This window comes from Macaca nemestrina, chromosome 11 (genome assembly GCF_043159975.1).
Source record: "Macaca nemestrina isolate mMacNem1 chromosome 11, mMacNem.hap1, whole genome shotgun sequence".
Lineage (NCBI taxonomy): Eukaryota > Metazoa > Chordata > Mammalia > Primates > Cercopithecidae > Macaca > Macaca nemestrina.
The window spans coordinates 118315378-118459556 of NC_092135.1; positions in this window are offsets into that span (position 1 = coordinate 118315378).

Sequence of the window (144179 nt, forward strand, 5' to 3'; positions counted from 1 at the left end):
GTGGCCAGCCTGATCCTTCTGTTTTAACTTGGGGACTGTGTACACAGCTTACCTTATCTTCTGACTCCTACAAAATTCTGCTTTTCCCCTGGCCTCTGCTGGGCTCTGGGACCCCCAACAAGGGCTTAGACAAAATGTAGCCATGATCTGGGTTTGGTCATTAGAAAGTCCTTGATCAATCAAATTGTTTTTAAAATTTATTACTTCCAAATATCTATTTGGTACCAAATTCCATCTTGGATACTTAATTATACTCTTTAGATGATCTCCCTTCATCTCTGCTGATTTATTTGGCCTGTAAGAGGATTCTAGGATCATTCTTCTTGTCCTCATCATGAGAAAACTGCTAGCTATCTGCTGCTCATAGTATTAGCAATATTTTGTTGATTCTGACTCTGTCACTCTCTGGCACATAATTTTATAAAGATCGCTTTACTGGGTGTCTTAGTCCATTTTGTGTTGCTGTAATAGAATACCACAGACCTGTTAATTTATAAAGAAAAAGTTGTATTTCTCATAGTTCCAAGGGCTAAGAAGTCCAATATCAAGGTGCTGGCCTCTCGTAAGGGCCTTTTTGTTGTGTCATCCCGTGGAGGAAGACAGAAGGGCAAAAGAGCATGTCAGAGAGCAAGAGAGAGCTGAATTCACTTTTATCAGGAGCCCACTCCTGAGAGAATTAACCCACCTCTGTTATAATAATGTTACTCCATTCATGAGCGCTCTGCCCCTTAAAGGTTCTGCCTCTCAACACTATTGATTGGGGATTAAGTTTCCAACACATGTACTTTGGGGGACACATTCAAAGCACTAGAGGACCTGGTCTAATGATTAGGAGGATCGTTGATCAATAGGTAGAACAGACTGAAACACTTTTGGCAAAACTGCCCTGGGTCTATGCCAAAATGTCTAAAGAGAGAGACCAAAGATCTTGCCAAAGCCCTTAGTCCCACTGCTGGCCCATGAATTCTGCTAGTTAAAGGGTTCAGCCAGCTTTAATTGAAAGCTTGATTCTGCAGTTAGTTGCTTGATATCTATATTATTTCTTACCCATTTAAATTCTGCAGACTTCCAGAAACTATTACCAAGGGCTATTTAATACAGGTTGAGTATCCCTTATCTGAAATGCTTGGGAGCAGAAATGTTTCCATTTTTATTATTATTATTTTTTTGGCTTTTGAAATATTTGCATTATACTTATGGTTAAGCATCCCTAATCTAAAGATCCTAAATGCTCCAATGAGCATTTTTTTAAGCATCATGTTGGTGATCAGAATGTTTTGAATTTTGGAGCATTTGGGATTTCTAATTTTCAGATTAGGAATACTCAACCTGAATGTACATTTCAGCAAATCCTTGTCAAAATAAGCCCAATAAATACATAAATATGCCAGCTTAGCTCTGCAAACTGTGATCTTCCTGTCATGCAGAGGCTTCCTGAAAACAATTAGTAAACTGTGGTCTTGCTGCATGTGCCTCTGGGATCTGAATAGATCCTCTTCTGTGCAGACAAGTGGACAAGTCGAATGCTTAAAAGAAAATACATACCCATGCTCCAATAAAAACAGCACAACATTTATTTTGGTCATTTCATCAGGCAAAAAGACTGCCTTTTAGCTGCTTTGATGCTTTCTGAAACCTTTCAAGCTGGGAGGAGAGTGATTCTGGTTTGTGTGGCTAAGACACTAGAGAGGATGATTGGTTTCATTAGTCAGAGAGGAGTGATAATATGCTGCAATACTTCTCCAGTTATTGGGTACTTTATGTTAATAACTCATGATGGCTTGAGTGTTTAGGTGTATATTTCAAGCTCTGTGTAAAATACCATGCCATTAAGAATTTAAACACATTCTAATTTAATTATGGCCAAGAGCTGGTTCAACCAATCTCGTGTTTTTGTTGGCTAGTTTTAATATTGCGAATTTCAAACATAGAAAGATTTATTTTCTTTTACTCTTTGCTCTTTTTAGTCTGGATTGTTAAAAACCTTAATCATTTAAAAGAACACAGATTTGGAAAATTAAATGCAATTGGAGTTATGGAAAATTGTATTTTTCTTCAATACTGTTTTGTTTTCCATTTTGAAATGTGCCAATTTTTTTCTTACCCATAATAGATTGATTACTTACATGTTCTTTTTACCTTCTTTTTGTCCTTAAATGACTTTTCCATTCTTTGAGCATCTACACTGTTGTCACATAATTTTTCTGCCATGGCCTAAAGTGAAAAAAAAAAAAACCTACCAGTTAAAAAATATATCAAAGAGATTATCATTTAATTACCATCCAAGTCACCTTGGGATATGACAAATTGAGATGATTTCCTGGGTCCTGACTTCTGGGGCCTCCTGTGTGGTGCCTTAGCCTGGCTACTGTAAGAGGGCTGCGGGGGGAAGACTTAGCACAGGACAACTGGTAATAAATAATATCTGGGCTCGTGTATAAACTAAATCACAAAAGACTATCTTGTCCTATGGTTCTACCTTGTACTATGGTCCCAGAATCCTTCTACACAGTCTTCATGCTAACTCCTTTTGGTGTCCTTTGATAATCAATTTAACTAGACCTATCTTATATAAAAATATTTTAAAAAATAAAATGAGGGTCAGGAGTTTGAGACCAGCCTGACCAACACGGTGAAATCCCATCTCTACTAAAAATACAAAAATTAGCGGGGTGTGGTTGCGCATGCCTGTAATCCCAGCTACTTAGGAGGCTAGGGCAGGAGAATAGCTTGAACCTGGGAGACGGAGGATGCAGTGAGCAGAGATCGCACCACTGCACTCCAGCCTGGGCAACAGAGTGACACTCCGTCTCAAAAAAATAAATAAAAATAAAATGAAGGTGAGAAGGGGGTTCCTGCTAAGAAATTTCCCTTGAATCTGACACCCTGAATCTGTTGACCCTGACTCTTCAGCTTCTAGGGATGAACTTAGTTATCAAAGGCATTTGGGGAACTGATAAATGGTATACATTTAATGCCTATGCATACCTTATATTCCTGATGGCAACTTTTTAGGGCCAATCCTCAGTTCTCTGCTGTCTCCAGCCATGGGGACCTTGTGATCTCCAAATGCAGTAGGCAATAGGCTCCCTAAATGTAAATCTTGGGTCTTTAGTTCTCTGTAACTTTCCATTGGTAGCAAGTGGTGAAATGATGGATCCCCAGGTGGGGCAGTATGTCCCAATAATTTTGTATTATAATATTTAATTTTGAAAATGTATAATATTTAACTTGGAAAGAGTATAAGCATGTCAGTCTGGTTTTCTTATATAAACTATAAAATGAGAAAAATAATTGGTTGGGATATGAAGACAAAAAATTATAAAGATTTAGATACAGGTTTAGGGAGAGAGTGGAATTACCTTCGTAATTAGCTTATGAGTTAGCTTCATAATTATATAATATATGTCCATTGTGTGTGTGTGTGTATATATGTGTGTGTGTGTGTGTGTGTGTATATATATAATGTATAGAGGTCATTTTACCTTCCAGTTTTTTTAGTTAGCCGTTTATAAATATTTTTCCGTGTGGCTTAAAAAGCCTTCATGCTTTATATGTCTAATAGATGAGAGCTATCCCATTGAGTTGCTATAGGACAATTCTATTAAACTTTGTGCCCTGTTGAATTTTTGGTGTGAGATTTTTGAGTGAGGGTTAATAGACTATGTGACCACTCTTGCTTTAATTGCCTTATAGTAACCAAAAAGCTGGCCCAAATTTACATGACAATCAGTATAGGGAAGTGAACCAATTTTCAGTTCAACTTTACCAGTACATTCCCTCCCAGAAGCCACTTTCAAAATATTACCTCCCACATTGCACACTCCCCTTACCACAAACACCCACAGCCATTTCCTGAGGCTTGTCTCTACAGGACACCAAGACATTTAAGGTTAAAGTAAAATGCTTTAAATGCTTCCCAGATGTCTGAATGTGTGGCATAATTTGGCATCAAAATGATTGGAGTTTTCATTTTCCAACTAGATGGTTTGGTAACATGCAAACACAACCTTAATATAGTCAGTACATTTCTTTTGTTTTTCTCAAATAGACAAATTTAATAAAGTATTTAATGAACACATGCTATGCGCCAGGTACAATAGTGGGGATTAGAAAGTATTAGTAAGTATAGAGGCCTTGATGAAGTGTATGCTTTTATGAAAAATATGCATATTACATGGATGGGGCAAATATAGCAAATATTCATACTGTTAAGCAAGGAAATTGTATTTATTACATACCTCTTTAAATTTATAAATTCAGTATGTTACTGGACAATGTGTCAATTACCCATCAAAATATTTTTCACACGTTAGAGGACAGAAAATGGAGAAAAGGAAGGAGCAAGACCAAGTTCATGAGCAGAAGGCAAGTCAGAAATAGGCTGCCCTCTTCCCAGTGTTCATCCTCCACCCTCCAAGCTGTAAGAATGTTGAGTTGTCCTGCTGGTGTGGACTCATCTCAAGGATATAAAAATAAATAAATAAATTGTTCCCATCAAATCCCCTAGTCAGGATTGTCTTTCTGAGGTCTGATTGTTCTAATCACAATCTTGGTGGAAGGGGCAGACTTAGAATCAGTCTATCAATAAATATGCATCCAGCATTACTCTGATCAAAGCATTTCTTTGCTAGAGAATACCCATGTCTGCACCTCTAACACACACTTTGGGTAGGTGGCTAATTGGAAAAGTCTAGAGCACTGGTCCCTGACGTTTTTGGCACCAGGGACTGGTTTTGTGGAAGACACTTTTCCCATGGACTGGGGTCGGGGGACATGGTTTTGGGATGAAACTGTTCCACCTCAGATCATCAGGCATTAGATTCTCATAAGGAATGCACAACCTAGATCCCTCGCATGCACAGTTCACAATAGGGTTTGCACTCCTATGAGAATCTGATGCCACTGCTGATCTGACAGGAGGCAGAGCTCAGGTGGTAATGCTTGCTCAGATTCTGCTCACCTCCTGTTGTGTGGTCAGTTCCTAACAGGCCAGGGACCCATATTGGTCTGCGGCTTGGGGCTTGGTGACCCCTGGTCTAGAAGGAATAGTCTGACTTGACTGTAGGACCTCCAAATGATGTCAGGCTTTAAACTTAAGTAGTCTATCACACTCCTTTTCAGGATGAAAAAATCAGAGACTCAAAGGAAGAAAGTGATTGGTTCATGGTGACATAGCTCATTGATGTCAGGTTGACAAACAAACAACACAGTCCTTCCATCTCTTGGTCTCCTAGATGCTTATTTTCTTTTCCACCACCCGATGCTCCATGTTCATTCCCTAGTGAGGAAGAGGCATGAAGAGGAAGAAGTGAATGATTATGTAGAGCTATTTTATTTGTTAAGCAACCACTGTTTCCCAGATTCCACTTCTGTGGGAGATTGCAAAGATGGCCCCAGTTCTTTACCCCATCCTGTATCCATATGATTTACTATGCAACTTTGTGGCTTCCCCTAACAAGAGGCAGTATGCATTGTCAACTCTTTCAATTTAGGCTGGCCTTCAGACCGGCTTTGACTCTTAGAGGTTACCAAAGTCTCACTCTACCGGTTCTAAGCCTCAGCCTCAAGAGGCTTGCATGTTTCTGCTCTCTCTTGGAAATGTGCCAACATATTGAGATTTAGCCTGGGCAACCACATAGCCCAGCCTCCCTTGTCATCCCAGATTGTAGCTATCCTAGACCAGCCACTTCCCAGCCCACCTGCCACCTGATTGCAGACTTATGAGTGAGTCTAGAAGTCAGCCGTGTCTGCCCTAGGTCAGCTAACCACCCAGCTGGGCAATAATAAATGCTTACTGTTTTTATCCAATGAGTTTTGGAGTGATTTTTTTACTCAAAACTGACAACAAATATGACTATAATGGTGTCTAGTCATGTGATCTTGATTTTGCTACATATTCCCCAAGTCCCTGCATTCTGAATGGCAGAAAAATTGTCTGGCACACCTTTATCCTGGCTGAGCTAGATTTATGCTGATCCCAGGAAAACCTTTCAAAAACTGTGGTACCAACATGGGTATTGTCCTGGTGTGGCATCCATCAGAGAGAGGCTCCTAGGAGGATGCGGTTAGCAGTAATGAGGGCTATAATGAAGCCAGGGGTCATGCAGCTTCTGGTGCTGTGGTTCACTGAATCTTTGCTTACAGGATCTGCCATGAACATCAAAGTCTGCCCTACTTAATACTCAGATGCAGCCTGCTATGGACTGAATTGCATTCCTCGACACCCTCAATTATATATTGAAGCCGTAATCCCAAATGTGATGGTATTTGGACATGGGCCTTTGGGAGGTAATTAACTTTAGGTGAGATCGTGAATGTTGGGCCCACATGGTGGGATTAGTACCCTTAAGAGAAGAGACACCAGAAAGTTTGCTGTCTCTCTCTTGCGTATGAGGACAGAGTGAGAAGGCGGCCCTCGGCAACCCAAGAAGACAGCCCTTACCAGGATTTGACCATGCTGGCACCCTGATTCCATACTTTCAGTCTCCAGAACTGTGAGAAAATAAACATCTTTTGCTTAAGCCAGCAGTCTATGGCATTTTGTTACGGCAGCCCAAGCAAACTAATACACAGCTGTTTCTAGTTAGACAGATGTTTGGCATTGCTTCAGGGGAAAATAATCTGAATGGGTAAATGCATTTTTCACCCCAGATGTTTTGACAATGTGAAAAGTTAGCCGATATGTGCTTGTGGCTGTCCCAGGGAGTATAGTTTCTGGGCAAAGGGAGAAATTTCAGGAGGGGCCAGAAGAAGCTTCCTTCTCTTCCATGCCAGGGAAGCTCATGTTTCTTTTTGGAAAGAGGGTAATAGAATTCTACATGCAAGACATTGGCCCATGGAGATTTATGAAAAGCATATAACCCCCTTCTTGTAGCTGTAAACAAACTATAGGAAGCAACTCCCCCTGCTAGTGTGCAATTGTCATCCTCCTTTCGGATCCTGGTACCCACTGTTGAATTTGTGATTGAAAATTGCAATAACTAAAGTCTGCACAAAGTCAAATGAGTGAGGAGCAGAATACAAAAAGATGAAAAGTGATGACTAGGACTTGTGCCAAGCAGAATTCCCAGACTCAACTGATGGGTCTTAAGGCATAAATATTAGGCATGGACAATTGTGCCCCCACTGAGACTTCCTCCATTTCCTGTAAACCAATAATTCTGTTAATTCTTAATTTCTCACATGTGACTTGGAGAGTCAGGTTTTCTGACCACACAACCACAGATTGAGCAGACTTTTTCTATACATGCCAGATAACAAATATTTTCAGCTTTCCTAGCTACATCTGCAATAACAGCTCAATTCTGCAGGCATCCCATGAAAGTAGCCATATACAATGCTTGGATGAATGAGTATGGCCATGTTCCTAAAACACATCTTAAAGAGGTGATAGGCTAGATTTGGCCTATGGGCTGTATTTTGCCAAGGCCTGCTCTACTGGGTTAAATGAATCAATGGCCACAAGGTGCTTTAAGCAGTGCCTGTAATATGGTGATCTCTTCTGAACTGTTGGCTATTGGTTTTCCTTGCCTGCCATGGAGCAAGACAGCAGGGGCTGTGCACTAAGAAAAGTGGGTTAGGAGGTAGTAAATTTAAGACTCAGTCAAATAAAAATAAGAACAGGGGTGAATTGGGTAGAGGTACACATAGCCCCAGTACTTGGTAGAGAATTAATTTAAAGAATGTAATTCTCTTGTGGTGCCAGGAAATTAACATGTCATGTCCCATCATGAAATAGGCTATCCTCCCTTTCTCTTCCATATTAGCTTTATGAACGAACAGTCTATAGATATTCTGCATGCATAAGCTCCCTTGATACCCTGTACCCCACTATATCCATAAGAATTATGAGGCCATCATTATGACAAGACAAAGCAAACAGAGCTTTAAATCTCAAGACATGTCATCTTGCGTGATTCAGATTGTGTCCACACTAATGTTGTGTCCAAAATTCTTACATGATTTACAAATCTTTTCACTCAATTCTGATTGCATTGGCTCAATTCTGGATGCATTGCTATATTAGCTTTGTGCAGGTGTGTGAAAACATTTGAGCATGATTAATTGTTTCTCCAAGAGCCAAAAGGTAAATGGTGAAAGAATTGGATAGAAAACATGTTAACAAGATATTTTATATTAGCTCCAAGGAGCTAGATCAATTACTATGACGTGTTACATGTTCAGAAGTCAGGAAATTCTAAATTATGGCTCCCAGTATGAACATAACTCAGCCCCTTTGCACATGCAATATTTTATATGACTGTATATGGTGTTAACTTTAATGCTTTAACATCTATGCTTAATGTGGCAACTATAAATTTGAATTTCTTGACTTTAGAGGTTATAACATTTAACCATACAGCTGCATTGACATACTTACTACATTCAAATATTTCTTGTGATAATAGTTTGAAAAATAAATCCCTTTATATGTATGGACCTGGTCTTTTTAATTAACATGAAGAAATAAAAAGAGTGTGGTCTTGTCAGTGTTTAGCTCTGCGGCCCTCTCTAGATCATTTAAACTAAGTGGATTATGACTGAACAACTTTCACTTCCTGGTGGTTTCTACACCAAATCATATTTTGAGGAAGATGGATTTTCTGAACTTTGTTGTGTTATTTATTTTAGGAGGTTTTATCATCCCTAGAGATGATGTGAAAAATATAAGACATGGGCAGAGCTTAATTCGGGTTGCATTATTTACATTGTAATAACCGTGAATAGACTCCTCTTCATTTTAAAATCTAACAAGAGAGTCAGATAGGAGATTTATAATTAAAAAAATTCTGCATGACTGAGGTATAACAATATTTTTTCCCATGAAGAAGACTGATATTGTGGCTAAGTGTGGTGGCTCACACCTATAATTCCACCACTTCGGGAGGCTGAGATGAAGGATCCCTTGAGTCCAGGAGTTTGAGAACAGCCTGGGCAACATGGTGAGACCTTGTCTTTCTTTCTCTCTCTCTTTAAAGAAACTGGTATCAGTTGTTTCTTCTAGATATATTTCTTTGCTACCATGTGCACAGTGTCTCATGCAAAGAACTTTCTCCAGTTTTAGGAAAATCTGTCTCCCTTTTCCTCATTCCCATACTATTCAGGGATACAACTTTCTCTGGTTTAAGCAAATAGGTTGTCAGACCCCTGTCCTGACCACTGTTGGCAAGAAGCTGGAAGAGCCAGGAGGGAGTCTGTACTCTTAAACCACTTTGCTATTGTAACTAGTCCCAAGTTCCTTGTTCTTGAGTCAGGTACTCACCCCCCTCCACACAAACCTACATGTAGGTAAAGTCAGTATGAATCTTATTTCATAAGCTCAGGTGTGCAGGAAATGTTGCTTTCCTTATTTTCTTTAAATTGATTTAATTTTAACTCCTGGCACCCATCCTACTGGGCTGTATTATGTGCTGCTCACAAGAGCCATATTTTAAATATAAGGATATAGAACAGCTGAAAGTAAAATAATGAAAGATGATATTGACATAGTTTGAATATATGTCCCCACCAAATCTTATGTTGAGTTGTGATTCCCAGTGTTGGAGGTGGGGTCTGATGGAAGGTGTTGGGGTCATGGGGGCAGATCCTTCATGGCTTGCCTTGGTGCTGCTCTCATGAGATCTGGTTGTTTAAGTGTGTGGCACCTTTCCCCCACTCTCTTGCTCCTGCTCTCACCATATGAAGAGCCTGCTCCTGCTTTACCTTCTGCTATGAGTAAAAGCACCCTAAGGCCCCCTAGAAGGTAAGCAGAGCAGATGCCAACACCATGCTTCCTGTACAGCCTATAGAATCATGAGCCAATTAAACCTCTTTTCTTTTCATTTTTTCTTTTTCTTTTCTTTTCTTTCTCTCTCTCTCTCCCCTCCCTCCCTCCCTCCCTCCCTCCTTTCTTTCTTTCTTTCTTTCTTTCTTTCTTTCTTTCTTTCTTTCTTTCTTTCTTTCTTTCTTTCTTTCTTTCCTTCCTTCCTTCCTTCCTTCCTTCCTTCCTTCCTTCCTTCCTTCCTTCCTTCCTTCTTTCTTTCTTTCTTTCTTTCTTTCTTTCTTTCTTTCTTTCTTTCTTTCTTTCTTTCTTTCTTTCTTTTTCCTTCCTTCCTTCCTTCCTTCCTTCCTTCCTTCCTTCCTTCCTTCCTTCCTTCCTTCCTTCCTTCCTTCCTTCCTTCCTTCTTTCTTTCTTTCTTTCTTTCTTTCTTTCTTTCTTTCTTTCTTTCTTTCTTTCTTTCTTTCTTTCTTTCTTTCTAAGAGTCTTGCTCTGTTGCCCAGACTGGAGTGCAATGGTGCTATCTTGACTCACTGCAACCTCTGCCTCCCGGGTTCAAGTGACTCTCCTGCCTCAGCCTCCTCAGTAGCTGGGATTATAGGCACATGCCACCACGCTCAGCTAATTTTTGTATTTTTAGTAGTGACGGAGTTTCACCATGTTGGCCAGGCTACTTTCGAACTGTGACCTCAGGTGATCCACCTTCCTTGGTCTCCCAAAGTGCTGGGATTACAGGCGTGAGCCACTGTGCCCGGCCAACCTCTTTTCTTTATAACTTACCCAGTCTCAGGTATTTCTTTATAGCAACACAAGAATACCCCAATACATATATACTATACACACACTAACCAAAAGTAAATCTATACTAATATCAGACAAAGTAGATGTTAAGAAAAAAAGTATTACTGGAGGTAAGTGAGGACATTTATTGTTTAAGGGACTAATTTTAAAAAATATGATAATACTAGAGAGATCATGGCAGATGGGAGGCAGGACTAGATTGTAGCTACAACTTGGATGGATAGAGAAGCGTGTGGAGACTTGCACTGCAAATTTTAGCTCCAGATTGACTGCAAGACAAACAAGCAATTCAGGAGGACCCACAGACCCTCTGAAGGAAGCAGACTGCTTCTGCAGGACCCAGGAGATGCTTCAAATACTGTGCGGGTATCTACCGCTGAGAGACCCATGGACGATTTACATCACAGGACTCTGTGCAGACAACCCCCAGTATCAGCCCGGAGCTGGGTAGACTTGCTGGGTGGCTAGACCCAGAGGAGAGACATCGATAAATGCAGTTTGGGTCACAGGAAGCCACATCCTTAAGAAAAGGGGGAGAGTACTAAATCAAGGGAATACCCCGTGGGACAAAATAATCTGAACAACAGCCTTAGCCCTAGACCTTCCCTCTGATAGAGCCTACCCAAATGAGAAGGAACCAGAAAACCAACTCTGGTGATATGACAAAACAAGGCTCTTTAATGCCCTCCAAAAATCACACTAGTTTACCAGCAATGGATCTAAACCAAGAAGAAATCCCTGATTTACCTAAAAAAGATTTCAGGAGATTAGTTATTAAGCTAATCACGGAGGTACCAGAGAAAGGTGAAGCCCAATGCAAGGAAATCCAAAAAATGATACAAGAAGTGAAGAGAGAAATATTCAAGGAAATAGATAGCATACAGAAAAAACAATAAAAATTCAGGAAACATTGGACACACTTATAGAAATGTAAAATGCTCTGGAAAGTCTCAGCAATAGAATTGAACAAGTAGAAGAAAGAAATTCAGAGCTCAAAGACAAGGTCTTCGAATTAACCCAATCCAACAAAGACAAAGAAAAAAGATTAAGAAAATATGAACAAAGCCTCCAAGAAGTCTGGGATTATGTTAAATGACCAAACCTAAGAATAATCGGTGTTCCTAAGGAAGAAGAGAAATCTAAAAGTTTGGAAAACATATTTGGGGGAATAATCTAAGAGAATTCTCCCAGCCTCACTACAAACATAGACATCCAAATGTAAGAAGCATAAAGAATAAGTGGGAAATTCATTGCAAAAATATCATTGCCTAGGCACAGTGTCATCAGGTTATCTAAAGTTAAGATGAAGGAAAGAATCTTAAGAGCTGTGAGACAGAAGCACCAGGTAACTTATAAAGGAAAACCTATCAAATTAACAGCAGATTTCTCAGCAGAAACCCTACAAGCTAGGAGGGATTGGGGCTCTATTTTCAGTCTCCTCAAACAAAACAATTATCAGCCAAGAACTTTGTATCCGGTGACACTAAGCATCATATATGAAGGAAAGAGACAATCTTTTTCAGATGAACAAATGCTGGGAGAATTTGCCACTACCAAGCCACCACTATAAGAACTGTTAATAGGAGCTCTAAATCTGGGAGCAAATCCTGGAAACACCTCAAAACAGAACCTCTTTAATGCATGAATCACACAGCACCTCTAAAACAAAAATACAAGTTAAAAAGCAAAACAAAAAACAAAAAACAAGGCACATACGCAACACATAGCATGATGAATGCGATGATACCTCACATCTCAATACTAACGTTGAATGTAAATGGCCTAAATGCTCCACTTAAAAAACACAGAACTGCAAAATGGATAAGAACTTACCAGCCAACTACCTGCTGCCTTCAGGAGACTCAACACATAAGGACTCACATAAACTGAAAGTAAAGGGGTGGAAAAAGACATTTCATGCAAATAGACACCAAAGCAGCAGGATAGTTACTCTTATATCAGACAGACAAAACAAACTTCAAAGCAACAATAGTTAAAAGAGACAAAGAGGGACATTATATAATGGTAAAAGGCCTTGTCCGACAGGAAAATTATCACAATCCTAAACATACATGTACCTAACACCGGAGCTCCCAAATTTATAAAGCAATTACTAATAGACCTAAGAAATGAGATAGACAGCAACACAATAATAGTGGGGGACTTCAATACTCCACTGACAGTACTAGACAGGTCATCAAGACAGAAAGTCAACAAAGAAACAATGGATTTAAACTATATTTTGGAACAAATTGACTTAACAGATATATACAGAACATTGCATCCAACAACTACAAAATGCACATTCTATTCAACAGCACATGGAACTTTCTCCAAGATAGACCATATGATAGGCCATAAAATGAGCCTCAATAAATTTAAGAAAACTGAAATTATGTCAAGCACACTGTTAAACTACAGTGGAATAAAACTGGAAATTAACTCCAAAAGGAACATTCAAAGCCATGCAAATACATTGAAATTAAATTACCTGCTCCTGAATGAGCATTGGGTCAGAAACAAAATCAAGATGGAAATTAAAAAATTCTTTGAGCTGAACGACACTAATGACACAACCCATCAAAATCTTTGGGATACAGCAAAGGCAGTGCTAAGAAGAAAGTTCATAGCCCCAAATGCCTACATCAAAAAGACTGAAAGAACACAAACTGACATTCTGAGGTTACACCTCAAGGAATTAGAGAAACAAGAACAAATTAAACCCAAACCCAGCAGAAGAAAGGAAATAACCAAGATCAGAGCAGAACCTAATGAAACTGAAAAAAATAATACAAAAGATAAATGAAACAAAAAACTAGGTCTTTGAAAAGATAAATAAAATTGATAGACCATTAGCAAGATTAACCAAGAAAAGGAGTAAAAAAATCCAAATAATCTCCTTAAGAAATGAAACAGGAGATATTACAACTGACACCACCAGAATACAAAAGATCATTCTATTACTAAAGGCTACTAAGAACACCTTTATGCACATAAACTAGAAAACCTAGAAGAGATGGATAAATTCCTGGAAAAATACAACCCTCCTAGCTTAAATCAGGAAGAATTAGGTACCCTAAATGAACCAACAACAAGCAGAGAGATTGAAGTGGTAATTAAAAAATTACAAACAAAAATGTTCAGGACCAGATGGATTCACAGCAGAATTCTACCAGATGTTCAAGGAAGAATTGGTACCAATCCTTTTGACACTATTCCACAAGATAGCTAACGAAGGAACCTTCCCTAATTCATTCTATGAAGCCAGCATTACCCTAATACCAAAACCAGGAGAAGACATAACAAAAAAAGAAAACTACAGACCGATATCCTTGATGAACATAGATGCTAAAATCCTTAACAAAATACTAGCTAAGTGAATCCAACAACATATCAAAAAGATAATCCACCATGATCAAGTGGGTTTCATATCAGGGATGCAGAGATGGTTAACATACACAAGTCAATTAATGTGATACACCACACAAACAGAATTAAAAACAGAAATCACATGATCATCTCAATAGATGCAGAAAAAGCATTTGACAAAATCCAGCATCGCTTTATGATTAAAACTCTCAGCAAAATCAGCATAGAAGGGACATACCTTGTGGATAAAGAAACTCTGGTATATTTATACGATGGAATACTACTCAGTCATGAAAAGGAATGAATTAATGGCACTTGCAGCATTCTGGATGAGATTGGAGACATTATTTATTCTAAGTGAAGTAACTCAGGAATGGAAAACCGAACATCGTATGTTCTCATTGGTATGTGAGAGCTAAGCTATGAGGATGCAAGGACATAAGAATGATACAATGAACTTTGGGGACTTGGGGGGAAAGGTGGAGGGGGATGAGGGATAAAAAACTACAACTATGGTTCAGCATATGCTTCTCAATTGATGGGTGCACCAAAATCTCACAAATCACCACTAAACAACTAACTCATGTAACCAAATACCACCTGTACCCCAATAACTGATGAAAAAATAAATATAAAAAATATGATAATACTAAAATTTATGACCCTAATAATAGAACTCCAAATATATAAAGCAAAATCTAGCTGAAGTAAAAGGAGATGTTGACAAATCCACAATTATAATTGGATTTGTTAGACTAAATAGTCAAAACTATTAGAATAAGTAATTATTCTAATACAATTGTGGTTAGAATTCTGACACAACTGTTATAATGTGCAGACAAACAATACATAAGGATATAGAAGAGTTTATCAACATTGTCTCCCAACTTGACTTAATTGGCATGTATAAAATTCTTTACTCAGCAACTGTGTAAGATAAATTACTTTCAAGTACCCACAGAACATTTATTTACCAAATACTGACCACATGCTGGATAATAAAGTAAGTCTCAACAAATGTGTAAAGATTAAAATTGTGCATAGTATATTCTCTAACCATAGTGAAATCAAGCTAGAAATAAATGCAAAATGATAACTAGAAAACCCTCAAATGTTTGGAAATTAAGCAATACGCTTTCAAGTAAATCCATGGGTTAGAGAAGGAATCACAATAAAAATTAAATACATTTTTTTTCACTGAATGATAATGAAAACACAACATAGTAAAACTTCTGGGATAAAGTTAACAAGTGATTTGAGGGAAATATATGGCTTTAAATGAACGTGTCTAAAAGAGGAAAGACTGAAAATCAAAGGTGTTATCTTACATTTCAGGAAATTAAAAACAGAAGAGAAAATTAAAAGCTAGGAAAATAGAGAAAGAAATGGTAAAGATTAAAAATCAATGAGATACAAAACAAATATATAATAAAGAGAATCAACAAACCAAAAGTTGGTTTTTTAAGTATACTAATGAAATTGAGAAAACCATAGAAAACTAATAAAGCAAACAAACGCAAATGGCCAATATCAAGAATGAAGAAAGGAATTATCATAGAGATCCTATAGATATTAAATATGTAATAAGAGGGAATTATGAACAAATAACCCCATAAATTAAAAAAATTTGACAAGATGAGCAAATTCCTAAAAAAAATTAACAAAGCTGAAAGAAAAAAATAGACAATCTGAATTTTTCTAGTTTAATTTAAAAAATTAAACGTGTGATGAAAATTCCCCAAAGACAATGATGGGCTCAGATGACCTCAGGAGTAACTTTTTCTAAATATCTAAGAAAGAATTCACACCAACCTCTCACATACTCTTCTAGAGGATAGTAAAAGGGACATCACTTCCCAACTTGTTTTATGAAGATGAAGATGGCATAATTTATATGCCAAAACTTGATAAATGTATTATTAAAAAACTCAAAGTCACAGATCAACATTTTTAATGAACATAGATGCAAAAATCCTAAATAAAATACTAAGTAATGCAGTACAATTTTTATATATATATGTGTGTGTGTGTATATATATATATCTACACTGTGCATACAAACACACACATGCACAGCACTATTACCACCAAGTTGAATTTGTTCCGAGAATATAAGGCTAGCTTAACATTAGAAGATTAATCAATGTGATTCATAATAATAGAATAAAAGAAAAAAGTTTCTATCAACTTCATACAATTCAATACTCATTCATGATTAAAAAATACTTTTAGCCAACTAGAAACTGAGGGAAATTTCTCGTTGTAAAAGGTAGCTGTAGAAAATCTAGAGCAACTGGGGTAGGGAATGAAATAGGTTGACTACTATTACTTCTCCTATTTAACACTGTATTCAAGAGCCTAGTCAGTGGAATAAGGAAAGGAATGAAATAACAGATATATGGATTGGAATGGAAGAGATTAATATATTTTCTTTGATGAAAATATTATTCAGTTTGTAGAATATTTGAAAGAAATATTATCAATCAGAGAATTTTGCAAAGTAATTGAATGTAAGGTCAGTATACAAAGTGTTTCCTATAAACTAGCAAGAAAGATTAAGAAATCACTTTAAAATGATACCATTTTCACATGGAAACTATTAAATATCTAAAAATAAGCTTAATGCAAGATATGTATAACCCCAACAAAGAAAACTAATGGTGATTATTGAAAGAAATTATGGAAGACCTAAATAATGGAGGAATATACCATGTTCATGTATTGAAAGGCTTAAACTTATAACAATTTCAATTGATTTATAGATCAATTCAAAGCAATCCCAATGAAAAACCTCAGCAGGTTTTTCTTTTCATGGAAATTGACAAGCTGTGTCTAAAATTTATATAGAAATTCAGACACAAGAATAAGATCAATAATCTTGAAGAATAACAAAGCTAATAGATTTAAAATACCAGATATCAGGTTTTAATATAAACCAAAACGAGTTAAAACGTGATAATAGTGCCACAAGCATAAAGCAGTAGAACAGAGTAAGGAGTACAAATGTAGATGTTCACATTTGTGGTCACCTGATTTATAATACAGGTGTCACTGCATTGCAGTGATGAAAGAAATGCCATTTTAATAAATGTGTTCACTTCTAACCAATAAGGGAAAAAAAAAATCTTTACCCGTATTTCACACCCCATACAAAATGTCAAATTCAGAGGAAACAGTAACCTAAACATAAAAGCTAAGACAATGAAGCTGCTAGAAGATAACATTTGAGAATGTCTTTGCAATCTTAGGGTAGGCAAAATTTCCTAAACAGAACTCAAAAAGCACTAACCATAAAATGTAAGATTTATAAATTGCACTAAGTTAAAATTAAGAGCTTCTGTTCATCAAAAACTCTAGTAAGGAAGTAAAAAGGCAAGCCACAGCATAGATATATTTGCAATACAAATAACCAAGAAAGGATTCATGTCCAGATTTTAAAACAACAGAAAAACAACTCTTGTCTTAGCCTGCTTGGGTTGCCATCACAATATACCATAGACCGCATGGCCTAAATAACAGAAGTTGATTTTCTCATGGTTTTGGGGGCTGGGAAGTCCAAAATCAAGGTTCTGGTGGGGTTTGGTTCATGGTAAGGTCTTTCTTCCTGGCTTGCAGATGGTGGCCTTCTTGTATTCTCACATGGTGGGGGGAGGGGAGGGGAGAGAGAGAGAGAGAGAGAGACAGAGAAGGAGAAAAGGAGAAAGGGAGGGAAGGAGAAAGGGAGGGAGGGAAAGAGAGAAGAAGAAGGAGGGGGAGGAGGAAAGGAAAAAAAGAAAAGAAAAAGAAAGAAGAAAGAAAAGAAGGAAGGAAGGAGAGAAGAAAAAGAAGAAAGAAGAAGAAAAGAAGAAGAGAAGAGAAGAAGAATGAGAAGAAGGAGAAGAACGAGAAGAAGGAGAAGAAGAAGGAGAAGGAGAGATATAATCTGAATTGCTCTCTGCCCCAGGAATCAATTTTTGCTAACTTGAGGACATTCACACCCCTGTTGAGCATGTATGTTTAGAGAGAAAATTCCTATGGTTGGTCCCCCAGAGCATTCCTATTTCCCAATTTTTCTTAGCCTGGTTTGTTTAACTCTTTGTTGAATTTTGTGAGATACTGCTTTATCTTTTAGTAATATTCCCTTTCTGTTTCTCATAACCAAAATAACCTAAAGAGAAAAGCAAAAATTTCTACTAGTAAAGACTTTTTAAAAATCCATTATATTTAAAACACCCAGGGGGCTATCACAGGAATTTATGCAATGATATTCTTTATCAGATATGTTTCCATGTTAGCACCTGCTTTCTGTACAAAAAAGGCAGATACTAGTTTTTAATTCAAATTGAAGATACTCTGAATACCACATTTATATCTACATGTTATAGAAAAGGCAACAGAAAATTGCTTTGAATAATGGAAAATGCCTCTGTATCTGAATAATTTAGATACTGAACCTATTTTCACTTGCATTTTGCACATTTATACCAGCCATCCCACAAAATACTGAATAAGTGGAAGAATCAATATCTGAACTTAATTTTGCAAAGAAATTTAAAAGCCAGTAGAAATAGAAGATTAGAAGAAGGATCTTATTTCATCTCGTCTCATGCATTATTATACCATCAAATCAAATCTGAGATTAGAGTGTGATCTGTTGTTTTCTTTTAAGAAACTTATTTTAAAAGTATATATTTACATGTATTTTAAGATATTTTTGATAAGACTGGAGTTATGATTATTATATTAGACTTTTATTCCTGATACTTGGTGTACATACATGTTTTTGTTTTCACTTTTGCTAGTAATGCAAATTAAATATTCTATTTTCTATTGTCCTTTTAATTTATTAATCTGGTTGTTGATGGTCTATCTTTTGTTCTCTTTCTATTGTCATTCACCTTGATTGGAGAATCTTTATTATAACTTTTAATTCTTGTCTCTTTTGCATATTCTTTTCTTCACTACTTCCATGTTTTCGATAACACCCATCTTGAAATCTTTAGATCATTTTTCCATGACTCTTGATTTTAAGAGATTTCTCAGTTTCAAAAGCTTCTTTATAATTGTATTATTTTCTTTAATATGCAATTGTTAACCATCATAAAATAGAAGTAGGATCAAGCATCTCTCTTCTGCATTCCTGACTTTACATAGCTTCCACTGGGGCTTTAAGGGTCTCTGCCTTCAATGACACAGGTGAATATTAATCCTTTATCAACATATACATTTGAAGTAAATGTGGCTGTTTCTGCTTTTTCCTTTGGGTGGGAAGACAATTTTTAAATAATATTTAATAATATAATCGATTAAAATCAAAACCTCCATTCACTGAGTGCTTTGCTGGGCATGAAGCATTGTTTAGCTTTTTACATATGTGACCTAAGTTAATCTCAGGACAATGCTAGGATGTAAAGTTCTAATTCCACACCTCAGAGGGTTGCTTAAAGAAACTGAACCTTGCAGAGGTTGCCAGTGGATAAATGTCACAGGGCTGGAGAGTGGTAGAAAAAAAGTAACATTTGAATTGAAATAAAATATAGGTCTATATAATCCCAAAGTCTAAGCTCTTTCCACTCGGGTAAATATTTCTGAAAAGTTTGAAAATATTAACTTAAAGGAGAACAGATCCATGAAGATTTATTAAAGAACTTGAAGTGTTTAGGGGATATATGTGTGCCAGGAGCATACTAGGTACTCCTTGTTTGCTTTAGAATGGATGATTGATGAATTTATTAATAAATCAATGATTTAGAAGATAAATTGTTTTGTGGTATCTTTTTTTTTTTCTGAACCAGGAAACTAACCAGGTTGGCCTCTTTCTCTGATGCACTTTGCATGTTTGTGTATTTGGTGCTGCAGAGATGTTTCAGTCAAATGAGGAAATTCATAGGTTGTGTAGGTGACTGTGAGTTGATTAAAGAAACATTGTACGCCTTTTCCCCATGTGTCTTGCTTTGGCTCTCACACCACCCGAGTTAATGGCCAGGGCACCTGCAGTCTGTGGGCTCAGCAATTGCTTTTCGGGCTGACAGCAGCTGTCAGCTGAGGGCCCAGGGGATTTCTCATCACAAAGTGATCAGATGATCTCATCACAAAGAGGAGGTTGGAACTTTGTCCACTTCCTGGGCAAAGAAGAGCTCTCTTCTGGTTAGGATGTAATCAGGCACCCTCTTCTAATCAAATTGCACATGGGCGCTTCTAGTTACTTTGAGCTGGTATCTTTGCATCCATCAGCAGATTGACTGGGGAGAGGCCCAAGGGGGTGGGGGGTGGAACCTGTGTTTCCGTTGAAGACAGCAGAATTGTCTTCTATGAAGCATTGAAACAGTTTTCATTTTTATTTTTTAGACCAAATCACAAGATTATGCGGCATGGGGAAGGCTGTAAAAGTCAGGAAGGAGGCCTCTGAATACGTAGGTGTCAGAGCAGGTATTGTGGGTCAGATGGGCATGTTCTTGTTTTCAGGTGAGCAGACAGAAATAATACGTGCACATCCATTCTGTCCTCCCAGCCAAATCCCTGCGAGCATGAAAGCCTGGCTCGCTTCCTGTATTATCTTTTCTGTTCTGTGTTCATTGGTATTCAGATAAATGATATTTATACAACACCTACAAGAAGCCAATCCCTGTGCTAGATGACATTGTAGAAAACATGCGAGAAGAAAAATTCTGGAATTTAATGGAATGTATAGGCAGAAGGTTTGTATATGGATAAGACTTACATGACCACATGAGAGGGCATGAAATTAAAAGATTAATGATGATACATGCAGTCAGAGACACCAGTGGACTGCAAGCTTCATGAGGACGGCTGATTTGGGTCTTCACTAGCATATCCCCAGCACCTAGAAAAGTGCAGGACTCACAGATTTGCTGAATGAGTGAGTGAATGATCAGAACATAGAGGAAGGTGAAGCAGTATGTATTATAGCTAAAAGATTAAGCTATGAGATTTCAATTATGGGCCTGTCCCTCACTGCCTAACACTGGGATGGTTTTTTAATCTCTCCAAATCTCAGTGTCCTTATGTGCAAAATGGAATTTACATGAGCACCTAATTCAAAGCATTGTTATGAAAATGAAATGAGATCACATTAAAAAGGAGATAAGCACATTGTGAGGTTTATAGTAAGGGGTCAATACATGTTGGTTATTTTTGGTATTAATGGCTAGGGTGTCCGTGGGATTGATTTTACATGGAGATGAAATCAATAGATTAAGGCAAGATTTGTAATCTACTGGCAGCTCTGACATTCGCAAGATGGAAAATTTGGGGCAAGTCATTTCCTTTCTCCGAATCTCCGATTCCTCATTTAGAGAAGGAGGTGGCTGGAGAAGGTGGTCTCTAAGATTGCATTAGACTTTTTTAGTTTGGAGTGGTGTCGCAAAATCAAACGCCTGCAGAAATCTGGCAGGTAGTAGTAATACGACGAGTGAGCTAAGTGTAAGAAAAACTTGATCTCAGCATCAGGGACAATTGAAAGGAGTGGAGACTTGGTAAACTGAGCACTGCTGCTGAATGCTGCCATGGGGAAGTGTGTGCTCGGCAGTACCATATATTCTGAATTTTTTCAGAGAGGCTGGGAACTCACATTTTCTATGAATTCTTGGAGTTTTTGAGAGCTAGGAATGAATTCAGTTTTTTGTCAATTTGTTTTAAATATTGTTTGGGCCACTACTTGTGAACCAAACAAAAGACAGCCATGGCCCACTGTGGTTTGATGCTTCCTTTTGGGTCCAGGAAGTTAAGAAGAAGACAGGGTCTCGAAAATGAGAGTCTTCAGGGCAAGTCTTAACATAAGCAAAATCACTTGCTGACTGTGGGCTATGGTGGCTTAGCCTCTGCTTTGCTTATAAAGGTTTCTGTGGATGGGTGATCCCATGCCTACCAATACAGAAACTTATCGGCAGGTAGTGAGAGGACTGAAACTCAATCCTGTTCGTGATTGGGTTAGAAATACTGAGGTTTTTACTTAATCAAATATTTCTAGCCGCCTTTGGGCTGTGTGAGTTGCTTAAGGGTGTTGAGAATGGCATAGGACTCCTAAGAGGGAACTAAAGTGGATACACACCCATGTGCCAATTTTCATGCACATGTTTAAACTAGCTTTAAATAGGGGATTATCAATCTGGGAAAGGGGATGACCTCTCAGAGTTTCGAGATTAGGAGAAGATGTATTAGGAAGAAGCCTCCACACCCAGGTGTTTTGGCTATGCTTTTTGTAGGATGAAAGCAGGAGACATGGGATTTAACCACATTGTCTAGAATCACAATTCTGAGTTTGAGGTCTTGGGAAAGACAGAAAATCTCACTGAATCTATCAGTGTAGCCTGGGCCAGTGAACGATTATGTGAGACCCAGGCTGCTGGTCCAGTAGGAAGGCCCTTCTGGATGGGTGGCAGTCAATTTCTACGTATGGAAAATTCATCTTAATTCAACCAACTGATTTTGTGTAGGCATCAGCAGGAATCAAACTGAGCATGATATGGTCTTTAGATCATCTAACAGCTGACCAGAACAATTGATTTTTTTTGTAACTGCAGCTTTTCATTTGGCATCGTAAAGACGCAACCTAAATAAAGCATTAGCCTCTAGAATGTGTTTAAATTGAGTTTCTGGATACTTTGGCATGTATCCAGTTTTAAATAAGTTCTGATCTAACTCTAATCTCTAATCAAAAGATCCTAGTATATGGAACATTCCCGTTAATAATGATATCTTAGACATCCATTAAGTCTGGACATTAATTTTATGGAAATTCTCCAATACATCTCCATTAGAATTTTTTTCTGGGGAAAATTACTAATAAAAGCTTTTAATAAATGTCATAAATATCTATGTTCAATCACACTATTACCCAAATTAAAACCAGACCAAAATAGAAAATAGTTACCTCTGCTAAAAGTCATGACCTTCAGAAGACATTCTGAAGAAAGAAATTATGTGCTCTGTTCTTACTCAAAATGCATTTGTTACAAAGAATAATTAGCTAGTGGGAGCAAACTGCTACTTATTTGACTACTGCATGAATTCCCTAGTTTTGCATCGCATGCCTAGCAGCTCATTCAATAAACCCTGTGGTCCGTGCAAGTTGTAAAAACAGGCATAGCAGCCAGGAAAGTCAAGGTTTGTGTCCTGCACATTTCTTTGACTAGATCTGAGATCCTGAGCAAGTTATTTATATTTCTTGAATCATGCTTTCACCATCTTTAAAAGGGGTCCTACTAAGTAGGAGTATGATAGATTATGAATGGGGAACATCTAACACTGCTCTTGACCTACGAGTGGTGCTAGCTAAGTGCAAGCCATTATTGTTAATATCCAGCATTGAGAGGGAGTTAGGTGTACAGGTTTTCAGAGGGTGGGAAAGAAGGATAATGAGGAGTGAGTGCTGACTTTTATTCTCATGGCTATGGCTGAGTAAATACAGACACTTTTCTGCCCTTTGTGGGCCCTTTCTTCTATTCTTGGTTACCACTGAGTTAGAAGCGACAGACGGAAAGATACGTGCATGTTCTCTAGTCCTTTTCTTTCACACCTAAACATATGGGGTATGGTATGATCACGGCCAATATTTGCCCCATTTGACTTTGCCTCTATAACCACAATAAAGCAAATCCAGTTCCTAAGAAATGTGGGTGGTAGAAGCTTACTGGAAATGTGGAAAGACAGGACACAGAACCAGATACACTGGCTTCCCAGCTGCCAGATGGGTGTTGCCTTGCTTTCGGCCTTTGTTTTTTGGCCAACACCTTGTACTTTTCAAGTTTCAGGCATCTGGCCTGAGACTCCTTTGTATCCTGACATTTTGGCAACCACCTGAGGTCCTTATAAGGAGATGGCTATAATTTGGAAACACATTAGAAGTCATCTAGTTAGGGGTTTTCAAACTGTTGTTTAAAGACAGCAGGACTCTTTAAACAAAATCTTACAAGAAAATGTAAATGAATAAAAGAGATAAAAACTATAATTGCTCTGGTTTTAAGCAAGAGTGGATAGAGTAGAATTTTTCCCATTCATCCTCCTCGTTCCAGCCCCCTGCTATTTCCAGGAATAGTAGTTAGAAAACCATAGATTCTAGTTTGATCTTCCCTGTAAATAAGTTCCGAGAGGATAATTGATCTGCTGAAGGTCACATAGTTAATTAATGGAATGATGAATATAGGGCACAGGTGTTGTTCCTCGAGGGCGATCATATTATTTGCAGCTCTGTTGTTGGACTATAACATCAGAAGTCTCTCCCCTTTATTCCCTGTGCCCTTGCCTACTACATCCCTGATATAATCTCAAGTCAATGCTTCTGAATGCAACAGAATGTCTGGTTCACACTCATAAATACATGTGTGGAATGGATGCTAATATTAACAATGGCATTACATAGAATGAGTAACGCAGGTTTTTATTCAAAGAATCCATTATTTCTGAGGACTCTGACCACTCAAGTTCTGTCTGCATCCAACCCAGGATTAAAAAAAAAATTTAGTTTCTTTAACTATCTAAGACCCCTCTATCCTTCCTCTGATTCCTGCTTGCTTTTATGTCTGACTTAAATGTACCTTAAATTTCCTAAGAAATGGGAAAGTACTACATCTTGTCTGACTCTCAGAATGTAGATCAACTGGTTCATGGGTGGGCGGGCCCAGCTCAGGCAGATTTTAACCGAACTCCATCTCTCCATGTTGCAATGTAAAATCAACAGACTCCACCGACAAAAAAGATCAGACTGAAAGTATTACAAAGGAGAAAACTGTAGAAAATTTGGAACATAAAGCTAAGCAAGTGAAAAAAAATAAAAATTACCCACAATTTACCATAATGCAATAGTTTAAACATTTTGGCTGCTCCTTCTCTTTTCTGTTTCTTCCTTTTTTTCTTTTAAATATAGACTTAATTTATCTTAAATTTTCCATGATTAACAATGTGTTTTTCATTCTTTTTTCCTTTTATAAACAATGTTGTCACAAACACCCTTGTCCCTAAGTTTTTCTGTGTCCTTTTGATATACTCTAATACGTTGGCTAAACGGGTTATTGGAAATGTGCAGTTTTAAGGTTTTTGATATATGCTCCCTGTTCCCCAATTTTGATCTTTCTTTTGAGCTTAGGTATGGTTTACTTAACTTTTTTCTACTAAGCTCTTTTTTTAGTCTATTACTAAAGCTCTAAGCAATCCTTCTGTCTTATAATACATTCCAATTCTGATCACTGCTAACAAAAAAAATCAAGAGACATTGTTTCCATATGATCATAAAGATGTCTTTCACAGGTGGACAGTGAAAAAATTAAAATAATTTTAGTTATAAAGCGCTCAGGCCGCTTGCATCGTTCTTGTTGTTCTATTTTTGTTTTAGTGTTGTTGTGGGTTGCACTTACTGAGCACTTGCTCTGTGAGTCAGGCCCTGTGCTGAGTACTTGACCTTCATTATTTCATTTAATCCTCAATGTAATGAACATTCCTCATTTGACATAGAAAGAAACTGAGGTCCAGCAAGACTGCACCTTGTCAAACAGTACACGGCTGATTTGGTCGGCAGAATAGTGCTCTTAAAGATGTCCGTGCCCTGACTGCTGGAATCTGTGAACGTGATAAAATAGATTTAGCAGATATGACTACATTAAGTATCTTGAGATGCGGTGATTACTCTGGATTATCTGGGTGGGGCCCTGATGTAAATCACTAAGGTTTACATAAGGTAAACCACTACACTTATAAAAAAAGAGGGAGGTGGGAGGGTCAGAGGAAGAGAAGGAGACATGAGGATGGATGCAGAGTGATGTGATTGCTGAAAGGGGGACATGAGCCAGGGGACACAGGGGACCTCCAGGAGCTGGAAAAGGCAAGGACACTGATTTCTCCTCTGGAACTTCCGGAAGGAGAAGTTAAACAATGTTCCTAGGATCATATAATTAGTACAACTGTCACCCAGATGACCCTAAGCCTGTACCCTTTTTATTTTCTACACAATGCCTTCGTGGACAGTTTCAACTATTTATGGAGAACTATGAATGATTTTAGCCAAAGTTGCTGCTTCAAACAAACTTCCAAACTCTTTGAGGGAATCTGGTTTGGATAGAAAGACTTTGCTACCAACCCCTGTAAAAGCTCATCTATTCCTTAGAAACGTATTTGACTGTCAACCAGAGTGGGTGTACGACTGTCAAGCTAGCTTTCTGAAATGACAAGTGTGTAAGATTGGCATTCCGTGTCGTCTTGACTGATTTTAATTATTCTTTGGGTTGGAGTGAACACAACTTTTGTTCTAAAGTTGATAATGATAGCCTTCTATTGGCCCTTTTATTTCCATGAGGGATATATCTACATTTTAAAATTCCATTACATACACATCTGTGGTTACTCTCTTAGTTTTTTAAATGTAATTATCCAGCTAGGCTAAATTATGGAAAAGAAATTATAAAAATCTTTTCCTGCCAACTATCCGAATCTGGCCAGCACATTCTTGGTGGTTCAAATGTTGGGTATAGTTTCTTTTTATTCTTTCTTCTTCTCTGCTGCTGCCCTCAGACACTTTTAAATTCCAGCATACTTTATAGTGGGACTGTCATTTCTTAAGGTGTTTCCTCAAGCAGTGCACTATTGCCAACTACACATTCGTACATATTTTGTAGGAATAGGTATATTGTAACTTTCATACTAATTTTGAGTTATTGTTACACAGAAAACAAAAATACACATGGCAGCTTTTATACATTATGAGATATTCATAGAATGAAGTCATATTTAAAATCACAAGTGGAATTTGGAATGTGGTATTAACACTATGTAATATATAATCTATTTTTAGTGAGAATAAAAATAATTGCAACAATTCTTAACAAAATTGGCATAAGCTAAAAGGGGTTTAGGTAGAACCGTGGCAATTAAAAAGTAATAGATTCTAAATTGTTTTTAGTTATTTAGTTGTGCTTGGTCACAGACCCTATAAAGTGCTAACTATTCTTACTCACACATCACTGATGGGAGGGTGAACTGTTGTAGCATTCCTGGAGGGTGAGAGGACAATGGTATAATGTGTACAAACTTAAATATGTGATTGCTATACACCCTAGAAATTTCACTCCTGGGTGGGCACCTCAGAAACTCTTGTAGAAGTCCTCAAGAGACGGATACAAATTAGGATATGCCCTGCTTACTGTTTATGGTAGCAAGAGTTGGGAGTAACCTGGGACTCCATCCCTGGAGGAATGGCTTTTTCAAATCTGTTCTGTGTTTTTGATGGAACACAATAGTCAGAAACAATGTGCCGTGTTTCCCTATAGCAACATGGAAGTCTTACAAATAAGTTGGGCTGCAAAAGTAAGCATTGCTTTAGGAAGCATGTGGTCTAAAGCAGTGGTCCCCAACCTTTTTGTCACCAGGGACTGGTTTCATGGAAGACAATTTTTCCATGGATGGTGGGTGGGTTGGGAGGGTGGGGTTGGAGATGGTTTCAGGATGAAACTGTTCTACCTCAGATCATCAAGCATTAGATTCTCAGAAGGAGTGTGCAACCTAGATCCCTCACATGCACAGTTCACAACAGGGCTCATACTCCTTTGACAATCTAATGCTACCACTGATCTGACAGGAGGTAGAGCTCAGGCTCTAATGCTTGCCTGCCTGCCCCTCACCTCCTGCTGTGCTACCCAGTTCCTAACGGGCTACAGATTGGTCTGTAGTCTTGGGGTTGGGACACCTGGTCTAAAGGAAGAAACCTGCAGTAATAAGAAAAAGTCTTCATCATTCACTCACCCTTTACAAAGAGGCAATTGCTGGAGCTGGCTGGCCTGGCTTGGAATCCCAAATCTGATTTAACCTCTTTATGTTTCTGTGGCTTCAACTGTAGAATGGGCCTAATACTAGTACAGAGCTCCTAGGGCTTATTGAGGATTAAATGAGTTAATATATATGAAGTACTTACAACAGTGCCTGGCCCATAGTAAATACCATATTAATACACTATTATTCACCTAGTCAATGAATGTTTATTAATTATTAAATATCAAATGCCCAAGATATAAAGTGCTTACATCATCCAATCAGAAAAGGAGGAGCCAGAAAAACTGAGAATTCAATATGTAGCTGTAACTCAGGTCATATGGTATGATTCTGGATCTTGGGAATGTCAATAAATAGCAGGGTATTCAAGCAAACTTGTTAGTAATTTTCCTTTGATTGTGTAAATTAAATATTGAGTGGAATACACAACTCTGAATTGAATCTTACTAGCTGGCTATAGTGTATGACAAAATATTTCCTTGGATTTCAGAGATAATCACAGCTGCCCATTTCTGCATTCTGGCTGCTGTCATGCATGTCCATGTGAAGAGACCACCAAACAGGCTTCATGTGAGCAATAAAGCTTTTTAATCACTGGGTGCAAGCGGGCTGAGTCCGAAAGGAAAGAGAGTCAGTAAAGGGAGATAAGGGTGGGGCTGTTTTATAGGATTTGGGTAGGTAAAGGAAAATTACAGTCAAAGGGGGTTGTTCTCTGGTGGGCAGGAGTGGGGGTCACAAGGCACTCAGTGGGGGAGCTTTTTGAGCCAGGATGAGCCAGGAAAAGGAATTTCACAAGATAATATCATCACTTAAGGCAAGGACCAGCCATTTTCACTTCTTTTGTGGTGGAATGTCATCAGTTAAGTCGGGGCAGGGCATTTGCACTTCTTTTGTGATTCTTCAGTTACTTCAGGCCATCTGGGCTTATATGTGCAAGTCGCAGGGGATGTGACGGCTTGGCTTGGGTTCAGAGGCCTGACATTCCTGCTTTCTTATATTAATAAGAAAAATAAAACAAAATAGTGTTGAAGTGTTGGGGCGGTGAAAATTTTCAGGGCGTGGTATGGAAAGAGAATGGATGATGTTTCTCAGGGCTGCTTCAAGTGGGATTAGGGGTGGCGTGGGAACCTAGAATGGGAGAGATTAAGCTGAAGGAAGATTTTGTGGTAAGGGGTGATATTGTAGGGTTGTTAGAAGAAACATTTGCCATATAGAATGATTGGTGATGGCCTGGATACAGTTTTGGATGAAGTGAGAAACTAAATGGAAGATACAAGGTCCAAATGAAACAAGGAGAAAAATGGGTGTTAAAGGACTGAGAATTGGGAGGGCCCAGGACATCCAATTAGAGAGTGCCCAAGGGGGTTCAGCGTAATTACTTGCTTGGTTGGCAAGTTTTGGGGCTCTATCCTTGAGTTTTTTTATGTTGTCATATACCAGGCCAGACTGATTTAGGTAAAAACAACACTCTTCATTTAAGAATATGCAGAGTCCTCCTTTTTCAGCAGTGAGTAAGTCAAGGCCTCAGCGGTTTTGGAGGACAACTGCAGCTAAAGAGTCAGCTTAGGCCTGGAGGACTGATAAAGTTTGTGATATGTCTGTGATGCCAGCAGAGAAGTCATTAGACAGGCTACGGAAGGTCATGACAGAGGTTGAAATGCCGGCTATTCCAGTACCGACAGCAATAGTGGAGGCAGAAAGTCCTAAACTGACCAGCAAGGGAATTAGTGGAATAACTCTTTTTTGTCGTGTCGGTGTCATGAGGGGAACGGAGAGCTCTTCAGTCCCATTTGCAAATTGAATTTTGGGAGTGAGGAAAACTAGTGTGCATGTGCCTGTCCAATTATCAGGTAGACACATGTAGGTAGAGGATCCACAGAGGAAGAAGAGACCTTGTGCGAGGCAAAGCTGGAGATGCAAAGTAAAAAGGTGAGAAAGAGTGCTGAAAGGAGTGGCTTGTACCCAGACTCCTAGGGACCCAGCCAGGGCGGCAGCCGTCAGAGGTTGTCATGGGGACGGATGGGGCAACTGCGTAGAGGGGGAAGTTTGATTTTCATGGAGTATGAGAAAATGTTGAGTATCTACGAGCCACCTTTCACTATTATTTTCGGGGCTGGGTATAAGTAACCAAGAAGAGGGCCTGGGAGGAGAGTCTGACGAGCAAGGGGAAGGTAGCTAAGGATGGAGCGAAATACAGGGTAAGTGTCTTCCTAAGCAATAATTACTGCTAACGTTTTTAAGCTTGTGAGTATTGATAGAGGGCTTATCTGTAATATGGAGCTGGAAGGCTCCAATTGTTTCAGTGATGTGTGTAGTTGGGCTTTGGAGATGGAGAGTAAAGGAACATCTCCAAAGAGAGAAGGTGAAAGGTTACCTAGGGGAATTCCAGTGGGTCTCTGCCGGGAGATACATGAAGGAGCGGCCACAGGAATAGTAGTTTGTGTTGTGAGAGGTACAAATATGGGAGGAGTAGAGTTAATATAAGGAGAAAGGTTTTTTAAATAAGTGCGGAGGAGGGCGGCAGCTTGCTGATGTGAAATGTCTGGGGAAGTCTCGCTGGACCTGCCTAGAAAGTAAATGAGTTCTTCAGGAGGGTAAAGGTGAGGGCTGTTGAAGGAAGTTCGGAGGTGTAAGGAGACAGGAGATTTTGTCCAGTCTGTTTGTAAGGCGGGGACAGCTGTGTAGGCGCTGGAAGAAAGGGAAATGCAAAGCCAGCAGTTGTTGGCTAAGGAAGGATTAGAAGCAGCTAGGAGAGAATGGGTAAGGTTGATAGTGTGGTGGAGATAGCTGGGGAGAGGTAGAGGGTGGCATAAGAATGGGAATGAGAATAAGAGTGAGTATAAAAGTAAAGAATAGAACTTCATCAGGGTGAAGATCATCTCTCCACTCTAAGAAGGAGTTAAGAGTGGCAGTTTGGGGATAGCACCAAGAGATATCAGCTGTGATAGCTTGAAGAAACAGTGTAAACCGGCAGTGTAAACAAGAGTAGGGCATTTATAAGGAGTTGAGAACCGAGAATAGGAGTATGAATAGACAGAAGATAGTAGGGATGACTAGTTTTTTGAGGCTCGATCCAATGGTGGGAATGACTTTGTAAAGCCCTGTTGTAAAAAGTAGGGTAAGGACGAACAGACCTAATAGAATGAAGGGATGTATTAGGCACGTGAGGGTTATTACTATTCTTCAGAAATATGAGTAAGTTTAAGGGAAGTAGGAGAGAGTACTTGCGACTTCCAGAGGGAAGAGGAGAGATTAGACTGGCTGTCCGATAGGCACAGCTTTATTCTGGAACGGTGAACCCAGTGGGGAGGATCCTGCAGGCAGACGGCAGTCGGGGTACTATAGATGACTAAGTAGGGTCTGGTCCATCGAGGTTGTAGAGTTTGAGGGGTCAGATTCTTGACAAGAACTGATCGTCCAGCTAGGGTGTCTTCATATGGCTGGGAATCTGGAGTAGGCAAGAGAAGATTAGCAGCCTGGCGAATTTCCTGTCTAGCCTGCTGGAGGACTGGAAGATAGTTTCCTAGAGGGCTGGTGTCTGGGATGAGGTTGGGGCCGAGTAAGAAAGTGCGTCCATACAAAAGTTCAAATGGACTGTACCCTGTAGCATCTCGAGAACAGGCTCTAATTTTGAGAAGGGCAAGAGGTAAAAGTACTGTCCAATCCTTTTTAAGTTGGAGGCTGAGCTTGGTGAGGTGTGTCTTTAAAAGACCATTAGTCCATTCTACCTTTCCTGAAGATTAAGGATGGTAAGGGATATGAAGGTTCCACTGAATACTAAGAGCCTGAGAAACTGCTTAGGTGATTTGACTAGTAAAGGCTGGTCTGTTATCAGACTGTATAGAGGTAGGAAGGCCAAACCGAGGAATTATGTCTGACAGAGGGAAGAAATGACTGCGGTGGACTTCTCAGACCCTGTGGGAAAGGCCTCTACCCATCCAGTGAAAGTATCTACCCAGACTAAGAGATATTTTAGTTTTCTGACTCGGGGTATGTGAGTAAAGTCAATTTACCAGTCCTGGGCAGGGGCAAATCCCCAAGCCTGTTGTGTAGGAAAGGGAGGGGGCCTGAACAATCCCTGAGGGGTAGTAGAATAGCGGATGGAACACTGAGAAGTGATCTCCTTGAGGATAGATTTCCATGATGGAAAGGAAGTGAGAGGTTCTAAGAGACGGGCTAGCAGCTTGTAACCTACATGGAGGAGGTTATGAAATGATGACAGAATAGAACGGGCCTGTGAGGCTGGAAGGAGATATTTTCCTTGGTCTAAGAACCATTCGCCTTGTGTGGGAAGAGATTGATAGGTGGAAGTTTCAGTGGGGGAGTAGGTGGGAGTGGCCGATGTGAAAAAGGAAAACTGCCCTGAGGGATAGAAGTTGGAACGCTAGCTGCTTTTTTAGCTAACTCATCAGCATAAGCATTGTCCTGAGAGATGGCTGGGGGAAGAAAATAGAGTTTGGAAGTTATGAGAACTGTAGAGAGTTGAGCACAGTTTGTGATTTTTTAGGGCCTCTAACAGTGTTAAAGCAGTGGCAGCCGCTGCACGCAGATATGAGGGCTAGGCTAAAACAGTAAGGTCAAGTTGTTCAGACAGAAAGGCTACAGGACACGGTCCCAGCTCTTGTGTAAGAATTCTGTCTGTACTAATCATGCCTAGGAAGGAAAGGAGTTGTTGTTTTGTAGAAGGGATTGGGGTTTGGGAGATTAGCTGGACACAATCAGCAGGGAGAGTAAGTGTGTAATTATGAGAATTATGCCGAGATAGGTAACAGATGAGTAAGAAATTTGGGCTTGACTGAAGTAATGAGGGCTGTCCGTGAGGCCTTGCAGCCACATAGCCTAGGTAATTTGCTGAGCCTGATGGGTGTCAGGGTCAGTCCAAGTGAAAGCCAAGAGATGCTGGGATGAAGGGTGTAAAGGAATAGTAAAGAAAGTATGTTTGAGATCCAGAACAGAATAATGGGTTGTGGAGGGAGGAATTGAGGATAGGAGAGTATATGGGTTTGGCACCACGGGGTGGATAGGCAAAACGATTTGGTTGATAAGGTGCAGATCTTGAACTAACCTGTAAGCCTTGTCTCGTTTTAGGACAGGTAAAATGGAGGAATTTTAAGGGGAGTTTACAGGCTTTAAAAGGTCATGCTGTCGCAGGTGAGTGATAACAGGCTTTAATCCTTTTAAAGCGTGTTGCGGGATGGGATATTGGCGTTGAGCGGAGTAAGGGTGATTAGGTTTTAATGAGATGGTAAGGGGTGCATGATCAGTCACTAAGGAGAGGTGTCCTATACTTGTGGGTTAAGGTGGGGAGGGGAGGATGTGAAGGAGGCTTTGAACTGAGGGAAAAGGCAGCAATGAGGTGTGGCTGTAGCCTAGGAATAGGCAGGGAAGCAGATAATTTAGTTAAAATGTCTTGACCTAATAAGGGAGCTGGGCAGGTGGGGATAACTAAAAAAGAATGCATAAAAGAATGTTGTCCAAGTTGGCACGAGTTGGGGAGTTTTAAGAGGTTTAGAAGCCTGGCCATCCAACAGTTATGGAGGCAAGGGAAATAGGCCCTTGAAAAGAAGGTAATGTGGAGTGAGTAGCCTCTGTATTGATTAAGAAGGGGATAGACTTACCATTGTAAGAGTTACCCAAAGCATCTGTGATGGTCCAGGAGGTTTCTGAGGCAATGGGGCAGCATCAGTCTTCAGCTGCTAAGCCGAGAAGATCTGGGAAGGAGTCAGTCAGAGAGCCTTGGGCCAGAGCTCTAGGGGGTCTGGGAGTGGCTGCCAGGCAAGATTTCTAGTGGGGTCCCACACCGATGGGACACGGCTTAGGAGGAATCCCGGGCTGCGGGCATTCCTTGGCCCAGTGGCCAGATTTCCAGCACTTGTAGCAAGCTCCTGGGGGAGGAGGTTCTGGAGGAACCTCTGGCAGCTGTGGTTTAGGCGTTTGGAATTCTGTGCTGGAGATGTGGCTGGGGTTTGTCTCACAGTGGAGGCAAGGAATTCCAACTCAGAAATAAATTGCTAGTTGGCTGCCTTTACTCTATTATTGTACACCTTGAAGGCAACGTTCATTAAGTCCTGTTGTGGGGTTTGAGGGCCAGAATTTAATCTTTGGAGCTTTATTTAATGTTGGGAGCAGATTGGGTAATAAAATAAAATGCATATTAAGAATAAGACGGCCTTCTGACCTTTCAGGGTCTAGGGCTGAAAAGTGTCTCAGGGTTGCTGCTAAACATGCCATGAACTGGGCTAAGTTTTTCATATTTGATGAAAAAGAGCCCAAATGCTAACTGATTTGGGAGAGGTCGAATAAAGAAAAAGGAACATTAACCTTGACTATGCCTTTAGCTCTAGCCACTTTTTTAAAGAGGAAATTGCTGGGCAGGTTGGGGAGGGCTAGTCACGGAACGAAACTGTAAGCCAGACTGGGTGTGAGGAGAGGGGGTGATAAAAGGATTATAGGGTGGGGGAGCGGAGGCTGAGGAAAAATTGGGACCTAGCTCAGCCTGGCGAGGAGGGGAGAGGTCAGATGGGTCCGTAGAAAGGAAGATTAGAAAGACTCAGCGACGCTTGGGGTTGGGACTGAGGGGACAGGCAGGAGGGAAAGAAGGAAGATTTGGGACGAGTTGCATTGGGAACAGAGACTAGGAAGGGAATGAAGTGTGAAAAATGCCTGGATGCCAGGCACCTCGACCATTTGCCCATTTTTCGACAAAAATTATTTAGGTCTTGTAAGATGGAGAATTCGAAAGTGCCGTTTTCTGGCCATTTAGAGCCATTGTCAAGTTTGTATTGGGGCCAAGCGGTGTTGCAGAAGAAGATAAGGTGTTTAGGTTTTAGGTCAGGTGTGAGTTGAAGAGGTTTTAAGTTCTTGAGAACACAGGCTAAGGGAGAAGAAGGAGGAATGGAGGGTGGAAGGTGCCCATAGTGAAGGAGGCAAGCCCAGAGAAAAGAGAGAGTAGAGACACAGAGAGAAGGAGTTTGGGGGTTCTTGCCCTCCAGAAAAGCGGGGAAGGGGTCGGGGTGCAAAAACAACAGGTTGGGGCACAAAAATAAAGAGGTTGGGGCACAAAAATAAGAGGTCAGCATTCTTGCCACCCCCCAGAAAAGCGGGACTTGCCGCTAAAGGTGAAGGACCAAGGCAGGCGTCCCCACAGCATGGTCAGACACCCCTGAAACGTGGGTGAGTAATCAGAGAGGCATCCCTGCAACGATTAAACACCAAGGGAAGGCTGCCTTCCCCAGTCCATGACTGGCGCTGGCGTTTTAGGGTCCATGGATAAAACGTGTCTCCTTTGTCTCTACCAGAAAATGAAAGGAATTGAAATTAAGAGAAGGGAGAGATTGAAGGGTGGTGCCAAGATTGAAAGGAGAAAGAGGTTGAGAGATAGTGAGAGAGGTTGGAGAAGAGAGTAAAAAGGGGCCGCCTACCCCATTTAATATTGGTGAGATGTTCGCGAGATGTTCCTTGGGCTGGTGGGTCTGAGGACCTGAGGTCGTAGGTGGATCTTTCTCACGAAGCAAAGAGCAGGAGGACAGGGGATTGATCTTCCAAGGGAGGTCCTCCGATCTGAGTCACAGCACCAAAATGTCATGCGTGTCCGTGTGAAGAGACCACCAAACAGGCTTTGTGTGAGCAACATGGCTGTTTATTTCACCGGGGTGCAGGCGGACTGAGTCCGAAAACAGAGTCAGCGAAGGGAGATAAGGGTGGGGCTGTTTTATAGGATTTGGGTAGGTAAAGGAAAATTACAGTCAAAGGGGGTTGTTCTCTGGTGGGCAGGAGTGGGGGTCACAAGGCGCTCAGTGGGGGAGCTTTTTGAGCCAGGATGAGCCAGGAAAAGGAATTTCACAAGATAATATCATCACTTAAGGCAAGGACCAGCCATTTTCACTTCATTTGTGGTGGAATGTCATCAGTTAAGTCGGGGCAGGGCATTTGCACTTCTTTTGTGATTCTTCAGTTTCTTCAGGCCATCTGGGCTTATATGTGCAAGTCGCAGGGGATGTGACGGCTTGGCTTGGGCTCAGAGGCCTGACAGCTGCATTCACACACCTGGCTCTCTGAAGTCAAAGCTTGTTTGTCACCATGACTTTGCTCCCAGGTGCCTTGTACCCCAAAAAGGCATGCAAACAGAAGTAGGAAAGTGGAGCGAATAAGGGAAGGGTCTGGAAAAACTGGAAATGAGAACCGTAACCTTGGACTCTTTTCATACCCCAAAAAAGGTTTTATGGATGTTGATCGGTTGTAGCCTAAGAAGGCGGAAATCATTTCTGCCTGAGTGCTGACAGCCACAGAGCATCTTCACCCTGCATTTTCTCTCAACTTGTTCTCTTTTCTAAGCTTGGCAAGAAAGGTTCACTCACTCCTACCCAAGTCATGGTGGAGTATGGTATCCTGCACAAACAAACTGTAGCAGTCAATGGGCCTCTATTCAAACTGCACCGGGTCCTTTTATTTCCTCACTGGCTCTTAGGGGTGGCTGACCCTAAAACATCATTGGATGGTAGCTTGGCCCCATTCCAACCAAGTCACAACAATGAGGTGTTTACTGACCTTAGGGTGTTTTTTTCCTTAACCCTAAATCATTTCTTCTCAAACTTGGTGGCACATTAGAATGATCTGAGGGGCCTTAAAAAGTACTGATGCCTTTCTAAGGTCTCATATCAGGAGTTTCAAAGGTCTTCTGGTGATTCTAACATGTAGCAAAGTGTGAGAACTTCTGCCTTAACCCATGAACTTCTGCCTTAACCCAGGGGCCACGTGCATCCTTGGATCTAGGTTGTTGAGTGTGAGCATGCAGTGTAGAGAATTATCCTCCAAGAGCCTCACATTACCCATCTGAGAGCTGCTAGAAACTTTTGGAGTTTTTCCAAGGTCAATGTTCCCATCACTGAGGACTGAGGTGACAAAGGCTGAATTGAGATACAAATAAAAGCAGCTCAACTTGAATCCTAAGAATGGCTAGTTGGTTCATAATGACATGATTTCTTCTTTTCACTAAACTTTGTTCAGAAAAACTCTTAAGGAGGTTTTCCCTGAAAGGGAGACATATTCTTTTGCTTTCTGTTATCAGATAAAAATTACAATGGGTATAAAATTATAAATAAGTAAAACATATATGTGCATGTATATATATGTGTATATAACATGGAGACCAGGAGACAACGTCTGAAATGGGTGAGGGCGAAGTGTATTTCTATTTACTAGTTGTACATATTTTCCAGGAAGAAATGAAAACCAAAAGGGGTATTTCAGGATCATTTGTTGTGGAGGCGGTTAAAAACCTTCTGGGTGATCCTCGCAGGTTCTGATGAACTGTTACAGGCAGTTCAGTTTATGTACATTTCATTTAGCAAATTGCCTTCCTTTTATCGTTTTTATTTTCCTGATTTTGTGTATTCAAATACTACTCCATCTGCCAAAGGTCACAGATCCACCCAGGCACCAGCAAGACTTCCCCTTGAGGAATGGAGTTATTGATGCCCTCAGCAGGCGGTTTCCTGCCCCTGATGCTGCAAAGTTAATTACTGGAACTAACACCATCTCTAATCTGTCATTCTGCAGGCCATGCATACTGCTACAACTTCCAAAAATTGTTTTTGGGCTTCTTAGGATACTGATAACCCTGTGTGGCATATAGTATCATCGTATTCTAAGCATACACCCCAGGAGATCCAGAGATGTGTGGTGGAGAGGCTTGTGCCTCAGCATGTGCTGTTTAAACAATTTTCAGTGTTATCCAGAATCCTATCTTACAGATGCTTACCAGAATGTGAAACCAATTAACCATTACGGACTGTGAATTTTAGCATGACTAAATAGATCTGCATTGGCAAGACAAGCTTTCCAATATGTGAGAAAAATATCTGAGTACACGCTCTGATATGAACTGATGCATTATTTGGAAAGTGAGACTTACTCTGTGAAACCGGAAAGGCTCCATATAATATGAAATGCATATTCTTCCCACTTTTGTAAGCTTATTTCCTCTTGAATATTATTTCTATGCTTCTGGTGACTTTCAAATGGTAAATGGGAGTCCCCCTGATCCATGCATAGACAATTGAGAGATCGAATAGAGCACACCATCTAATGGCTGCATCGTTAAAATCGTTAAAATAGACCAACCAACATCTGTTATTTTCAACACACATCAATTTTGTGTTTAAACTAGAATAGCATTTGGAGCAAGGTTTCATAAAATTATAGAGCTGGAAAATACTTGAGATGTTACTGTGTCTGACCATGCTTAATCCCTTTAAAAATCTGCCCCAGCAATGAACTCTGTGCACCTCCGCATGAATGGAACAATCTAGTGGAAGCCCTCTATTCCAGGAGTCAGCTCCACTGCCATCCTGTGTCACCTGCTCATACATATGTCTTTTTTTTTTTTCTTCCAAGTCAATACCTTTTACTTGTTTTCTGGGTCATTTTCCTAGAGCTTCAACTTTATGGATTGAGTACTTTTCAATAGTTTCCAGCCTGGGGCCTCCTTTTCTGGCTTGTCAGCTAATTACATACCCCTGGAGTTAATTATTTCCTTCATGGTAAGAAAGAAAACTACAGCCTCTGACTGTTGTCTGCTTGGAGCTGTCTGGTTGTAACGGCTAGACCATAGAGTTCTATAGGACGTGAACAATTTCACAGAATGTCAGTATTCGACAATACCTGTCTCCAATCGTGGATGGAGCAAGACAAAAACAAAACAACTCTAAACATGTCTGAGCAGAGTCAAGGACAAGAGCATGTCTAGACCAAAATGGCCAAACATTTCCCTTTCTGGGCTAATATGAGTGATGACTGCTTCTTTACCAATTATAGCTTTAGCCTCACTGTTCCTCCTATTAGAAAAAAAATTATTAAGATACCCAATGATAGAATTGCTCTACTTTCTTTTTTCTTTTTTTTTTTTTTTGAGACAGAGCCTCGCTCTGTTGCCAGGCTGTAGTACAGTGGCGCATTCTCGGCTCACTGCAACCTCCGACTCCCTGGTTCGAGTTATTCTCCTGCCTCAGCATCCTGAGTAGCTGGGATTACAGGCACCTGCCACCACACCCAGCTAATTTTTGTATTTTTAGTAGAGAGCATTTCACCATGTTGGCCAGGCTGTTTTCAATCTTCTGACCTCATGATCCGCCTGCCTTGGCCTCCCAAAGTGCTGGGATTACAGGCGTGAACCACTGTGCCCGGCCAGAATTGCCCTGCTTTCTGATGTGAAACAAAACTGTCCTTTCTTGAGCCTTCCTTTAAGTTACCTAACAAGCCAAATCCTAACACAAGCCCGTTCTAAACCCTCTGACTGAGACGCCCATTTCATGGTTCTCCATAATGTGGTATGTCCTTCAATGTAATGAGCCATTAAGCCCGATTTTGTGGAATATAGGTGTATGTCTGGTGCTCTTGGGCTGGAGGACATTAGCAATGGGGACCTATTCTCTGTGAAATAGTCGTTCAGTGATGACAACACTTATTGACATAATCTGCAGTCTCTCAAATATCTAGTACCAGCCTCTTAAGCGGTACCACCAGGAACAGACCTGTCCTGTGAGTACACTTGGGCCATCTAATCCAATTTCTTCAATTTTCAAATGAAACAAAACCAAACACAGGCATTTTTCCTCTCCCAGGCCATCAGGTAGTTAGTGGCAAAGCGGTGATTAGCACCCGATCTTCTGATGCCTGATGTAGTGCTTTTTCTGCTCTACCGTGCTGACTATTTAAAGAAGTACAACTCCCAAAGTATAATGCACCTTTGAGCACTAAATTCAATTTACTATCCATCTCTCCTTAATTGAGTTTGGTTTCCATTCTCTCTTTAGAAAACACTTTAACCTTCAAATATTGGGCTCTGTCCAAGGCAGGGCTACCCACATGTTACTTTGAGCTTTGATTTTAAAAGCTCCTATGAATACTTTTGGTAGGGGCATTAATTTCTTAGGTGTAAGAATCTTATTTAGTGTTAACTCTGGTCCAAGCTGGTGTTTTCTTTTCTGTTGAGAATTGGCAGTGAGTTCTGTAGTGTAGCTAACCAATGAGAGTTTTTATTTTATTATTATTATTTTTAATCTCTTACCTTCCATAGCTAAGAGAGAGAAAGCTTCAGACATGGAAAAAAAAAATGAAACAAAATACAAAAATTCTACCGCCTGGCTTTCCTGTGTTAAGAAATGGTTACTAGTGAGACTGGATTCTCCCGGACAATATTATTCACTCCAACCATTTTACTTCTCTTCTTTGTTAATCTCTAAGTTTTCTACCTTTAAAAGAGAATTCTTTACACTGTAGTTTTACCCTCTGGATTTATGTCAGAGATACACTGCTTTTTGAAAGGACTTTCTTAAAAAATGAGAAAATGTCTCTTTTGAAGAGACAGAATAGTTTGTTTATTGAAATCACAAAAACAATATTAAGGAGTTTTTAAGTAAGAAAATGGAACTTTGCTATGGAGTAAACTTGTATTTATTATTTTCATATTGCATGCATTTTCATGTCTTTTGAAAGAGGGTAGGTACATATTGATATTCTATTTTTCCATTTAACAATATATAATAAATATAGCTTCATAGTTTTATATGGATTGCATTGAAAATAATTTCAAGGAAGCAGAATATCATGTTAATGTGTTATAAACCTGTTTTGGACATTTAGTTGTTTCTAGTTTTTGAGTTTTTTGTTTGTTTGCTTTGGCAGTATAGGAAAGACTATAGTAAATATCTTTGTGTAGATAGCCATTTGCTTGTTCTGAATTCTTTTATGTTAGTTCTCAGAATTTGGATAAAGTGTTGCTGTTTAGAGACCAGGGACATCTCTATGGCTTTCATTATAGATTACCCTATTGCTCACCAAAAAGTTGTAGGCTGCCAGCAGTCCTTGCATTACTGAAACCTCATCAAAATTGCATATTATCACTAAAAATATTTTACTCCTTGATTTTGAAACTGTAAGATCACACCTCTGCTTTATTTTATTTTGCATTTCTTTCCCATTAAAAGGGAAAATTATCTTTTATCATCTGTTTACTATTTTTTTTTTTTTTTTTTTTTTTTTTGCAATGGCAATTTCAAGTTCTCATGCTGACCTAAGGTAAATAGAAGGCTGTTTATCTTTTGCTGCATCTCGAGTTGTGCACTCTTTAAAGTATTCAAATTCCCACCCTGGAAAAGAGCCAGGCTTCTCTGGGATTTGGGAAACATTTGAGGACAGAAAAGCATGGCTCTTGTAGTCTTTATCTAGTAAAGAAATAAGACCCTTTAATATGCTTCTTTGCACCCCGAATTCCATTTTAAGATCGGCTCTGCTTTCCCGGCTTTTGTGGTCATTTTAACTTTAATTCTGTAATAATTTTCATTCTTTCTGGTTTTCTTTAGCTGTAATATTTATATTGGGCACTTACCTTCTCTTCATAAGTTGGGAGGAGTATATATGTAGTATAGCAGATTTTCTTTTTTTTTCTTTTTATTTAAAAGTAGGCCAAGAGAAAAATTTTCTTTCTCCAAAGGCAGTGGGAGTAGAAGTTTCACTTGCTTGTGAGAAGCCTACATTATATGTTTTCTACATGTTGAGCAACATTCCCTTTTAGTTGAGAAATGCATGATGGTTCTTTCCTTAAAAAAATTAACAGTTTCCAAAATGATGATACTCTTTGGATAATCTTCATATTTTCTAAGTTAAAGTTAAGATTATCAGGACAATGGGATAAACTATAGATAATACTGGATGTCCCAGAAAATTTGGAAACCCCGTCACTATAACTCTGGGCTCTTTATGCATAGTCTTTTACCCAGATATGTAAAAGCATGCAACTTTGTTTTTATGATGAGCCTCACCTTGCTCTAAACTCCTCAGTTTTATTTATGGTAGAATGGCGGGGGACTTGATCTCATCAATTAAAGATGATTCAATCAGTGGCATTGCTATTAGTTTCTTTCAGATTGTCATTTGAAAGCTCAGCCCCCCAATCCAAGCAAGTTTTCTTCCTTTGAAGATATCTCCTCTATTCTTCCTTCTTCCCAATCACACATAGTGAAGAGGAAGTCTGTATAAGCTATGGAGGGTGGGGATTGGATAGTAGTAGGTGTTGGTGGGTCCTTGCTGGATTCCTTTGAGAGATTCTTTGTCCCCTCTGGTCACTGGCATCTTGTGCTATGACCCACTGAGTGTAAGTGGGCTCACTTGGTTTGAGGGAATCACGTTGGCTGCTTTTGCTAAAGACCATGGTCCATGCCTTCTCTGACCTACAACCTCAATACTATGAAAGCCCATTGGTCCCCATAGCACTCCTTGCTGACAGGCCTTGCTGAAATTTCTGGGCTCCCAGATGCGACGCTTGGCCACAAAGATCTGCCTGGATACCTACCTCATCCATTGGTCCAAATTTTATCTTCTCAAGGAAGCTAACGCTTTCTCTAATGTGCACCTTGAAAAGCAAGAGTCAGGTACCCTCCCCTTTGGGGATCACCCAAATCAATCTGGGAGCTCCCACCACTTCCTTCTCAAGCCTGGGGATTTATGTTCTATCCTCCTTTAGGCTGTAATAATGGGATAGTTTTTTTATTTTTATTTATTTATTTTTTTTTTTGGTGGGGGCAGGAATCTGATTACTGAAAAGGAAAATATATCAGAAGACATACCCAAAATGTCATTCCCATTCTAGAGTTTTGGAATAAGAGGTGAAAAGAAGACCCAGATGAGGTTGGAATGGATGGGAGAAATGAAGAGGTGAATTCCTTGACATACATTTTGGAGAAAACAAAAAACTGCTTATCATATTTAAAAAGATGCTTGAAGTCTGCTTTTATAGCTGTCTCTACAGCTGCTTTAAATAGTTGACTCACACACGTACATGGCACACATAAATACACATGAATTAACACATACATACATGGTGTTTGCCATTACTAATAACTAGGAGGGCATGGCTACTCTGATTTTATAACCAGGGAGATAATCATGGTTCTGAGTTTTCAAACAATCAGAATTTTGCAGCCAATTATACACTTTTCCTACGTTTCAAGTCCAGTTTAATAAACTGATTTTCCCATTCTCTCCTTGTTTGCTTATAATTTAAAAAGCAATTGCTTGACATATTTGGACTGATTACTGAATAATAGCGGTAAAATATTTGTTACTTACAGGATACTTCCTATGCAGCAAGTAGTTCTAAACCCTGCAATTTATTAATTCAGTGAATCCTGCTAACAAATCTATGGGGTAGGTAGTAATCAGTGGCCAGAGATGATTCTGAGCGGTAGTCATCCAGTCCTTCAGAAACTCTTTGAGTCTGGCAGAGGCTAAGAACCTGGAGAGGTTTCTGGGGTGGTGGGCTATAGACCCTCTAGCTGGCTTCCCCTTGGCCTGCACCAGAATGCGCATGAGTGGCGCAAGGCAGAGTTGATGCCACCCTGAATTGTGGCCCATCTCTGCCCATGGACAGACTTTTCTGCTGTAGTGAATACTCCTTTTGGTGAGTAATACGGGAATCTTGTTTAAATGGCAGGTATTTGGGATTGTTACTTTTGCTCATGGCAAATTCCTAAGAGGACTATGTGTGGTTTGGAAGGGATATAGGGGAATAGGTCATGTAGCAAGAAGTCCATCATGATGATACCAAATATATTAGTCTCTTCTTGCACTGCTGTACAGAAATACCTGAGATTGAGTAATTTATATAGAAAAGACGTTTATTTGGCTCACAGTTCTGCAGGCTATACAAGAAGCATGGCTGGCAGAGGGGGCAGGGTCTCAGGAAACTTTCAATAATGGCAGAAGATGAAGGGGAAGCCAGGCACATCCTGCAGGCATGTCTTACATGGCTGGAGCAGGAGGAAGAAGAGAGGAGGGGGCAGTGCTACACACTTTTAAACAATTAGATAGCCCACTCACTATAATGAGAACAGCACCAAAGTGGAAATTCACTCACATGATCTAATCACTTCCCACCAAGCCTCACCTCCAACACTGGGGATTGTAATTTGACATGAGATTTGGGTGGGTATCCAGACCCAAACCATATCACCATATTAGAACCATTCTGCATTCTGCAACTCTTTATCCTTTCATACTAAAGTCTCAGGATGACCAAAACATTTCTTCTTGGTTCTCACTCAGATGGACTTCTTCCCAACTTAAAATATAAACGACTCCTCAGGAAGCACTGTGGCTTACTAAATAAACAGTGAGTGATTCTTAATGCTCATCATAGTGGTGGGCACTTGGTCAATGCTCAAAAATGTGCTGAATAAATGAATGACAAAAAGTCTTTCCTCCTAATGATAGAATTCATTGCTCTTAGCTTTTGTACTGTTTCCCTTTGTAGACCTTCCTACATAAGTATTTGTGTATATGTCTGTATTTCCTGAACGAATAACTCTAAGTTTCTTGAGGATAGGGGCCTGTCCCTTATTAATTTCTCTAAGTCCAGCACATTGTACAGTGCCAAGCACAGAGTGGAGGCACTCAATATAAGTCTGTTGAAATTCGGTGAAATGAAGGCAGAGTGATCTGATACTTTGGCTGGCTTCCAGAAAAATCATCTAGTGTAGGAATAGAAAAACTAAAAATGAAGGGAGCCAGGGCTACACTCCCCAAGAATGATAAATTGAAAAGCAAGTTTTAAGCCTGGGAGTGCATTTAGAAGCAAATTGGCAAGAGATATGGGCCATAAGCGCATTTCTCAAGGTCTGTGTCATTCCTTGATGGAATTTTCAGAGGCTGACCTAGCCTGGAATGGTCTTCTCCTTTCCTGACCTCCTGTGTCTCCCATTAACTTCTTTTGTTTGTTATTGGTTTCCTGCCCTCTGCTATTAACTGTATCTTTCAATGTTTATGTTTTATCTTTACAGCTTGATTCAGAGCTATTTAAGGGTGATTCTTTCTTAGGCTTTCTTGTGTCTCCCTTTTATCAGGTTCTGGGAGCCTGTTCCCCTCTTTCCAACATCTCTCTTTACAGCGAGTCTTGGGGAAACTCCCTACCCTCCAAAAGTCTCTTCCCCACCATTCTGCTTGAGGTTTCTGGCTCTAGTCTTGTAACTCTCTGATTTCTTTCTGCCATTTCTGCTTTTGCAGAGAAGTTTTGGTTCAATCACCTGCTTCCTTCTGGTTTGTAGCTTTGCCTTCAATGAAATCCTTTGGATTCCTTGCCCTTAAAACTCTGGTTGCAGGCCAGTCATTCCTCTTTCTCATTTCTCCATCCAGTCCGACTCTCATAGTTTTCCCCAGGTTCTCGGCTGCGGGTCCTGGCTTGTCTTGGAGGAGAGTTTGCCCAAAGTGAAGCACTGAGTAAATATTTGATACCTGATGACATATGCTCTCCGTAATTCTTTCTCCCATTAAAAGAGCTGTTGTTATTAGTTTTTTAATCAGAGGAATTTTATCTTTATCTTGAAAATATATATAAATGTTTATTAGGTTATTTAATTTCATCTAGATCTTAGGAAAGCATGGATTACTAAAATTCATATGTGGTGCAATATTTTGCCGCCTCCTTATGAAGCATGACTTGGAAAAAGAAATACGTAGTCAGCTGACTGACCCTGGTTGCTATCTTGGGCAAGTCATTTACCTCTCTGAACTTGGCTCTTTTCTGTAAAATGAAAACAGAAACAGAGGTCATAGATATGGCCTAGAAGTTTGGTGAGGCTCAGTTGTGCTAACATTTGTGAAAGAATTGGTAAACATTAAAGTTTAAAGTGTATTTGTTATGCACATATACACATTATTATTCTTATATGTGATTAAAACTGTAGCCAAGCACTCTAAAAGGTAAGTTTTCCTCCTACCCAAGAGATATCAAAAAGGAATGCTGTGTTTTATTATAGCTAGCTAAAACAATTAAAGAACTTTGAACCTGCGTGACTCCCTTACATCAGTCCTTACTGAAACTTCTCTTTACCTACAAACAATAGGACGTGTAGGGACACTCATGTACACTGCACAGCTCTATTGCCTCATTCCACATTGTGCAGAGAGCAAGTTTGATGTAATCACTATCAACTCATTTGCAAATACAGGTTGAACATCCCAAATGTAAAAAATGACAAACTAAAATGCTCAAAAATCCAAAATGTTTTGAGCACTAACATCATGCTCAAGGGATATGTTCATTGGAACATTTAGGATTTTAGATTTTTGGATTTAGGATGCTCAGTCAGCAAGTCTAATGCAAATATTCCAAAATCTAAAAACATCCAAAATCTGAAACAGTTCTGATCGCAAGCATTTTGGATATGGAATAGTCAAACTTAAAATTCCCAAATTTTACCTTTCACCTAGTTTAGTACATTTCTTCACTGGGGTATATTCTCTTGCTTGGCAACCAAATAAACTTGCACATTCTTTTTTTTTTTTTTTTTTTTAATGTATTTATTGGCCAAGAAAAGTGGCTCATGCCTATAATCCCAGCACTTTGGGAGGCCGAGGTGGGCAAATCACTTGAGGTCAGGAGTTTGAGACCAGCCTGGCCAGCATGGTGAAACCCCGTCTCTACTAAAAAATCACAAAAAATTAGCTGGGCATGGTGGTGCATGCCTATAATCCCAGCTACTTGGGAGGCTGAGGCAGGAGAATTGCTTGAACTTGGGAGGCGGAGCTTGCAGTGAGCCGAGATCATGCCACTGCACTCCAGCCTGGGCGACAGAGCAAGACTCCGTCTCTCACACACACACAAAATTATTATTACTATTTAAGCCCAATGAACTTTATTATTTGACAGCATTATCTACTGTCCCAACCTCACCTCTTCCTGTATTAGTCATAAGTTTTCTTCTTGCTCCATCTAATTAAGTGCTGGGAACACATCTACCAACCTCAAGTCCCACCTCCTCCATGATTCTTCTCTGATTCATGTCCAGAGATTTCCCCCTCTGCTGAGTTTCTTTCATGGTAAAGAGCATTTGCCGTCTTTTGGCCGCCCTTCTTGCATTCCTCCCTCCTGATAGCACCTCAGTGCCCTTTGGGGGAATTACTCAGTGGGTGGAGTTGCAGAGAAATGATAAACCCAGAGGCTCTGCCCTCCTATGTGAGAGGCTGAGAAATCCATACAGGTCTTTTCCATTAGATCCTTCCTATTATTGCCCCAGTATGGCCAAAGGGACCAGCCCATTGGACTCTTTCTACTGAGACTTTGAATCTTGAACAAAATATTGGAAGACACAAAGAACTGTTAATAATTCATTTTGAGGCTTCATGCCTCTTCAGCCTTCTTTTCTATCCCATGATACTCTATGTGCTTACACTTAAGTTTCTTTTCTACTTCAGTCACTGTTTCATGCAACAAACAGAACCCTAAATGATGCATTATTTCTTTCATTTAATTAAACCTGCCATCTAATGCTATGCATTAAAATTTAAGCATTTCCTGAGTACTTGTCTTGTCAGCTAGATTCTTTAACTAGATTATTGTATTAGCCTATTGTCCTATTAGTCAACTAGATTCTTTGCTCCATGAGGTCAGAAACCGTATCTTATTTTTCTCTGGTTGCCTCTCCCTGTCAATGTCCTCGGGTGCGTTTTATTACAAATAGCTAAAACACTTAAAGAATTATAAACCTGAGTGACTCCCTTACACCACTCCTTACTGAACCTAACTGAAAATTTTCTTTACCTACAAATAATAGGATGTGTTGGAACACCTGCATACACTGCACAGATCTATCAGCTTATTCCACACTGTCCAAAGAGCTAAGACTCCATGAACTTTTGTTGATTAGTAGATAATGGACAGCTGGAGCTTCTTAATACCAGACTTACGCACCTAAACTTTTGGGGCAATGTGCTCCAAAGGGCTGTGGCAAGGATGCTGGATCCACTGTTGCATGTTTGAGAACCTCTGGAAAAGTCTTTAGAACTTTTTCTTTAATTTGCCTTTGCTTCCTTCAAGGGGAAAATGAGAGGAATAAATGACCTCTACCAACTAACCACACAGGAGTGGGTTGATGCAAAATCCAATGTACCAAACATGGCTGTGCTTTGAGCTTCTTAGAAGTATCTACTATATAAATACTATATGGGTGTAACCAGAAAGATTTTTAAAACTTATAGAGATTTATTTTTGAAAATAAAATGTTCCCTTTCTGCTCCTCATAACCCTTTGTTAAGGCCTGTGCCTATTAATCTTCCCCAGCGGTGTGTATATTTCAATAGGAAGAGTGAAGCTGGAGATTGGCACATCCCTATTTCTTCTCTCCCTCTTCCTTTCTCTTTTGCACACTGCATCTCCTGTCACAACGCACTGACACATTACCTGGTTAGGTCTGTTTATCTACTCAAGATATCTTTATTGGACACCTACTCTGTGTGAGGTACTGGAACAGGCTCTGAGAACATGATGTATAAAAATACTGTGCTCGGGCTGGGCGCTGTGGCTCACACTTGTAGTCTCAGCACTTTGGGAGGCTGAGGCTGGTGGGTCATCTGAGGTCAGGAGTTTGAGACCAGCCTGGCCAACATGGTGAAATGCTGTCTGTACTAAAAATACAAAAACTTAGCTGGGAGTGGTGATGTGTGCCTGTAATTCCAATTACTTAGGAGGCTGAGGTGGGAGAATTGCTTGAACTTGGGAGGCAGAGGTTGCAGTGAGTCGAGACCACACCACTGTCCTCTAGCCTGGGTGCAAGAGTGAGAGAGACTCTGTCTCAAAAAACAAAACAAAACAAAACAAAAAACAAAAACAAACAAAAAAATGTCCTGTGTCACTAGGTAAGACAGAGATGCATGCATCCCTTCATTCATTTGTTCAACGAATATTTATGGAGTTGACTATGTGCCAGGCACTCTTCTAGGTTCCAGGATATGGTAGTGAATAATGTAAACCCCTCTTTGAATTCTCTAGGACACATGCTACAATAGAGGCACATGCAAGTTTCAGTGAGAATGATCTCCCAGGGGAGCCCTCCTGGGACTGAGTCTCGACGGGCATACATGGCAGGAATTAATCGAATGGAAGAGGACACAGATGAACTTGTGTGGAGTTCCGTATCATTATAGAAGAGCACAGAAATGTGAAGGTGGAACAGATCGAGGACCAGGAGCCAGCGGCAGAAGGGATTGATTATTTTATGAATATAAAACAAGTCCCTGATTACCTAAAAAGAAAAAAAAAAAAAAAAAAAAATTTAACTGTTTGAAGCTTCCTCCTCCAAATTCGACCCACCGATGATGGGTCTGAAAAATTTTACCTGCCTGGTTTGCAAGAGGCATTTGGTGTTTATTATTCAATCTTTCTATGGAGCAACCATTGCAGGATTGGAAATTCTTTGCCTTAAGAGCAGCAGCTGCATAGCGTGGTATTCCTGAATTTCTCTCATAGGTAGAGGATGCTTTTATTATTTTAAGATGCAAGCCAAGTATTATCAGAAGGCATAGGCACTTGGGAGTTACCAAAATTTCAGATGATTCACAAGCTGGCAGTTACAGACTGTGACATCTTGATTTAACACTCCCCTGGTGAAGAGAGAAACACAGCAATTTTTAAAACTGCATCCATGACTGTGTTTGGGTCACTTTTCAACCATTTGTATGTAATTTAGGATTTATTGGATTTTTTTGAACATTCATATGTGATTCCAGGCTTAACAGTTGCTCTGCAAACTATCAAATATTTATATTGTTTTTTCCAAATGTATTTATTATTTACTGTACAGTTTATGAAATATTTACACTGATTTTTAAAGAAAAGATATACATTATTTACACTGCCTTGAAATTTCTCCTGATGCAGGTAAAATGACAGAGTGTGGAAGGCTGAAAGACTCCCAGGATTGCCTCTCAGGTTTGTCAGTAACTGCATGGAGGCTCTGTCCCTCAGGAAAACACCTGACAGTGGAGTTACGTAATTAAAACAAGGTGGGGACCACCCAGGTTTCCTTGGAGTCCCTACTTCCTCATAGTTCTTGGGTCTCCAATGGCAAGAGGGAAAGTTGGAATGGTTCCTACCAGTGCCTCCCGTTATTCTCCCAGGTTTCCAGGTGCCTCTCTTTATAGGATGGGCAGCATCTTGATTTTCTCTCTGGGATCCAGAGTATCCCTAGCTGCAGAAGGAATGATTCTTTTCCAGGAAAATATAGTTGAAGTTCCCCAGATTGAACTGATCATCAAACTTAACTGACAATATTATTAATAACATGTATTCTCAGCCTCTATCTTATCCCAGGAGATTCTGAGTATGTCAGTTTGGGATGCTACCTGGTAATCTGTATTCTTAAAAATGTGCCTGTATGGGAGGATTGCATGAGGCCAGGAGTTTGAGATCAGTCTGGGCAACGTAGTCAGACCCTGTATATACAAAAAAATATTAAAAAATAGCCAGGTAGGCTGGATGCGGTGGCTCACACCTGTAATCCCAGCACTTTGGGAGGCCAAGGCGGGTGGATCGCGAGGTCAAGAGATTGAGACTCTCTTGGTCAACCTGGTGAAATCCTGTCTCTACTAAAAATACAAAAATTACCTGGGCCTTGTGGTGTGTGCCTGTCGTCTCAACTACTCAGGAGGCTGAGGCAGGAGAATTGCTTGAACCCGGGAGGCAGAGGTTGCAGTGAGCCGAGATCGCGCCACTGCACTCTAGTCTGGCGACAGAGTGAGACTCCGTTAAAAAAAAAAAAATAGCCAGATACAGTGATGTGCACCTGTAGTCCCAGCTACTCTGGGGGCTGAGGTGGGAGGAGCACTTGAGCTTAGGAATTGGAGAGTCCAGTGAACCACGATTGTGCCGTTGCACTCCAGTCTGGGCAACAGAGTGAGACCCTGTCTCTAAAAAGAGAAGCGTGTCTATTGATTCTGATTGTCTACTAAGTCTGGGAACCTTTGGAGGAGAACTTTATTTATGTGCGTTTTCTTTTAATTTGAGACATACTTAGATGATCCTCAGTCTCTTCTCATCTGGCTGTCAGCCCTCTTTTACCTTGTTTGTAGCTGTCTGAAATCACCCTACTAAGCCTTGGTGTATGACTCATCCCCACTCAGGATTGGGATATTGGTGTGGGACATTATCAGGCCTGCCATTAGCACATAACCTAGAAAACAAGATAACCTCTGGGTTATCTGAACTGTTCTATCTTGTCCATAACTGTCATGTTATTTTCTCCAGGAAACCCATGATCTTCTTGCGCCAAACAATTATTTTGTAGATACACTGAACAGCATCAGAAATATCATTGAGAGATTAAGCAAATGGTCCTTTTCTTTTTTTTTTTTAAATATTTTACTTTAAGTTCTGGGATACATGTGCAGAATGTGCAGGTTTGTTACATAGGTATACATATGCCATGTTGGTTTGCTGCACCTATCAACCTGTCATCTAGGTTTTAAGCCCCATATGCATTAGGTATTTGTCCTAATGCTCTCCCTCCCCTTTCCCCCCACCTCCCAGAAGGCTGTGGTGTGTGATGTTCCCTTCCCTGTGTCCATATGTTCTGATTGTTCAAGTCCCAATTATGAGTGAGAACATGTGGTGTTTGGTATTCTGTTCCTGTGTTAGTTTGCTGAGAATGATGGCTTCCAGCTTCATCCATGTCCCTGAAAAGAACATGAACTCATTCTTTTTTTCATGGCTGAATAGTATTCCATGGTGTATATGTGCCACATTTTCTTTATCCAGTCTATCATTGGTGGGCATTTGGGTTGGTTCCAAGTCTTTGCTATTGTAAACAGTGCTACAGTAAACATACGTGTGCATGTGTCTTTAGAGTAGAATGATTTATAATCCTTTGGGTATATACTCAGTAATGGAATTGCTGGGTCAAATGGTATTTCTGGTTCTAGATCCTTGAGGAATCACCACACTGTCTTCCACAATGGTTGAGCTAATTTACACTCCCACCAATAGTGTAAAAGTGTGCCTATTTCTCCACAGCCTCGCCAGCATCTGTTGTTTCCTGACTTTTTAATAATTGCCATTCTAACTGGTGTGAGATGGTATCTCATTGTGGTTTTGATTTGCAGTTCTCTAATGACCAAATGGTCCTTTTTCTTAGGCAGATGTCCTCTTGAAGAATTGATCTCAAGAAACAATGCCTTGACGTTCTTATCTTTGCAACCACTCCTGAACTTTCTTTCCTGATAGTAACATCTTCAGTCCATGCTTCCCTGAGTCACATGACCTACTTCAGCTTTGTTTACAGCTCTACCATACCTGGTTTTGGGGATTTGCCATTAGATACTCTCAGAATCTGTCTTTAAAGAAACCTGAATATAGGAGTTAGGATCCTGCTTATGTTTTTTTTTTTTTTTTTTTTTTTTTTTTGCTATTTAGTTTAACACATTTCCACCTTAGTGACTAGAGACTGGTTTCTGGGAGCATTTTTCCTTTTGGATCTCAGTTGCAATGTTGAAATTTGTAGGTTGACCCAAGTCAAGTAGAAGATACTGTGTATCTAGGCCTGTGATTAGTGCTGTGGGGTGGAAAGAAGGGGTAAGACTTTGCTCCTTCTCCACAAAAAGTTTACATTCTGGTCAAGAGGATAAAATCAGTGTATACATGTTAGTTAGGATAGGCTGCAGTAACAAACAACTTTCCTTTCTAGTCTCAGAAACTTAAAAAACAGGATTTATTTCTTATTAAATTACAAATCCAGCAAGAATTATCGGGGAGATTCTGCTTATTTTTGTTTGGTTTGTTTTGTTTTTAAATCACTCTATTGAAGTAGAATTTACACACAATGAACTGGATTTATTTTAAGAATACAGTCCCATGAGTTATGACAAATCACCATAATCTATACATAGATCATTTCCATCACCCAAAAAATTCTCCTGGTATCCTTTCACAGTATGCCCCCATCCTCTGCCCTATGCAACCACTGATCCAGCGCCACAGATTTCTGTCACCATAGATTCATTTTATCTGCTCCACAAGTTCATAGAAATGCAATCCTACGGAATATACTCTTTTCTGACTAGCTTCTTTCAGTTAACGTGTTTTTGTGATTCATCCACATTAGTGTGTGTATCAGTAGTTCATTCATTTTATTGTTGGAGTAGTATAGATTCTGCTTATCACAGTCACTTAGGATCTAGGCTGATAGGGGCCTTGTCTCAACAAATGCTTCCAGGACTGATGACTGGGGCTGGGGAAAGGGCTCTAGAGGGTCTCTCACCAGCAATTAAATGCTGTAGCCTCTAAGTGATATGTCACTTTTGACTACAACTCATTGGCCAGAACTACTCCTATGGGCTTCCCCCACCCCAAATGGCAGGAAGGGTGGGAAAGGACAATTCCCTTGTGTGCCTAAAAGGAGGAGAACAGAGTATTGGCATTTACTATGGTACGAAGAAGATACAGATTAACCCTTGAATAATGTGGGGGTTAAGGGTGCTGAACCCCCATACAGTAAAAAAATCTGTATAAAACTTTTGACTCGGCTGGGTGCAATGGCTCATGCCTGTAATCCCAGCATTTTGGGAGGCCGAGGTGAGTGGGTCATCTGAGGTCAGGAGTTCGAGACCAGCCTGGCCAACATCATGAAATCCTGTCTTTACTAAAAGTACAAAAATCAGCCAGTGTAGTGGCACGTGCCTGTAATCCCAGCTACTCGGGAGGCTGAGGCATGAGAATCGGCTTGAACCCAGGAGGAGGCGGAGGTTGCAGTGAACCGAGATTGCACCACTGCACTCCATCCAGCCTGGGTGACAGAGTGAGACTCTATCTCAAAAAAAAAAAAAAAAAAAAGAAAAGAAAATTTTTGACTCCCCTAAACTTAACCAATAGCCCACTGTTAATCAGAAGCCTTACCTATAACATAAACAGTCAATTAACACATATTTTTTGTGTTGGAGATGTATTGTATGCTGTGTCCTTATAATGCAGCAAGCTAGAGATAAAGAAATATTATTAAGAAAATCATAAAGAAAATATATTTACTATTCATTAAGTAGAAGAGGGTTATCAAAAAGGTGTTCCTCCTTTTCATCTTCACAATGAGTAGGCAGAGGAGGAGGAAGAAGAGGAAGGGTTGGTCTTTCTGTCTCAGGGTTGGCAGAGGAGGAAGAAAATCCAGGTGTAAGTGTACCCGTAAGTTCAAATCCTTGTTGTTCACAGGTCACCTATATATATATAATCAAGTGCTGAGTGCAACTCATATAGTACACACAGTGAAGAGAGAAACTACCTGTGAGAAGTATAGGGTAGACCTTTGTAGGTGGGTGGAATAGACGAGGCGGAATAACAGCAGCAACAATATCTTTGGTCATGAAGTATATGCCATGTAATGCCAGGAAAGGGGCTTAAAAAATTAAATCACTGTCCAATTTAATCACAATGACAACCATTTGAGATAGATACTATTTTTATTAACATCTACATTTTATAGATAAGGATATTAAGGTTTAGAGAATGTTAAATACATTTTCCAAGTTCGCAGAGCTAATAAATGGTGCAGCCCAGGATTTGAACTGAGAGAGTCGTAGTTTAGAGGATGGAAAAAAATTGAGTAAAAGCGAGAAAATGGAAATGAGCTTGGTGTATTTGTGGCACGAGGAAGAGACCACCCTGCCACAAACAGCAGGGTGGTCTGCAATTAGTAGAGGACCAAAGTTAGCTTTATTTCCAATTCTACTTACGATAGAAGCAAATCTTCAAGACCTTTTGGGAAATAAGAGTGTTTGTGGTCTTAAAAGAAGTAAAATAAGATTGCTGCCTTTGGTAAATAACTTTGACTTTTGGAGATTTGACCTTTAGTTTTTAACATGCTTTAAGACATTGCTGACCTATGGGATTATGCATAATTTACTCCTATCATCAGTTTATAAACCTCCCCTTCCCTTGCCAAATCTTGATGGAAATGAGAATGACTAAAACTGATGTATGTGGAAATTTGGATTTGTGGTTCCTTTCTTTTCAGGAATAACATCATAGAGCTTATTTGAGAATGGAAACAAATTTGAGTGATGGACACATATGGTAATTTGGAATAGTGAAAACAGTCATGTCCATCAATTTTTGAAATATTTACAGAGGATGATATCTGTTGATATGGTTCTAAATTAGAATCCCTGTTGACTCAATGTGTGGGGAGTTACTCAACCCTGAAGTATTGGGCACCTGAATTATTGGCTATTTCTTTATTGGCTATTTCTTGTAATACGGAGAGGAAGAAAATTGAGGAAGGGGTAAGCGTGATTCAGATAAAAGGGTAACACCAAACAGCAAAACTCTCAAAAAGAGACAAAAAATTACCCCAGCAAGAACAAACAAAAAATGATTATGAAAATTTGCCTCTTGTTGGTTATCAAGGGAATAGTCAAAGGGATAACTTCACATTAATCATTTGTAGCACCTAACATTCATTTTTCACATTAATCATTTGTAGTACCTAACATTCATTTAATTCTTATTATATGTTAGTAGCTTGGCTAAGCATCTTTCTAGGCATTTTCTTATTTAATTGTCACACCTCTTTGAGGTGGGTAATATTGTACCCATTGTACAGATTAGGAAATTAGGGCTTCTAAGGAAAAGTAACTTGTTCAAGGTAACAGAACCAAAACATTAGGCTGATGCTGTATGTCTCAGTTTTTCCCCTTAATTGATATTTGAAGATACAGTTATCATAAGGACTTGAAGCCTGTAAAGATACTTTACTTATTCAACCCATATTTACTAAGCTCCTAGTATATACCAGAGGCTATACAGGGCTTCAGAGTATATAGATGAATAAGACACAGTCCTTGACTTTGGGGACTTATTCAACCCATATTTACTAAACTCCTAGTATATAACAGAGGCTCTACAGGCTTCAGAGTGTGTAGATGAATAAGACATAGTCCTTGACTTTGGAGACCTCACAGTGTTTCAGGGAAACATACAATTTAATAGGCAGTGGTAAGGAATTCATCTCACTGAAATGAGAAGCCCATGTGCAAGATATTATGGGAGTGAAGAGAAGCGAAGGAAGGTCTGGGAGAATGGTTATTACAGGATCCAATGTTAGCCAGCGGACGGCAGTTGGGGGGATTCTAGACAGATGGCAGAACCTAAGCAAAGGTCCAGAAGGGAAAACAGCCTGGGATATGTGGGGTCTCTGAAAAGTTTACACATATGGTCAAGGAGTGACAAGAAACAGAGTTGAACCCAGGTCACGGACACCACTCATGTGTGCCTGGTTAAAGCCCTTGGTGCTTACCCTGTGGGTGAAGGAACCTCTGAGGGATTTTAAACAGGCGTAACTGTCAGAGTGAGCTTCTCAGTGCTCAAGGTCGAAGGCTATGGCATCTGAGTTGATGAAGGACAATATTTGGAATTTCCTGATTGCTGTCTTCAACAATCTGTCCTTCTTCATGTTCTATGATGTTTGAATAATATCAGTATTGGCATTCTCTTCCTTTCTTATTTAAAACCAGGATGTATGTCATCTTCCTTTTGTGTTTTCTTACCATAACTCATGAGAACAGGCCTGTGGGAGAACACTGCATTCGGTTTTCGAGTAGCATCCTGGTTCAGGAGAGTGGGTGAGACAGTTATGGAGCAGGACAAGGGAGAAGTGTCTGTTGTGGTCATGCCATTATCACCAGCAATCCCTGCCTTTTAGTGACTGCAAGGTGCCCATTGTCTATTGGCCCAACAAAATTCAACAGATGACTAACAAAGAATGCGTGATAAGGAGCCATTTCAAAAACCAGAATACATTCTACAAAGGGACACATGTATGTTGTAATAGAAAATAAGTGTGGTGACACTTTCTATCAGGACTCAAGGGCTATAGGGTATAGCATGTCCAAGAAAAAGGGAAACCACTGATGAGTTTAACAGCATTGTCTAAAGCAGGGCTCCATATATTTTTCATAAGACAACATAACTTTTAATTCCTAAGTGTGCTTTTTTCCCTCTCATACAAGTATAATAAGAGGTTTACTGAGTTTGAAAAAAAAAAAAATCATCATCCCACATTTGGCTTCACAAAGTCATAGCTAACTGTCCCTGGAAATTTGGCCCTGAATGAGTTTAGGATAATCAACTACAAATTTGCTTTATGTAGAGCCTCATACAATAAAAATTTATTGCTACAGCAAAGCTGTCCAGAAAAAATAAAAACAGGAAGAAATATACTGATGAGAATTGTGGGCACTTCAGATTTTAACTGAAAAGAATTCCCAATGCAAACACTGTAATGTTGAGATGAAATTTTATTTTTCAAACACAAAACTGCAATGGCAAAAGTAATCGTGTAGTCAATCAATGAATACCAGATTTTGTAAATGATAGTGAAACAGTGTTTTGTTTTGCGCATGGAAAGTGTGTGTATGTGTGCACGTGCACAAACACACAAAAAGCACTCTTCTTCCTTTTGCTTCATACAAAGTCTGCTGTTCTGATAATCATGCCACGTGCCATTTACAGAGCACACGCCTGTCCTATTGTCCTTGAATGCTGAGTTGGTCCAAATTTTCCTGGCTGCAGTGGTCATGAGCAGGGAAACTCAGAAGCTGTCTGCTGAAAAGTCAGACTGCTCAGAGTGTGAGAGGCTGCCTGGCTGAGCGACAGGTTCACATTTTAAGGCCATGAATCCACTGCTCTGAATTAGGAGTCGTGAAATTGTTGATAGCAAATCACCACCATGGCCACATAATTCTTGAGGAGGCCTAAAATTGTGCTGCCACGGCACTGGTGCCATATGTTTCTTCCTGCTCTGCTGCCTTGGAATATAGAGAGAGTTCAAGGGCAATTGTATCGTTTAATCAAACTGCAGCATTAATGACTATCAGAAGCAAAATGAAACCAACAAAAATGAAAACACCATATATACATACATTACACATATATGTGTATATATATATTTTATAGTGAAAATATTTTACAGAAAGTCAAGAAATGTATAAAGTAAGTTCATCTATACTGCAAAATCAACCATTCGTGTTTTATAGAGAGCTATGTTTAGGGAACACCTTATCTGACCTAGTAGGCATATGTTTCTGACCAATTTTGCTCTTTACAAATATTGTCACCTTATTAACATAGATTTGGGGGGTGAAAAGGACTTAGATGGTGCCTTTTACCAAAAGAACGTGTTCGAACAAATTGCTTCATCTCTTTAGGCCCCATAGTTTTCCCATAGGAAAAACTGAAAAAATAAAAAAGCAGTTTCCTATAGCTGTGAGGACAAAATGAAATCATGCACTTCTATAGCCTAGTAGGTAGCAGAGCCTGAGGGATGAATTGGTATTGCTGTATGCATTGATAGTGTTATAAATCCAAACTAATTAGTTATGAATAATACCTGGCTTCCAAATGCTTTATTTTTATTTATTATTATTATTATTATTTTGAGACGGAGTCTCACTGTCATCCAGGCTGGAGTGCAGTGGTGTGATCTTGGCTCACTGCAAACTCCGCCTCCCGGGTTCAAGCGATTCTCCTTCCTCAGTCTCCAGAGTAGCTGGGATTACAGGCACCTGCCACCACACCCAGCTAATTTTTGTAGTTTTAGTAGAGATGGGGTTTCACCATGTTGGCCAGGCTGGTCTCGAACTCCTGACCTCAGGTGATCCACTCCCACTTGGGCTCCCAAAGTGCTGGGATTACAGGCATGAGCCACCGCACCCAGCCCCAAATGTTTTAAATGATCATAAAAGAAAGTAACCAGTTGTGGATCTTTTATAATTATGAAGTCAATCATTTTGACCAACTAATTAGAAAATGAGAATTCGTCTAATTCTAGAATGTACTTTCTCCACTAAACTGTAAACTCCCTGAGAGCTCTTAGCTTACCTCTAAACTCTCAAAGCCTAATACCACAAGTTCACTAACTAAATAAAAATCTATTGAATTAGCTATGTTTATTTTCTTGGCCATTCTTCTTTCAGATAAGAATATGTTTTTCTCATGGCTTTATAAGGGCTTTTTAAGTATTAAGAATATTGATCAACCCGTTTGACTGCCATATTGTTGCAAATGCTTCTTCTTTTTTTTTTGTCTTTTTATAATATTTGGAAAATCACTTCCCCACTAGATATACATAAAAATTTCCTCTACAGTTTCTTTTGGTTTTCTTTTCATTATCTGATATGGGATCTTTCTGTGTTTCTCAGGCTGTTCTCAAACTCCTGGGCTGAAGCAATCCTCCCTGCTCAGCCTCCCAAGAAGTTGGGAATACAGGCACACAAACACAACACTGTGCCTTTTTTTTTCTTTTTACATTTATCTCTTTTATTGGTTTGGAATTTATTTTAATACAACGTAAAAAATCTAACCTGATTCTTTTTTCTTATTTTTTAGCAAAATTTATTGGTCAACTTATTATTTACTCTGTTAGTTTGTGATTCTTCTTTGAATGTACACACACACACTCTTACGTACACACATTTATTAAATGCTAATAAATACATATTTATATATGTATACATATGTATGTGAATATATATGTATATATATGCATTTTCTCACACTGACTGGTTTTATTTTATCCTTTTCAAAGTACTAGTAACTGTACCCAAAGAAAGAAAAGGAAAAGTAAGTCTTCTTCAATTTTATACCATTCTTGCACCCAAGAAAGAAGTATCATTATTAACACTTTCTTCTACATACCTCCAGAAATATGCCCTGCCTATACACACATTTGTTGTATATGTGTCTGTGTGTATGTACAGTGAATATCTTTTTTTTACACAAGCGGAAAAATCCTCCATATACTATTTGACATTTTGTTTTGTCTTTTTCCTTTACCAAGTACCTTGGAAGTTGTTTTCAAAAAAGCTCCATCTCTATTCTTACATAATTCTATAGTATTCCATTGTGTGGATTTTGCAAAAGTTATTGAATCAGTTCCCTTTTGGTGGCCTTATTGACTTTACTTTTGTGATTACAAGCTACATTTCTGGTATTTTTATTTGGAATGTTTCTTTTGTTTATATTTTTTATACCTCTTACTATTTAGCTTATATTGTTTTTAATTTCATTTTTATGTTTTTAATTATTTAAAAATATTTTATAATTTCTTTTTTATCATCTTTAAATATTCCTTTTTATCTCTATAAGAAAATTAATATTTATGATTCTTCCTATCTTGCTTCTTTCCCTTCCACAACTCAACTTGTGTTGTTTATAGTTTATATTATTTCTCTTAATTTATCTAGGAGTTATTTTGTACTCAAACATATTACACTGAAACCTGAGATTTATCTGCTTTAAACTGTGTCTTTTGACCCTAACTTGGAAAGAGGAGATTAGCTTATTTACTCTATTCTCTTACCTCCTTTCTTTACTGCTCAGCATTTTTAGGTATAATATTTCTTCATTGCTTTGGTCTATAAAACTCATATCCTCTTCTCACAGTTATTTAGCCTGAATCCTATATTTAAATTTATTCGGTGTTCACAACCAGTCTTTCACTATGGTTTCTCCATTCATGTCTTGATTGCCTGAGGTTTACTTGCAAGTCGTTTCCCCAAGCAGTGTCCATGGAAACTATATCTGAAATTTGGAATATATGAGGGCATGTATCCTTGGCCTTTCTAGTTGCAAGTATATAATAATATACTCTTTTAAGACCACACTTTCTTTTCCCCAGAACTTTGTAGAAAGTTTAGCAATTTCTAGCATCGAATGTGGCTTATAGGAAGGCTAAGCCTAAGCTGATGATTTTTTACTCCCATAGTTGATTTGGTGTCCTTGACATCATGCCCACAAGAGTCTGGTAACGTAAACAGGGCAAGTCTGCATTTTTCAGTCAGTGTTATCCCTCCTTGGAATATGATGTGGTCTTTAATCTGTACATTTTGGTCTTGTTTTATTTAAGGAATATTTTCTTTTTTTATCTTTTTGGGAAAAAATGTTTTAGTTCCAGATTTTGTAGTATCTTTAAACACCAATTATGTGTATGTTGGATCTTTGTTTGCTTTCAAAATGTGCCATTTTCTTTCTGATGCTATTTTAATAATCTCCATTTTTTCATTTCTTCTTGCTTGACTTTCATCATTGATTATTCTCAACATTTTTACTCATTTTAGGAGTACTCCTTCAAAGTTTGAAGAAATTTGCCTCAAGGTCTATTTGACTTTAGCAGTCACTACATTTTGGTGTCTATCTTCGAGCACTAGGTAAATCTACAAAGGAGGAAAAAAAACAACACCTGAAATGTTTGGCTCCATTATTTCCTCCATCCAGTTTATTCTTTTACAAATACCTCTGCTTTCTCTGTAGATGTAGCATGTAATTCTATGTGCTAATTTTCAGTGAAAGTGTTAAATATCTATCTCATGCAAACTGGCTAAGTAATGTTCATGACTGATTCCTTATTCTGCACTCCAGGATAGAGAATATTTCTGCTTGTTTAATATTCATAAAAGGACCATTAGTACATTCTCCATAAGCTACGTAATTAAACATTGATTAAAAAGGACCAATTTAATAGTGCAGGTTCTCATTTACTCTTTAATAGATAACACGAGGGGAGGTAAGTCCCCTCTTGCCATTGCTCTTATAAGTCATTTACTAGAACTTATAAAAGCCAAAATTCCTTCAAAAGTAGTTATATTCAATGTTTCCTGTACTTGTATATACCTACCAATTGAAAGACAACCAGCACATTAAAAAAAAATTGGTAGTTTCTTTTTTTTAGGTTCTTAGAAATCAAAATTCTCAAAGAATGTTCAAGTTTGTTAACATGGCATTGTATATGTAGCTTTTGATTTTAAAAGTGCTATTTGGATTATCAGTCTATATTTTTCATTATTAGATGAATCTATCAACAAATTATTGTTGGATAACAACTCTGTAGAAGATATTGCATTCTGCACTAGACTAAAAATGGTGTTTTCAAAACATCTGTATCACTGAAAGAGGTCATCAGCTTATTTTTAAACAATTGATTGAATTGACTGTTTGGCTGACATGATTTAGTCAATAAGGCATCAGAAAAGGCAAGCAATGGCATCTGAATGAATTTGACATACAGAAGCACATAAAAACCTCCCTTTGACTGTAGATAGGTTTTGCTATTTCTTGGATTGCTCACTTTTTGTTTGAGTTAATTTTGAAACTAAGCTTCTGTCCTTTTTTCACTCCTTCTCTTTGTCTTCTTCCCTTGTTTTAATGTAGCTTCCTGTGTCCCTCTGGCTTGTGTTGTTATGATGTTTTTGCATCAGCAAATACATAAAAACTGTAGTTCAATATGATTGATGACCCTACCAGCTGAAAAATACTAATGTAGGTGAGTTTTTAAATATTTAATGAGTTATAATCTTAATCTGGTATTTCTCTGCCAAACCTCATGCCTTTCAGGTATATTTTATCAATTTACTCTTAATGAGGAGCCAGAAATCGGGTAGCCATATAACCCATGGACTTTTGAATATCTTTTGGCTTGTATTTGGCTGAAATCTGTGAATGTGGTTTGATACTGCCTAATTCTGGAGACATCTGTGTCTGATAAAGCACTCTAGTCAGTATTAAGGTATTTTTTCAAGATATGGCCTTTGGCCCAATGTTCTCAGGTTTATAGCAGGGCTGCTGGTGGAGTGTCAAACCCTCAGGGACACTCTGAACGACTCACTTGTATTTAGCACTAGTAATATTTTAGAGTATGTAAAAATCTACAAGGGTGGCTGCCAATGGAAACACCCTTCTTGTGATTCAGGATGAGATCTGTCTTAATAAAACCAAACTTTTGAACATGACCTAATCATGAATATAGACTGAATATAGCCTCCCCAAATTCAGTCTTCTGGATCATTTTGAAGAAGGTGCTTATAAAGATACTAATCAATTTGATCCATAAATAAACATAAGATTGACAGTGAAGCCAAGCAATATTAAAGGTAACAGAAATTGGTCTTTCATTCATATATTTTCCCCTTGCTAGATCTGTTATTTATCCTTGTATTCTTCCTCTTTCTTCCATTAAATACTTCTTTTATAAGCCTATTTTCAATAAATCAATAAATAAGTAAAATTTATTGATATGGTCCAGCTGAATCCCCACCCAAATCTCATCTTGAATTGTAGTTCCCACAATCCCCATGTGTTGTGGGCGGGACCCAGTGGGAGGTAATTGAATCCTGGGGGCAGGTGTTCCTGTGCTGTTCTCATGATAGTGAATAAGTCTCATGAGATCTGATGGTTTTATAAAGTGCAGTTCCCCTGCAACACCCTGTCTTGCCTACTGCCATGTAAGACATGCCTTTGCTCTTCGTCCGCCTTCCACCATGATTGTGAGGCCTTCACAGCCATGTGGAACTGTGAGTCCATTAAACATCTTTTTCTTTATAAATTACCCAGTCTCAGGTATGTCTTTATTAGCAGCATGAGAACAGACTAATACATCTATTTACAGCAGAATATGAACTCAAACTGGTGTGCTATTGTTCTCCTTTTACACTGTAAAAGAAATCTTGACATAAGCAAGTAGAGTTTATTTATTTTGTAACAAAGGATCCCTCTCCTAATTCCTGCAATTACTCCACTTCTGCAGGTCTGCCTCTGGCCATATGTGTGGCAGAGATTGTATCTTCTCACATGTGTGCAGTGATTGTATTCTCTCACATCAGCAAACGTTTGCTGCATGTTTACTATGTAACAGGAACTGTAACAACTGTTTTGTATATATTTTTCCATTAGATCTTAGCAACTTTATGAGGTATGGGTACTATTATTGCCTCACTTTATTGATAAGGAAATGGAGACACAGAGAGTTTAGGTAACTTGTCCTAAGTCACACAGATAGTGAGTGGTAGAGATGAGATTGAACCCGAGCAGTCTAACATAAGAGCCCACATTCTTAACTACCACCACTTCCCTCCCACCACAAATCCACCACAAATTAACAATGGCCCCTATGTACTTCCTAGGAAGGAGGAGGGAAATTTGAGAAAAATGACAGAGTCTGAAGGTCAGAGTGGAAAGAACTCAAAGTTTATTGAGTCCAGTCCCTTTATGCTATAAATAAAGCAAAAGAGGAATAGAGATACTCAATTATCTGTTCACATCCACCTAGCCTTCATGGGTGGCTAGATACTAGATCTGTTTCTGCAAGTCCTTTTCTGGTATACGAGTTATAGGGATGAAGGCCCATTAAAGATTCATGTTCTATAGATAAATTTCCCTGCAGTCCTTTATTTAATTTCACCCAGTGTGTCTAGGGAATTGACTAATGTCACTGTAAACACAGAAGGCTCAGGACTCCAATTGTGGGAAAGAAAAAAATCATTATTGATGAGAAGTTGGAAAAACTGAGCTCCAAATTGCATGGTAACAGCCCAGTGTTTCCAACTTCTTTACGTCAACTAAATTTGTGATATTATTTATATTTAAAGGCTTCCTTGGTGAGGATGCAGATTTCCTGGGTTGAGTTATAGAAGCAATAAATATCCGAGATGCCAGGATACAGCCACCAAATGTGAATGCTGCTGTTCAATGGAGCCCCTGAGCCATGCCTTTTCTCTGAGATCTCTTGTATTGCAAAGATGTGGGCTTCCTTTTTTTTTTTTTTCTTTCCTCCCCAAAGACTCTTATGATGGGCACTTTTAATTAGGACACTTCTGATGCACAAACGGGATCTACATCTGACAGCTTCCTTCTCAACACATGTTTTCCCTCTCATTCATCCATCTTACCTGTCAGCCTCCTTTTTCCTCTGTGACTGTGTTTGAAATGCTGTCCCACACATCCTTCCATTATAGAAAGGAAATCTGACACCTGGGGAGGCAATATTTCCTTTTACTCTCTAACGGCGGAGGGCATGCTGGCTATTTCTCAAAATAGCACAGTCAGCAGTATTGAGGAACATTAGTGCTTCGTAGATGAAACCAACGAATAGTTTTTTTCTGATGAGATGCAAATTGTACATTCTATATCTCCCATCAGTGAGAACATCATTTTGCCTTGAATAGTTATGCAAGCACCTTCACATCAATTAAGGGGCTGTGATGACACTGCTTTGACATCCCATTAGCCCTTGCCTTTAGTTATGTGTCTATTAGAAGCAGAAATAAAAAGTGATTTTGCCAGTCAGAGGTGGAACTTGAAATATCCCGGTGTTCCAAGGCAGATAAAACATCATGAATCTAAGGTGTTTTGTTTGCTCCCTGGTTGTTTGTCATTGCAGCTAATATTGGGCTAAGTTTTGAGTTCTGTGAGGGCAGGGACAATATCTTAGTTCTTACTGAGACAGCATGGTGCCTAGGGAAACATCTTGCTTATAATAGAACCAGAAATTACAGACTGTTCAATTGTGTCTTTGTGTGTGCCTTGAATATTTAATGAGTGGTCATGACATGCGGGCCCTGTGTTAGGTGCTCTTCTAACTGAGAAGGACTTTGGGGTTTATTTAACATAATTCTTCATCGTGGAGTCCTTTGTTCATCAAAAATTTATGGAGTGCTTACTAAGTGCAGAGATAAAAATGACATGGTTTCTGGGTTCAAGAGGATTCTAGTCTAGTGGAAGACACTGAGCTCCAGAAATGTCAAGGGCCATGCCTCAAGCTACGCATGCCATTGCTACAGAGGTACCAGACTTGGATCTCTTTACTCAAATACTTGATACTCATTTGAATCTTAGCATTCTAGAAATGTAGGGCTACAGGGTCATCCCACTCATTTGGAATTCAAATTCTTCAACAACAGCTGTCAAATTGAATGTCCGTGGTATATTGGACAAGGGCTAGAGTGGCTCAAAAATGTATGCTTATAAACATTTATCAGATGAATTGCTCTTAATTTTCTACTTACCAAAGATAATTGAATTTATTTTAGTGTGGCTTAAATATAGTAGACATCTTCAATAATGACAGAAACAGATGGTTTATATGGTGTAATTTCAGAGCTATGGAAAGGTCCTGAGTCTTTTAAAAAAACAACTCCTTTCCCAGTATATCAGTGGGCCTAAAAGTTGACCACTAATATATTGTTTTGATTGTCTCTTTGAGGAGGCTGAGCTGAAGATAAATTTTAATGTAGGGGGAGTAGGTAGGGAAAGTGTAGGACACTTAGAACATAGTAGGCACTCAGTAATTGTTGCCCAAGTAATTGAATATTTTAAATGTAAATCAAGGTACAAAGTGCTATAAAACGGAAGGAATTCTTACTGCAGAGGGAGGAAGTTTCATAAAAACATGAGACTTTGAGCATTGATGCATAGGTTGAGTATTTATAGGCAGAAACTAAGGGAGAAGAGCTTTCTAAAGAGAGGAAATGCTGCAAGCTCGGGTGAACCAGTGTAAAAGCAAGACACAATTTACATAAAGCAATGGTTCTCAAAGTATGGTCCAAGGATTTCAGGGGTTCTTTACGTTTTCAGGGCATCCATGAGATAAAAAACTCTTTTTATAAAAATACTAAGATGTTATCTGCCTTTTCACTTTCATTTTCTCATAAGCCTACAGTGGAGCTTTCTGGAGGCTCCGAGATGTGTGATAATGCCAGAGCCTGAATAGAGAAGCATTTAGGAGAATTTAACTGTCCTCTGTAAAGCCAGACAGCAGAGAAATTTGCACAGATATAAAACTATTGTTTTCACTCAACATTCTGTTTTATTTCATAAAGAATGGTTATTTTTCATGTTATTTATATCAATATATAATGGATTTTTCTTCTTTTTAAATTAATGCTTCAATATTTTAAAAATTTCGGTTTAATTTCTAATGGGAGTAAATACTGATAGACATAACCCACTCAACCACTAACTGTGGGGAGCATAGTCGGCAGTATTGAAAACACTGTGCTTTGTAAAGGAAAGGAAGAATTTGTGGTCCTCAATAGTATTTTTCACAACTTAGTTTCATACATTTTAGGGAGACATGAGACATCAATCAATGTACATAAAAAGTACATTAATTTTGTCTGAAAAGGTGGGGAAACTTGAAGCCTCGAAGCGGGGAGGGGCTTCCAGGTCATAGGTAGATAAGAAACAAATGGTTGCATTCTTTCTAGTTTCTGATTAGCTTTTCCAAAGGATGCAATCAGATATGCATTATTCTTAGTGAGCAGAAGGATGACTTTGAGTTCTGTTTGTTCTTTGTCCACAAGGAAATTCCCTGGGAGGGGGTGTGTAGCTTTTTAAAAATCTTAGTAGCTGTCTTTTCAAGGAATAGCACGGGAGGCAAGTTTGCCCTAAGCAGTTCCCAGCTTGACTTTTTCCTTTGGCTTAGTGATTTGGGGTCCCAAGATTTAGTTTCATTTCACAGGTGTATTATGTCAGTGGGGATACACCAGGGAAGGCAGGTTAGGGTCTTGATTGCCACTAACAGACTGTTGGTTCCATTCTGTAAGCAAAGAGGAGCCGTTGGAGGTTTGCGGGGAGAGATCACCACAATCAGAGTTGTGCATTGGAAGAAACTCTGGCAGAGCATGAAGGATGGGTTAGCGTAGAGAAGGAATTAAAGACCAGAAATGCCACATACTCTGAGAGTGTCCCGCTGAGAAGGATTGAGGGAATGAAGACCTGAACCTAAGGCAGCAGCAGTGGGAATGTAAAGAAGGTAAGGGACTCTTTAAGGTATTAGTGAGCTTGGCGATTGCTTGACTGTAAGGCAGAAGGAAGAATCAATGATGACTCCAAATTTGCTTGCTGTATCAACACAATTATCACACACATTATTTGAGTTCTTCCTAAATGCAAAGCCTGGGCCAGGTGTTATTAAAATGCCAGACTGCTTCATTTCGAATACTGGCTTCAGCTGTTCCCAACTATGTTGGGCAAGTCACTTAGCTCTTCATGCCTCACTTTCCTCATCCATAAAATGGCAAGAACATTAGTACCTACTTTATTAGGTGGATGTGAAGTGAATTATCACGAATAAAGTGCTTGAAAGGTGCCTTTCTTACAGACAACCCTTAATAAATGTTTGTTCAGGAAAAGATGGTGTGTAGGAGATACGAGGATGCAGAAACCGAGAGTCATAGGCATCTTGCTCCCATATGGAAGTGTAGGAAGGTCAATGACATTTATTGAATCATTAAAAAATGGAAGGGTTCTTATATACCCAATCTCTAGTTCCCACACTTACATCTTTCATATAGAGGATAGGTTTGGAGACATTGGCTGTTAGAAATCTTTGTAAATTTTTGACTGGGTGCGGTGGCTCACTCCTGTAATTCCAGCACTTTGGGAGGCTGAGTAGGTGGATCACTTGAGGTCAGGAGTTTGAGACCAGCCTGGCCAACATGGTGAAATCCTGTCTCTACTAAAAATACAAAAATTGGTCAGGCATGGTGGTGCATGCCTGTAATCCCAGCTACTCAGGAGGCTGAGGCAGGAGAATAGCTTGAGCCTGAGAGGCAGAGGTGCAGTAAGCCGAGATCGTGCCATTGCATTCCAGCCTGGGCAACAGAGCAAGACTCCATTTCAAAAACAAAAAGAAAAAGAAAAAAGAAAAAGAAAGCTTCAATAATTTTTTCAGAGGAATTTTTCTTTTGTTGATTTAAATGTTAGCCAGGTGCTTTAGTTAACCAAGGACTTCAAAGGGCAGAGCAGAGTGATCACCTGTGGGTTGGGGACGTGGAGAGACCATGGGAAAGTGGTAGGAAGTAGAGGAGGTTGTGACTAGTGGCTTATGCAAAATGGCCTTCTGTTTTCTCCTTAAATTCATGTTAATTTTGCATTTTCTTCTGTAGTATATCTGAGTTTATTTTGGTGCAGAAAGATCTTTTAAATTACTTACCATCTAGGAAAAACGATGCTTCAGAAAGAGGCTCCATGTTTATGGAGTACCTCCAGCTCTCTGCTGCATATTCCCAGCGGTCCTCTGGTTTGAACAGTACTGATTTAACCCAATTATACAGCCCCAGTAGGAGATAAAAAAAACACTTTAAAAGTCAACTCAGTTGATGCTTTAGTTCTTTGCAGGAGAAACAATGAATCATAAGGATTAATTGTGTCTTTTCTTGTGAGTTTAATAAATAATATCAGTTTACAGGAAGGACGAAAAGTTGATATATGTAATTAATGCTGAACAAAAATGCTATAAAGATTTGTACAAAATGCTGTCTTTTTAAATATATGGAGGAGTGCTTTTATTTTAAAATTCATGAAGACTTGAGTAAGCTCAGCAACATTTTCCTGCAAAGGTAACTGAAGAACCCTTCACACAGCCATCCACCCCAAAAGAAAAGGGATAAAGAAGTTCTACAAATAAACTGAGCGTTTTGGATTGCATTAAGTCCTAGGGAAAAGAATTTAACTTGGATTTCAATTATAAACAAATTTTGGAAAGTTTGCTTGAATGAGTTCTTGCTAGCATGAAGGGGGAGAGTGCACCAATATAACAGACAGATCAGGTGGTGACCATCTTGATTTCCTGGTTACCCTTGGCATCCCCAGTGGTGAACAAGTTGGCACAGTGTGCACCCTGGTGGGATGCAATATTAAGTAAGAAGCACTGCCTATCAGTTATTCTTAGAAAACATTTGTAACTGAATCTAATCACAGCGTTAGGTCTGACTTCTAGTTTCCAGTATATATGGGAACTGGAAGAACAATTTAAATGACACCGTAAGGAGACAAGCAGACAAATCCAGAATATGGAACACTCTAGAGGACAATTGAATTACTTCAAGATTTCAGTACAAAGGAATAAAAATAATGATAACAATAATATGTTTGTGTATGTGTTGGACAGGGGCTTCCAGAATCTCTCTCTCTCTCTCTCTTTTTTTTTTTTTTTTTGAGATGAATTCTCACTCTGTCGCCCGGGCTGGAATACAGTGGCATGAACTTAGTGCACTGCAAACTCCACCTGCCAGGTTCAAGCTATTCTTGGGCCATGCCTCAACCTCTGGAGTAGTAACTTCGGGGATCACAGATGTCTGCTACCACGACCAGCTAATTTTTGCTTTTCAGTAGAGATGGGATTTTGCCATGTTGGCCAGGCTGGTCTTGAACTCCTTACCTCAGATGATCCACCCACCTCAGCCTCCCTCAAGGTTCCAGAATCTGGATTAGATGCTAGTTTGAAAGTAAAAAGAGACTTAAATATCAGTTGGTGAGATCTGAATGTGGTTTAGATATTAGAAGAGAGTGAAATATTACTGCTAGTTTTTTTTAAACTGGCTTATGGTATTGGGGTTCTGTAGAGCAGATACCTTATTTTTAGGTGTGTGCTGAAATATTTAAAGGAGAAAGCAAGTGACTGGTGTCACTTACTTTCGAATGATTTAGCAATAAAACTAGAGAGATAAATCAGAAACACACGGATCAGAGAGCAAAGTCTGGTTGCTTATGGCATGATTTTCAATTTTACTGTAAACTTGGATTTTCTTAAACAGTTAAAAGCTGGTAAAACTTTGTTGTAGAAAAAACTTATATATATTCATTTATTCAAACATTCACTATATGTAATTTGCACAACCATCACATGCCAAGTACTATGTTAAATGTTAGGGAGATAGTGGTGAGAACAATATACAGGGCCCTTTTGCTGTTGTGAAATTTTAATTTGAGAGAGAACACTATTAAACAGTGAGCCATGCAAATAAGTGAATAGTCATGCATTGCAATATGTGATTAAAAAAAAAAAAACACAAGAATAAAGTTCATGAGAGCGAGGGACGGAGGAGACATAATTGGATTGAGGGTAGAGTGAGTGCCTGGAAGGACCTTTCCAGAAAGGCAGTTTCTTTCCAAGAGGCTCCTTAGGACCCTTCAGTCCCCAGCAGTGTCTCTGTCCCGCAGCCTCCTGGGTCTTCACACTGTTCCTTCAGCATTTCTTCGGGCAGCAGTTCCCTTCCTGTGCATTTAATCTTGGCATCTCAGTTGGATGGTATGCTCCTTGAAGGTGAATCTTTGATTTATTCATCTCTACATTCCTCAAAGCCCCATGTCACACAGGAGTTTGATATTTACTAAATAGCTCTGTGCATTCTTTGTGCCTTTGGTATTCCTTTTCTATGAATGAACTCATTTGATGTGAACTTTAAAAGGGCCTTGAGATAGTTCATTTTATGAATCCGCTTGTCTAGGTTAGGGTACCTGGCTGTTTGGTCAAACACGAATCTAAATGTTGCTTGAAGGTATTTGTAGATGTGATTAATTTACAATACATTGACTTGAAGTAAAGCCAATTACCATCCATAATGTGGGTGGGTCTTATGTAATCAGTCGAAGGCCTTAAGGCTAAGATTTTTCAAAAAGAAGCAGTTCTGCCTCAAGACTGCCACATAGAAACCCTGCTTGACTTCCCAGTCTACTACCGCCCTGTGGAATTCAGATGGTAACACCAGTTCTTACTGGAATGTCCAGCCTGCTGACTTTACATACAGATTTTGGACTTGCCATTCCCCCTGATTATGTGAACTTATCCTTAAAATAAATCTCTGACTGTCTGTCTATCTCTGTGTGTGTGTGTGTGAGTGTGTTTTATGTGTATGTATATATATAGATTATATATACACATATATATTTGTATATACACACACATACTATTTCTTCTAGTGGTTCTATTTTGCTGAAGAACTCTGGCTAATACAAGCCCTGAGAGATAAGGACAGTTACTCTTCCCACTTTACACTCTCTAAAGAGAGGCATGGAGCAGTTACACAGTGAATCCAAGGCTCCACACTGAGTTTGTGAGAGCTGAAGGAAGCAAGTTGCTTCTAACTCAGAGTTTTTAAAATGGAGGCAACTGCTTGATAAAATATCCATCTGGTAGCTGAGAGAGCTTGAATGTCTGGGAGTGACAGTTTAACAACATTTTCTCTCTTTGGCACTATACTGGGTCTGGACATTAAGCTGGGTGACCCTGAAGGGTTTCTAGGATCTGCACACGTATTTAACAACCGCTGTTTCGATGGGCTTTCTTCAAAGGATAGATAAGCCTTCAGCTGAGCAAAACAATCACCTCACTGTAAATGCGTACGGGGACATGAAACCATCAGCAAGATGAAAGATTTTTATCCTTTGCAGTCTGTAATGAAAGTCTGAAAAGGATTTCTCTTGAGATACTCCCTTTTTGATGGATTTTGTTTGTTTACAATGAACCTGGGACTTAAATATTGTAGGCTATTCTTGCTTGACCGAATAACTGAACCACAATATCTGGAACAATAACTTGGGTGTTATTTGAAGTACAGTGGCCCGAATCTTGATTCAGTTCATAGTAGGTGGAAAATTAAACACGAAACAATTACAGTCTAGTGACTCCCTATACAGTGGGATCCTGAATCTCATAGGCAAGCGAGAGGGTCTACTCTACCAAGCCTCTGGGTGGGACAGTCCTGTACGTGGTTTGGAGAAAGATCCGATCTTCTCCTTATCAGGATTACATTTCTCTTTGATGCCTGGACTAAGTTGTTTCCTCTTGCCAAGAGGTTAGGAACCTGCAACCCAAGGGTAAATGTAGGCTTAACTGCCTTCCTTCTCTGCTCATCTACTGGAAAATCACGGGAGTCTAAACTTCTCTATAGGGGCTGCTACCCACAAGATTGCTGGGCTCCCACGCATGGCATGGCCGTGGTATTGGGACCTGGCACTCCGCCTTCCCAAAGTGTGTGTTGTCTTGTACAAGTTCCTTTACAGTCTATGCCTTATTTTGCTTAGCTGTGCAATGGGAATCACACTTGTTTCACAGGATTCTTTTTTTTTTTTTTTTTTTTTTTTTGAGACAGAGTCTCGCTGTGTCACCCAGGCTGGAGTGCAGTAGCGCGATCTCGGCTCACTGCGAGCTCCGCCTCCCCAGTTCACGCCATTCTCCTGCCTCAGCCTCCCTAGTAGCTGGCACTATAGGTGCCTGCCACCATGTGCAGCTAATTTGTGTGTGTGTGTGTGTGTGTGTGTGTGTGTTTTTAGTAGAGACGGGGTTTCACTTGTTAGCCAGGATGGTCTCGATCTCCTGACCTCGTGATCCCCCCGCCTCAGCCTCCCGCTTCTCAGGATTCTTAAGAGGATGAAAGGACACCAAATAATTAATCAAATAATATTAATCAGCAACAGTTACTGTACACCAAGTTTGGAACAGCACTGAGCCAATCATTTCACATTCTTTATCCTGCCTGAAAGTCACAGCAGCTGCACACAGGCGGGTGCAATTGGTCCTGCTTTAAAGATGAGGAAATGGTAGCTAGGCAGGTTCAGGACCTTTCCAGTGGTCCCTTATTGAGTCATTGGCAAGCCATATAGTACACGTCGTGACTCGGGAACCCACCAGGGGTGCTCAGGATAGGTCGGTTTTCTCCTCATTCCTGGAGCTTCTTGCCCCCTTTTCTTCCTACTCCTCTTGGGGCCTCTTAAATGGAATCCCAAACAGAAGTCGTATAAGGGGTACAGTGTTTCTGCTCTAGCTGATGGGCTCTCCCTGAAGTGAGACTGAAAACAACTTAGAATCCTTCCATGCCAGAAATGGGGCAAGGATATACCTAATGCAAAGAGAAATAGAGTCATTTCGTTCTCTAAGTGCCACTGTGTTCTGTGTTCCCAAGAAATTATAAGCTGCTGGAGGTAAGGGGGCAAGTCTGTTAACTTACAGCAGACTTCTGGGTTTTCTGTTAAACAAATGATTTTTGATGAGGAAGTTGCCGTTTCCTCCAATGATAATCTGCCTTGTGCATTGCCTGTCTCATTGTCAAACTCAGCTGGTAGGGCTTTGTGAGTTCTCATGAAAAGCTTTATTTCCAGGCAGTGAGAAAGTTTAAGGTCAGAAGAAGGACACAGTGCTGAGAATGTAAAAGCTCGTGGGATTTGTTGAGTGATGAGACCCTCTCTAGCACATAGAAAAACAGAAAGCCCTTTCTACCTGTCAAACTACAAATTTATCAAGACAAGTGAAAAACAAACACAGGAAAAATTATTCTACAAGCATTACGCTTTCAGGCTTCCCATTCCATTGGAAAAAAAAAAAGAACAACACATTCTCCATCAGCAAGGGATGGAAGATGAATATTGTAGTAAATGGGATAGGATGAAAGGAGACACCCAGCATATATAGTAGAAGACGGGACTGGAATGGGAACTTAAGGCCTGAGGCATTGTTGCTGTCCTTGTTAAACACAGTGTGCTAGAGGTCCTGCTTAAGATTTCAGCAGATGAGTAGTAAAGTATCTACATAAGGAGCAGTAAGCCCTACTTTGTATCTAAACATCATAGATGTCAAGTAATAGTCTTCCAAGGGCACGGCTGGCTAGTTGTCTGGAGCGTGGATCAAGAGAGACAGGATTAGATTACATGCTCTGGTATATTACATTAAGCTGGGTCCTGATTCAGGGCCAATATTTTTGTTCAGTGAGCTTGTTGCCTCGGATCTCTCTCTGGCTGAATTTATCTCCCTGAAGAAACATGGTGGAAAGTCTCATGAGCAGTCTATAGACTATGAAACAAAATGCTGGAGCACTTTTCTGTCTCAGGATAGAGACATCTAGGAAAACAAGCACTGGGCCGAGAGTCACGTGTACTATATTCTAGACCTGACACTGCCATTGAGCAGGTGTTTGACTCGGCAAATCTGTTGTATTCACGAAAAAACTCCATTTTCTAATCTATAAACTGAGAGAAAATGATGGTTTTCCTAAAATTATAAGCAACGAGAAAACCCAATATAAACAAGAGATAAATTCAGAGAGCCACTGGTTGTGTAACAGACAAGGGACTGGGGACACATCGCTCACCTTGTCTTCTGCCTCTTCCCGCTATCCATCCCTTCAAGTGGCTTCTACGAATATTTGAGGATCCATAGTTCCCAAAATAGCCTCCCATGCTAATCTGGAGATCACAAACCAGAAATGTCAGGGTTTTATTACTATGATTTTAGATTTGTGGGCTTTCTCCTAAGATTGTAGCAGGAGAATGACTCCTGAAGGTGATTTTTACAAAGAAGATAGAAATGTACAGGTGGATGTTCTGCAATGCCCAGAGTTTACAAACATTTTAGTCCTTCTCTATAGTGTGGAAAACTATATTTATTTTTCTTCAAATTAAACTATATTGATACAATGTTATCATCTGGGTCATGGTTGTATATTGTTGTTAATTAAAAAAAAAAATCCACTCTGTTGGTCAGATTCAAAAGGAACAGTGTGTGAAGACAAAAGCTTATTTAGTACATGTTTTGCCCTGACTCAGAGAAGGAAAGAAGTAGTGGGGAAATAACAGATAGCAGACATTTGTGGAAAGAGTTGTGTTAAGGCTCTTGAGTGAGGGCTCTTGTTAGACCAAACTGTCAGGTGAAAAAAAACAGGAAATGGAGAGATGGACACGTTTGAACCCTTGGTTTTCTTTCCTTGTTTAAAGAATGTGTCTACGTTATGAATAGATTTTATAGAATCATAAAGAATTGAAATGTTAAAGATAGCAAAGATCAAAATGATTTTCTCCCAAGTGTGGCTTTAGATTTTGAGAAAGAAGCTTTTCCTTTTACTTTTAATGAATGTTTGTACATAAGCAAAGGATTTTGATCCTTTGAATAGCCACTTTAGAGAATGTTCTTTGCAATGTACATACGGTTTTGGAAAGACTAGCAAAGCCACTCTGAGAAAGAGCATGTGTTAGTACATTGGGGTAGAATAAGAAATCTAAACAATTACCCTAAATTTATCAAGATAATTTTATTGATTCTAGCTCATTATCAAACATTATTTTTCAGGTTACTAAACACTTCTCAATTGAACTAGAATTAGTTGGGTACTTTAGTGATAATATATATATATTTGCACTAACATTTTACTCAAAAGAGAGAATGCAATCAATTAAACCATATGTCTGGGGAAAAAAGGACCACATTTTAGCAATTATTTTACTATAAAGAAGTGTTGCATGTAGAGTCACTGTCAATTACTAGAAATAATTACATATTTTCTTGGGTAATTTCTTGGTAATTAAAGTGTCACTGAAGCATAAGATGCTTTGTTAATGAAAAGATTAAAAAAACTCATATGAGTTTATCACTTTTTGTTGAAATGTGGTTCAATGTTTATTATCATAATTTCTGATTGTTATTGTATAACCTTGAATGGTATTAATGCACAAATCGTGAGTGTAAGCCAAATAATAGCTCACCGAGTAAAAAATACATCACTTGAGGTGGTGCAATAGCAATCAAAATTATGATAATAAACATTAAACCATGTTTCAACAAAGAAAGAACAAAACAGTCTTAACATATTTTTTCTCCTGATTTTGAAAGAATTCATGACACTAATTGCAGAAGAATCACCAAAAAGAGAAAACAAACAAATGTTGCGCTATTTATTTCCAAACATTCTATACTGAGTAGTATAAGTGAACAAAGCTAAACATAATTTTACAAATAAGGAGATTTCCAAAATGGGACTTTGAGCCATTTTTCACATCTGGCATACTATAGAAAAGGCAACACACTATTTTCTATTTTGAACCTAATAATATTAACTCACCCTCAGCTAAGTGAGGGTTTTTAGTTGTTACTTTAGAAGGAGGAGATGCATTTAAATTAACTCACTCTTTCATTTCCCATTCTTCTCGAGACTGGTAAAGATGTGAAAAGAGAATGAATGGGCCATTGTGCCCTTCTTATTTCCAGATTTATGGATGTTTTGTGGGATGAAGTACAGAAACTCAGTAAATTTCATAGGAACGCAGGCAAGTTCATCTCAAGCAATATTCACCTTGGGATGCCCAAGGAGACAAAACCTTAGAAGAAAGGTATAAGAGAAGTACATTTTGAAGATGAAAAATTTAGGAGTCAGTGTAATGGTGTGATAGAGCTGGTTATTCCAGCTTGCAAGAGTCAGTTTTGTGCATCTCTTTTCAACTCTATTTTTAGTGACCTCCCTCTTGTTGGAAGCTTGAAATTGGTCATGGTTGGGATATTTACACAATGGAAATTGAAAAATGTAACCAAACAGGGCTTTTTTTTTTTTTTTTTTTTTTTTTCCCAGAGAGCCAGTTTTTCAGCATACAACTGGTGGAAAGAGAATTGGATCATGGATTTTAAAGTCATGTCAATCCAAATAGGGATCAATGTAGAGGTCAGATAGATAATGTCAAGTAGAGGCAGGCATTTGCATTTATTTACCTTGTTGAAAATGACCCCTAGTTTGATGGATAACCTGAATCAATTGGGATAATCTGGTCCAGTGCTTTTGATTTGACTCTTTACCATTCACATGAAGCGCTCAGTAAAGATATGACTTCAGTTCCCCCTTCCTCCCACACGCTGTTTTTAGTCATTAATCTTTATTCAAAAATCCAACAGAAAAGAAGATTCTCAAAAGGCACGTTTGCAAGATGTCTTGGATGACACTCCTTTAATTTTCCAAGGAGTCATCACCACTTAGTGAAAGCTCATGCACATTGTGTGATAGAAGGTATCCCATGGTCTGGACCCCCAGGCTGTCTGCATTCCCACTCCCAATTCTCCACCACACTAGAGCCTTGCTCTTATCAGATTCCTCCTCCTTCTCTCTCAGTCTCTTATACATGTTGGGCACAAACAGATCTAAGTGCCTTTGCCAAGATTGTTCTCTCACTTCTTTACCACCTGTCTAACCTTCAAGACTAAACCAAAGTCACACTCCTCCGAGAAACCTTTCCCCACAGTAGCTCATTTTGTCTGCAATACGCATTGACCTATATATCAAACTACCAAGCACTGAGAGCTTTACTTAGTGGTGATTCAGTAAATATTTTTGTACAACTTGGAGTGGCAGTTCCAAGTAAGCTCTATGTCCGACAGCCAAGGGTTCCCATTCACCTTGGAAAAAGTTTGGGAATTTACTGTTTTCATAAAGGGATTGTTGCCCACACAATGGGTTGGTTCAGTTGCCTGGTGGGTATCAACCCAATGACCATAACCAAGGAGGATTTAGCAAGGGGATTTTATTACTTGTAACAAGTAAGGAGAATACCAGGGACAGCTCCCAAAGCAGTGTCTCCCCAGGCTAGGGGCTGGGTCAGGTTTTATAAGCACAGGGTAATGAGGTATGGTCTGACTAGATCTTGCAATGAACTGATGAAGTGATGCAGGGAGGCAGGATCTGATTGGATCCCACCATGGGGTGATGCCAGAGCTCCATCTGATTGGACAATAGATCTTGCCTTATGGTGTCCACTTAAGTCAGTCCCCGCTCCTTGGTCCCAGCACTTAGGTTCCCCCAGTGGTTGCATGCTTGGTTTGTCTGGGCATCCTCGGGTTACATGACCTGGGGGCCTATGGCAAAAGAAAAACACTGTTATATAAAAGTTGAGCCAGATTGGTCTGGTGTGGATACAGGATGAGGGGAAAGTAAAGAAGAGAGGACATCTATTCAGGATCAGATTGTACTTGAATTCTCAGAACTCTTTAATTCAAGATTAATATTTGTGGCTAGATAAGTTTACATTGTAGCATTATGCTATACAGAGACTAATCTGAGAACATTAACAAATTCTGACCTATAGCCAAGAATTGAGTCTTGGGAATCCAGATTTACCTTTTAGTCTAATTGTCAAGGGATGAATGTCTAACTGGACCAGTTGGGAGAAAGGGTTAAGAGCATTTTGTATATTTGCAATCCTATTGTTTTTTTTCTAAGTCTTCCTGTTTGTCATCTTCAAATAATGATATTATAATTTATTAATAAATATTTACATTTTAAAGTGGAAATATTTAAATATGACTTTCATTGGGATGTCATTTTCATATTTGCTTTATTGTTACTTTTTTTCCTTGGGTAGTTACCTGATTTTTTTTGTTATTGTTAATCCACCTTTTAAAATCCAATGATCTAATTCTAGACAGAGAGTTTTAGAGAGATTTACTTGGGGTTTTGAAGTTGCTAGACCCACATCTGAACATCTAATCACTTCCCTCTCATCTCCTTGTACTGTTGAACTTTCCTGATTTGTGTCCCTGTGTAAGTCTTGTTTTCATTTTTCTGGGGAACAGCATTGTCTTAAACATTTCTGTCTCCTCACTTTGCTCAAATGTATTTCTTTTGGCAGGAATCTTAACTTGCCTAGATTTGCTTTGGTGTGGGTGTTACCTCAGCTTTTCTTTAGCCAAAATTTTGTATGGCTTTGCCAGTTTGGAGAGCCGAGCTCTCTCTTCTGACTGAAGATTATAAAATGGCAAAGATAAGTGCTCAAGGCACTTTTCCTGAGATGATGATTTAAATTTATCACGCTCTCTTGGGGTCCTTGAGAAATAGGCCACTCTGTGATCATTTTTGAGCACTTGCCAGCATGCCTGAAATATGAGGAGAGGGAGAAGATGTGTCTGCTTTTCTAATTAGTTTTTTCCTCTAGTAAGTCATATCCCCTTCCTTTTAAGTGACGGAAAACATTAGAGTTCTTAAGAGATGTCTATTTTCCACAGGGGTTTACATCATCGTTTTATCTAATTATTTCCCAATTACGAATAATAATTAAACCAAATGGTGATGCAAACTGGAGCAGTAACAATATATCTTTTTAGAAGAGCTCCCCAAAGGAGACATAGAACACCAGGGTTGAAAATTCTTTGTTCAGTCTCAACAGTGAGACTTCAAGGATGCACAAGTTACAAGTCTTGATTTTCCAAACCATGTCTGATGTTCCTTGGCCCAGACCTAAGAGGGAAGACCAAAGAGTCCAGTATTCAACTGTTTTTGACACCTCAATACTGTTTTAGTAGTTGAAATAAACAGTTCTGCAGAAGTTAACAACTGTTGATTGAATTATCTAGGATGATACTTAACCAAGAGTCAGAAGACCTGAATCTAGAGTGATAATATGCCTGAGTTTGCCAGGAAAGTCCTGGCAAGACTCTTGTCTTGGCATTATTAAGGATGTTGTCTAGCACACGCATTTTCACTGTCAGGGTGTCCTACTTCAAACTCTTTACAGCTTGCCAGGTGGACAAATGGAAAGACATTAGACTTAAATACTCTTATTGATCATTACAAGTGTTAATGGTCATCTATCTGCAAGATTCTAAGTCTTGAAACAAGTTACCCAAATGGTACTTCTCAACCTCAGACATCTTATTTAAGACCCAATAAGAAACTAACAAATCAAAATATATACTTCTCATGATCGTGCTTAATATAAAAACTAAATTTGTAAAACTTCTATAAGAAAATATAAGAGAATAACTTTTTGCCTATCTTGATATAAGGAAATAATTTTAGATGAGACTTCCTAAAAATTAAAAACATTCTGCTCTTCAAAGACACTATTAAGAGAGTGAAAAGCCACAGACAGGGAAAAAATATTAGCAATATGTTTATCTGACAAAGGACTCTTCTTCAGAATATGTAAAGAACCCTTATAAACCAATGATAAAAAGACAAACCACCCAACAGTTTTTAAATGGGCAAAAAACTTAAATAAACAGTCCCTCAAAAAGGCTATTAGAATGGGTAATGTGTATATTAGCATGTACTTAAATAGGGGAAATGCAAATTAAAACCACAATGAGATATTTTGAACCTATTCAACTTGTTAAAATTAAAAACGCCGACACCATCCACTGCTGGCGAGGATGTGAACAATGGAAATGCTCTTACTTTGCTGGTGGGAGTATCAAATGATGTGACCACTTGGGGAAACTGACTTTCTTGTAAAGTTAAACGTATACTTACCCTATATCCTACCAATTCCATTAAATATTTATCCAAGAGAAATAAAAACAGATGACCACAAAAGGGCATGAATATGAATATTGACAGCGGATTTATTTGTAATAGCTCCAAACTGGAAACTGCTCCATAGATTGTTAGCATGTTAACAGAGAAGAAATTTATGGCATCTTCATATGATGGAACACTACGTAACAAAGAGAAAAATTAACTGCAATTATATGTAATAACGTGGATAAGTCTTATAGATATTATGCTGAGAGAGAGAGAGAGGCCAGATTCAGAAGCATACATACCACTTGATTGCTCTAGACTAGGCAAAAATAATCTGTGGTGATAGAACCCAGCTCAGTGGTTGCCTGGGGGCAGGTGTGTGTATGTGTGTGTGTGTGTGTATGTGTGTGTGTGTGTATGTGTATGTGTGTGTGTGTGTGTGTAGAGAGAGAGAGTTATTAAATGGAAAGTGGAATGAAATAATTTTCTAAGGAAAGAAAATGTTCAATACCTTTATTTGATGTACAAACAGTATGCATACATACATAAACAAGTCATTGAGTGTGCATTTGAGATATGGATATTTTTCTTTAAGTAAATTATACCTCAATACAATACTGTAAAAATAAGTTACACTGCTTCTCAGTTTAGGAAGCACATTGTCACACAGTAATGTTTTCCAAATATTTCTAAGCATTGCAATGCTTTCTTTATACTAAAATTTACCTGGAATTCTAAGATATGAAATAGACATAAGTGGAGCTGCTGGAGCTGAAGTGAGAAGGGGGTCCTGAAGCTGCATGATGCCTACTGTCCTCTGTCCAGTCCTCCACCACTGGCACTGTACTCCATTCTTTTAACAACTCTGTGCTAGAAGGACTAAAGATTTTTAAGATATTAACTATACAGATGAAGAAACAAGCTCCATGAAATTGTGACTTACCTAAATTACATGGCTAAGAGATGATAAGACAAGGACCTGGAAATCATAGCTTGTGATCCACAATCTGTATACTATATTTACTGAATAAAGCAAGTGTTCCAGGCTGAATGCGGTGACTCATCCCTGTAATCCCAGCACTTTGGGACGCTGAGTTGGGCAGATTACTTGAGCTCAGGAGTTCGAGACCACCCTGGCCAACATGGCAAAATCCCATCTCTATTAAAAATACAAAAATTAGCCAAGCGTGATGGTGCATGCCTGTAATCCCAGCTACCTGGGAGGCTGAGGCATGAGAATCACATGAACGTGGGAGGTGGAGGTTGCAGTGAGCCAAGACTGTGCTCCTGCACTCCAGCCTTCTGACAGAGCGAGACTCTGTCTCAGCAAAGAAGAAAATAAAGTAAGTTTTTCAAACATTGTGGGGGATATAAAGTAGTATAGAAAATGCTCCCAATTTCCAGAGAGTTTAAGGCTTACTTGGGGACTTGCTCAAAGCTCATGTGGCTGGAGGCATCATGTTTGGCCAATGAGAAGTACTTTTAGGTAAGGGGCTACCATTCATCAGAGCACAAGTGACCCTTTCCAGTCATTCCAGTAACACCAACAACCAGGCTGGGGCTGTCTTTTGTTCTCTTGGGGGTTGCTTTTTCGTGGATTCTTTTTTACTTGGCATGAGATAGACTTGGTCAAGGTTATCCCAAATTTCTTTCTACTGTCTAATTTTGGTGGATCATCTGTACAAAGCTTCAAGTTTTCATTTTGATGTGATCACCCGTGATTGCTGAAAATGCCTTTATTTCCCCATTGAGATTAGAGCCACATGAAAAACACTGACTGGATGTTTTCAGATCAATTGATGCTAAGGTTTCTTTTCTCACAAAGTCCTACTCGTATATCTCTGCATTTCCCATCCCGTAGCAGCTGTCTCTATTCATTTATTTATTTTAAAGTTCAATTTGTGATGCAGTTAGAAGAAACTGTCAGCAAGAGAGAGTCAAGCGGAAAGTTTATTTTTTTCCCCAGCAGGGAAAAGCCAGAGGAGAAGGGGGATCACTGGTAGGGGGCTTATTGGATTTATTTGGTTTATTTTTTTCTAAAAGTCCTTCCCTCTGAGAGGACAAAGTTCTTTTCTCTTTAAGTGCAAAGCCCAAAGTGGGAAAATTTTAAATTTGATTTAAACTTTTTTTTGATGTGGAACAAACCAAATAAAACAATGATGCCGAAATTTCTTTAATTGAAATGGAAGAGAGGTTGGAATTCTCCTCAAGGGGACTGATTGTTTAGATTCTTATTTCTTTCTTATTTATTTATCACTAGAGATACACTGATTTAGATGGATAAAACACAGAGTTAGGAGCTCAAAAAACACATGTGAAATTGAGCCATAGAAAGGATAAAAAATTGAAACCAATGATGGCCTCACAGACAGAGAGAAGACAGCTCATGAAGCCGTGAAAAATCCCCTACCTCAACTACTGCCCTTACTGGCTTTCTCTTGGGCTTCGGTTCCCTACGCTAGAAATATTTCATGACTTGAGTAAGAGCTATACAAAAACAAAAAGAAATGATAAAACTAAAAAACAAAAAATCAAAAATAGCAAATAAATTCCATGGTCAAAAAGCTTGGAAAAAATGGAATAAACAAAAAAATTAAAGTCTTTACTGCAGAATTTCCCAGGACCAGTAATATTGTCATGTACATTACGCATCTTTAAGAGGAAGAGCTGCAGTATGTAGTCACATACAACTGGCCAAACTTAGCTGAAAGGGAGATTTTACCCATTTGCCCCCTTCCCTCCACCAACATTTTATAGGGCTAATCTTCACTGAAACCAGATTGAGGAAATGCATTAAAGCACTGAAAAATGTTGGTTAAAATGCAAACCAGAACAGGGAGATGATAATACTTGAAGTCATTGTTAACCAACCTAACTCCTCAGTTCCAATTAGTTTATCAAATTAACTGCAAGTGTCTTACAAAACTCTTGTGAGAAGGAGCTTGGAGACAAAATATGACAAGGGCCAGAGAGTATCAAGGGTGCTAATTGGGAGGTCAGGAAGACATGGTAGAGCAGTAAAAGACAGAAGACCGGGCGTGGTGGCTCACGCCTGCAGTCCCAGTACTTTGGAAGGCCGAGGTGGGTGGATTACCTGAGGTCAGGAGTTTGAGACCAGCCTAGCGAACGTGGTGAAACCCCATCTCTACTAAAAATGAGAAAAAAAAAAAAAAAAAAAAAAAAAACCAAAAAGAACAGCTGAGTATGGTGGTGGGCGCCTGTAATCCCAGCTACTCTGGAGGCTGAAGTAGGAGAACTGCTTGAACCCAGGAGGTGGAGGTTGCAGTGAGCCGAGATCATGCCACTGCACTCCAGCTTGGGCGACAGAGCGAGAATTTGTCTCAAAACAAAACAAAATAAACAGAACATTCCTGAATAGTAAATATTTACCCTACCAACCTCAATTCATATGGGTAATATCGACATAGAACCACATAAGAGAAAAGAGATGTTCAATCAGGGTTTACTTAAGCAACAAGACTCATAAAAATCACATTCTAATCTTTCCATATTCATTTAAAGCATAAAGTCAAATAAAGGATTGCCAGCAGGAAGCAGAGTTGTTTAAAGTTTCCTCAGCATGCAAAAGTGTTTCTTGGTATATGGGGAACTGATATTCAAACTCGGAGTTTAGCTGGTTTATGGTGATACCACTAGTGTGACACCAAACCTGTTTCCTTTCATTTCTTTGCACACATTTCAGTGATATTTCCCAGTGTCTCATCCAGCTAGATAAAGCCATGTGATTGAGTTCTGACTAGTGCAATGTGGGCAGAGGTGACAAACTTCACCTCTAATCCTGACATATACAGAAAGCCTTGCACATTCTTGCATTTTTTTTCAACCCTCCCATCTGCCAGTTATATTCTTGATAGAATAAGACAGACAGAAGAGTCACATGATTAAAACAGTCTGAGTTCCTGAGTCACTGTATGGAGTAGAGTCACACAAGCATACATTCTGGACTTTGTGTGGGTTAGAAATAAAGTTTTATTTTAAGCCACTGAGATTTCACCTTTTTTGTGGGGGAGAGGTCATGAGTATAGTTCATGTTAATTTCCTTGACCGAGGCAAATTCAAACACTAAGAACATGTATAGCTGCAGAAACTAAATCTAGAGTAAGGCATTGCTAGTAACTAATTCTTTTCATGTTGACTGCAACAGGATGGGCCTTGCCTTACTCCTGACTTGTCCCATGGGAACTATTTTAAAATCAGATTATGTAAGATTAACACTAAAGCGTTCCAGCTTTCTAATATCTCCCACTGGTATTCTACTCTTTTCTTCCATCTGCTGCATTAAAAGTGACCACCCTAAACTCAGACATTCAAATTCCACTGTGGTGTGTTTTTGGTCATATACAGCTCATGGAGCTGTGGGACACAGTTTCCCTAGTGATGAAGTGTAGAACCACCCCTCAGAGAATGAGGCCTGGGCAGAACCCAGCCAGAATTCTGTTGACCTCCTGGCCTTCCCATATTTACACACATTGGCCCTTAGCCCAACCCTGCACAGCTGGCTAGAACAGTCCTGGATACTTTAGGAACTTCTCCTGAGAGAATTCCATGAAAGTAGGAGCTGGTAGGAAAACAAAGATGAAATTAAAGTAAACCTTGCTTAGGAATTAAAAATGAATTTTCAGGAACAGGAAACTTAGCCAGGCACAATATTTTTCAGCCTTCTGACAGAATAAAGAGGTTAGGGATTATTTGTGTGCATGTTTACATCTGCTGAAAGTCTCATTTGATAAGTATATACGTATTTGACTTTTTATGTGAATGACTCCTTTTGGGGAGTAAATGCTGTACTTGCTAGTCAGAGGAACTCATAAATCTACATGTCTTTTTTTTTTTATAGCTAACAAAAATTTCATTTGACAACTCAGCTATTTTGAAGCTGTGTAAGATGTGGCCCTAGTAACAGGCGTGGATCTAGGAACTGTGAACCTAGAAATGTGTACAATTTTGAGGGCCTTCTTTAAAAAAGTATATTCAAAATTGGGAATTAAAGTTAATATTTGTTTAGAGTGAGAAAAGAAATTACAGCAAGCTACAAAATATAAAAGTTACTGCTGTAAACATCACAAAATTCAGAAATATTATAGCTCTATTAATAGACTAGGATATCTCTCTAATACTTTTTCCTATATTTTTGGTTGATCTTCATTGAAACCAAATTGAGAAAATGCTTCATTCAAGCACTGAAAAATGCTGGCTAAAATGCAAACCAGAACAGGGAGATGATACTCTTTGAAGTCATTATTAACCAGCCTAACTCTTCAGTTCAAATTAGTTTACCAAATTAACTGCAAGTGCCTTACAAAACTCCTGTGGGAAGGAGCCTGGATGTAAAATATGTCAGGGGCCACAGGGTACCAAGGGTGCTAAATGGAAGACCTGGAAGACATGGCAGATTGATAAAATGACCTTAACGACTCTTTGGCCATCTTATTATGTGACAGTATTTTGTAATATTTTCTGTACAGAAAATAGTTCAGTCTCACTGTTGACATGTTTAGAAGCTTCTTTGATTTCACAACTCATTATTGGTAATTTCATGTAAATTATTGTTAAATTTGGGAAAATTTCTATCATGTTCATTTCATCCATGAGATATTAACATCAACAAACTTTCCCACAGACTGTCCTCTTGCTCCCTACTTTTAAACTTGGTTTCTCACCACTACCTGCGAGACACATTCTTCTGGTGCAGTGTCACACCTTACTGTGGCATCTGGCCCTGCTCCCGCATATCATGATATGTGGTGAGTTGGTACAGTGGGTAGTAGAAATTCCTAGAAAGACATTTTTGCATTGGGATGGCTGGCAGAAACTTAATTATACTCAAAAGTAATGGCAACCCAAATAACTATATTAACCCCAACTAAATGTGTCTTCCAAGTCAGCATCCCCTTAATAGCCTTTCACAAATACCTGTTTGCAGTATTGCTTTTAGACTCCAGCCATCAGGGCCCCAAAACACTGAGCCTCATGGGACCATGCACTGTGGAGTGCCTTCCTCAAAACTGTTGAAGTTACCCTGTGGTTCCTGAGATTGGCTGGGGCTACTATTGCCACCTGGGTGGGGCACATCCAGTCCTGGATCTGGACCTGCATGTGCTCTGGTCCTCATTTCAGCCTGGTATGTTCTCTGACCCTCTACTGCATATTTCAGGTTGGCCATATACCCCAAAGATCTGTAGGACTCAGGGTGTGAGAGGCCTGATGAGTACACTGTACCCACTGACCAGTATGACATTTGTTTTTCCAGATAACCTGTGATGTTGGGCCACCACAATAGTGCTGACAGACTGATTTTGGGTGACACAGGATGAGTTGAGGGCTCTAAGCTACTGACCATCTACTGTTAACCCTGGGGCCTAAGATCTGGATGTGGGCCTGTGCATGGGCTCTCACCAGTCCTTGCTCTAATGGCGGGGCTGCCTCTGATCTACAGCCCCTAAAGGCAATTAGGGATGGTGGCAGTTGTCTACTTTGTAGGACTTTTGCCATGGGCATCCAGAGCTGTCACTCTAACTCCTCCGCAGTTTCCATACCATCTCTCAGGTGTCCTCCAGAGTGGCTGTGCTTCTGTCCTCCAAGGGTTTCTCAAGAGCATTGCTCTGTAATGTCAGTGTGCCCTTCCGACTGATGCAGTCTTTTGCCTCCTGGGAAGGTGGTATGGTGAGATATGGTGATGTCACGTTCTCCCAGGTCATTCTTAAGCCATGTTGGACGAGGCACGGGCATTCTTTGTAGGAATGGAATCACTCTTCTCCCTCCCCCCGTGATCCTTCTTCCCCTCCTCCCCAGTGTGTGGAAGGCGGTGGTACAGTCAAAATGGTAAATGATCACATTCTAGAAACACAATGATTTGGCCTAAAGAGCTTAAGAGGAGAAACAGATGGTAGGTATGTTGTTCTGCACTTAAGCTATAAAGTAACAAATGGTAAATTTAACATGACCAGCATCTAAATCATTGTTCACATTTTCCTGTATACTTTGGTAAGCCTGGAATTTGTGGTCATAATCAAATAAATGTCATAACAACTTTGAGAGTCACTGGAAGCCAGAATCCCTAGGTGGCACAATGGGTGATGTGGCTTATGAGTCATCATGTAAATGGCATTAAATAAATAGCAATAGGAGACTGCAGAGGCTAGAGGATCAGTATTGTTTCAGTACAAACAGGTTTCAAAAAGCCATGGCAGGAAGCAATGACTCACACCTGTAATCTCAGTACTTTGGGAGGCTGAGGTGGGAGGACTGCTTAAGACCCAGAGTTTGAAACCAATCTGGGCAACATAGTGAGACCTGTGTGTGCGCGCGCACACACACACACACACACACATATACATATACACACACACAAATCAGCCAAGCACGACGGCCCCCACCTGTAGTCCTAGCTACAGGGGAGGCTGAGAAAGAGCCTAGGAGTTCAAAACTTCAGTGAACTATGATTGTGCCACTGCACTCTAGCCTGGGCTACAGAGTGAGACGCTGTCTCAGAACAAACAATGCGCACACACACACACACACACACACTGAGCCATGCATTGTGAGTAATGAGTATGCTACTTTTTTCTTATGATGGGTGTTATGAAATTAGCCAGAAATCACACATTTGATTCTATAGAACAAAAAGAAATGGCTTCTGGCCCAGAATGGGCAAAGATGGTCCCTGGATACTACAAAGGATATTCATGTGTCTTGATGAGACAACACACATATACATAAATTTCTTATCTACTCATTATTCTAAGTCTTCGTTGATACATCCCTGTACCTCCTATAGGTCCATGCATTTTGCAATATTCCATAAAGCTGTTTATATAGACAGGGGCTTTACAAAAATATTTTTGGGGGCTCTGCACACCCTATGGAGAGCTCTGCCTGTGGCCCCTGTAGTGCCACCTGATGAAAGAAAAATGTGGACCAGGCACAGAGGTTCATGCCTGTAATCCCAACACTTTGGGAGGCTGAGGCAGGTGGATCACTTGAGGTCAGGAGTTCGAGACCAGCCTGGTCAACATGGTGACACCCCATCTCTACTAAAAATACAAACATTACCTGGGCGTGGTGGCATATGCCTGTAATCCCAGTTACTTGGGAGGCTGAGTGAGGCAGGAGAATCGCTTGAACCCGGGAGACGGAGGTTGCAATGAGCCAAGATCTCACCATTACACGCCAGCCTGGGGGACAAGAGCAAAACTCTGTCTCAAAACCAAAAGAAAGAAAGAAAGAAAAAAAGATAAATGTGAAAGAGGACACGTTTGATGTAAAAAGGCACATGCCAGTCTAGACTGATGGAGGTAAAAATCTTTTTGTCAAATTTACCAAATCATATGGCCATTGAATACCTTGCAAAGTCCTCTCCCACAGTCCATGCAAATAAAAGGCCCCGAAGCTTGAGGCCTCGAAGCTTCACTGTAAACCTATGTCTGCCAGTTAACTTGAGTCTCTGAAATGGTAGTGTTCTTGCAAACTACTAGTGAGGCTTCATCCAGACAACGGGTTCAGGGTTTATTTAAAAATAAAATCATTGTGAAAACCTTTTATTTTTTTACACAATCCTCTCTGCTGCATCCTACTGTAAACCCTGCAGAGTGACTTTTTTCCCCCACACAATTGACCTTAATAGCAAATACAGCAGAATTTGATTAATTCATCTTATATGTCCATAATTAATGTAAAAGGGCCAACAGTCTCTCAACTCTCTTCTCAGAAAAGATCTAATAATGGAGTTCAAGTGCAGTTTAATATGACCTAATTTTAAGAAATATAATGGCTGGAGAATTACTTTGAAAAGAGAGGAGTGCTATGCAAATGTAAAGTATCCTCATTATTATTGCTGTTATTAGTGGAGTATCTATAAGTGTATTTGCTGCATTTAAAAATGAAAAGTAAAATAGTCTCTTGACATCTTTCTCTCTGGGCTCCTTGAGGGATCATATCTGTCTTATTAACTGCAGTATACTGGGCACCGAGCCCAGTGTTCCTGATATTTAGTGGTACTTAAGAAGTATATGTTGAATTAATGGATTAATAATCTCTGATCATATGTTTAGATTATTTTACTTTTACAGATTTTATGCTGTGATGAATAATTCTTTGAATACTAAATTTTACTGAAATGTTAGTGTTTTCTAAGGATGAATTTCAAGAAGTTTAAAATTTCTAGAAGTCTAATGTTTAGGCTATATGCTTTATGCATTTTTAAGGCTTTTGATACATATTGCCAAACTACCTTTCAAAAATGTTTGTTTGTTCAAGAAGTATTTATTAAATACTTAGTAGTGTCCAGGCATTCTTCTAAGCACTGGGGAAAAACAGTGATGAATAAGACATACCATCCTCCCGGAGCTTATGTTTTACTCAGAAAGAAAGAAGATGAAAGATAACCAAATAACAACAACAACAACAAAAGATGTAATTTGAGTAGTAATCAGTGCTGTGAAGAAAAATAAAAGAAGCAAGAGAGTTGAGTAGATTTGTATTACTGTTTTTAAATATTCACTTAACTCTTCCATTTATGAGTGACTATGGAAAAAGGGAAGGAGAGAGGAAGATACTTGAGAAAGGCAAATACTCAGACAATGGGGGATTAGTGAACAGTGGCTCTGAAATTATGCTTATTCCTGAGGACCCAAAGAAATTCTATGGTCCACTAGTCAACTAGGGCCTTATGGTGGTCAAGCAATCAATGAAATTTTGCCCAAGTCTGTCTCACCATTGGCCAAGTGAGTCAATGGACTCTCCTATGGTTGTTTTTCCAGTTACGAGAGATTTAATTAGAACAGAAATACTTGCCACATAATATAGTCACCTGTAAAGTGAAGTCCATTATGGTAGGAAGGGAGATTGAGGAGATTAGCTGTACCATCAATGATTTATTATATACTCCACCACCCAGAAGCAGCTGTCCTGAGAGAGTCATAGAATGACCAACTAAAGGTTGAATTAATTTTTCAGTGAGGAGACACCACTGGGATTCTATCTTAGAGAATAAAATTGGTGGTCAGTATATGGTACTGTTTCTCCCACAGCCAGCATGCCTGGGCCCCCGAATCAAGAATAGAAGCGCAAATGGTTCTTCTCACTATCAATTTTGATAACCCACCTACAGAATTTCTAATTCTTATCCCCAGAATGTTCAGATCAGTAGTTTCGTCTGACTTTGTTTCCAAGGGAGGAATGCTTCTATGTGGGGATACAACATTAGTTCGATTGCATTGCCAGTTGAGACTATCTCCTAGTTATCCTGGTAAAGAGTGGAATCCCTACTAAATTAGGATAATTGATCCTGATTACCAAAGAAAATTGAGTCGCTACCATATGATCGAGGCAGGGAGCAAAATGATTGGAGCTTAAGGGATTCTCTGGGGCATCTCTTAGTGTTCCCATGTCCTCTTGGTAAAACTCAAAGGAAAACTACAGCAACCAACAAAAAGTTAGAACCACTGAGAATCAGGTCTTTCAGGAATCAGGGTTTGAGTCACCCCACCAAGAATCCCAACTAGCTGAGGTGCTGACTGAGGACAAGAAACATGGAATGGATAAAAAAAAAAAAAAAGAGATCAAAATAATAATTACTGAATATAGTCTTGTGACCAATTGTAGAAATAACAACTACAGCAAGTCTTTCAAATTCCTCCATGATACCCCCAACTGAGCAGTGTGCACTCTTTTCTGAGTCTCATCTTTTTGGGGCCTCTCCTCCAAGCTTTTAATTTCTGTGAAAACCAACTTCTTCCCTTTGTCCCCTAGTATTGGGTGGTATTTGCAGCTATTATTCTTACTACCTTAGTGTTCTCTTTCTATCATTTTAGGTTTCAACCATGATTTTAACATAACAGGTCGTCATATTAAATTCTCTCTGTTAAGAAACTTAATGTGGTTTCTGTTTTCCAGGTAGGATCCTGATTGTTACATGAACTGTCCACCTCCATCCAGAGCCACGTGGCTTGTAGTGCCTTCTCGTGGCAGGTATTTTTTCCTGCCTGTTCACGTGACTTGTGTTGGCCAGTGGAATGTGAGTAGAGTGTGATACATGTCAACTTTGAGTAAGGCAAATACTTTTTTTTAAAAAAGGCTAAGATTTTTGATATTTTGAGAGAGATGTAAGTGAATATGCAGCTGTAAGAAATAACTCGGAGAGATGCCATGGACTGTATCTATCCAGTTTCCCCCAGTGGTAACATCATGCAAGACTATGGTGTAGTATCACAATCAGGACATTCACTTTGAATACAATACAATTTTCTTAGTTTTGGGCAGAAACTTTACTGTGATCACATGGTTCAGCTTAGACTCTTGCTCTTCCCCTCTGTCATTTGAAGAAGCCTGTGAGTCACAGCCACAGCCAATCTGTAGCAACCGGCATTCTAGATATCATGCTAGGCAACTCTTAGTTTTTTCTAAGAACTGAGAATTGGACATTGTATATTACCATAACATAACTGGTTGAGAGAGAGAGAGAGAGAGAGAGAGAGAGAGAGAGAGAGAGGAGGGACAGAGATTATTCTAGATAGATTGAGCAGTCAGCAACAGGCTCATGGATTAAGTGATGAGACATTTGAGCAGGGACCTGACTGGCGTGAAGATGTGAGTCAGGAGAATGGCAGGAGATGATCATTCAGGTTGAGGTAGCAGCAGGTGCAGAACCCTTGGGTGAAGTGAGCTTGGTCCATGTGTCGGAGAAAGAGTAGGGAGCTAAGGTAAGATGAGGCAAATGCAGTGAATGAGGAGGAGGATGGTCAGAGAAGCAGAGGCCTGTTATTGTATAGGCCATAATCACAGGAATGTATTTTATTCTCAATGCAGTTTGGGTAACGATTTCCCGGGCGGCATATTCAATACCGTGGATAGTTATAACTATCAAGGACTTCTTCTTTAAATAAAACTGGGATCTGCTTCCCTGTCACATCTTTGCTTTTGCTCTATTTTTGCCTTTTTTCTCCTACAGAGATTTAGTCCCTTCTCATGGGACCAGGCTTCACACATTTGAGGAAGGCAGTGATGTTTTCTCAAGTCTCTCTACTTCAGGCAAAACAGTCCTTTTTACTTAAATTAAGTCTGATTGTCATGTATTTCACATAGTTTTATTTTAATGTAAAGGTTTAATTCTAGTAATTGGTAATTCATATAATCGTATCAGTGGTTCCTAATTTGAGAATGTCTAGAATCTTCAAGGTACTGCATGTACCTTGCAGTTATAGGTACCACATTGTTATTTGTGTATATCTGTCTCATTTGCAACATGTGGCTCTGGGAATGGGTATTTGCAAATGGGTATTTGACTGAGACCACATGACTTAATTATATAACGAAAGGATAGAAGGAAGTAAATTCTTATAAGCCAAAGAAGGCAGATCCTTAAAGCAGTGATAGCTACCCAAACTTTAATTTGCATGAGAAACACTTGGAGATCCTGTTAAAATTCAGATTCTAAATAAGTAGATATGGGATAGGACCCCTAGATTTCAGCAGATGTTCCTGGTCCATGGGCTGCTGTCTTGAGTAGCGAGGTTCTAAAGAACTTGATTCAATAGAGAATTAATCCAAGTGCCAAGGCAGAGGCATTCTTTTCAGTGGATCCCCTTGACCATTTCAGGGTGTTCTTAGATGCCTGCAGAACCATGTAGAATACCTTAGAAAAATTCCCTTTCAGCCATCTCTAGCTTAATACATAGAGACTTTACAGAAAATGATTGACTTCCAAACTACTCTTGTTCAATATCCTGTATAACTGCATGAATGTCTCCATGGGACAGTGATGTGATTGATGGTAAGAGGCCGGTAGACACACTTATGAAATATAATGTTTCTTTAATGGCAAAGGATATGGAAACTCAAGATTATTACAGAAAGAAAGAGGCAATAAGGCACGCTCCCAGGAGAAGACTCCTTAGGTCCCTGAGTCTCTGTAGGAACATACAACAGCTGCTGCTACCACCTGCATGGAGTTAGAATTCTTGCTTGGTAAAAAGTGCCTGATTGCTGTTATTGGGGTATAGTCATATTCTCCTGTTTCTTGCTGGAGACTCACAGGGGACTCACCTGCCTGTCTGCCAGTTCGCAGTGCAAAAGCAACCTTGGTACCATCTTGAGTGTTCCCCGTCAGACCAGGTGAATCAAAGATTGGTTTCCCAGGTGTAGCATCTCTGAGGAGACCCACATGCCAGGCCTATGGGCACAACCATGGGTAGCTCATACATTATGATGGAAAACATCTGCTCCTAAGATAGTGAAAGAGCAAAGTCAATGCCTTATGTTTCCCTTTCATTTCATCATGCTTTTCCTCCTAAGTCACCAATAGGATAAATGATGCAAGTTTAATTGTGCTGTATTAGAAAAATTGGGGTATATGAAAACATTTCCATAGGAACACTTTTCTCCTGAGAAACACTGGTAAACATTCAGTGAATTTATAAGATCATAGAATGACAGAACAAAAGGTAAACCTAGAGATGTTCTAATTCATGAAATTTTTGATGAAGTTATCATGTCTTATTATTTTGAAGACAGAGTATATTGATCTCTCTGTAGGCTTCACATTAGCCGTTTGTAAACCAAAATACTACAGTGGACAATAATATAGTGGACAATTTCTAAACCAAAACATTATAGTGACTCTCCAAAAATTATTCCATTCCAGATGAGCCATCTGACTCAATCAGTTTATGTCACTTTCCTGGTCACCATTTTGGTCTAGGGTGGGTTATGTGCCCTAGGTTGCCCCAATTAGATTGGGTTGGAGACTTTTATTCCAATGAATGTTTTTTTTCCTTTTCTCTCTCCTCTTCTCCTAGATGCAGAAAAGGGCAACCTGTATCCAAAAGGTGAAATCAATAAATGCATTAAAAAAAGCATATAGTAAGACAGATAGATGGACAGAACTTGGGTCCCCCTTTTTTTTTGAGATGGAGTCTCGCTTTGTCTCCCAGGTTGGAGTGCAGTGGCATGATCTTGGCTCGCTGCAACCTCTGCCTCCTGAGTTCAGGTGGTTCTCCTGCCTCTGCCTCCTGAGTAGCTGGGGCTACAAGCAGTGCCACCACTCCTGGCTAATTTTTGTATTTTTAGTAGAGACAGGGTTTCATCGTGTTGGCCAGGCTGGTCTGGAATTTCTGTCATCAAGTGATTTGCCCATCTTGGCCTCCCAGTGTTGGGATTACAGGTGTGAGCCACCACGCCTGGCCATTTGGGTCCTGTTGAGGTAAAAAGATTGATTACTAGATGTACCACCCTTGGAATTTATTCTACCTCTGCACTGATGATGCATTTCTTAATTGTTTAAGCCAGTCAGAGTAAAGTTTTCAGTAAACAGAGTCATTAGAACAGGCACTCTGGAACCAGACTGCCTGGGTCCAAATCCTGTTCTGCTGCTTACTAGATGTGTGATCTTTGGCAAGTTACTTAATATTCCTGAGCCTCAATTTTCTTATTTATAAATGAAAATAGTGCCTAACCTTCTAGGGTTACTCAGGTTAAACGAGTTAACACATATAAACTGCTTGGAATGGTGCCTGGCTAATAAGTAGACTAACAAAGTGTTGGTTATTATTGTTGCTACTTTACTAATACTGCTGATAATAATCTGAATCTTCTCATCCATTTGCTCATTCATTCACTAAATGTTCATTAAGTGACCACAGTGTAAGTGGCTGTTTGATTGAGCTGAGATTTAAACACATTTTTGCTTCCTATTTAAACTTTCTTCTTACCTTTCTCTCATCCTTCCTTCTTCCGTCCGTCCCTCTGTTTCTTCCTCTTCCCTTCTCTCTCACTTTCTTTTTGCATTAGGCTTATGAGGCAGAAATAGTATGTTTTGGGGCAATAAATATATGAAAATATTGTGGAAACTTTATGATCAAGTTATGCTGTTTATTAATTTTCAAAAACCATAGTTTTTTCTGGGCCAAATGAAATGTTTTATCTAGTATGCATCAGTAAAAACTCAGTAATATTATTCACTCCCAAACAGGTCATGTGAAAATGCACTTTTTACCATCTACAACACTTTGGATGAAGTTACTCAGTGGATTCCCAAGAATGAAAAAGTAGACTGTCTGACTCTAAAGAATATTAAAAGGAATAGTGCAGGGAATTTTTTAAAAATAAAATACCATTTTTGCTGATGTAATGTTTCATAAATAAAGGCACATTCACTGCCTTCTTTTCCTGGTCCATTGGTAGGCATTCTTACTCCAAAATGTACTTCCCAGTAGAGCATCCCACAAAACATGGCAATTATATTGATCTGTGGCATCGTCAACGTGTTTGCTTGTTGGCAGCCTGGTGATTGGCCGCCTTAGAAGAAGCAGGGACACTCCCTGAAGTGGAGTTCCTACAGAGGCATTAACACAAAACTCATTTTGCTAGGGAATTAAAACGTTTAACATATGTGGTGCTAGGTAGCTTACCTTCAATCCCTATCATGTGATGTGCCAAATTGCCCTGGATTTAGAGAAAATAATACGAGTTTTGTAAAGAAACTTCCTCTGGATTCCCAAAGGAAATGTGGACTGATGAGATGCAAATTGTACATTCTGTATCTCCCATCAGTGAGAACATCATTTTGCCTTGAATAGTTATACAAGCACCTTCAAATCAATTAAGGGGCTGTGATGACACTGCTTTGACATTCCATTAGCCCTTGCCTTGGACTGAGATCTTTTGATTCTAGGTGTGTTTCTTTTTAAAGCCGTAGTAAAGCCATGTGAGTCCAGTATACATGGTTGGCATGCCCTCTGCCTATGTGCATTAGTTGTTTGAACTGAATTTTCTCATGCCATAAGCAGTAACAGCATGTTACCTTTAGAATGGGAAAGTACTGAGTTAGAATCTGGAAATCATAATCTCCTAAATTCTGAATCTAGCTTCAGCATTTTTCATTATTCCAAGATGCCTGCTCACAAGTACTAAAATACATGAGCTGAAGGCGGGTGCAGCAGTTTTTGAATTTCTCTTTTATTTCTTGTGGTACTGAAGCAATGGGAACACTATATAGAGAACTAAATGAGGTCCCGTACATCACAGTGGCTAGTCCTGTACAATTGGGACTTAAGGAGAACAAAGAAGTCTTCACCTTTTAGTGTCCATTTATCAATAACTTTTTTTTTTATCTTGGAATGTAAAAAATTCAGATGTAATTTCTCATTTTATAATAGAAATGCCAGAGGAATCATTTCTATGGAAATTTCTTTTTCTCTTTTTCCATGGGGGGTAAAAAGTTTTCCATTTCCCATCTTCCCTAAAAATGGTTGAAGTTGACCCCTGGAAAAACACATAACCCTTGCAGTCTATCCTCTCCCACCCCCGGCCTACTATTTTTTGGAAGTATAGAGAAGGTTTACTATTAATCATAATTTTCATTGGTAGTATTTCTTTGCCTATAAATAACTCATTGAAGAGTTTTAAAAATGACTTGAAGGACTCAGGGAACAGTGCTACAATTGATTAAGCAATTCAGTTAGTTGATATGTGCTCAAGTTTAGTATCTTCTGTTAACATTCTGGAGACAAATACCATATAATATTTTAAGTGACTACTTAGTGCTTGCCATTTCTCCTTCAATGTGGTTGGCTTCTAATGTATGATCTTTCATTCATGCTTCAAAATGATACGAGTTTTATTATTATAATTAATAGTTACTATTAATATTTGCTGTTATTAACTACTGTTAACTATGATCACTACTATTATTAACATTTTACAGGTGAGGAGACAAATCTTGTGAGATGACATGACTTGCTAAGGTATCGTAGATAATAAATACTGGAACCAAAATTTCTGAATTATACAATATTTTTAAACAGTATGACACCCAGTACATAAATAATTGGTAAACTCTCTACCCAATACAAAACATGAAGGAAGTAAACATATAGCACCTTTCCATTATTTAGATTCTTCTTCATTTTACTTGAGGCTTATTTCCTTTTTAATTCTTTTTTCAATTTTTATGGGTACATAGTAGTGTATATATTTATGGAGTACATGAAATATTTTGATACAAGCATGCAATGAGTAATAATCACATCAGGGTAAATGAGACATTCATAACTTCAAGCATTTAACCTTTTTTTGTGTTATAAATAATCCAATTACAACCTTTAAGTTATTTTGAAATATACAATAAATTATTTTTGACTACAATCACAGTGTTGTGCTACCAAATACTAGATCTTATTTATTCTAACTGTATTTTTGTACCCATTAGCCATACCCACACCTTGCTCAACCCTCATTCACCTTCCCAGGCTCTGGTAACCCTCATTCTACTCTCTATCTCCACGAGTTCAATTATTTTAATTTTTAGCTCCCACAAGTAAGTGAGAACACATGAAGTTTGTCTTTCTTTGCTTGGCTTATTTCACTGTACATAATGATCTTCAGTTCCATCCATGTTGTTGCAAATGACAGGATCTCATTTTTTTTTATGGCTGACTAGTACTTTGTTGTGTATATGTGCTACATTTTTAAAATCCGTTTGTCTGGTGATGGACATTTAGGTTGTTTCTAAATCTTAGACATTGTGAATAGTGCTGCAATAAAAGTGAGAGTGAAGATATCTCTTCGATATACTGATTTTCTTCCTTTGGGTATATATCTAGCAGTGGGATAGTGGGATCATATGATAGTTCTATTTTTAGTTTTTTGAGGAACACCCAAACTGTTCTCCATAGTAGTTGCACTAATTTACAGTCCAACCAGCAGTGTATGAAGGTTTGCTTTTCTCCACATCCTCACCAGCATTCATTATTACCTGTCTTATGAATAAAAGCCACTTTAACTGGTGTGAGATGACACCTCATTGTCGTTTTAATTTACATTTCTCTGATGATCAGTGATGCAGAGCATCTTTTCATATACCTGTTTGCCATTTGTATGTCTTCTTTTGAGAATGCCTATTCAGATATTCTGCCCATTTTAAAATTAGATTATTAGATTTTTTTCCTATAGAGTTGTTTGAGTTCCTTATGTGTTCTGGTTATTAATCTCTTGTCAGATGGATAGTTTGTAAAACTTTGTTCCATTCTGTGGGTTTTCTCTTCACTTTGTTGTTTCCTTTATTGTTCAGAAGATTTTTAACTTACTGTGATCCAAATTGTCCATTCTGCATATAGATATCCAGTTTTCCTAGCACCATTTATTGAAAAGACTGTCCTTTCCCCAGTGTGTTTATGGCACCCTTGTCAAAAATGAGTTTGCTATAATGCATGGATTTATTTCTGGGTTCTCTATGCTGTTTCATTCGTCTATGTATCTGTTTTTATGCCAGTACCATGCTGTTTTGGTTACTATAGCTCTGTAGTATAATTTGAAGTCAGGTAATGTCATTCCTCTAGTTTTGTTCATTTTTCTGAAGATAGTTTTGGCTATTCTGGATTGTTTGTGGTTCCATATAAATTTTAGGATTTTTTTTCTATTTCTGTGAAGAATATCATTGGCATTTTGATAGGGATTGCACTGAATTTATAGATTCCTTTTTCTAGTATGGACATTTTAACAATATTTATTCTTTCTATCCATGAAAACCAAATATCTTTCCATTTTTTTGTGTGTGTCTCCTTCAATTTCTTGCATCAGTGCTTTATGGTTTTCATCATAGAGATCTTTCACTTTTTTGGTTACGTTTATTCCTAGATATTATATTTTATTTGTAACTATTTTTAAATGCAATTACTTTTTAAAATTTCTTTTTCAGATTGTTCACTGTTGGCATATAGAAATGCTACTGATTTTCCTGTGTTGATTTTGTATCTTGCAACTTTATTGAATTTGTTTATCAGTTTTGAGTTTTTCAGTGGAGTCTTTAGGCTTTCCAAATTTAAGATCATATCATTGGCAAAATAAATTTGACTTTTTCTCTTTTAAATTTGAATGTCATTTATTTCTTTCTCTTGTGTAATTGCTCTACCTAGGACTGCCAGTACTATGTTGAATATCAGTGGCGAAAGTGAGCATTCTTGTCCGAGGTCTTCGAGGAAAGGCTTTCAGTTTTTCCCCATTTAGTGTGATACTAGCTGTAAGTCCTTTGTATATGGCTTTGTGTTGAGGTATCTTTCTTCTATACCCAGTTTTCTCAGAGTAATTTTTTTATCATGAAGATATGTTGAATTTTATCAAATGCTTTTTTAACATCTGTTGAAATGATCGTGTGGTTTTCTTCCTCATTCTATTGATATGATGTATCACATTGATTGTACAAGTCGAACCATATTTGCATCCCTGGAATAAATCCCACTTGGTCATGATGAAAGATCTTTTTAATGTGTTGTGGAGCTTGGTTTGCTAGTATGTTTTTGAGGATTTTTGCATCAATATTTATTAGAGTTATTGGGCTGTAGTTTTCTTTTTTTGTTGTTGTAATTTTGTCTGTTTTCAGTATCAGAATAACACTGGCCTTTTAGAATGAGTTTGAAAGTATTCCTTCCTCCTCTATTTTTCAGAACAGTTTGAATAGGGTCAGTATTAGTTCTTCTTTAAATGTTTGGTAAAAGTCAGCTGTGAAGCCACTGAGTCCTGGGTTTTTCTTTGCTGGGAGAGTTTTTTTTACAGCTTTGATCTCATTATCTGTTATTGGTCTGTTCTGGTTTTGAATTTCTTCATAGTTCAATCTTGGTAGGTTGTATGTGTCTCAGAATTTTTGCATTTCTTCTAGGTTTTCCAATGTATTGGCATATAGTTTCTCCTAATAGCCACTAATGATCCTTTGAATTTCTGTTGTATCAGTTGCTATGTATTCTTTTTCACCTCTGATTTTATTTATTTGAATATTCTGGGTTTTTTTTTTCCTATTCTGGGTTTTTTTTTCCTAGTCTGGGTAAAGGTTTGTTGATTTTATCTTTTTTAAAAATATAACTTTTCATTTTATTAATTTTTGGTATAGTTTTCTTAATTTTGATTTCATTTATTTCTGTTCTGATCTTTATCATTTCTTTTCTTTGAAAAATTTTGGGTTTGATTGGCTCTTGCTTTTCTAATTCTTTAAAATTCATTGTAGGTTAGGTTGTTTATTTGAAGTTTTTCTACTTCTTTGATGTTGGCATTTATTGCTCTAATCTTTCCTCTTAGTACTGCTTTTCCTGTATTTGAGAGGATTTGGTATGTTGTGTTTCTGTTATCATTTGTTTCAAGAAAATTTTCAATTTCCTTCATAATTTCTATTTTGACCCACTGGTCACTTAGGAACATATTGTTTAATTTCTATGTATTTGTATAGTTTCCAAAATTCCTCTTGTTATTGATTTCTAGTTTTAGTCCATTGTTGTCAGAGAAGATAGTTGATATAATTTCACTTTTTTTGAATTTTTAAAGACATTTTGTGGCCTAACATATGATCCATCCTTGAGAATTATCCATGTGCTGAGGAGAAGAATGTATATTCTGCAGTCATTGGATCAAGTGTTCCACAAATATCTGTTAGGTCCCTTTGTTCTATAGTGCAGATTAAGTCCACTGTTTCTCTGTTGATTTTCTGTCTGGGCAATCCATCCAATGCTGAAAGTGGGGTGTTGATGTCTCTAGCTATTATTGTATTGGGGCCTGTCTCCTTAGTTCTAATATTTGCTTTTACTATCTGGGTGCTCCAGTGTTGGTTGTGTATATGTATCCAATTGTTATGCTTTCTTGTTTAATGCAGCACTTCATCAATATATGGTGACATTCTTTGTCTTTTCTTATGGTTTCATCTTGAAATCTATTTTGTCTGATTCAGCTATAACTACTTCCACCTTTTTTGGGCTTCCATTTGCATGGAATATCTTTCGATACTCCTTTATTTTCAGGCTATGTTTATCCTTACTACAGGTGAAGTGTTTTTCTTGTAGGCAACAAATCACTTGTATTTTGTTTTTTTAAAATCCATTCAGCTACTTTATGTTTTCTGATTGAAGAGTTTAGTTCATTTACATTTAATGTTATGATTGATAAATAAGGACTTACTCTTACAATTTCATTATGTTTTCTGGTTGCTTTGTGATCTCTTTCTTCTTTCTTCTTATTTTCCTTTTACTGTAGGTGATTTTCTCTGGTGGTATATTTGAATTTCTTGCTTTTTATTTGTTGTGTATCTGTTGTACATTTTTTATTTGAGGCTATCATGAAGTTTGCAAATAATATAACCAATTCTTTTAAACTGATGGCAACTTAACACTGATTGCATAAACAAAGAAACAAACAGGCAAAGAGAAAACTAACAAAAACTCTACACTTTAACTTCATCCCACTGCTTTTTAACATTTTATTGTTTATATTTATATCTGAATATACTGCCTATGTCTTGAAAAGTGGTTGTTGTTATTTTTGATAGGTTCATCTTTTAGACTTTCTATTCAAGATTGGAGTAGTTTATACACCACAGTAACAGCGTTATAATAATCTGTGTTTTTCTGTGTGTTTACTATTGCCAGTGAGTTTTGTACTTTCAGAGGATTTCTCACTACTCATTACCATCCTTTTCTTTCAGGGTGAAGAACTCCCTTTAGCATTTCTTGTTGAACAGGTCTGGTGTTCATAAAATTCCTCAGCTATTGTTTGTCTGGGAAAGTTTTTATTTCTCCTTTAAGTTTGGAGGATATTTTCACTAGATGTAGTAATCTAGGATTAAAGATTTTTTCTTCAGCACTTTAAATATGTCATGGCAGTCTCTCAGCCTGTAAGATTTCCACTAAGAAGTCTGCTGCCATGGGTATTGGAACTCCTTTTTATGTTGTTTCCTTTCTCTTGCTGCTTTTAGAATCCCTTCTTTATCCTTGACCTTTGGGAGTTTGATTATTAAATGTATTGAGGTAGTCTTATCTCTGTTAAATCTTCTAGGTGTTCTATAACCTTCTTGTAGTTGAATATTGATATCTTTTTTCTAGTTTTGGGAAGTTCTCTGTTATTATCCCTCTTAATAAACTTTCTACCATGATCTCTCTCTCTCTCTCTACCTCCTTTTTAAGGCCAATAACTCTTAGATTTGCCCTTTCAAGGCTATTTTCTAGATCTCGTAGGTGTGTTTCATTCCTCTTTATTCTTTTTTCTTTTGTCTTCTCTGACTGTGTATTTTCAAATAGCCTTTCTTCAAGCTTACTAATTCTTTCTTCTGATTGATCAATTCTACTGTTATAGGAACTCTAATGTATTCTTCAGTGTGTCAATTGCATTTTTCAGCTCTAGAATTTCTGCTTGATTTTTTAAAATTATTTCAATCTCTTTGTTAAATTTACTTGATGGGATTCTGAATTCCTTCTCTGTGTTATCTTGATTTTCATTGAGCTTCCTCAAAACAGTTATTTTGAATTCTCTGTCTGAAAAGTGACATATTTCTGTCTCTCTGAGATTGTTCACTAGTGCCTTATTTAGTTCATTTGGTGAGGTTGTGTTTTCCTAGATGGTATTGATACTTGTAGATATTCCTTGGTGTCTGGGTATTAGAGAGTTAGATATTTATTGTAGTCTTTACAGTCTGGGCTTGTTTGTATTCATCTTTCTTGGGAAGGCTTTCCAAGTATTTGAAGGGACTTGGGTGTTGTGATCTAAGTCTTTGGTCACTGCAGCTGGAATCTGCATTAGAGGGGACCCTACCCAGTAATACTGTGGCTCTTGCAGACTCATAGAGTACTGCCTTGGTGGTCTTAGGTAAGAACCGGGAGAATTCCCTGGCTTACCAGGAAGAGACTCTTGTTCTCTTTCCTTACTCTCCTGCAAACAATGAAGACTCTCTGTGCTGATGTGCTTGGAGCTGAGGGAGGGGTAACACAAACACCTCTGTGGCCATCACCACTGTGACTGAATTGGGTCAGACCCAAAGCCAGCACAGCACTGGATCTTGCCCAAGGCCTGTGGTGACCACTTCCTGGCTACTGCCCATATCCACTCAAGGCCCAGCGACTCTACAATTAGAAGGTAGTAAATCCAGCCAGGCTTGTGTCCTTCCTTTTAGGGCGATGAGTTTCCCAGTTCCCAGGCAAGTTTAAAGATGCCATCAGGGAGCCAGAGGCTAGAGTTGGAAACCTTAGGAATCTAGCCAGTGATCTATTCTATTCTACTGCAGCTGAGCTGGCACCCAAGCTGCAAGATGAAGTGCTTCCCACTCTTCCCTCACCATTTTTCCCTTTACTTTTTTCAAGCAGAAGGGTCTCTCTCTGTGGCCACCACTGCGCTGGACCCATGGTGATTACTGCCTGGAAACTGCCAATATTCACTTAAGGCCAAAAGTCTCTTCAGTCAGATTGTGCCGAATGTTGCGAGCCCTCCGTCTCTCCCTTCAGGGAAGTGAGCTCCCCACTGGCCCCGGGGAGGTCCAGAAATGCTGTCCATGAGCGGAGGCCTAGAATCGGGGACTCTAGGAACCTGCATATTACTGTACCCCACTGTGGCTGAGCTAGTGCCCAAGCTGTAAGACAAAGTGCTCTTTACTATTCCTTGTCCTTAAGCAGAAGGATCTCTCCCCACAGCTGGGAATGTGCTGGGTCACACATGAAGCCAACATGGCTCTGAGTCTCACCCAAGGCCCATGGCGAGTATGGCCTTGTTGCCAATACTCATTATTCAGAACTCAAGGGCTCTTTAGTCAGCAGGTGATGAATCCTGCCAGGACTGGGTCCTTCCCTTTAAGGCGATGGGTTCCCTTCTGGCCCAAGGCATGTCTAGAAATGTCATCCAGGAGCTAGGGCATGGAATGAGGGCCTTAGGACTCTTAGCGGTGCCAAATTTTCCTGTGGCTGAGCTGGTATCCAAGTTTAAGATAAAGTCCTCTTTGCTTTTACCTCTCCTGTCCTCAAGCAGAAGGAAGGAGTCACTTCCAGAACTGTGAGCAGCACTGCCAGGAGTTGGGGAAGGAGTGACACAAGCAGTCCCTTGGCTGCCCCAGCTGGTGTCTCATTAGGTCATGTGCTCCCCAAGTCCGTTGGCTCTGAGCCCAGCGCAGCACCAGGACTTGCCCAGGAATTGTAGTCCTTGCGACCTAGACTGCCTTTCAGTTTTATTTAGGACCCACAACACTTTAGCCCACCGTGGTGGGGCTTGCTGGAGCTCAGGTTCTGAGCTGGGATGGACAATTCCCCTCTGGCTAGGGTTGCTCTAGATGTGACCTCTGTGTGGGCCAGCTGAGTTCTGCCCATGTAGCTTTCTGCTGTAACAGGGCAGCACTGAGTTACAATGCAAAGTCCCGCAATTACCACATTCTTCCAAGTGTGCAGATTCTCCCTCTGTGCCACTGGGCTGCTGCCGTGGGATGGGGCTGGTGGTGTCAGTGATTCAAGATTATGTCTTCTACCATCTTCAGTTCCTCTTTCCTTAATATGATGTTAAAACTACTGTGATCACTCACCTTCTTTGGTTCTCGTGAAGGCGCTTTTTTATATGGATAGTTGTTTAATTTGGTGTTCTTGCAGGGAGGGAAAATGATCACTGGAGGCTTCTATTTGACCGTCTTGCTCTACCTCCCTATCACTTATTCCCTTTTTTAAATGACTTGAACAAGAAAAAAAATCATTAGCCTATGTCTCCACATAGAGATGCAACAAATTATTAACTTTTATTTTACCGTGTCTATCTGCTTTGAAAATTTCAATCTGCCCAATGAATGTTTTGAATAAGCTGTGACTCATTCTGTTAAAATTAGCTCTAAGTCAGTCAGGTAGGGTTTCAATAATACAATCAGCACATTTTATCTGTAGAAAAAACTGATGCTTAAAACATAACAGAGAATAGTTGAAATGGTAGTGAGGAGAGTGGTTGCAGCTTTGAATTTATTAAAGGAGTTTTTGGAGGTGTAAAAAGTATTAAGTGATAGTGGGAGAGCAAAGGACTTAAATCAGAAGGCCTGGGTTCCAATCATGACTTGACTGCTCACGAAGTGTGCAACTCTGGTTATGTTCCTTGGCCTCCCTAAGCCTTAGTGTCTTAATCTGTAAAAGCAATAACTGTAATTACTCAATAGGATTATTGTGAATACTGAATATATTATTGTAAGTGTAACACTAAGATGCCATATAGTACAGTGGCCAATAGTCAGCAATTGGGACTGGATAAATAATATTGGAAACTGTACTTAGCACTTTTATAAACATTACAGAGAAAAGTGGTAATCTTTCTTCTCAAGAGGCCATTTATAGTCCTTCTAATAATTGCTTATTTTTATACTGAGATATGGATAAAATGAAAGGAGAGGTAAGAGATAGTTTTGATAGTTAATTGTATTAAATTCATGTTCCAGGAAATAGTTATTGGTTAGGCGCAATGTTTAATAACAATAACCACAACAACGACTATAACAATGATGATAGTAAGGCCCAGAATTGCAAGTTTTGGCAGCCTGACAATCTGTTCTTATGATTTGTGATTGGACACATTTTTCTCAAAGTAATGAACTGCTTGTAGGAGGCACCAGCAAAATCCTCTGAACATCTGTAGTCAAAGGGAGCTAATTTTGCATGTTTTAAGAAAGTGCAGAGACGGGGAAGTGTGTCTGTGGAATTCTCTTTGCATAACTCTCTATTCTATGAGAGGCCCAGTGGATGCTTGGTGATGGTGATGGACATTTGCATGTGAGAAGTCAAGGGGGAAGGAGGAGCCCCACCTGTCACATTCAAAATACGTTATGTATTGTTGTTGATCAGGGCTGGTCTGCTTCCTTTTCATAACAGGGATATTCTGTTTTTTTTTTTTTTTTTTTAAAACTTGTTTCCTTGAAAATTAAACTGGAAAGTTACACCTCAGGAAATTGGGTTTGATTCTTTCCAGAATAAGAATTAAAAAAACAAATCCTGATGGGCTAAAAATATTTCATGATTTCAGCAATAGCTGAATTCCCTTAACTCCAGGCTTGAGCTAGGTCTCTATTCCAGCACTGTGAGACCAGCTTTTTGTCAGCACGCTTTCCTGATTCTTTACTCACAACCTGGTAGATTACTTTGGAGTTCATATTAATACATTGAAACTTCAAATTTCCTTAATTAAATGAGATGCATGGAAAAGCACTTAGACAGTCTAGAGATACAATAAAGCAAATAAAGTACTAGTCTCCTTCCTTATTTTCGTCTTTCTTTCTTCTTTGGCCCTAACAATGATTGATGAAAACGTTGCATCAATATGCTGATGATTTCTAAGATGATTTTTTTAGAACAATGCTCTGTGCAAACACAAAAGTAAATATAACAGCAGACAGCTTCTTCCACTTTTTGAGCTATTTTTGTAAGCCCACAAGATACACTGGGTCATTTATGGCTTCCTGGAGAGTTTTTCTTAATTGGATCTCAATGAGGTTCCATTTTATTCAATCAACACCTCAGAGAGAAAATTATTTGTATCAATTTGTGGCCTATTTTTGATTTTGTTTTGATCCTAGTAAGCTATTTACAATTTGAAAATGTATCATTGATTGATGGAGAACATTCATGAAAAGTTAAAATTTAATTGTACCACATGACAGAACATATTTACTTTTATTTCTCTTCTGGGAAGTTTTATGGAACATATTTTTCTCTTTACATCCAGACTGGCAGAATCTTTTAACATAATACATCAAAAAATACTACCCCTAAACTGGTAAATTTATTCAAACTCCCTTCCCTTCCCTTCCCTTCCCTTCCCTTCCCTTCCCTTCCCTTCCCTTCCCTTCCCTTCCCTTCCCTTCCCTTCCCTTCCCTTCCCTTCCCTTCCCTTCCTTCCCATCCCTTCCCATCCTAGCTTACTGTGGGATAAGAACTTGGAATAAAAAGGTAAAAAGACACATTATTCACTCTCAGTCTATGGGCAAAGATGAGGCAAGTTTCCATAAAGCAGTAATATAATTGCTAAAAAAAATCCCTTTGGTTGATTTACAATTGCAAATTCTTGGATATCCTATGTAGGGTATTTATTAAAGAATTTGTAATAAGTGCAGTAATGGACTATTATGCAGACATTTAAAAGTTATATTTTAAAACAACATTTATTAATGTGGACAGATGATCACTATGACTTCCAACCGAAGAGACTGCACGCATATACACTCACAGAGCTCTCATTTGGAAAACAGTAATAATAATAACACACACACAAAAAAAGTGCTGGCCAGGCACGTGGCTCATGTCTGTAATCCCGGCACTTTAGGAGGCCGAGGCGGTAGATCATCTGAGGTCAGAAGTTCAAGACCAGCCTGGCCAACATGGAAAAACCTGTCTCTACTAAAAATCCGAAAATTAGCGGGATGTGGTAGGGGGCACCTGGAATCCCAGCTACTCAGGAAGGTGAGGCAGGAGAATCGCTTGAACCCAAGAGGCGGAGATTGCAGTGAGCCAAGATTGCACCATTGAACTCCAGCCTGGGTGACAGAGCAAGACTCTGTCTCAAAATAAAAACAAAAAACAAAACAAAAAAACAAGTGTCAACACTTACTGAGCCTGTTCGGTGTGGCAGACACTGCACTGAGCATGCCTTACAAATATTCATTTAATTCTCACAATAAGCTCATTAGGTAGGCAATCTTATTAGCTATTCCAGTGATGAGGAAACAGACTTAGGAATTACCTATCTTGCTCAAGATTAAATGATAAGAAGGTGTAGATTTAAATTTAGCAGGCCTAATACTGGACTCATGACCACGATGCCAATTTCCACCCACTATTTTATGTTGTTGCTCTGCTTCAGGTGTGAAAAATGAATGCAGTTACTGTGGGAATTATGAATAAACCAAAGGTTATTTTTTGTATGCTGCAGCCCAGTTGTCCAACTCTGAATAAGCCCATGGGAATGTCCTACGTGCAGAAGTGTGTGCCACAGAGAAAAGACGACATGCCAAATTCATGGGCCAGATGAAATAAAAATGTGAATAATGTAATCTTTGAGCCACAGGGTGGGGGCCGATTTTTATTTTCTGCTTTTGCTTACCTGAGTTTACTAAATTTTCTAAATGCATTTTCTACATGTTTAGTAAGTACACATTGCTTTTAAAATTAGAGAAGTTACCAGAAATGAATGAACAAAGTTAAGAAAAACATCCACAGAATAGAGTTGTGCCTGTGTAATGAGAAATATTTATGAACTCGAAAATGTAATCATTGTAATGCTTCAATTTAGCAGCACCCCCACCCCCAGCTGTATATCAATTAGAGTTTTAGAGTCTCATAGAAAGTGGCTGAGATAAAATGTTAAGCAATAGGAGTGAATGCCTAAGAGTCAAACAAGTCTGGAAAATGTTTATTCTTGCCCAGGTGATGGGCTATTTTCCAATTTGAGAATCTGAAAAAACATTCATCAGTGTTTATGGATAGTGTCAATTAGAAGGGACATGGGAGGCCATGAACCATATCCTTCATTTAAGAAGGCCCTATTGAACCCTAGCCAAAAAGGATTATTGCATTGTCAGAGTTTTACAAAAGAGATTCCCATATTATTTGCTTAAAACTTATTTTTACTTTGACTATTCCCCAAATTGTCTTTATATATACCCTTATGAAATAGGTTAGGCCCATTTAAAAGAAGTACCACTCTAAGTAAATGGAAAATATCTGGTTACCTCCATGAGACCTCTATTAGATCACCCTTGAAGCTGAAAAGCCCAAGTTACTTTATCTTTTAAATTGACGTCTTGCATTTTAAACCTATTTGTTCTGTGCCTTTCCCTCAATAGACTTCCAGTCTTCATGCTTCCTCCAACGCCGAGAAAAACTTCTGGGATTGTAGCCCCTGCTGAAACATGCTCCTTTATCAAAAATGATCTGTTGGAAAGATAGAGTAATTGTGGCTATATTCACATATCTCAGCATCATGCCAGCTGGCCCAGAGTAGGTGTTTGATAAATATAAAATTAATATGCAAATGGCATCTTTTAAAATTGAAGCACAATTATTGGTCCAATGTCATCACATCTTCAATTCTGACTGTTTATCTCTTTTGGTTGCTATGCTTTTTCAAGACTGGTAGGGCCTCTTTCCTTTGTGGCCCTTTCTTCAGCTGGTTGCTCACATTGTTTCTCTCCAGTGAAACTCTCCTTCACATATCCTTTTCATGTTCAATTGTCTTTATTTCTGGATACTCTTCAAATACAAAAGGGCATTTAATCTTCCAATGCAAAATACCAGCCACTTTAAATTTGTGTCACCTGTAAAGCTTAATGTTGTGCTAACTATTCCATCATACAGACCACAGGCAGAAACATAGAATACCAATATTCTTAAGTCAAAGTCAAAAAGAAATCCACTAGTGATGTTCCCCCAATGTGCCTCAGGTTGACACCAATTTATTGATTATCCTTCTGAGTACAGCCTCTGTAATAACACAGTGGATTACTCCTGCTGTCTATCAAGTATTGTGGTCTCCCAAGGAGTCACCGATGATGCATTGAAATAGTTTATTGGTGTAGAACATCTTTAGTCTCAGGAGAACAAGACATTTTATACAACAAGTGGGTGGTAAATCACATTTTTGAAAATTGAATTATTTTTAAAATGCTCTTAGGTACTGTTTAGGGAAGACCTATGATAAAACCTATTGTCAAATGAAAAATTTGTGAGAAAAGTTAATAACTATCCCCTGATGTATTTCTTTGAGATTGGTTATTTTACAGCAGATTTTCTCCAAGGAGATCGCCTGGACTCATTTTCTTCCCATAAGCTTTATAAAATCTGTAAGGGCTAATAGCTCTTGGAACTGTATGTGACTTATCTGAGGATTAATGACTCAACCTCAGTGCTTCCTTGCTGGTGTCCTGGGCTCTCTCTTAGACCTCACAGCCTCGAATGCCTTGAAGAAAAATGGCTTATCTGCCCAAATCATCCATTACTAAAGCTGGTGCTTTCCAGTTTGCTTACCTTTCTTGTGTTGAGATGTTGTTTAAATATAGCACAACTAGAGAAGTTCTGGTGAGATTTGTTCTAATTGTGTGCACTGCTACCGGGAAACAGAAGTTGGTTGGCCATGTTCCAATAAAGTAGGGTGGAAGTGTGATGAATTTGTGGTTTCTCATTTAACAATTAATTTGAGACAGATACCTTTGTGCATCATTAAGCCCACTGATAGCCTATAGAAGACTTATGAAATTATATGCAACATTTTGTGGGTACTTGTGCCTCACTTAATGGTTTTTTTTTTTTTCAGATTCTCAGGGGCTCACAACCTAAATAACTGTAAGAACTACTAGGTTATGATATCTTTAGCCTTTGTCCCCCTGTTACTAGATTCTTTATTAGATATGCCCTTTAAAAATACATTATCTTTAAAAGTTTAGACTTTATTGGTAGTCAAAGCAATGTAAATATGTGTATCAGATATTACATTTTATTTATCATGTTGGTGAAGTTTACAAGGATGAAACTCCTTAGTGTTGACAAAGATGTGAGAAAGGGGACACTCTCATACTATCCCAGTGAGAGTTGATACTTTGAGTGGCAATTTGGCAAAGGTCTTGAAATATGCATATGATTGGAAGAGCAATTCTGTTTTGAGAAACTTATCCTAGGGAAAAGAATTGGACAAGTATACAAAGATATGTATCTCAAGATCCTTACTGCAGTCTTGTTTATAATAGCAAGAAGTTTGTAACTGTGCAATAGTAGGAATATTCATTTGAGTCAGTTATCATGCACTCATAAATAGGATGCTCACAAAATAATATAGTTGTGGTTTGTCATTAAGGAAAGACACTCATATTAAACAATAATGGTAGTCATAGAATAATATGCATAGTATTGAATAGAAACTATTTGTTAGGCATGAATGGGAAAGCAGTCTGAAAGGATATACAATAAAAGATAATCAACAAAATTATATTTCTGTTCACACTTAAATAACTAGACTTTTGGTGGTTTTAAAAAAAATTTTTAAAATATATTTTAAAAATATTTAAAAATATGTATTTTGTGAACAAATATATATAACCTAATTTTTAAACTTATATGTCATAAAATTATAAAAGGCTATAAAATCCTAATAAAAAAGGATGTGTTTTGGGAACAAACATTTCCTGCAATAATCTAGTGGGTAAAATTTCCATCTTCTCATTATAGACACTAAGCATCCAATTATCTAGCTATTGATCTGTAGAAAGAAGAACATTTCTTTCTTGAAGATAAATTTATGTGTACATTTTGTATTTGGGTATGGAATTATCACCTGCTATGTGCTCTATCTGGGATCACCAAATACCTCACTAAAGGTAGGAAGAATGCTGCTTCTTATACTTTATCCTCTTTTTTTCCTCTTAACCTCCAGCGCGAGGCTGAGAACAAAGTTTTCTGCATTAATATTTGGCCTGTACAAATAAAAGCTAAAGATTTACTTATTTCATCATCAAAACTTTTATGGTATTTACTGGGTTCCAGGCACTATTCTAAGAACTTTGCAAATATAAACTCCTTAATCCTCCAAGCCACCATAGGATTACAGGATTATTATTATCCCCATTTTATAGGTGAAGGAACAGATGCCTTACACGTAGGTCAAGTAACTTGCCTGAGACCGAGCAGCCAATGAATGAGCGTGAATGTTAATCTTAAAAGGTGACAATTGCAGTGATACAGATGAAAACAAGAAGTGGAAAAAGTCTTTGTGTTCCTACAATGGGGATGGTTTAAAGAGACGATGATGGATGTTTACATTGTAATATTATGCAGCCACAAAATGTTTTTGATAACTTTTTCCTTTTCTTCTTAAAAAACAGCTTTATTGAGCTATAATTTGCATCTCATACAATTAATCTGCTTAAAGTTTAAAGTCCAATGGTGTTTAGTTTTATCAGAGTTGTGCAACCATTATCATAATCAATTTTAGAAAATTTTCATCACCCTTCAAAAACACTGAATAAGTTGTCCTTTGCCATTTCTCTCCCTACCCTCCACTTGTCCTTTGCCCCTCTTCTCCCCACCCTAGGCAATCACCTCTACTTTCTACCTCCATGTATTTGCCTATTACGGATATTTTCAGACATTCTTCCTAACTGTAATTATATATTCTTTGACCAATATCTCCCTGTCCCTCATCTCCCCTGACCGCTCAAGCCTCTGGTAACCACGATGCTACTCGCTACTTCTATGAGATCAACTCTTATAAATTCCACATATAAGTGAGATCATGCAGTACTTTGATAAATTTTTAATGGTATGAGAAAATGTTTCCAATAAAATATACATCAAAGATGTCAAATGTATAACTAATACCACAATTTTGTGCAAATATAGCTAAATAAACAAAATAGAAAATAAAGACCAATAAGTGACCATAACCAAATTCTAATGGTAACTGCTTCAAGGAGGAGTGAGACTGTAAACAATTTTAATTTATATTAGTCATTCTGTGATTTTCACAATGAATAGAATGAACAACATTACTTTAAAATATCAGTTGTGATTTATTTTCTTCCTGTTACTATCTAGCAAGGAAAGCAACACATCTCAAGAAAAACAGCACCATAAAAATCCTAGAGGAAAACCTAGGTAGTACCATTCAGGACATAGGCATGGGCAAAGACTTCATGTCTAAAACACCAAAAGCAACGGCAGCAAAAGCCAAAATTGACAAATGGGATCTCATTAAACTAAAGAGCTTCTGCACAGCAAAAGAAACTACCATCAGAGTGAACAGGCAACCTACAGAATGGGAGAAAATTTTTGCAATCTACTCATCTGACAAAGGGCTAATATCCAGAATCTACAAAGAACTCAAACAAATTTACAAGAAAAAAACAAACAGCCCCATCAAAAAGTGGGCAAAGGATATGAACAGACATTTCTCAAAAGAAGACATTCATACAGCCAACAGACACATGAAAAAATGCTCATCATCACTGGCCATCAGAAATGCAAATCAAAACCACAATGAGATACCATCTCAAACCAGTTAGAATGGCGATCATTAAAAAGTCAGGAAACAACAGGTGCTGGAGAGGATGTGGAGAAATAGGAACACTTTTACACTGTTGGTGGGATTGTAAACTAGTTCAACCATTATGGAAAACAGTATGGCGATTCCTCAAGGATCTAGAACTAGATGTACCATATGACCCAGCCATCCCATTACTGGGTATATACCCAAAGGATTATAAATCATGCTGCTATAAAGACACATGCACACGTATGTTTATTGCGGCACTGTTCACAATAGCAAAGACTTGGAATCAACCCAAATGTCCATCAGTGACAGACTGGATTAAGAAAATGTGGCACATATACACCATGGAATACTATGCAGCCATAAAAAAGGATGAGTTTGTGTCCTTTGTAGGGACATGGATGCAGCTGGAAACCATCATTCTTAGCAAACTATCACAAGAACAGAAAACCAAACACCGCATGTTCTCACTCATAGGTGGGAACTGAACAATGAGATCACCTGGACTCGGGAAGGGGAACATCACACCCTGGGGCCTATCATGGGGAGGGGGGAGGGGGGAGGGTGGAGGGATTGCATTGGGAGTTATACCTGATGTAAATGACGAGTTGATGGGTGCTGACGAGTTGATGGGTGCAGCACAGCAACATGGCACAAGTATACATATGTAACAAACCTGCACGTTATGCACATGTACCCTAGAACTTAAAGTATAATAATAATAATAATAATAATAAAAGAAAAACAGCACTACAATTTAAAATCTGGAAACATGATGTCTGTTTCAGCGGTGGCACCAATACATGTTCCCCTGAGCAGATATGTTAGGGAACTGACTATAAATGAATTTATGAATTGCCCATGAGTTGGGCTGAAACTTCAGTCTCTGGGGAACGTGGTTCATTTCTTTCTTCTAGTGCTAAAATTCTGTTGGGCTTCCTGCTTTGTAAAAGTGCAAAAATTGAAAAGTGTGAAGCAAGAGTGTAATAAATAAAAAAGACCGTAGTAAACAGTAGATGGCCATCTAAGTAGAGGGCTTTGAGGTCTGCTGGGAAAATCTCTACGGAAAACTGGAATGTAGAACTATTCTAGTATTAAATATTAATTTGTTTGCTTTTTCTTATCTGTCCAAAATTCTGATGCATGCTAATAAACAACAATAATGTTTTAGCGTGTAATACATTCAACACATTACCAGTAAGGTATTAGATCTTCTTTTCTCTATCTAGAAGCATAGACAGCTAGAAATAGCAAAACTGAGTGGATTTTTTGCATAAAGAAAATTAATTATTCGGAGACAGGAATGGAATCCGATCTGGGGACTGAGATGCAGTGAACTTGCTTTACTTTCTCTTTTGCTGGGATGAGAAAGTTGAGAGAAGTACTTTAGGCACATAGCATAGCTAAAAGACTTAAAAGTGTGGTGATATATGCATGAGCATGTGATTAAAACATAATAACAGCAGAAGCACTGTACTCAGGGGAAGAATGAAAATTTGACAGTGGAATGTAACCTTGCAGGGAGGAAAGATTCCTTTTCTGCCCCTGGGTGAAAAGAAAATTACCAGAGTACTGTGACAGTGATTCTTGGACAATAAGTGCATCTCTTTTCCAGAGAGCCATTGGACCAGCTTTCTGGGTTAACAGGTTCACTGTTAATGCATAATCCATCTACAGTTCATCAGCCTGTGGAGTGCCAGTCTGCCATGTTCAATAGCCCTACTCTAAGGCACCTGTGTGCCCTGTCTGACAATTGTCTCTTTTTAATCCTGTCTGTACTACTTTGTCTTGCCTTCTTTCCTCACTGTCAGGCAAGCTGGATTGACCTTTATACGCAAACTGTGTATTTCTTGTTCCTTGGAAATTCTAAGATAACTGGGCTTCTTGGATGAAGCAATGTTTATTTTGTTTGTTTTACTTTTTCTTCTCAAAATATGGATATTCACAACGGATCCCTTGGATGGAACAGGCATTCCTCAAAGTCTTGGAGTTGTCATGAAAGGAAGACCCTGGAGAAGAAGGAGCAAGGGCATTTCTAGAATTACTTGGCATTAGGCTGTTAAAATAAAGTGATTTCATTCTGTACCTTAAGCTCTTGAAGGGGTACCGGTTGCCATGATGGGGAAGCTGTGGACTACCCCTCTACTGTATTCCTCCAGAGTCTTCATTTGTACACATCAACACTATGAAAAGATTCTGCTATTGTTTTTTAAACAAATTTATTCTCCCTTTTCTCTCTTTTCCTTTTATGGCCTCAGTAGACAGAAGATATAAACCTTCCCTCCAACATTGACCTTAGTTTAATACTTGATCCCAATGTTCTAATGAGTATTTATTCTTATATGTCCCGCTGTCTTCAAATTAATGATAATTGTTATTATGTAGAAAGCATCCTCACATCTGCATCAGACATTCTGAACTTCATGCTGTTCTTCATTCTCCCAGACACTCGGACATAAAAATTCAGAATTGCCTTTGTCTCCTCTTTTCATCTTTTCCCACAGCTAGGAAGTTCCTAAGCCTCTTGTGCTCTTCCTTTTGTCTACTGTTTTCCTGAATCAATGTGACATTTTCATTCTAAACCAATAGTTAGGGTGCTTATATTAGTCATTGTTTTATTAATTTTCATTTAGAAATGGCAGAAGGCAGACATTATGAACCACTTAGATATGCTGTATAATAGCATATCTACTAGCACAATAGCATATCAGCATTAGACATAGCAGAAGCTACTTTAACACCTGTTTACTCAGCTCATCAGTCTGATTCTTTTTCCATCTTGCCAACATATTCAGTGATACCAATGCTCTACTGCATGCTCTTAGTTGGTTTGTGTGTTTTCCAAGATCCAGTTATATTTCTTCTCAAACCTGTTTATGCACGTGAAAACTTGCTATTATAGTTATGCAGACCATTTAAATATAAACCCCCTGACTATTAGTCTGTTCTTGCACTTCTCTAAAGAATGACCTGAGACTGGGTAATTTATAAAGAAAAGAGGTTTAATTGGCTCATGGTTCTGCAGCTGCACAGGCTTCTGCTTCTGGGGAGCCCTCAAGAAACCTACAATCATGGCAGAAGGGCAAAGGAAAAGCAGGAATGTCCTCACATGATGAAGGGGAGGTGCTACACACTTTCAAACAACCAGATTTCCTGAGAACTCTATCAGGAGAACAGCAAGGGGGATGTCCGCCCCCATGATTCAATCCTCTCCACCACGTCTCTCCTCGAACACTGGGAATTACAATTTGGCATGATATTTGGGTGGGGACACAGAGCCAAACCGTATCACCAACATTTAAAGAATGACTTGTTTCTTGAAAAATGAAGTCAAATGGTTCTGAAAAACTTAAAAAATAAGTTGCTGAAAAGATGCTGCTTTAACTTAAATGTGTACAATAAATATAGATATGTATTTATATTGTAATGACTTCCTGCTTTAGCTAACTTTTCCATTAATGAAACAACTACTCAACCTGATCATGGGGGTCAGAGGCTTTAGCGTGTGCCTTGAGGGAGTGCAGCACGGGAATCCCAAGCATGGGCTATGGCAGCTGTCTGTGTTCAAGTCCTGTTTCTATTTCTAACTACCTGTGCTTGGCTTTCCTTATCTGTGAAATGAAGATAAAATGAATTTCCATCTCATATGTGCATCAAATGAGTTAACTTTTGCAATGCACTATAAAAAGTGCCTGGCATATAGTAAGTACTCAATAAATACCATTTATTGGTAATTTTTAGGTAAAGGTTGGAAATGGGAAACATTAACCATTTTTAGGTAAAGCTGAGAAATGACAAACATTAAGACATAGAACTGACCTGGAAGGAAACCTAAACAATGCCCTTGATGTCCTGCAATTCATAAAATAAGGAGCCACTTCAGTCATTTTTCTGAGAAAAGACCATAGAAAAGATAATCCTAGCTATTGTAAGTGATAAAAATACTGACTGTATAAATAACAGTGGCATTTTCATGGTACATTAATAATTTTAATAACTCTTGAATGTTTGTATAACTTTTCTCTTTGATCCATCGGAATAAACGTAAGAATTAGAATCTAATTCTAACTTTGCCACGAATTACTTAGGTGACGTCCTGCCAGACACATTTCCTTTCTAGACTGAAGATTCCTCTTTGGGCAGTTGGAGGTAATAGCGTCTGCCTGTCTACTTCATGGGTTATAGGGTAATCAGGGTACAGAGAGATAGGTAGGAGAGAGGGGATTAGGGAGAGGCTGCGGACCCGCTGTAAGAATGAAGTCGCCACATGACAGCTGTAAGAGAGTGTTCTATCTGGGGGCTTTTTGGGTGGCTGGAATGGAAGGTGTATTCATTTTTTATAGGCCATATACCTATTCATGACTTAGCTCTGTGTTCTGCAATTCCCATTTATGGTATAAATGGGAATGACTGGGACTCAAATGACAGGATACAGAGCAGAAAGTAAAATAGATGGGGGTGGCTAGTGTGGGATCTGGACTCATTCTACATCTCTCTGTGGACAAGTCTGCACAGAGAATATCTTTTGGGCTATATTGGGCTGGAATTGCTTCAGATTTAAAGGTGTTGAGAAGCTTGGCTGCCCATTGTTCAAATAAGGTATATGCAACTGATGTCAACACAATGTGTTGAGGAAATGTCACATCTGTCTGCAATTGGCTACCTCTCCATAGGAGAAACACTGCTGGAAGCCTGGAAGCCAGATGTTGCTTTCAATCAAATAGAGGTCAAGCAGGTTTAGACCAAGAATGTCTGCACCTCTCCATCACTGGCCCTAAGAGAAACATGCAAAACATTTCAATGGAATCATAATTGTTTTAGTTCATGTTCCCATTTTTCCCGGTATATGACATTGAAGTCACTAGTTTAGAGCAACCAAAACAGTGGCCCCTGGTCCAAAGACTATAAAGAAGACGTCAGAGCAGTGAGATTCTCATTCACAATGTCACAAGCCTCAGTTCCAGCCCTATGTTTGCCATTGCAGTTGTTGAGGGAGCCTGGACATATCACTTGTTCTCTCCGCACTTCAGTTTTTTAAACAGAAGAATGAGAGCATTATCCTAGATGGTTTGTGTTATCCTTTCTGGGTTTAACATTCTGTAATTATGCAGATATGAAGGAAGCTTGGCCTTGAGTAAGCCTTGGGACAGCCACTTGGACAGTAAGGACAGTGAAGTTTCCAAGGCAAAGGCTTTTTTGGTATTTTCTACTAGCCCACGAGGGAAAAACAGGCTAGAACAGCTGGTCGGAAACATGTCCTGAGCCAGAGTAAGAAATGACTGATTGTGAACTTAATTTTAAGGGACTCTCCAATTAAACCTCTTAGATTCATTAAAATAAAAATCTCATCCCTTAACTAACCCCATGTGCTGGGAGTTGCGGGGGGCGGGGGGGAATCTAGGAATTAATGTGCATTCCAGGTGGGTTTGCTTCTTGCACTGTTGCAAAGGTCTTCTGTTGGAATGACAGTAAAACAGAAGAGGAAAAACATCCAGGTTTCTTTCCAACTCAGTTTCATGCCAATAACTGTGTAAATATTGAGCATTCATTAAATGAAAAGCTCTCTGTTAGGTGCTGCTGGGGATGAACAGGACATTGTGAAGGGGTAATTGTTCACCCCAGTCCTGATTTTTTTTTCCCCTAAGTACATCTCCTGACTTTTCTGTCCCCTGTAGCTCACTTCCCATTGCTGAGGTTGGGAGATACATTGACTAGGAAACTTGGGAAGAACAACTGGCTTGATTCTGGCCTTCTTCCAGGGAGCCCACCTCTCCGTACAGGGTATTTGCTCTGGGTTGCTTTGTTCCATGGCGCCTTCTGCTGCTAAGTTGTTGGCAGGAGGAGGGAACTGCAGTTTTCAGGTAAATGACTTTATAGTCTTCCAGTATTTTTGGTATTGGCCAGAGGTATTGAAAAATTAAAACAAAAAGGTGAACTTTGGAAAGCAAATATACTTGGGGCAAGATGGGCCAAGATGTGTGGTGTTTGGTCATGGAATTAGTATGAGGGCAGGGTCTTCTGACGTTGGTGATTTGTGGAGGTTTGAAAAAACTGCAGATGCGTTTTTACAGTTATGTAGTTGACATTTAACTACTGTAAGCTGGGTGAGAGTCTTTAAGACAGCCACACAATATTTTGTCTTTGGTGAATGGCGGAAGTTTATAGAGGTTTTGTCCATACGCAAGACGCTATTTTTATGGAGAGAACAACATCTGTGGGAAACTTTAGCTGGTCCATAAGGCAACTGGGTTTTACAAAGTACTGGTGAAGTTCTAGTTTACTAATGTTAGGCCTGGATGTTAACCCATACAATGCTAGGTTGGCTGTTCTAAATCCCATTCTGCATTCAGGAGCAGGGAGGAAGGTGTGGAGAGACTAAGCCTGAATTCATGTAAATAGCCCACAGGTTCAAAAATGAAAAATATTCAAAGAACTTCTGGGTGAGTTTCAAGGAGGTTCAGTTTCCATAGGTGGGCATACATCCTAAAATCCATGCCAAAGAAAATAGGGAATTCAAGTCAGAGGAAGCCAGTGTCTTGAAGAAAACATGGGGCAAAGAGTCTGGACTAGGCCCCTGAGAGCCTGGGCATGAAAATAGCATTAAAGCTTCAGTTCAGGGATCCAGTTGGTGGGTGGCGGGGTCGGGGGGCGGTGCACTTCAGCTGAAACAAATGTGGGAATGAAGTCAAATATCTTCTCTGGCAGGCAGGTTTCCTTGGGCTAAGCAATTCTGTAAGAGAGGCATGGAAGTGGCCCATATGACAAAGACTGAACATTCCTAGTCAACAGAGGGTGGATGTTATGTTTAGATAGAGCCCAGACTCAGGGCAGTACCAGGAGGCAAGAGTGTATGGGGGAAATTAAGAAGTGTGGGATACAGGGAATACATAAAATATTAACCCTCACTGGTAGGTGTCTGCTCACTGAGCTTCATAGATCATGGATTTTAGGTAACTGACATAGCCATACTTTGGCTAAAAACAAATGCTTATTCCTTGCTCTTCTTCACTCAGATACTACTGAGTCACTGTTATCTGGCAATGCTATGTTCTCCGGTCATAATTTTGTCTCAGGCAGCTCCTTTAGGGGTTAGAGACTGACTTTTTCCAAGTTTGGTGGGTGGATTTTCTTGGAAGGCTTATTAACTCCTTGGACGCTTTAAAACATGAAGCTCATCTAAGCTTTGCATTAGATTGATATAACTTCAAAGGTTTTGAATGAACCACATTCAAGTCTGAAGGAGACATCCCAAGCTGCTGCTGTTAAAGGGAACTAATGGGACCCCACTGGTGAAGACAAAGAATAAGTGGAAGAGAGTTGCTATGGTTTGGCTCTGCGTCTCCGGCCAAATCTCATCTTAAATTATAACCTCCAGGTGTCGAGGGAGGGACCTGTAATCCCCACGTGTTGAGAAAGGGAGGTGATTGGATCATGGAGGCTGTTTCCCCCGCACTGTTCTCGCAATAATGAATGCATTCTCAGGAGATCTGATGGTTTTATAAGTGTTTGGAAGTTTCTCCTTTGCTCTTCTCTTTCCTGCTACCATGTGAAGGTCCTTGCTTCCCCTTCGCCTTCTGTCATGATTGTAAGTTTCCTGAGGCCTCCCCAGCCAGGCAGAACTGTGAGTCAATTAAACCTCCTTTGTTTATAAATTACCCAGTCTCGGGTAGTTCTTTATAGCAGTGTGAAAACAGACTAATACACGGATGAATTCTAGGATTTAATTTTATTAGACTTTAACAACGTAATATTTAAAAATTAAAAAAAAAATTTTACAATTAAAAAAAATCTGGACATGAATTCCTTTGAACTTCAATTGCTTTGGACTTTAACTGGCTCAATGGCATAAGATTTTTTGTAAGAAAGAAAAGTGGGCTACATAAGCAAAGGAAAACATGCTTGGGAAACAGAAGTCAACTTTAACTGAAGAGTTGTCTCTGAGTAGATGAGAAGTAGAGATAAAACTGTAAAGGTAACAGGAATGGAGTTTTTGAGCTGGAAGAGTATTTTGTGGTCATCTGGTCAAGTCTTGAAGTGGAATCAGGACACCTGTGTTCAAACCAACTCTACGCCAATTAGTAGCTATGTAACTTTATTCAGGCTAACATTTGCCTTCAGTTCACTGATCATTAGAATGAGGTTTAAATAACATATAATATGTGGAAATACCTAGTGGAATTCAGACATATATTAGGTGTTCAAAGAGGAATTCTTAAGCACGTTGAATCTAAATCTATTCCCTCTCCCAATTTAGTACATGAGATAATTGGGGCTTAAAGAAGTTCACTTATTTAAGTTTCCAGAGTTAATAGTGACAGAGATGAGATTCAATCTACATTTCTCTTTTCTCTCTATCCAGTGGGCTTTCTGTTTAAAGTGGCATGATTATTTCAGTAACAGCTTTACAGATGGCTTGTTAGATTAGGATCACACCAGGGCTCTTGAAAGATGGGAAAGATTGTGCTGTGTTTGTCAAATCACTGATAATTTTGGTAATATGAGCCTGGTGATCTACAGAATGGGTAAAGGAAAGGATGCTTTCTAGAGGACATTGATTTCTGTTCCATTGTAAACATCAAGAATATAGGTGGCTAGGCTGTCCTTTTCACAACATATACACAGTTCTAGCAGTATTCAGTTCATAGATGTACAATAAATATATGTTGAATGAATAATTAAAAGGAATTAAATTAATAAATCAAGTAAGTAAATCAGATACATGCATGAGTGAAGGTAGTGGTGTTTAATTACATATTGGCCTTCCACTTCCTTTTTCTAGCTGAACAGCAGAGTATTCAAGCTTTAAAAACTCATAAGGACATTGTCAACGTCTTCTGGATCATCACTGTTAGAAATATACTGACTTTACCAAGACCTGTTCTTTCTTGAGAATAGGTAATGAGAATCCAGTCTGGTTAAAAGCATTAGATTCAGAATCCAACAAAATTGGATTTGAGTCTTGACTTGGCTCTATTACTTATTAACTATGTGATTTTGAGCAAGGACTCAAGGGGAGGAAATAGAGCAGAATAGGAAAAAACTGGCCAATATATGATGATTGACAGAGTGTTTTTTTTTTTTTAAACAAATAAGTTTGCTAACCCATGGGAATTCCTGGAAACACTTATTGTCATAATTATTTGCTTAAGCCTGGGTCATACTTTAGCTGATGGGACAAAGATCAACAAGGTCCAGGAAAATACAAATTGTTCATAGATCCAAAACCATTGTGATGCAAGAGTGGTGGTGATGTGTTTATTTGTCCAGATACACTGGGAAACAGACATGTAGTCAATTCCACACTTTTCAATTTGTGGAGTATTCATTTTCTTTGCTTCACTTTTATATACCTTCCACTTGTGGAGAAGAAGCAGAAGTGATATCCCAATAGTACTCAGTTTGTTATTTATTACCAAGTTCTCGGAAAAAAAATGTTCAACAGAGAGAAGAGCTTTCTCCTTTGTTTAAATTCTCAGAGTACATTGCAACTCCCTTGTCACACTGTACCTATCACCCAGCAATACAGTTGTGTCTGTTTGTGTTTTACTGTCCTTTTATTATTCTCTCCCTTTCTCTCTCTTACAGCCTAGATCATAGCAGGCATTCACATCAGTTCCCTTACTGTTTTGAAGGAGCGCCTTCACAAGGCTGAATTTATTAACCGAAAAGTGTTTCTAATTATGTTTTTAAAATTTATTATTATAGATGATTAAGAGTCCATGATATTTGCTTGACATACTTAAATTTCTCTTTATGCTGAAGGATTTGAACATCCAAATATTGCCTTGAGGCAAGAGCCACCTAAAAGCTTTTTGTATGTCAAAGCCAAGGCAAACCAGGAAAATAATGTACCCTTCTGCTCAAAATTTAGCTGACTGCATTGAAGAATCTCTAGATTTTGGAAGTCTTGTTCTCTCTTGAAAATTTCCCAAATGACTTTAAGCAAGAGGGTTCCCTAGAACCAGAACCACATTATAATTCTCATCCATCAGGATTTCTTTCTGAACAGAATATAGAGGGTGGAAACTTTTCTTTTCTTATTTATTTATTTATTGAGACAGAGTCTCACTCTGTTACCCAAGCTGGAGGGCAATGGCATAATCGTAGCTCGACTGGTGAGCTGAAGCAATCTTCCTGCTTCAACCTCCTGGGTAGCTGGGACCACAGGCATGCACCACCATGTTCTGCTAATTTTTGTATTTTTAAATTTTTTGTAGAGATGGGTTTTTTCTTTTTAATTTATTTATTATTATTATACTTTAAGTTGTAGGGTACATGTGCATAACGTGCGAGATGGGGTTTTACTATGTTGCCCTGGCTAGCCTTGAACTCCTGGCTTCAAGTGATCCTTGAGGGTGGAAACTTTCTCCTGCTGAAGGAATCTCTGTAACTATAATCCCTTCCCTTTATCAGAGTTTTGTGCTAGTGGGAAGCTATGGAAAGCTTGGGTTACCCAAATTATAGTTATTGTAGCTTAAGACAAGCACGCTGGAGAGGGAGGGCATCTATGTTTCAACCCTCACATCCTACCATAGCAATTAATTAGCAGAGCAAAGAGGCAACAGGATAGATCTTTGGAGTTGGGGGCATCCACCTCTTTCTTACATTGTGAACATAATGGTGGAAGAGAGGGAAAATTCTCCAAGTATTCCATGCTGCCTAATAGATTTATTTCAAACTCTAGATATAGCTTTTGCAGATATGGTCCTTATCTCAACTTCTTGCCTTTTCCCATAGGATTCCTCCTGCATTGCATCCTAAGCACATTAAACTGCTATAATTTCCCTAATTCCTCCTACTTATTCACACACAGTGCCTTGCATGCATGTTTCTCCATGCCTGGAATGCCCCCTTGGGTAAGCTACTCACCTTTCTAAGCCTGTTTCATCATCTGTTGGGTAAAGATAATGAAAACATCTTCCTCACTGGGGCTATTGTGAGGATTAAATAAGATGATCCGTGGAAAGGGCTTAGCACAGTCTCTGGCACCAATGAGCTCAATAATTGTTATTTGCAATTTTTTATTCCTTTGTCTGCTCGACAAAGTTGGGCTCATCCCCTAATAAACATCTGCAATATACTTTTTTTGCTTTCAAATTTCCCTTGTCTGTCAAGTAAGTCATTGCTTTTTCTTGTATGCTTCCATATGATTCTGTAGGTATTTACATTACAGTCAGCTGGAATTTATTTAGTTGTCTGTCTTCTCTGAAGGACTGTGACCTTTGGAAGATGGAGACCATGTCTTGGTCATCTTTTTTCAGCTTCTGAGTTCCTCTGTAAGTAAAAAACTAATATTTGTTAAATTAATTTTTGATAGAGCAAGTGAGTGAGTCAGTGAATGCATAAATGAAAAAAAAATTCTTAAAAAGATGTACCATGGCAGAATAAATGGAGGTTTCTAAAAGTATAATTGAGAGACTGCAGGTTTTGACTAACTCATTGCTATTTCATTTTTCTGAAAAAGTTCAAGATTCTATAAGCATTTACGAGCAGTGCAATATATAAGAATGTTACTGGGGTGGATCAAGAGATTAAATGGACTTAAGGTCAATTTTCTAGCTAAGGAATGAAAGGATGCATCGGGAAAACATGAGCAGCTTTGTGATGAAGAGAAGAGGAACAGAGAAAGTGATTAGAGAAAGGGAGAGAAGACAGGAGTGGCTGGAGGAATTTTGGGAGAGAGATAATTGGGACAAGTGTTGAAAACAAGCTATTTGGGAGAAGGTGAGAGAGAATTCAAAGAGAATTTTTAGGAAATTTCAAGACAACTCTCTTTTCCATCTATCCAAAGAAGCCATTCTTAAACCATTCTAATTTAACTGACTTTCCAGATAAAACAGCTCTCCCCATTCCCTCTGTAAAACACAGATACTTGGTGCTGGTGATTGGATGTTTCTCTGCCATTTTCTCTAAAAACACCAGACGATAGATTAGAAAGACCAATATTCCCTCATTTGTTTTCTGTCTTCCCCAGATTTGGTTTCTGGAAACCCTTTGCAGCAATCCACAAGGACTTCCCTGCTTAATGACCAGGTTTTCATCTGACCTTCCTAGATGGCTCCATCCATAACTTCTGAGAACATGTCCTTCCTGGATTCTTTCAGAGAGGAGCCCTTACTCACAGATGCAGCTCTGTGCTGAACGTCAGCCTTAACTACATGCCCTCAGAACTGCCTCTTCCCTGAGAAGAGGAACCACCTCTCTTGCCCCATATGTTCTATACTCCATATTCTTGATTTATCTCAGATTAGTGCTCATGGAGCATGCTGGGTAGCTGGGGACACGGTACATGGCATTTGATCTCTATCTTCTTTGAAACATATCAAAACATTAACATCAGCCTGCCTCTTACATAAAGCCATACTGTAAACATGTCTTTGCTTATATTCTATTTTTGCTTTGTGATGTAGGGAGGAAAAAAGAGAAAAAGTTATTCTCTCCTTATGTATAACCCTATTATTTTGCAAGTAGATAAGCTTTGGAGGAAATAACTAAAATGTGGTGTACCTGGTTAGAAACAGATTCTGTAAATTGATCATATAGCAGTAAACACAGTAAAATGGGTGATTTCCTCATGAGTAGAAGGAGAACTGCTACAGAAATATCAGAGGGCAAGCAGAGCTACAGGATTAATGGCCATACACCTTTTTGAGTTTATCAGAGCATGAATTTTTTTGCAGGGAGCTGGACAGGATCACTGATTGAGTAGATTACTTTGTAAAAGTACAAAAACAGATTTTTATCATGCTGGGATGTTTACAAGCTGATATTTTTGGGCTAAAAGTAGAAGGTGAGAATATGAACATGAATTCATCATGTTGTTTTTGTACCACATTTTATGATTTCCCAAAGGCTGTCTTGACACAGGACATGCATTTTTACTAACACTGTTTGCAAGAAAGGGAATATTTGAGGTGCTGTTGGATTTGTCTTGAGCCCAGTTCTCAGTGCCACAGTGAAAAGAAGCTCCCTGTCCTTCCTATCTGGTGTGATTCCAGGGGCAGTAGTAAGAGCCTCCTTCTTATGATACCTGAGCCTGATGTACTAATGATTCATGCCTCTGGAGTCAAGTATTGACCTCGTTATGTGACCAATTTAAAAGAACCCCTTAATAGGCATTAACTCCTTAGCCTCTTTCTTAGTTTATTAAGGGATTTTTTATTTCCAATGCCAGTGCCTGAAGGTTTTATTTGTGTCATGGTGAAGGTGAAAGAAATCCTTGAAAAGGATGGAAAATTGAATAAATAAATTGCAATTTTATTTTAATGCAAAGCTATTTTTAAAATTGATTCTTAAAAGCAGCGTTTAGATTGTCAGTTCTAATCATCTGGGATTTGTTTGATGGATTTAATCTCATAAACTTCTGAAGATAATATGAAATCAAAGATGCCTTCCAGCTCAAATAAAAGATTGGTCCCGCAATAAGACAGGATTCAGGAGTGGGATCCTTCCTGGGCTATTTAATACCCTTTGGCTCTTGGGCGTGCCACTTCACACTGAATGAAACTCTGAACTTGACCTGGAAATTGAAGTTGGGTAGGAAAAGAAGGAGAGTTGGATTAGGTGATCTCAGGTCAGGTAAAATCACAGCTTATTTCTATACCGCTGGCTCCATGATGCCTTACTTTGACAGTTAAAACATCTGCAAAAACTATGAGGGAAATAGACCCACATACCTATTCAAAAGAGGTCCCTTCGCAGGTGGCTGTTGGAATTATTAACCAAGTAAGGCAAGTCATAAGCCAGAAGTTCATTGTAAACAGGCAACTGCAGATCGAACTGAGGCATGGTTTCCTAACAATCCATGCTTTACTTCCATGTTCAATAATTCCCATAAATAACAGAACAACAACTTATTCTTTCTAGTACTGTAATGTAAATAAAAAAATCACTCTTTCTGGAGAATTAGGCTATGGATTACAATTCCCATATTGCAGATGGGGAAACTGAGATGTCATAAAATTTTGCTTTTTCCAAGTTCACACAGGAGAGCCCAAACTTAGATGCAAGTCCTAGCTAATCACACTAATTTTTGGAACCCAATTACAAATTGTTGGTATGGTATGTTGTGTTTTTTGTTTTGTTTTGTTTTTGAGACGGAATCTCACTCCGTTGTCCAGGTTGGAGTACAGTGGCATGATCTTGGCTCACTGCAACCTCTGCCCCCTGGGTTCAAGCGATTCTCCTGCCTCAGGCTCCCTAGTAGCTAGGACTACAGGCGCCTGCCACCATGGTCCGCTAACCTCAAGCCTGTAACTCCAGCACGTTTGGAGGCTGAGGCACAAGGTCAGGAGTTCAAGACCAGCCCGGCCCAGATGGTGAAACCCCATCTTGACTAAAAATACAAAAATTAGCCAGGTGTGTCATAGTTTTGAAAATCATTTCCTACAGGTACCCTATACAATTTCTTTTACAGGAGGTTAAAACTGATTTCATGAATTCACATATTATCGGGTAAATTTAAGAGAAATAAGCCAGCTTTGTCCCCTCCATCTGTCAGTTTCACTGTGGGAATGAATGAGGTGGGGACTTTAATATCCATCTGGAAGATATTTACTTTATAACATTGCTATACATCACCATATGGGTCAGAGAACCAGGCTAATCATCTAAGTAAATATTGTTGTTAAATTATTTCCCATTGTGGAGGTTTAAGCCTCATTAGATCTAGAGTGGAAAGAATACCATTAGCTCAGTGTTTATGGCTAACTACTGTTTTTCATTTCGGATTTGGTGTGATAAATTTAGCAAATAACACTGAAAACAGCTCTTATGCTTGAAAGACGTAATTGAATTGCACTATAGCATTAAAATATTGCAACTGGATACAAACTTTATCTATTGCCAGTTCATTTTTTATTTTAAAACTTCTGGTTGGAGGACCCAATAGACACAGTTTGAAAAGTCTAAGGAATAAAATCATGCAGTGTGCCAGTGGCCATGATCTTTTCGTTTCAGTTTTTGTGTATGCCTTTTATAGGAGAGTTGCAAAGGCTTGAAATGTTGGAGAAAATTAAAAGTGAACTTGTGAAGTCAGTTTTAAAAGGACAACCTCTACTATTTAGAATATTTATGCTACAACTAGGCACCCAATTTAGTATGCTGGAGGTCTGCTGATTGCACAAGCAATGGGCCACTTGCATTTGCAATTAACCACTTACATCCTTGTTTTTCCTCGCAATCCAAGAGGTTGATTATGTGATTGTAGGTATAACAATTAGCACACACGAAAAGAAAAACCCAGCAGAAGCCTCCTAAGAGTGTCCTTTTATTGAAAGCCTCAAATGTGAATTAATTAGGTTAGCAGGTACAGTAGATGGCCCCCAACATGTGCTATATCAAAACACTTTGCCTGTAGTCTAGTTGCTCTTATTGTGTAATAGAAATTGCTCCCCCACCAGTCCTATGTGGGGATGGCTCTCTGGAACAGAGAAGGCGTGAAATGAATGGGGAAGCCTCCCAATTCTCAGTTATATCCTTGTCACTGTAGGATAACACAGTGGAACTTTTAAAATACCTAGACCAAAGACAGGCCAGAGGAATATAGAAGACCCATCCATCTTTCAGAATGTCTTCTTTCTTTTCTTTCTTTTCCTTCTTTCCCTTCCTTCTGTCCTTCTTTGCAATTACATTTTTGCTTCTGAAAATATGGCAAATTAAAAAAATAATGAGAACCCCTTTGGTTTTCCACTTAGAAAAGTTAAGTATTTAAAATATCACAAATATAGAATTGAACTCATAGAAAAGAAAGTGCAACACTCATATAATTGCTGGTAGTAATAAGTTAAGTATATGAACCAATTTGAATGCTTGGGGTTAGTATGTAAACCAAAAGTCAGCAGAATTACAAAGAGAATGTCTCGACACATAAAACTCTAAAACATTTTTAAAAATTAGAACTTTTATGTCCAGTAGATGCCATTTAGGAAAAAAATATAGAATTTTAAAACAATACAATTAATAGACTTGATGGACCATATGGTAATAGATCATATATATGGAACCTAGCATTCTGCATTCAAGAATGTACATTCTTCAAAAACATACAGAAAACTTTAATTAAAAATGACCACATACTAGCCCACAAATAAAAAAACAAAATCATTTCATAGACCATTTACTCTGATCACATGAAATAAAAGTAGAGGCCGGGCGCGGTGGCTCACGCCTGTAATCCCAGCACTTTGGGAGGCCGAGGCGGGCGGATCACAAGGTCAGGAGATCGAGACCACGGTGAAACCCCGTCTCTACTGAAAATACAAAAAATTAGCCGGGCGCGGTTGTGGGCGCCTGTAGTCCCAGCTACTCGGGAGGCTGAGGCAGGAGAATGGCGTGAACCCGGGAGGCGGAGCTTGCAGTGAGCCGAGATCGCGCCACTGCACTCCAGCCTGGGCGACAGAGCGAGACTCCGTCTCAAAAAAAAAAAAAAAAAAAAAAAAAAAAAAGAAATAAAAGTAGAACTGAACAGTGATAAAAAGAAAAAAAAAATCCTCTTTTCTATACATTTGGAAATAAAACAAGACATTTCTACAGATGTATGGATGAGAGAAAACATAAAATTTTAAGTCAGGAAATGAGAAAATGTTGAGAACTGAATAACAGTGAAACCACTAATCATAAAAGCTGTTGGGATGCAGCTAAAGCAGCACTTAGAGGAAAATGTGCAGCATTATTGCCCATATTAGAGAGGAAAGACTAAAAGGTAATAATTACATCCAAATAAGAGGGTTATGGGAAAAACAAAAACAGAATAAATCAAAAAAAAAAAAAAAACCAGAATGAAGAAAACTATAAGATAAGAATACAAATAATAAATTAGAGCACAGGAATAAAAAGGAATATTGTTCTTTGAAAGAATAAAAATAAACAAATATGGAAGCACAAATTCTACATTATATTACACTGATAAATAATATTAATTGTGAAAATGGGGATACTTTTACAATTAGAGATTAAAGGAGTTGTAAGTTAATACTATAGAATGACTTTACAATAATAAATGTGAGAATATACACCAAATAGACAATTTCTTAGGAAAAGGAAATTTACCATAACTGACTAAAGAACAAATAGAAAGCTTAAGTAAATCTGTAATTATCATGTATATTAAATTGGTAGCAAAATTTCTAGACACCAAACCCATTAGACCTAGATGGTTTTCAGGTTATTGGCACTAAAATGTCAAGAAAAGTAATATACAAACTCTTTCAGAACATAGAAAAAGAGAGACTATCCAACTAATTTAAGAAACTAGTATTATTTTATTTAAAAAATGGTCAAGAACAATATAAGAAAAAAATATAAAACAATTTTACTTGCAAACGTTAATGAAAAAATGATAAAATCTGACAAATTCAGGAGTATATGTCAAAAATTAATCCTCATAACAAATAAATTTTTATCCAATTAATATAAAAAGATTTCAGCCTCAATAAAATCTACCATTACAATATACCACAATAACATTTTAAAATAAAAAAAATTATGATAATTCCAATAAATGAATAAAAACTGTTTATACAATTCAAAACTATGTTTATTAGGAAATACTCATAGAAAATTTTGAGTAAGTGTGGAACTTAATTAAGCACTTCTGCTAAAAAGCTACAGCAAACATCATTGTTAATGGTGAATTAATAGTATTCTATTAAAATCAATAAACAAAAAAGTATGCTAACTATCACGATTTCTAATCTACCTTCTCCACGGCAGTGTAGCAAGATGAGAAAAGAAAAAAGATAAATACTAGAGAGGAAGAAACAGTTGTTATTCTTCACTTACTGTTTGTATAGGAGATAAAAGAGGTTTGAGCTGATAAGAGTTCCTAAGGTTGCTGGATACAAAGTCAATATATAAAAATTGTTTTCTATGGATGGACAGTGAATAAGTACAACATAAATTAAAAACAAGATGCCATTAACGACAAAAATACAAGTAATGTGCCTATGGATAAATCTAACAAAAGATGGAGAAAATTATGAACCTAAAGTCTCATATTTGAAATACATAAAAGAAGACTTGAGTAAATGGGAAAATATACTGTTTTTTAGAGATAGAATCAATACTGTATGGATAGCAATGTCTTCCCATATTAACCTATAATTGCAATGAAACCCCAATCAAATTTGCAATAGAATTTCACAAGCTCCTATTTTTATTTTTTTGAAAAGCAAAGGGCCAAAATAACCATAAGAATCTTAAGAGAGGAGGGGGGAGGGATAGCATTTGGAAATATACCTAACGTAAATGTAGAGTTAATGGGTGTTGCACACCAACATGGCACATGTATACATATGTAACAAGCCTACACATTTTGCACATGTACCCTAGAACTTAAAGTATAATAAAAAATAAACACATTAATTAATTTAAAAAAAGAATGTTAAGAACATAGTCATAAAATGACAGGAATCTGTACTACTTAATTTTCTGTATACTTTAAATGCCTTTACAAGATGTGCAATTAAAAGTTAAAAACAGTAAAGACTAAAAATCATTCAGGGAATGTAGAACAGACGGTAGTGCAGGAGAGCTGAAGATAAGCTTGTTTTTTAACCCTCTGTTCCTCCTCTCTCTTCCTCTCCCTCCACTCAGCTACAGTATTATTCATGTTACTGATATATACCTCCCTCTAGCCTCTTCTTAGTTCAGCTCAGGACATGATGCTTTAACCATGCTGAGAGCATTTGGGATTGACTACAGACAGAGTTATGACTAAGAGGTGTCTCTGCTTCAAGCCCTTGCAAGCATTTTCTCTCCAAGTTACCATGAAGTATTTCTTGGGTCTGTGACAAAATAACTCTTGTGGGGTGGATGCATACCAATTTCCATAAGATGGCACCCAGTTACAGCATGGCAACTCACTTATGTATCTTGAAAATGTGATTTAGTGGTAATCCAGCTTGTGAATTTGCACAGACAATTTCCAGAGAGGTTCAACTGGAACTTAACCTGTTATGGCACTCCCACTTGACTCACTGGATTTTGCAACAGCCCAAAGCTGTCAGCCCACACATCCCCATGGATGGTAAGTAGGTGAGGACCTCATTGTACTCATTCATTTTTATTATCTTAGGTCTCTTCCCTAGCATATTGGATATCAAATGGGGGCTTGTTCTTTATGAAGACCACATTTGGATTTTACTAGGTCATTGGGCTCCTGGTGCCAGGAGAAAGCTGAGTTTAGGGCAACATGCAAAGAATATTGAGTGAACCTGGACTGAGCTGCCTTCTTGTCATGTGCATGTCCATGGAGGCAAGGAAATAAGGCTGTTGGTTTGCAGTTCTGTCACTGGAGATGGCCCCAAAATGCTAAGCAAAGTATTGCACCAAGGTTAGTTCGAGATATAACTGGACGAATATTGGCTTGATAAATGAAATGAAACCATATGTCGTTACATGTCAAAAAGAGACAGAACAACTTTTACTTAAGTTATCTCGTTCACTGTGGTTTTGAGTCATGGCTGGACTTACTTAATGGTTACTTAAAGTCTATTTTTTATAGTCTGATTTTGAGAGGCTTTTGGGAAGTGCAGATACTAAAAGATATTTCAACCCAAGATGGTGATTTCTGAAATTCTAAAGTCATTCCATTAGCTCATGCTACTGAAATACAATGATCCATCAACTCTAGCAGGTGCTATGCAGTAGATACCACTGGAGATTTGCCCTGACATCCTTGGATCACTTTTACCGTTTCTGTGCTTCTCTCCCCTGGCTTTGATATGTTGTTTCTTCCAATGGCTCAAACTGAACCTTCAGGAGCTGCTTTGCCTCCTTGGGAGTGTGCAGAGAGCAGAACTGGCTGGGATTTTAGGTTCCACCCCCACCCTACTCCCAGATGATGGCCCTTAGCTGATAACTGCTAGGTATGTGGCTTTGAAAGGCCAACTCCTAGCCTCTAGTAAGATCAAGGTAATTCTGAGGAGTAACTTACTCTGCAGACTTCCTCCAGGGGATCAGGCTCCTTCCTTGCCCCATCTTCTTTCCCTCCTCCTTTTTTGTTTTCTCTTGGGGGCACCTTCCTAATAAGTCACTGACATCTATATCATAGCACCTGCTTCTAGGAAACCCAACCTAATAGGTGGGTGATTTATTAAAGCTTTTCAGAGATGATCAAGAAAGCTGAAGGGTCTGGAGCACTTGAGGTGGCTAAGATTAAATCCATGAAGTGAGAAGGGGTAAGAAGAGAAAGTTTTATCAGAGGGGTCTGGATGTTTGAAGAAAAGATTGAGCCACTTAAAGCATGACCTCTGAACAACATTTGCCTAAGGATGAATAATTTCCTCAGTTCTCTGAATTTGTTTTGCCTGTGGTGTTTCCTTCTTGAAACTATGTCTTTCTGCTCCTCTTCCCTACCCCAGAATGATCTTCATATGTGAGTTTAAATAAGTATAAGTTTGCTGTTTTCTCCAGAGACAGACTTTACAATCCCTGGATTGGTAGGCTACTTGGAAACATGGCTCAGATATCATCTGTTTTGGGGAAACATTCATGTTTTATAAGGTTATAAAACTCTCTACCAGTTAAGAATCCAGTCAACTGAGAGATACATTATGGTTGTAGGCACACTTAAAGAATTCTGTCTTTGTTTATGAATACACATATAGTACAAATTAAAAGCTTGACTGGAAATGATAAATATGAAGTCAAGATGATGGTCACATGATGGAAAGGGGGAGGGGAATAGAACTGGAGAAATATTTATAGGGATTCAGTTTGTAGTGTAACTGAACTATTACTAACTAAACTATTTATATAACTATTCAGCTATACTTATGTATAGTTTTTAATTTAAGCAGACTGGAAGGAACATAAGCATGAAACAAATAAAAAAGGAATTTTCTCTTAACATTTTCAAGTGAAGGACTAAGGGAAGCAGCATGAAGGGGAATGGAGAATGTCCTTTGCTTAAGACGAATGGTCAGCTGGCCAGGGAGTGAGGGCTGGTCCCCACATTCTGAATATACACGTATAGCACTATCCATTGAAAACTTCTTCATTTTTGGAAATGTTCTATATTTGTGCTGTCTGATATGGTAGCCATTGACATCAAGTGACTATTCTAAATTAATTAAAATTTTTAAAGATTAAAAGTTTGGTTTCTCAGTTGTGCTAGCTCCATTTCAAGTGTCCAGGGGCTATTTTAGGCAGATAGCTATAGAACGAAGCCTCAAAGCACAGATTTTACAGACCCACAGATGGGAAAACTGAAATCCATTATTTTTCTATAGGGATGGGGGAATTAATTGAGTAAATACAGCTAGTGAATGACTGGGGCCCAGTTTTCTGATTCCGAGTTAATGTTTTAGCCTCTAGCACCCACCTCAATCAGGGTGTGGTGAGGAAGGTGAAGTGAGGTATGTGTATGCAGACATGGATGCTTTCTGCTTCAGTGTAAGAATGACTCGAGTATGTAGGGGTATCTCTTCTTTGCTCTCTAAGTACCCTCTCCATCATCAGACTTTTTCACCCTCTGACTTCCTGTTGAGTTTGTGAAGACCACTGAGAGGATTTGAGTCTAAGACAGTTGAACAGGAGAGAGAGCCCAGAAATAACATTCACATATTTACAGTCAATTGATTTTCCATAAAGGTGCCAAAAACACACAATGGAAGAAGGAAATTCCCTTCAATAAATTATGTTGAAAAACTGGATATCTACGTGCAGAAGAATAAAATTGGACCCTTATCTCACACCATTTATAAAAATCAACTCAAAATGGAATAAAGATTGAAATGTAAGATCTGAAAGCATAAAACTATTAGAAGAAAATATAGAAGAAAAGCTCCAAGACATTGCCCCGGGAAATGATTTATTGGATTTGACCTCAAAAGCATAGGCAACAAAAGCAAAAATAGACAAAGGAGTTGTACCAAAACAAAAGCATCTGTACAGCAAAGGAAACAATTAACAGGGGAAGAGACAACCCATGGATTGAGAGAAAATATTTACAAACTATATTCTGATAAGGGATTAGTATCCAAAATATATAAAGCATTCAAACAACTTAATAGTAAGAAAACATACAACCTGATTTTTAAAAAGGGCAAAGGGCCTGAATAGACATTTCTCAAAAGGGGGCATACAAATGGCCAACAGATACATGAAAAAAGTGCTCAACATCACTAATCATCAAGGAAATACAAATTAAAGCCACATGAAATGTTACCTTGTACCTGTTAGAATGGCTACTAATAAGAGACAAAAGGATGATGAGTGGTAGTGAGAATGCAGAGAAGAGGGAACTCTTGTACAGTGTTGGTGGGAATGTAAATTGGTGCAGCCATTATGAAAACTGTATGGAGGTTCCTCAAAAAATTGAAAGTTGAACTAACATATAATGTAGTAATCCCATTTCTGGGTATATATCCAGCAGAACTGAAGCCAGTATGCCAAAGAGATTTAATGATTAATTGCACAGAATGGGATGTATTATATAGTTCAAAATTGCTTACAAAGTAGATTTTAAATTTTTTCACCACACAAAATATGTATGTGAAATGACAGATATGCTAATGTGCTTGATTTCATCATTCTACAATGTATTCAGATATCAAAACATCACATTGTACCCCACAAATATATGCAATTATTATTTGTCAATTAAAAATAAGAATTTGGGTCAAAGGATGGTGAATAAGAGTAGGGTATGTGTTCTCCCAATTCCCTCCCTTATAGCCTCTGAGGACCCAACTCCTGTTCCCCAGACTTCTCCATAGAACTCTCCCTGAATCAGGCAGGGTGTCAGTAGGAAACACATAGCAATTCAAGTAGGATGATTTGAGAAGGATTTAATGAATAGCTACTTATAAGTAACAGTGGGGAGCCAATATAAACCCTGGGATTGGAAGAGAGAGGTAAGAGAGCAGTTTCTTCACACGGAGATAGAGTCACATAGTCTCCCTTTCTGCTTCTAAGGTACGTGCATGTTTTGTTGGTGATGAGAGTATTTTACCTGGGGACAGGAGCACAGGAGATAGCTTATATTTTCCTCTAGCCTCCAAATTCTTCTTTCTACAGTGTGTAGTTATTCAGTTAAATCAATTGTTATTGGGTATCTACAATTGATAAGGTATTATATTACCTAATTTGGAGATATGGAATTGAATAAGGCCTTGTTCCTGCCTTTGAAGCTCTTTACTACATATTTAGATCTGTGAGACACACATGCATGAAACCATTGGACCAATAAATCTCAAATGTGCATATGAAATATATTAGCACATTACATCTGTGTATGTAGTATCTGCTACTTTCTGGCTGTATAGTTTGGGACCACTTGTTTTCTTCCTCTGAGCCCTTGTTGACCTGAAAAATTAAGTTCTCTTTCAAGGTTACTTTGATTAAAATGATAATTTGTAAAGTGCATCTACTTCTCTAGTGAACGTCTCTACTTGGATGTCAAACAGGCATCTGAACTCTTAAATTTAACATACTCCAGTTGAATTTCTAATATACTTTGCAAATCCATTTCCCTTATAGTCTTTCCATTTGAAGGAATGAAACTTTATGAAGTTGAAAGACTCCTTACTTTTTCTCATATCCCATGTTCTAGACATAAGCAAATATGTTGGTTCTACCTGTCTTAGTTTGTTTTGTGCTGCTATAACAAAATACCTGAGAGTGGGAAAGTTATAATGAACAGAAACATCTTGGCTCAGAGTTCTGGAGGCTGGGAAGTCCAATATCAAGGTGCTGGCATTTGTTGAGGGCTTTATTGCTGTTTCGTCACATGGTACAAGGTGGAAAGGCCAAGAGAGAGAACCCACTCATGAAAACCCTTTTTCAAAGGCATTAAACCATCCAATGAGGCAGCGTAACCACCTCTTAAAGGTTCCACCTCCCAATACCAATTTACATTTCAACATGGGTTTTGGAGGGGACAAACATTCAAACCACAGCAACCTTCAAATATATCTCAAGCCCACCCACTTCTCACCACCTGCACTGTGATCACTGTGTTCCAAGCTACCATCATCTGAGATCTGTATCATTGGAAATGTCTCATTACAGGTCTCCTGTTTTCATCTAAATCTCCTAAGCATAAGCATGTGATATAATTGATTTTTGTCTTTTCTTAATTTTGGTCACCTTTAGATCATTGAAATTTATATTCCTGACCTTTAACAACATGTTTTTTGTTTTGTTTTGTATTTTTTTGTTTTTGTTTTGGTAATCTGTTCTCTTTGGAGACCCTTTTATGACAATTTTCCCTAAGGCTTTGTGACTTTTATACCTTTTGATAAGAATAACATACACTTTATTAGACGTTATTTTACTTTATGGAGAACCCACAAATAAGCACTGAGCTATACATTTTGAAAATAACACTTAATAATCATATTAATCTGAATAGGCAGGCATTCTATCCCCATGAGAAATCACTAAGGAACAGCTTCCAACAAAAGTCTTAACTTTGCTTAATGATCTTTGGCTTGAGACATTCTTTTTCGTTCCAAAGATAGATGTTTGAGAGTCTCTGTCACCAAGAGATTCTGAACCCAAACTTGGCCATGGCACATTAATCAAATCTTATTCACCTTTGGACTATGTATATAATGCATTTGGTAAGCATTCACTGGAGAACAACTTTATTCAGGGAGTGCTGAGCTAATTCAGGGAGGAATATCAGGCATCAACCTTGTTTTCAAAAAGCGTATGTTCCAGTGGCAGAGATAGAAATGTGCACAACTTACTTCAGTCTACTTCAGAATGATGTGGTAAGGGTGTTTAAGTCATGTCAGAAGACTAAGCAGCTATTAATGTCCTCAGTATGGAAAATAATTACCAAAATGATTCTAAATCAGAGTTTATTTACACTTTCATTGTGAAAGAGAATCATTTGCCAGTTTAACTAAAATGTTATGATTTGATAACAGGTGTTGAAACAGAAAACTGTTAATAGGATCTGGGTCCCTGCCATAAAATTTAGAGGTTATGGAAATTCAAACACAGTTTACATTCTCTCCATGGCACTGAAACATTTTTGAAGGCAAGAAAATCCTTTTTCTTAAAACAACTAGTCATTTGCCTAAAGAAGTGACGTGTAAACAAGATCCTCATTCTAAACTTGTCTTCCTTGTGTAGATACGAATATAGACATTTGGATTTAAGTTGTGACATGTGTATCTCTGTCTTGAAGATTGACACATCCTTTCCTCTCTTTATTCTTTTGGTTAGTAGAAGTTTATTTTTCTTTATCAATCCCCCCCCTTTTTTTTTTTCTATTTGAGGAACGTTTTGAACCCAAGCTAATGACTTCAGTTATCTTGGTCTATTTTTTCATGTCCCTTCCAGAGGCACGTTTCAGATAATCACATGCTCTCCCCATTTATCCTACTTCAGTCTAGAATTTCTTGAATATCTTCTGGAGCTTAGGTCATTCCTAAGATCAGTGTGTATGTCACTTGATTTGGGGATTTATTGATCCATTCCCACCAAGTCCACTGATTGATGCAGGATTACAGTTGCTTTCAGCTGTATGTAAGGAGAATGAGTTTCAATTAGTTATTTCCAGAGAGAATGGATATCAATGCATATGTTATTTCATGTTATGAAGATGGCTCATAATAAGTTCTGTGTCTATGGAGAACATTCAGAAGAATTGTTAGTAGTTTCACTAATTTTATGGTGTGTCTCTGTCTGCACAAAAAGGGTTGTTGGATGTAATTTAAAAGAACTTTGGAAATAAACAAATAACCCATAAAATCCAAGAGAATAATCCCTTATGAAAAATAATTTTTGTGAATGGTCGGTAAATTCCCATTAGAGTTTCTCATAAATTGTAATAGTTTCATAGTAAATTAAAACTGGATTTATTATATACACAGTATTTGGTAATATATAAAAAGACAACACTGGCTCCCCACACAATAGTGCTGTTGAAGGAGATAATAGATTTGTGCTTTATATCTCTTGAGAGCCCAGATTTAAAAAAAAAAAATAAAATAAAAAATAACTGTGGCAGGAACAGTAATATTTGCCAAATATCAGATTGCTCCTCTACATTTCCCAGCCTTGCTTGTACTTCATATAAAGTCATCAGATCAGTTCCGGTCAATGTCCTTGGAGTGAAAGTGATTCTTTTCACTGCAGATTTAAGGGAATAAGTGTGATTGTGAGTTCTCCATGTTCCCTTCCCCTGATGTGGGGGTGGCTGTGAGTTCTCCATGCTCCCTTCCCCTGTTGTGGCCATCCTGAATGTCATGTGTGGAAGACATGGTGATGTTACAAGAGGTTGGAGTAGTCTCAGTCTGGGCCCTAATTGAATATAGAGCAAAGCCTGCTGTTCTGTGTTGGATACATCTTGTAAATACCCACGTTAACCTCTACAGTGTGGAGTCAGTGAGATTTGGGTCTGTATGTGATACCAGAATTACCTTGCCTAAAACAAATACCTTTTTTTAGGGAAACAAGTTTTGTTTCCTGGCTTCTCTTAACATACTGCCTACAGGTAAATATAGGTGTTTACCATAGAACAAAGGTTTACGTCCCTTTTTATGGAAAAGGGAAAGAACTATGACATCCAAACTTATACAAAATGTCATTGCTAAACAGGCTGTTCTCATTTACATGGTATATAAGGATAATGAAATTAATAAGAAAAAACTTAAAAAGGCATACTATGAATATAAAATATTTTCCATCTGATATTTCTTCCTTTCTAAATATACCACACAGATGTAAAGGCACCTGGATATCTTAGGAATCAAAATTGTGACCATCTAATGTGGAAATTCAGCATATTAAACATGTAAAAAATGCAATGGGATGTTTCCCTGCAGCTGTTTCTGATGCACAGTTCATTGTCTGTCTCAATTAGAAACTCATCTTTTGCAATACCATTTCCTTCTCTGTGGCTGATTTGATCAAACATCCTATTGTGTCAGCCAAAAACATAGCTTTACCAAATCAGCCATAGTATTGTTTAAAACTCATCATTCGTTACATTTTTCTTCATCAAAGCTTATGATACTAATATCTGTGAAGAAAAATTGAATCTCAAATGAAGATTTGCAAATCCACTTGACTAGAAGTAGTCTGTGAACACAGCTTCCCCCCCCCCTTTTTATATTTTTTAAAGGAAGACAAAATGATTCAGTCTTGTATGGATCATGACAATACCAAACAGATGCAAATAAATATTAAAGTAATATATTTTAGCATTGGATCATAGCCCAAATTCTTTGCCCCAGAAAATTACACAAATGCTCTAGTGTGCATGTGGTTTACATTTAAGGTGTAATGAACTGTTCAAATAGAGAAGGGCAGGCAACCATATTAAAAATCAACATCAAATTTTAGCAAAGACACATCCACTTAGTTTGCAAATAGCCCTAATGGTTTCAGTTTATTGCAGCTACTCTGGCATATAGCGTCTTTGGTGAAACCCGATTTCTAATTTCAGAGTTCACAGTGAATCTGGAAAGGTTGCTATGTATAATTCTTTCATGGAATAATTGTTTAACTGTGATCACATTGCCAGAGTGAGCATAGTCTCTAATGAGAGGCTAGAAATAAGAGTAAAATAGGAAAATAAATGATATATAAGTACCCAAGACTGTGTAACCAAGGCCACTGATTCAGAAGTCAGTCACAATCTATTTGTGACATGCATCATTATAATAGCACTTGCTGACTAGTATTGTGATACCCTGCTCTTGGTTCTGATGCTATCATGTTACACAGCTCTATTGAGAAAGCCTGAGAAGAAACAGAAAGAATGTACTCTTTCCATATTACTTTAGGTTTCAAGGCACCAGCAAGGCATATTTCAAATGCTTGTAACCCACATGCACACATCTGCAAACACACACACACTTTGCAAGCTTGGTTTTTGCTATCTTTGTTTATAAAAACAAATATACCCTGCCTTTTGCCTCAGTAAGTGGGTCTTTGTAACCGGGGAAATAATCTCGATTCTCAGCCCAGAGAAAGGCTGGGGTGTTGTCTTTGCAAAAGATCAGTAAGTGGAATCTATTGCTTCAGTAAACCCCTATGTTCTAGTTTACAGTTACAAACCATAAACTGTTAACTTCTTCTGGGGTCTTTCAAGATTCAGCTGATAAAATGACAACCCCTCTTGAAATGAAACAGCCAATTCTTGATTTTGACATTGCTTAGAGTTCTGTCATTGGCAACACCACCTCCCTCTTTGCTTGCTAGAGACTGAGGGAGCAATTGTGTCACCCATTTGGACTGACCAATGGATGAGTGGCAGGATTCCAACTTTGCAGAAATGATGTGAGAAACTTAAGCAAAGAAACTAGGTGGAATTATCCCCTCCAGGTTGTCTAACACCCGTCAGTCCATTAATTAAATCTTCAAATGAGTTACTGACCCCAATATTTATTTCTGTTGTAATGGTCACTAAGGTGAACCTGGATTGGCTATAATATCAAAATAATTCCAAATCCCTTCTTAGGTTCTTACATTTCTCATGGATTTTCATTTGTAAAAGTCAGATGCTATTTTTCACTTACCCATTGAGTGAGACTTTTCCCAACTACCTGAAACTTCTCTGGTTTCCAAAAACTTGTAGTTTCACACACACACACACAAATTGTGAACACAGATTTACAAAACAGTTTTGCAAGAAAGAAAGACAAAAATGGAATAAAATGTTTTAATCTACTTGCTGTTTATTAAAATAGTCTTACTGCCCATGCCAAATTTTCTGTTTTTTAATGACTAAAGTAATATGTGCGTTAAACCGAATTCCAACAATATGTGTGTTAAAAAGACTGCTTTTCACTCTTGTGCTTTTCATTTTTAATCTTCCCCACTCTTCTTCATTTTAATAACTATAATAACTATAAAAAGTGTTCCCATAATCTTGCTACTCAAAGCGTGGTCCTTGAATCAGCAGCATTGGCATCCTGAGAGTTTAGTAGAACTAGAGAACTTTAGGCTAGATCTGTTGAATTGGAATCTTCACTTTAACAAGATCCCTCATCATTTATATGCCGATTAAAGTTAAGAAGTACTGTCCTGTAACGCTGAAATTTCACTTGCTGGACTCTGTCCTATAGAAACACTAGCACATGTGTGTGTGCGTGCATGTGTATGAGAGGGGGAGAGATCTTTGTAATGGCAAAAAATTAGAAACAATGAAAATGTCTATTAGCAGGGAATAAATAAATAAATTATGATGTAGTCACGAAGTGGAATGCATTGCAGAATGACTTCTTTCTTTCAGTCTTAGTCGTTTATCATCCAGCTGATGCTTTGGGGCCTATCTTTTCCTAATCAAGAGACCTGCCAACATGTTTTACTAAATGGAATAAGATCTACCACAAAGAGATGCTATTTAAATCCCTTCAGGATGAAAGTATCTAGAGTTAAGTTTTTCAATAACTTTTAAAAATATTGTATATTATACTACACATTATAATTTGTGGATTATATAACACATAAACATATGTTACGTAATAAATTAAACAAATGGCAAATATCCATCTAGTATCTCTTGCGTCCCTCACGTTCTCCATTTAGCCCAGGTGCTGCCCGTTAGCTGACCAAGCAGCATCGAGGATGACTCAGTTCATTTCAAAGGGACACAGACCTGCTCCCAAATCTGAAGGTGTGAAAGAACAAGAGTACGTGACGTGTCTGCTAGGGAAGAACTGTTGTCTTCCAGCAGTGCTTCATTTGTTACTACCTGGAGTCATGTTGAATCAGGGGCATCTATGCAGCCTAATCCATATTGTCCACAATTGCAAGGCTGCCCCTACTTGGCCTCAATCTTGTCTGGACCACAGGGATATTTGCAGGGCACTAAATCCTACTCCCAGTGCTACTCACTTCTATGTGGTTTCCATGGGTTTCTTGTCAAAGGTTTAGCCATTACTCCTAAAGTGCATTTACTGTATCTGAGTGACTGAGTTAGGAAGAGGAGCACCTGGTTCAATAAGAAGCCAGGTAGCAACAACTGAAGCAATGATGGGAGAGAACAGGGCTTCCCTAGTGACTCAACTTGCCATTTGGCAGTAGGTCTGTCTCCCTAACCACATGCTGTGCTGTGGCTATATACCTGTAGATCAAAATGCTACAGGAGAGAAGAGCCTCCAAAGAGATATTTTAACTCACTGATTCTCAACCCTACTTTACCTAGGGATCTTTATATAATGCAGATAGCCAGGTCCAACCCCCTGAGATCCTGATTCAATTGGGCTGCATGGAAAAACATTTAAAATGATTTTATTTAATCATCAGAATAACTACAGGGGAACAGGGATGAAGAATTGAAGGGCTTAAAAACCTCAGAATGAATGCCCAAGTCTCTTACCTTAGGGGCCTTGCTATTCCACCACTCACTCCCTTACTTTGCAATGAGACGTAAAGTTCAAGCACCAGAATGTTGCTGAGCTCTGGTATGGATTTGAGCACCTGGAGTTGTCTGTATTAGAATGGTGCTCAGAAGTGTGACTGACATACAGCATACCTTGCAAGCTGGAAGGGTCTGGATTCTCCATTCAGATCACAATTTGAGACCCATCAGATACTCCTGCTGGGAGAGAGGAAGAAGCACAGGGTTCAATACTTTATCTTAAAATGTAAAGTTAATGGAGCAGCCTGCCTAATATAATGTGTTTATTTTGATCTATAACATACTGTTTGATATGTTAGAATGAATTTTAAATTAGCTACAGTAAACAACAAAGAAATGTACCAAGTTCATTCTAGAAACAGCTTTTAAAAAATAACCAGAATAGTTTTTCTGTTTGAAATGGAATTCAGATACCAGTAGAAGGAGCTATTGTTGGATGATTCAGTTGCATGATTAGATGCTCTTTTGGACAGGATCTGTGAGCACTGGATATAGATTACTAAGCCATTTACAATTCATTACTGCATTGTAGGTATTAATATCACTTTCATTTTTATCACATCTTGAGGCCAAAAATTTTTTTAAAAAGTCATTTAGCTTTCAGAAACCTATGAATTATGGTGAAAGCATTGTTCTTTCTCTGACTTTAATGTGCTCATTTAGAGAAAAGTTACAGGAAAATACTTCCACTTAAGCTCTGAATCTGACCCTCCTGCAATCCCTCACATAAAATAACTTGTCATTAATGACTTCTTGTATTCTCTGTGCTCATTGCTGATTACATAAATATTTTCTTAACTTACAATAGCATTCAGGGTAAAAGGATGTTTATTATTTTTAGAATAATAAAACTCCAATTGTAAAAACTCAGGGACTGACTCACCAGAACGATTTAAGATTAGAATTCTTGAATCAATCAGAGAGGACAAGGAGAATTTACCTGCAAAGTGTCAA